This window comes from Balaenoptera borealis, assembly GCF_965194805.1.
Source record: "Balaenoptera borealis genome assembly, chromosome: 12".
Classification (NCBI taxonomy): Eukaryota; Metazoa; Chordata; class Mammalia; order Artiodactyla; family Balaenopteridae; genus Balaenoptera; species Balaenoptera borealis.
The window spans coordinates 19,605,132-19,741,211 of NC_138869.1; the positions used below are offsets into that span (position 1 = coordinate 19,605,132).

Consider the following 136,080-nt stretch of genomic DNA (forward strand, 5'->3'; position numbering starts at 1 on the left):
CTAATATGTGGAATACTCTACAACTGAACCAGAATCCAGGTTCTTAAGCTCCATGCCATGATGCCATGAAAGTCCTTTCCAGATCAGTGCTCAACAACCTTTCCAGTCGTGAGGTTTTCCCTGGGACTTAAGTTCTTTTTGCTATTGCCATTTAAACTTCATGGACTAAGAGAATGGAGTCACTGGATTCCGTTAGTTTTAACTACGCCACCAGCTTGATAAAACACCAGCCTTCTTCCAAGCAGGTTAAATTCTTCTGCATCCCCAGCCCACCACCGCCCGCGCAAAGCCTCCGAAGCAAGACTCTAACAGCCTTAATGTTTCAACGACGCCAGCCTTCAGAACAAGATGATTCATTCAACATATTTTATTGAGTAACTACAATGTACATACATTATATATATATTATATGCATTAAATAGAGTAGTGAATTAAACAGACATGATCTTTACCTTCACATTTTATTTTGGTGAGGAAAATATATATTCATTGTCATGATTACTTTTATAACATAAAATTTATTTTTAAAAGAATAGTATAAATAGGTGATTTAGACTTTGAAGTCCAGTAGGTGTTCAACTCTAACTCCCTGATTACTAGGTTTTAGAACTTGAATTACTTTCTTAACCTTTCAAATTTACAGTTTTTTCAACTATAAAAAGGGAGTAATAGTGCTTTAAAGATGAAATGAGATTAAGTATAAAATGCTTAGAAAATTGCTTGGCACATATATATATATTCAATTAATAGTATCTTTATGTCATTGTTAATGTTTAAATTTTACACGTGCATCCTTTTATGTAAGTTTATCTTTACACAAGTGTTCTTTTCAGACTAAGAACTATCCTTTTGAATAGTAGTAATGGCCTTTTTTCTATTTCAGGAAATAAAGATTTCTCATGATAAAACAGTAAGTTTATTAAATTCCCCATTCAACAGTCTTATGAATGCATAAACAATTAGACTACTGGAAAAAAGGCAACACACCTGGTCTCTAGGTGTCCACTCTTCCCTGTCCATGACACCATGCAAGCCATCTGTTGGCTCTTTCTGCAGCAAAATACTGAATATTTCACTACACTAATTGACAAAATTGTGTCATTCTACATGGCAACTAAAACAATTCATAACATACGTTTTTTTATCATAGACATGAAGCAAACCTGGACCCACTCTTGCCATCAATACACATAAACAGAAATAAGAATGTAATATTGTGGAAGTTAAAAGCACTCACAAATAACTGGAAAGCAGGTACGATATTTGCTTCTGTTCTGCGATGATAGATTTATTTTTTCAATCAGACAATGGAAATCTGACCAATGAATAGTAAGTTTAACAAATTATTTTAAGATAGCAAAATACATTCTTAGGATATTAGTATGATACTACATAATGAGTCATGCAGTGAGCGAGAGCCTGGCCCAGCCCTACCACCCAACAGCTAAGTAAATTTGGGCCGTCACTGATCCTGCCTGCCCTCCCCCAATCTAAGGGGTAGTTTCATTATTAGCAAATGGGTAGAATAATCCCAACCAGCACCTACTGTGTGCACAGTGCCATGTTAGGCACTGAAGATACAGTGGTGAGCAAGACCAGCCTGGAGCCTGTGTTAACAGGATATACTATCTAAGGTGCTTAGTCAGAAAAGGGAGGTACTTCTTTCTCATAAAGTGCTGAGGCTAAGTTATATGGTCCACTAGAATGATACATGAAGATGCTACAAGGATCACAGCGGTTTATATAGAAAACTCAAGAAATTAAATATCAGTATTTCTTGCACATTAGCAATTGCGTAAATCCTCATATAAATGAAAGACACACAGAAAAACTGGGCAATGACTGAGGCAAAATATACCTGTACTTCCCAAACTGGAGGAAAAATTTTTTTCCATTACAGATGACTTAGATGCTCCTGAAAATGGCCAAAAATATTCTATTTAAAATTTGAAAACCATGGTAGGGGAATCTAAAACCAAATAATGTGCTGTTTCCAGTGAAAGGGAGCTATTGGTAGCATGTGTGTCAGCCTACCTCACACTCGGACTAAAAAAATAAACAAACAATGATTTCAACAGAAAGTTCTATTCCAGTATCTGGGTTTAGAAGCTTGTGGATTGGTGAACTTGAAAATCAGTTCTTTCCTCATTTAACTTATTTGAATAGTGGGTATATTTATTCTGCTTATCTAAAGACAGCTTTAGTTGGCTTAATAGTTTTGAATGTTAATTTGAGCATGGTTTAACCCAGGCAAACTCATTTACATTAGAATAGTGATGTATATGAATAGTACCCAAAATGTATGCATGTGTGCACAATGCTTTACAGGGATCAGAAATTCCATGTGAGACAGTAGTCTGTCCAGATTTGTTCTTTCCAAAATGGTAGCCATCAGCCACGTATACTATTTATATTTACATTAATTAAAATGAAACAGAATTAACAATTTAATTTCTCAGTCACACTAGTCACACTTCAAGTGCTCAACAACCACATGTGACTTCAGGCTACATACTGGACCAGGCAGATACAGAACATTTCTATCACTGAAGAAAGTTCTATTGGGCAGATCTGGTGTGGACATTCGTTTATTTTCATTCATACATTCATTCTTACTCATTTTGGGTTCTTCGCACCACAAATATTGATTAAGTACCTACCATGTGTCCAGCCAAGGGCTAAGCCATGAGACACAATGGTGAGCAAATATATTGTTCCAATTACCACGGAGCTTACATTCCTATGGGGTAAATAGACATTAACTAAATAATCACACAAATAAAGATAAAACTGAAAATATGGTAAGTGCAAAGAAGGAGAGGGAAGAGGTGCTATTTTAGAGGGAGGAGATCGATCTACCCAGCAAAGATTACTCTGAAGTGACAACTGACTTGAGCTAAGGTAGGATGTCCAGGAGCTAGTTGGGCAAAGAGGCAAGAGAGTGTAGTGGGCACAGATACAAGAGCATGTGCAAAGGCTCTATGGTCAGGAGGGCCTGGAGAAAATGAGGAAGGTAAAGGTCAGTGGATGGGAGTTGGTGAAGAGAGGGGGAATGTGTTCACAGTTGAGCCTGCAAGTTACTTAGGTTTATATTACTGAAGCTTTGTAAACCATGTAAAGAGCTTGTCTTTACCCAAGATGATCGAAATTAATTTTAAGGCACGCCAAGTAATGTCAACCAGAATGACGGTATGATCAAATTTGTATTTCAGAAAGAATCTCTATGTAGAGTATGAGGAACTACCATATGGGCAAGAGTATATAAGAACAGTTATGAGACACGTCCATGCATATTATCATCCGGCCACCTGCCACCTCGAGTTTAAATATAGACAGATTATCATTTAAAAACAAGAAGAATCCATACTTAAACAGCTAAATTTTTGAAAGATGTTATTATAATAGAAAACATAAACCTAACATCAAACTCATGGATCTGATAATTTCCTAACATATGCAATTTCATCCTTCCACAGAAGACAACGGGAGAGGGAAGCGACAGGGAATGATGTGAATATGCTGGATTTAGCTCCCACCAGTATCGATGAGGCTTAATGGCAGAACAATAAAGGTGCAGAGAGGACCCAGCTCCTGAATAAGATTAAAGGAGATGATGAGGCCTAAGGAGAAAATGATGAAGTTTGGGAGTCATAATTATCTCAAAGAAATTAAAGAGTTTAAATACTTGTGGGGGAAAAGGCAGCCAAACTAAAACATATTGATTCAGGTTCTTGGATGAGGAACTCTGAATGTGGTCACAGGAGGGGCAAACTCTTTTTGGTCGTGAAAAAGCCACTAAGCAAATTCTAGCTATTGTACACTCAGCAACACCAAAAAGACTGAAAAATGCACAGAACTTCCCTGAAGTGCTTGATTTACTGTGACCTCCTCACTGTTCCTAGAGTATGTGCCAAACTTCCTTTCCTAAAATTTTTTTCACTGCTGTTCACCTCACTTGAATGGCTCCTTCCCAGATACTCACACAGCTACTACTCTGATCCAATGCTACCCCTTCAGAGAGGCCTTCCTTGGCTATCATATTTAACAGTGGCCCATGTCCGCGCTTTTACATTTCTTAATAGGAAATATCACCACCTGACACTTTATTACCTCTTGATTGGTTTGGCTATTTGTTATCTCCCTAGGTTAGACTATAACTCCCATAAAGGCAGAAATCTGTCTTGTTCATCTCTGTATCCCCAGCACCAAATGCCTGGCAATCATACGAGTGCAATAAGTACTGGGTGAGTGAATGCTTGAATGAATGAGAGGATGTGTTGAGTCGAGAGTACAAATCCAGCGGTCAGTCATCTTTGGAACGTTTATCACAAAATGTGCTGATTGCTACTATGAACTAGTTCAACATAAACTCTTGCCTGATCTTGTAACGTCTTTTCCACAATGCAAACAACTCCATCGTCTTTCTAGTTATGAGACTGAAAAGTCTCTCTTGCCTTTGTTGGCTTCTTGCAATTGAGTGTCATGGCTAACACGTTAACTTCCTAAATAAGCTACCTGAGGGAAGAATCTATGTCTACCTCATCTTCCTATGTCCACAGAACCAAAACACAGTATTTTGTAATGAAAGGAATTTGTGTTCTTGAAATGTTTCTGAGAGGGAAACTACAAAGGGGAAATAAAAGAAGGCTTGAAATTTATGAATTAGAAATATATCTATTACTGGGACTTCCCTGGTTGTCCAGTGGTAAAGAATCTGCCTTCCAATGCAGGGTACCTGGGTTCGATCCCTGGTCAGGGAACTACGATCCCACGTGCCGTGGGGCAACTAAACCCACGTGCCACAACTACTGAGCTTACGCACCCTGGAGCCCGCGTGCCACCACTAGAGAGGGAAAATCCACATGCCACAACTAGAGAGAAGCCCAAGCAGACCGCGTGCCATAACGAGAAGATCCCACATGCCCCAACAAAGATCCCATGTGCCGCAACTAAGACCCAACACAGCCAAAAAAAAAAAAAAAAAAAAAAAAAAGAGGAGAAATGTATCTATTACTAAACCTAAGACTTGGAAGAAGACCATAAAATCCATTCAGAAATGCCAAAGAACAGTGTATTGATAGGAATAAAAAATAAAATTATGAATTGGAAATATATCTCACTACCCCTAAGGTTTGGAAGAGTACAAGAATACTTGCAAATTTCACGAAGAACAAGGTAATGAGAGAAATAAAACAACTACAGCAATAAATATAGATACATCCTGAGGCTTTGAAAAGAATAAATTTCCCCAATATTTTTGGTATTGCTACATGTGCTTGTACAAATAAAATGTTTTAAATAACACTAGCAATATTATGGTAAAGTAAAAAAAAACAATGACAATTTAAAAGTAATTAATAGGTAAAAGAATTCCGTGTATTTAAGGCAACTGATAAAATTATTTATATGCATATTATTTATGAACATAAAATTGCATTTACCCAATTCTGCTGAAATCCTGCTACATTTGCAGAAAATGTCTACAGTATGATTTCACAGCTAGCACATATCAAAACAGTGTTTTATCACAATGTGATTTTTAATAGCTAGAGATATGACTACCAAATAGAAATGTCACAAAAACATGATCTCCACTTAACATGAAAGACGACTTTCATAAGAGCGCTTCGAACACAGCACGCGTATGAAAGAACCACGATGCATCCATAACACACAATACTCTCACCACATTCATCAATGTTCACTTTGATTTCCCTTTCCTGTCTCCATTGTTCCTCTTCATCTCTTTGTCAGATAACGTTATCACACATTTCCTGATTTCTACAGCTTAGCATGAAAATATCAGCCTTAGCAGCTCTGCATCCCTGGATTTCTATTTATGCCAACGTCCATTCAAAGTTAAAAATTGTGACAGTTTCTCCACCCTCACACCTTCCCTGTATTTCATCTCATGGGAATTTCTACTTGGTAAATATATCAAGCAGACTTCTGTAATCTCCCTGTCAACCACTCTGCCTATGACTAGCTAGAAAAAAATCAGTGGGCACAAGGGGTCTACATGCAGGGAAAAGAGAATAGGAGGTCTCACGGCGTTCTCTAATCCAGCTGTGATTGGTTTATCAGGATTCTCACCTAGGTTGGAACATTAGCCTGAAATGATTTCACCTTTTTCTTCAAACATTACTTTCAACACTACTTTGCCAAATTCGGCTTTCCCACCACTCTATGCTATCTTATTCCATAAGCCTCAAGTCACTCTTTATCACTAAACCTCAGGCTGGTTCAAAATGCTCCCTTCTTCCCCACTTCTGGCCAGAGCTATGCTGGAAGGAGCTGGAATGAGGAGAGCAATGTCATCGCTTCTTTTATTCCTCCTCTCTCTCTAGCATCCTGGAATTCGAACTGATTCTTCTAGCCTGGATCTTCAGTTGTGTCGGCTCCTGAACAGGCCCCGGGCACTCCCACCTCTACCCAGTTTCCACCCCTAATTACAGAGCCCAGACCCTCTTGTTGCTGTTGTCACTGTGCTCCTAGCAACCCCCCAGGGTGAGGTACCAGCTACTTAATACAAGGTCTGTTTGATAGATGGGACATTTCAGGCACCCTGCTAGGCCCAATGGTGAAAGTCTGGGCTGCTTTACTGGGTCCACCCTACCTTCTACCCTCAGTTTGCTCCTGCCCTGCTCACATCAGCACAGTAGTAAATCAGGAAGTCATCACTGATTCAGGTAACAGGGAACAAACTGCCAGTCTCCCATCTTTCAGGCATATCAATCTGTGCGAATGTTTCATTGACCCCTTCACTTGGCTTTACAAAGGGAAAAGCGCTACAGAGAGAATCCCCTCTTACCACCGACAATGTACATTGCGCAAGGCTAAAACATTTCAAAGAGCCACTCTCACCCTCCTGGCCCTAAATCGTTCTGTGTACAAGCTGGACAGCTGAGGTAATGGTTGGGGAAATCTGGCTTCTTCTTTCAACTCTTGGGAAACCCCTGAGTGGTATACTAGTGTAACCGAGCAGGGCGCTATGAAGCCTTCCCAGAATAGACCCCTTCTCATGGCCTCCACCTGCCTTTTGTCTGTTAAAAAAAAAAAAAAAAATTTAGTCAAAGAATAAATTTTATCAGAGAAATGAGAAAACGCAGAAAGAAAGGAAAACAGTCAAGAAGAACAAAATAATAATACTTTAGCCATTAAACAAAGTCAAGGACCTTTAGTTCTTCCTCAACGACTGTAGATGATATTCTGAGCCATCTCCTTTGAGCTGTTTTGCAGATACTGAAACCCCCACCAGGTGGAAGAAGTTAACTGTCTGCTGCCCACAAGCACGTAGACCCCAGACCAGCTGGAAGCAGAAGGTTGAAGATGCTGACTCCCGATTACCTCACCACCAGCCAATCAGAAAAATGTCTACGGAGCTGACCACGCCCTGCTCTGTGAAAACTGTAAGACTCCTCACTACCCTCTCCAGGGCTGGACACACAGTTTTGAGGGCATTAGCCCACTGTGACTCCCTTTCCCTGGCAAAGCAAGAAAGCTATTCTTTTCTACTCCACCCAACACTCTTTCTCCAAGTTTCTGTCAGGCACCGGTGAACAGAGGCCAAGTTTTCAGCCGCACTAGGCTCCGCTCTGCTTTCCGCTGTGGGTTGTAACTACCAACTTGGGAGCAACAACAACAACAAAAACACAAAGTCTCACTCAACATCCTTTCAACGCTCATTACCAGAGAAGTCTAAATTAGGCTAATATTTTAGCCACCACCTGAATCGCTCTTTGTCTTTATACCCTCTGTTCTAGAGAAGCAGAGCGAATTGTTTCCTAAAACTGAGTCCTAATAATGGACACAGGATCTAAATCCAAATCTGCCATTAGGATTGTTTTTCAATTGTTTTCTGTATGCTAAATAAAACTAAGATTTATAGGTGCCTCTGAATACATAATTATTAAATTTTGTAACATATATTTATGGCATGTATAATAATCTTGAGTAAAGGAAAAGGAACCTGTGTCAACAATTCCATTAATTATGAAATTGAATCCAATATAAGCACAATCTAGTCATCATTAAATATACTTTCCATGTCACTGCTGTAACTTCTAGAAAATCTTATACTTTATTATTCCAAATTAGTATTTGAGTCACTGTTTGAAATAAAATGTAACATAGAAGCTTGGGAAATATACTGAAAATCTGCACGCAAAGAATTAAACTTATTGAACATGTCCTGGGGCAAAACACATTTAGAGCAAGAATAAACAGAAAACGTGATAATGACAACAAATATGAATGGAATAAACTACCAGCTGTGATAAAAAAAAAAAAAAACCAAAGCAGTTTTTTTTCATAGGAAAGACACACCATTTTAAAATCGACCATCACCGACACAGATGATCAAACTCATGGCTAAAGAAGAAACTACTGACGCAAATGCATTTCTAGGATAATCATTAGAACTTCTCCTTAAGAAAAAGCGCTCAATTTGCGTTTAATTGTTTCTTGGAATTATTTCACATTTTAAATCTATTTTCTTAACAAAATACCTCTTAAATCAGAGTTTGCCAGAAAGTTATATGTACTTTTCTTGAGTTTTATACAACAACTTAGTGGAGAAAATCAACATGAATCTGGCCTTGCCTTTGAGATACACAGAAGAGTTTAATTAGGTGTTAATGTTAAAGCAGTGAAGATCATAAAATATAATGTATAAGGTGATTTTAGATTCTCAAGACAGGAAATTTTATGTATGGAATGCATTTAATTTTAATTTTCCTCTGGCAAAAAAAAAACAAAAGAATTTTCAGTTCTCATAATTTTAAGGTAATATCAGCCACTAGAAACTTGTCAATACTAAAAGTTCTTAGAAAGTGAATACAATTTTAAGGAGAAGTAAATAAGAACAAAAATATGAACATAAAATAGAGGAAAATGAATAATCCCAACCTGCCCTAAGCCTAAAACACCTCAGGGTGGTGAATTTGGATCGTCTGCTAAGGAAGTTGCTACCAGAGCAAGGAGACAAATTCTCATCATATTTGGAGCCACGAGGGAAATGAAAGCACGAAGCTTCTTCTTAGCATAATTTTGAAAAGAGATCTTGCTGCCAAGTAAATCTGCCTTAACAAAAATAGTAGCACTTATTTTTTCAATTGTTCAGTAGGCATTTATTTAAATCCTGGTGTATACAGTGAAAGGGTACAAAGTAACAAGAGCATAGGATCCTTACCACTGTGAAATATGAACAACATACTGGAAATAGCAGGTGAATGCAAGGAACCAGATTCACCAATATGAAAAATGAGGACAAATTATGCTGGTAAATGCTATGGAGGTGCAGACTCATGATTTGTTATCAGCCAGCTTCCCGCAGACTCAATCCCTAGCATTTGAAGTAGGGGGAGAGTGAGATGATTTCCTGGATGTCTTAGTCTGTTCAGTCTACTATAACTGTACCATGGACTGTGTGACTTATAAACAACAGAAATTTATTTCTCACAGTTCTGGAGGCTGGGCAGTAGTCCAGGACGAAGGCGGTGGCAGATTCAGAGTCTGGTAAGAACCCTCTTCCTACTCATAGGCGGCGGTCTCCTTGCCGGCTTCTCACACGGTGGTGTAAAAGGTAAAAGAGCTCTCTGGGGATCTTTTATATAGGCACTAATCCTATTTGTGAAGGCTCCACCTTCAGGACTTAATTGCCTCCCAAAGGCCCCACCTCCTAGCACCATCACACTGAGGATTCAGCTTCAACTTAGGCATTTTCAGGGGGTCATAAATATTCATTCTATAGCACTGGACCCTAAGATAATCAGGGAACAGCTTTGATTAATAACTATTGTTTTAATAACTACTGTTGTTACAATATGAAGTGTAAATAACTGTGTCTTAGAGTTTCCTGAACTGCTACTCCCACGTGTTGCCTCGCTGATTTAGAGAATCTCCATCCCCAGGTGAGAGCTTCAGTGGCCACGCTGGGCTCACAGGTGTTCCAGGACTATCCAATTTGCTCTTACCTTATTTGTTCTAAGTGAACATCAAACTTTCCCTCCACCTAACTTCTTGATGCAGGAAAACCACATAATCTCTCTCAGACAGGTTGCCACTGAGGGGGAGCGATGTATGCCACCCCCAAATGTGCCATTTTGGCATGTAGATTGTTTTGAGCTGAAGCCAATTAAGACCCAGCAGACTCAGAAAAAGCTTTTTGCCTCTCCCTTAACTGCCCAGAACAATATATTAATAGATACGGAGCCTGTACCAGGAAGAGAGAGCTATTGTCAGAAATAACTTTTTATATCAGAAAGATTTATCTGCATGGCATGGCAAACATCTGATTACTAAACGGGCTCTTCTCACATTCCTGTGAATTGTCTTCCACCCCTTTAAAGCCCCAGTCTCCCACCCCCTCCTCCTTAGCTCAGGATGGTATATAAGCCTCAGCTGCCTGCCTGTCCATGAGTCTCATATTTTTTTATGGAGTTCCCTATATACAAAATTGCTTTTCTCCCGTTAATCTGTCTCATGTCAATTTAATTATTAGGCCAGCCAAAGAAGATAGAAGGGAAGGAGGGAAAAGTTTTCCACCCCATCACAAAGCAAGCCTCTATCCTGATGCTACTGTCACCAAAGCCAAAGCTTAACATTTTTACAAATAAAGAGCAGGTGTGGTGCCAACTTAAATCTCAAGGAAAGGGGCTAATTCTTCCATAAGTTCCATCAACTCCAAGACATCCCAAAGAAACTTTACAATCTGAGTAAACATAGCGTGCCTGTCATGCAGATAGAGCTTCAAGGTCAGTCCCTACCCCACTTCTCACCGGATTGCTGACTGAACCTCTTCCATGTAGAAATTCTAGAGTTGCCCTGGGTAAAGACATATCTTCTTTTGCCATCTACTGGTGTCACTGTTGGAGGTGCCTATTGGTGCCACCTGTAGCTCCAAAGGAACAGGGGCTTGAGCTAAGGCACCTGCTCCTGTTGTTGCCACAGCTGCTGGTAACATGTCCTGACGAAGCCATGTAATTCTTCAAAGTGCAAGAAAGAAGACTCTTTCCCCAGGCATTTATGCTTAACCGAGGATGCTGCACAACAAAGTTGGCCATGGTTACTAGACTGACCACACTTTGTGGACCTTTTCGCAAGTGCCCTTGAGAAAATGATCTGCTCCTAGTGGACGAGGTACACAGACCCAGAGCCGCCACCCCCTTTAAACACTCACTGGTCCCATTTTTTTCTCTGCATGGAATTGTTTGGGGGGGGGGGGTTGGTTTGTTTGTTTATTTTCCTTAGAAGGCTTGTTGTTTTGACCAAGGCTCCAGAGATTTCAAGAACTTCGAATACTGAGGAGAAACCTCTTCCATTCCAGAAGATTCCTGGGGTGTTTATCCAAATTTACCACCTCATTTTCCATTGCACTCCCCACTTTATAGCAACCATCAAGTTGAAAAACCTTAAAATTCCACCTCATTAAACCCTCTGCTTCACTGTGAATACTTAAAAGCTTCTTTCATTGCATTCCCCACACCTCTCTCTCACACAGGTTTTGAAAGAATGTGGGGATAATATATTATTGTATAGAATTTGAGAAACATTCTGGGTAGGGGCTACCCTCTTCCTCCCTTCCATATATCATCCTTCTCCTGGGTTTGGGGATCAGATCAATCAGAGTTTGCATTTCAACTGAGAAACTCAGTAGTTTTTGACTAAAAAAGTTAGTGTGAACCTCAATTCCTTATCTATAAAATGAGGATACTGAGAAAGCACAATTCTTTGAGTTACAGAGATCAGTAAGTGATATAAAAGTATCATCGTAGTAGATTTACAAAGTGTCTATATCTCATTTACAAGATATACAAAAGTCTGTATCTCACTTGTAGTTCTTTCTTAATACCCAAAGTAAAGTGCTTTCAAAAATGCTCGGGATTATTAACCAGGAAGCAAAGACTGGAAAGTACTGTTTACACAGATTTGTAGATGTCTAATTCACCTAGCACTCTGGTCTTTTAGGCAAATAGCCCATTATGAAAAAAGACAGAAGGTCTTTGTATTCCAGAATGGTACATTTTCCCTACAACCCCAAGACTATTTTATTAATCAGAATGTCCTTTGTTAAAAGAGTAAGGATCATTCATTCAGAGTTAGATAATGACCAGTCTCAAACCCCTCCCCCCCCCAATTCTGAGTATCTCAAAGACAGGAAGTGAATCTGCCTCTGCAATCCTCATTATGGCACACAGTAGGTGCACGATATACTTCCATACCATGCATACATGATACAGGTCAGGGGCACTGTGCTAGTCTGACAGTCCTGAGTTATTAAAGATGCAAATTGCCAGCAAGCATTCTCATCGTTGATCTTTTGTAGTATTGTTTTCAAAACTACTTCTCCCTTTCTAAGTTACCTGTTTATCTGAAAACCTACACAGTTTTATTACTACTGAGTTCTTATTTCCACTGGAATACAAATAGGGCCTCTACACGTTCATTTTCAAAATGATTCCCTAGGTGTAGGAAAGAGAGCAATAAAGGCAGGGGTTATGAACAGTATTATTTACTACATGGGCTTGTTTAAAAAGTGCAGAAAGAAACAATTCACCTGTCCTAGTCATGTGGCAATGAGTTTAGTGTCATTTGAACAGAGTACATAAAAAGAATCATTCAACTCATTTAACTACTAATTGGTTATCCTTATAGTAAGGTCTGAATGACAGCGCCAGAGCGAAAGCACCCAAGGGAGAAAGAAACTAGAACAGAAAACTGCAGGCATTTCTGCAAATCTATCCTCAGACAGTGATAGTGTAGCCTATCAACACTATCCGTCTTAGATAAGCTGACACTGGACAGGAACACACAGGAAAAGGTCACTCTTTTCAAATTAATATTGGCACTTTGCACTACCATCATGTGGCCCCACACATGGATATATTCAAAATAGCTTACACAACTGTATGCAGCCAAGAACAAAGCAAAAAAACTGTGGCATCCTTAAAATCACTCTTTAAACACCCACTAGCCAACACAGATATGGTGAATGTTCTCTATGTTCTAGAGTCTGTAAAAATCTAAAAGTAAGAGATACAAAAGCAAACACACACATAAATAAAAAATAACATAATTCTTGTCATTGAGAAACTGACTCCATAAATCAATTATGTGAATAAATCTAAGCTAGATGGAGAGATCTGGAGCAGTGACAAATGCAAGTGGCAACAAGGGACTTCTTATGTTTTGTCTGGAACATCCCATCACTGTAAGTTTCCAGTAACAAATGAGCATTTCCTTTCTCTAACATTATTCTTTCTTAAAAGAAAACAAAATAACCAACAAGAAACATGCCACAACAAAACAATGAAGAAGACATCGAAATTCAGAACCATCACAGTATAAAATGACAAATTTTCAGTTAAATGTTCAACAAGTCCCTTGCATTCTTTTTTCATTAACTACTCCAAGAGCCATAACCTCTTAATGCATCAATACCACCCTGGGGATGAGACTGAATTAGCTCCTTCAAATGCCGAGGAGTTCATTTGATGAATCACCACAAGTCTCAGGGCACTAGAGTGGACAGAAGCTGGTCGATAGGGCAGCTCATTCCCATTTCTGAGGAGCTTAGCTGCTCAGGCATCGGGATTCTACTGGGGTGCAAATCATTTAGCAGGGAAATTGACACAAGAATCTACTCTCCAAATTTCCCTCACTTTGCACTATGTTTTGGACTGAATATTATACGGTCCTCGTGTTTCAGGGCCATTCTGAATTCTACGGGGAAGGATACTCTTTAAACATCTGAACGAGATGATAAAAAAAAACTGTCATTAAGGATTGACAGCTGATAGCAGTTTACCTGGTAGTTGAATGGGTAGAAGGCAACTCAGAAACCCTTGAATCAAAGCGGGGTGGGGGGGGGGCAAACTCTGCTCACAGGTAGGTGTCTTTGGTTTACCTTCCACATGGACTTTTTTTGAAGGCCTGAATTAGCTTCCATTGCTTAAACATTAAGAGTTTAAACAGTAAAATTCAGATTTCTGTCCTTTCTCTGAAAATGTAGAAAGTCTGACAAGACTAGTCCTGCTTTGGCATCTGGCAATGATCTTCCAGGGCGTGAAATCAAGGGCAGTCATCAGTTAGATCCCTTAAACTATAACTTGCTTAATAAATACTATCCTGTAATCGGCCTCCACTGACTAAACTCCTTTGAATTGTTCTTGCAAATCGCATACCCTCCAAACTTCACACAGCTTACTTAGACAAAACATCACAGGACTCCTTTAACTGCCCCTATAGATAACACCTCTGACTGATGGGTTACTATAGTAACAACTGCTTAAACTGGAGCCAGTCTTGCCCAGTTCAAACCGGTAGAGACCACTGACCTGTGTGAGTGTCCAATTGTCCGTCTTTTGACAACAGACGGCTCAGAACCCCACCCTCAGCTCACATTAACTCTACCACTTTCTGAACATGCATCCCATGAAGATGTGTGTAACTCAGATACACCTGCACAGAACACTGATTACTTCACCATTTTCTTGCCTCCAACCATCCCTCCCCATGCCTAAGACCACCCTGCTTCTTTATCCCATAAATATCCCAAGCCCTTCATCTTTGAGGACCCTTGTTCTCCCCTCTCCTCACTTGTCTGCCTCATGAATAAACCCCCTGCCTGAGACAAACCTTGGCGACTCAGTGTTTGGCTTGCTGCACGTCGGGCAAACAAACCTCATTCGGTAACAAGTAGAGCAGAGGTTTCCAATTTAGAACAAGCTGTATTCTCCAGGGCATCAGTCCCCACTCCTCCCTATCATCTTATACCTCTCCTGATGCTCACCCCTTAGCACTTAAATGTGTGATTCATGCCCTGTAACTACTGCAGATCTTGGTTGTGAATATACTTAAGCTATTAAAACTCTCACGCTAAATTATTGACTTGAAGAAGTTACGAAGAATACATATTGTTCAATTTCTTTGTATTAAAATATTAAACACTGAATTAATATCCATCACTATCCATCAATAGTGGTACTTTGCATTATTATCATTTTATTCAAAATTTATTTTTCCTTCTAAATTTGATTTAGGTCTTTTAGAGCCGATTCTTTGTGTCTCATATTTTTAAATAATTATTCTATTCTTTGTATTTCAAGTTTGACAGATACATTAAAAATCAAAGAGACATATAGTTTTTAAGGCTGGAATGTTGCTTCGGTATCATTCAGCTCCAATGCATATATTTTACAAGTAAGAAATCTTAATAAATGTGTGACCTTTTGAGGGCACACAGGTAGTGAATATGATATTCAAGCATGGAATATGATTGCCCAACCTCAGTAAATGCTCAACTTTAGTAGCAACTGGCATTACCTATTCCATGATGCTTCACGAGGGAGAAAAAAATACCGTTTTCTGAACATAAGAAGTTTCTCCCATTCTCTCCCCCATCTCCCTCCCTTTTTTCTATCTTTTCTTCTTCCCTCCCCCCCTTTCTTCTCTCCCCTCCCTCTCTTCCTCCTTTCTCCCCATTTTAAAGACCCAATATTTAATTCTTACCTCCAAGTAAACTAAACATCATGCTAAACAGATAACGTTTCAGTGGAGAGCAGTATTGGGTGACATTTGTATGCAATTTTGTTTCATTAGGCTTGTATTATGCAGTACTGGACCTTCTTTTTGTACAATGATCAAAGGTAAAAACATGGGTATGTCCAGACCAGCTACCTGAGAGGCAGAACTAAGTGACCAAACCACTGTGGGATTTAACAGCTTAGCTCATCGTTCAGATGATTCACATTTATTTCTGGAAAACAAATTCAGTACAATTAATTTAATAAGTAAAAAAGGGGGCAGACAGAATGGTTTCTCAAACTGTCACAAACCAGATTTCCAACAAGCTGGTGGTTGCAGAGCTGCTGAGACCTCATGGAAAAGTCTGGGAAAAATAATTTCATTTAAAAACCATTTTGGCTTTCCTAATCTTGTTTGTTTCTTATTGCTCTTCTCCCTTATTTTATTAGTAATGAAATCTATAGGAAAATAAGAGTGTCTCCTTCCGTGGAAAGCTTTTATGTAGATCTCTTCCTTCCACCATCCAATGCGTTGAGTCTTTGAGATCAACATTTTGAACAAGTGTCACACACTACACCCCAGTGTCGATGAGGTAACTTTTATAAATGACCTCCCTGTCTTGTTTGTTTGGTAAGCTACAGTGGTCTGCAAGTACCCATACATGTATGGGTCTCTGCTGTCATACTGGCATGAGAATGTGATTTAGCAAATATTATGGTTTGGGAGGTAGTGATCCCAAATTGGACAGTAATATGCAAATGACTTAAAATGTAAGATGGAAGTGGTTATTTCTAATGGCGTTATACAGACTTATGTCTTCTTTTAAGAATGTAAAGGAGAAGAACCATTTTTGGATATTTCAAAAATTTACTTTTTATATTTTATTTACAGTTTTTGGTGTATTAAACATTGTGTGCACGTATGCAAAAACAGCCCTGCTAAAATTTTAGAATACAGATGAATTCTTAGAATCCCGGGCCCCGCAGCCAGAGTGGGGCCCAGGAATCTACATATGTAATTAACATCCCAAGTCATTCTTGTACTCATTTATGCAATTATTCATTTAACAAAATCTTGTGAGAAATATTATGCTCTGTGCTTGGTACTATGGATAGACAAAGCCCCTGCTTTCATAAATTGTTTTAATACATAAATAAAAAGATATAAAGTGCTTGGTAGCCACAAGAGCTATGAATAGAAATCAGATAGGGTAGAGCAATAGCAGGCAAAGATGGATGAGATAGCAAGATGGGATATTCAGGCAAGACCTCTATGATAAGATGTTGCGCATATAAATGGCTCAGGGACCAAAACCGGAGAAAAACTTCCTTTGAACAGGCTAAGGAAAAATAAAACGGATGTCTTGCTTTTCAGCTTACACATGGTGTCAGATACTTCTTACGTCTTCAAATGTCTAATTTCTCTTGGTACTTAACGGTTTACTCTTATTTCCCTGCAATTCCTATTTCCTGCTACACACACACAACACAAATCACACGTATTTTTATTAGAAAGACATTGGCATAAGTTTAAAACAAAGAAGGTGTGGCACAATTGTAGTGTTTAAAAAAAAAGACAGTTAATGAATGATGTGATAAAATTGCCAAAAAGTTGGTAATCCTAGGATATAGTAAAAGAAATATGGTATCTAGAATAAAGAATGTGATTGTTACACTTTACTTAATTCCCCTAAAGGAACACCTAGACATTTTTATCCAGGCTTAGGTGCTTAAATTTAAAATTGATTCAGACATACAGCTTATTCAGAGGTGAGCTCCCAAGGTGGGAGGTGGGATGGACACCACCTCGTGGAAAGAAAGGCTGAAGGAGCTGGGGATGTTTTCCGGGGAAAAAAGATGACTCAAGTGAGACATAAAACCTCTCTTCATACATCTGAGTGTCACAGAAAAGGAATTCGATTTTGTTTTCTAGGGGCCCAATGGGCAGAACTGGGAGAAACAAATGAAAATTCCTGGGAGAGAGATTTGAGGCTTGGAGTTACACAAACATGGACTTGGAAGCCTCAGGAAGGAGCCCTCTTATCAGAGGAGGTGAAGTAGAGGTTGATGACCGTGTATGGGAATGGTAATGCAAACGCCTTCACGCCCCAAAAGAATGGTTGAATCAAAGGACAGCTGAGGTCCTGCTGACTCCTATGACGCATGACTCAGAATTCCATGACTCATAATAGTAGGACTGACTGCCCAATGAAACAATAGTCCCTCTTACTCTCACAGGCCTCTCAAACCAGAAGGCATGTTGGTGCTGCCTGGACAGTTACCCGTGTGAGAAGAACTGAACAGCTGAAGTTGATGCAGTTGACCTTTAAAAGGGCCCTATGTGTCCTTCCAGGGCTTGTCCACCCCCTTTTGGGGGCCGCCCTCTCCCAGCATCCATCGTCATCTCCCACGTGGCCCCAAAGACATACAAACACATCCCCAGAACATGCTGCCTCTTTCGGAACCACTCAGCCTGGGGTTCCCCAAGAGTCTATCTTCCTCAAGGGGAGATATCAAACTAATAAAATAAACAAATTCAATGTTTCTCAAGCCATTCAAGTGATACAGTCATGATTTTTTTCATATGCGTGCATTACTTGCACTTATTTTTAATTGACTTCTCTATTTAGATTAAAATATCTTAAGATAATATGTTCTCTCACTATACAGAATGGGAAATCAGCACCACATCCCATAAAAATAAATACACTGAAACCTAAACAATTAAATTCTAAGCAGACATTGTGACCAGCTGAATCTTGGATTTTGAAGTCTGGTCTCTTTTTATGAGAAAGAGATGGTAGAAAGTGTTAAAAATTTATAAAATCATGCAAGCACAAAACTAGTTTTTGACTTAATCCAAAGTATCAAAAGAGAATGAAAAAGGAAAAATATTTCATTTATATGTCTGCTATTTAATTATACTTAATCTTAGATTATCTATGATTATTTTATACTCCATCAGTGGTACTCATCCCATAACTAATCAAAGCTAATACCCCCATGTTAGAGGAGACATGAAGCCTTAACCCCTAAAATTACCCAGGTGGACAAAATATTAAGGTGAGAATGCCAGGCACCATGGAAAATTCATGGAGAGATCTTAATCACCTACATATTAAGTCCCCCCTTGAACTGGAATTTCCATGTAAGGACAAACAGACACAGGCAGGACTCAGTTCTTGTTTCTAATGTAGTTCCCTTTTGCCTAGATACCAGGGCCGACAATATGAGGTTGTTCAGTCCAAGTCGTTCACTCATTCAATCATCCCAAAAATATATTGGGCAACCACCATATGCCAGCTGTTCTTCTAGGCACTGGGAATACAGCACTTAAAAGACAGATGAGGTTCCTGGCCTCACCTCCGAATCTGCCTGGGAACTGAGGACATTTCTTCCTTTGTCTACTCTCACCTTAATTCCTGGGATCTATGGTCTCATTTCCAAAAGGACAGTGAAGTAATTAGAACTATACAGCAGCATTCATCAATACTGCTTTTGCTTCTTCACTTTCTTTGGGCTTCTGCTTAGAACTAAAAACATGTTAAACAAAGTAAGAGAGTTCCATGCCTCGGTTTGTGTGTATGCATGACAGAGAGAAGAAACTACAAAAGAGAAGCAATATTCATGAATGCAGTTTAAAAATATAGTAGAACTTTGATTAAGTATTCTATATCCTGGTCCTTTATTAAATCTCCAAATATATGTATATCACCAGAGCATGTCATTTCACCCATTACACAGTAAAGCAGAGCTTCTCCTTTTGAGTGATGTACAGCCGTTGTACAACTCGAAGGAAGAACTCTGCATAGAATACAAATGAATGGTATTCCCTGAAGTTGTACAAGGCAGCATTCTTGCTTTGGATGTAGGGAAGAAGGGCTTACTTAGGGCAGTGGTTTTTCCACCAGGGGTGATTTTGTACCTTCCTTATAGATATTTTAACAGACTAACGCTTCTCAACGCCATTTGTCAACTAAAATCATGGGTAGAGGTTGAAAAGAGCACCCACACCCACCACAACAAGAAATAGCTATCTGGGCTTCACCTACAAAGTTGGATTGGCTGCTCAGAGAGCCTTAGATCTAAAAAGTGCCACAGGAAATTATGATAGGCAGTCAAAGGTGAGAACTACTGTGCTAGGTTGCCAGGAAACACTGGGGGAAATCAACGCAAGAAGATACAGCTTGCAGCATATACATGAATCATTTATCTCTGCAGTTTCCATATTTCAGATACTAAGCTTCTTCCACCAGGCACTGACACTTGCCCAAAATAAATGAAAACCTTTAGCATTTACACTTTTTCCCAGAGAGTATACCTAAATAATTAGTGTGTGTGTGTGTGTGTGTGTGTGCGCATACACACACACACGCCAGTTATCAGATACAAAGATGACATGGTGCCCATCTGTGCCTCTCTGTGACCTAGAAGTTACTGAATTCTAAAGGTCATTTGAATGACCCCACTCGTAAATCAATGTGGTATAAACTATAATCATTTCAAATGTCAGAAAAGGTTTTTATAATCTCATGAAATTCTAGGAAATATTCCCATTGCCTTTAAATCATAGCAACTGGAACTCTAGCCTTTTTAGTGGATAAAGAAAGATATTTCTTAAACTACACACAATTGACTAAGTCACAACTAATAGCTCAAAACATCCTTTTCCCAGAAAACAACTGCTTTTTGAGACTATAATTATAGTAGCAAGCCAGTGAGAAGGTTAAGAATGAAAGGGTCTATAAATAGCATTCTGAAAGAAAACACAAATTCAAGTACAATTTCATAGGGCAGAAATGGGCTCCAAAGGGCGGAGCCATGGTAGCTAGAGATAGGGGGAGGCGAATCCTGGTGCATGAGCAGAAAAAAAGGGTAGAAACAATTGAAAATACAAGTCTAGCTTCTTTGCGTGGCTTACAAGGCCCTGCATGGTCTGGTGCCTGCCACCCTCTCAAGCCTCTCTCCTCCCAGCATCTTGTGTCCTAGCTTTACAACGGTCATTTTTAAGACCCTAGAAACAATCTAGCTCTTTCTCTGCTCAGACTTCAGAGCTATACTTCCCCCGAGTCTGAGGGTCTCAGCCCGCTTTACCTCCTCAGAGAGGCCTCTTCTCTAGCTGGGGACGAATCTTCAGAAGTTACCATAGCAGGTTTGTTTCCCTGGGAAGCAGACTCTGGTCTATTAATGAGCTATCTGAGATCAATGCATGAGGAAGGGATAGCAAGGAAGTGGAAGTGGACAAAGGGAAAAGCTGAGGTGTGACACAGCATAAAGAGAATCCTCAGCCCACCCTCCAGGGAGTTCTGAAGTGGGCATGATCCTTAGAGCTGTGCTAATTTGCGTTAGGGTCCTGGGTCTTTATCCCTCTACATCAGGCAGTAGATGTCTCCCTGGAAAGGAGACATGACCTTGAGCAAGGGGGTACTCTCTTCATCTGAGGCAATCGTGACCCTGTCTGGGTGCTTACATGTGAGGGCTGGTTGCTGGCAGCACTCCAAGCGACAGACGGAACAGCTGGTTCTCAAAGGCTGATCGGAGTGGAGCGTTACAGAATCTACCACTGTGACTTTATCTCACTGCTCCTCCATTCTCTCATTTGTAAAATGAGGATGATACTAACAATCTCAAAAGATATACAATATCTAACATGATGAATGACTCAACATTAAGTTCTCAATGAATGTTAAATTTGCATCTTTACCTACTCTATTCAGGAAAAAATGTGGATGCAATTTTGACTAGGGAGCATTTTTTCAAAAGACGATTCCTTTCTTTCTTCCTTCATCCACTGACTCACCCAGTATCAACTGAGTGGCTACTAGGTGTTAGGGATTTTCCAATATGCGAGGAAAGAGTGTTGTAGGTTCTTGTTCAAATGGAGTTTACACTTTAGTAACAGGAAGAAAGAAAATAACCATGTAAATAAATAAGTAATAGAACACTGTTAGGAGTAATAAATGTTAACTGAAGGTTGAAGAAATGTGTTTCTTAAAAAGCTGTATTATTGGACTCATTAATGAGTCACATAAACCCAAATCAAACTAACTTAATTAAGGGAATTTATTAGCCCACAAACAAAAAACATATAAAAAGCAGAGGGAGAACCAGCACCAGGGGCCTCTGAATTCTGCAACCCAAACACCATCAAGCCATCTTGCTTACTCTTACTTCTGTCTTGTTTGTTTGTAGCATCATTCTCTGAGACTAGCTCTGTTATTCCAGCGTGAGTTCAATAAATCCCCAGCGAAGGATCCTGAATATAACCAAACTGGCATTACCTGTCCCATCCTCTAAGACTGTGGTGCTAAGGGAGGATGACTGTATCATAATTCGATAGGTACACAGCCTCGTAGCCAGGGCAAAAGAAGTCATGTTGTTAATAATTATCGAGGCCTTGCCATGCAGAAAATACAATGCATTTACATAATTGCATCTATTAAAAAATAAATTCTGTAAGTACTATTATCTCCTCTTTACTGAAGAGAAAACCAAAGCTCAAAGAGATTGAGTAACTCACAAAAGCACACATTATTAGTAAGTATTGAAGGTCAAATCCAAACCCACTTCAATCAGATCTCCAAAGCTCATGCTCATAACCACTAGATAATTAGGCCATGCTAATGTTGGTTACTATATAGTTATATCATAATCAGTGTAATTATTTCATTACCTTAATTAATCCATGCTAATCGGTCTTCCATCCAACATGAAGGCATGATAATTGGACATTCACAAATGAAAAGCATATCCATACCAAGGCCAATAAAATGGGAAATGGCATAAGAAAAAAAGAGCAGAGGAAATCAAGATGAAATACCATTTAACGCTATAATCGTTGAAGCCAATCAGACAATGATTGACCAATTTAACCATATCTAATTCATGTCAGGGGTTTGCATGCTTCCATTAAGTTAGGAGGAATCTATATTACATTGGCAAATCAGTGAGGCACTGTAAAATGTACACTAGTCTAGAAGCTAGGAGATATAAGATCTAATTCTTATTCAGTAAGTATGAATTTGACTTTGAATGAGTCAACATCTCAGTTTTCTAACCCATAATTTGGGGACAATAGTCCCTAGGCTGTCTATTTAATATGTTTACTATGTATTCCCTAAGGGTTAAGATAAAGAAAAATAGAAAAGCACTTAGAGTATTTATCACACAAAACATGAGGGTGAGTTTTTAAAATACCAAGTAGAAAAAACATATATCTGGATTCTTTCTTATATCTGTAGCACTAGAAAAAAAGATTAAATGTTTAACATAATACAGACAAAAGTAAACTTTGTAAAGCTGAAACATGAGTAATTTAAGTGAAGCATAAACAGAGTGAAGAAGATGCTCCAATCAAACCAAACACTTATGTACTTAAATAAATAACAAGGTGTAAAATAAATCATTTTCCAGATTTAGAAATGTTATAGAATTTCACTTTGACCAAAATAATCTTAGAAGTATTCTTATGCATTTTATAAGAAATAAGAAGACACTTTTCTAGAGGTATTTCTACATGTTATGGTGGTTGAAAACTTTGGCCTGAAAGCTCGTTTTTTATCCTTCGATTTTACAGTCCTAGAATTTCAATTTCCAACTCAGCTTGATATTTTTAGTTGGAAAATTAAGTTCATTTTAAAGAGGACTGTAAAAACGTGACAATTACAAAGGGAATGATTTGAGAAACCAACCATAATGGGAAATTAAACATCCTACCAAAATCCTTTAATGGCTTTTTAGCAGAAGAAATATGTGCTATAAAATTTAATCTAAGATAATAGAAACTTCTAAAATGTGGATTATAGAAATGTAAGTAAAGTTGCTAAAAGGTGGAACTGTGCTTCTTTTCAAAATCTACTTCCCTAAAACAATACTTTCCCTAACCTGCCAGCATATAGACTTCCCATACCTGGAATGAAATTTCCAGCTTTAGATTTGCCTGAAAAATCATGGAACCATTAGAACAGGAAGGAAGCTTGCAATCTAAATCCAACACCCTCCATTTTATAGAAGTATGAAGTTGGAACTCAAAGTAATGAAATGATATGCCTAAAATCACACTACAAACCAGTGCTAGACCTCAAGGTGATGGTGGTGATGATGATGACGATGACAGCTACCACTTACTGAGACAATTCTGTGATGTAAGGGTTATGATCAGAAGCCTAAGGTTCGGAGAGGTGAACTAATTTGTCAAACCCATTCTCTTAATCAGTTTACTATCTACTGCACTGTCCTCTGCCCTGTATCTGGACCCCTTTTCCTCCACCACTTCCCTTCCAAGAAAAATGAAAGCGTGTTAATAAAATTCTCTAATCAAATGGATCCTTCTTACCTTCCCTTCTTGCCCAGTTTATTTCCTACCTCTGATCAGGCATCAGTTTCTCAGAGAAGCTTTCTCTGACCTTCATAGGTCAATTCCCCATTTAACTCTCCTTAGTAGCATTGATCAGAGTGGCAATTTCACATTTTTTTGCATGATAATCTGATCAATATGTGTCTACCCTAATAGAGATAAGCTTCCTGAGGGTAAAAACTGCCTGTTTTAGTTTGCTGCTGTATCCTCAGCCAAGTGTCTCTTAACAGTTAAACAAAAATAATTGTTGAATAAATTAATTTTTAAAAAATGTTTAATTCCTACAAAAGAATGAAGCATCCTATATTAGACAACTGTAAAGTGATTTATAAGATTTATTTTGCTTTTACTGCCATTTTACATGTGGCACAGGTTTAAAATGTTGAAAAATATGTAAAGTATGGGTGACAGGAGAATATAATATATAGAGATATTGTACACAGTTAAGGAACTTGCTATACTCACAACATGGAGTGAAATACCAAAAATCACATAAGGGTTGATTAACCGGTTAACAAGCAGTTAACAATTAGCATGGTAACATGGACTGAAGTCTCTGACCCAGCCCAAACTCAAAAGACAATAGTTACTCAAATATAAAATAATTTGCCTTCTGTTTCCAGTTGTGAAAAGAACCCTGATATAGACAAGAAAGGGCCGCAAATAACAGGAAGCTCTGCCTAGAGTCTGTTTGCAAGTAAGTTACTTAAGCTAATGGTGCCAGCTACTCTCGATCTAAAAAGCTGACCTCACACATACTATTAAAAAAAAAAACAAGATTCATTTTCACTTTTCTAATAGTGCGTGCTGTCCTTAAGAAAGGGAGATTATACTGTTCAGCGTTCTTAGAGAGCTTTGATGCATTTCTCCTTCTCCCTCCTTCTCTTGCTTTTTTTAGGGCAGGGAATGTTGTGGCGTCTGTGGAGGCCCCAATCTTTGATCTCTGTGCGTAAGGCTTCTTTCCATGGCAGCGTCATTTATGACAGGCTAAATTAGCCTTTGATCAGAGGCTCTGATTTACTTCCTACTTCCCAGCTTCATCACCAGGCTCTCAGATGTGCCTGCCCCTCTGTCCTCCCCAGTTCAGGTGGTGACAGAAGTGATGTATTTCATTGCTTTGCTTCTTCTCCAAGGCCTCAGATATTTGCACACATGTGCAGTTCAACAAAATCTGCTGTTTAGGGGAGATGCCTACGATTTGTCTCACTGTTATACACGGTATTGTTCCCCAACATGGATTGCCTTAGGGCAAAAATGGCATTTTGTTGAGGAAACACAGTTTTCTCTCTTCATTGGATTTTACTCTAAGTCATTTGTTTGCTTGTGCTACATATTTCCATGGACATTTTATTTGTGCAGTAGGTCATGTTGCTACTTGAAAAGTCCTTTTAAATAACAATATAAGATCTATAGTGTCTGTTTATTAAAAAGATCACCCAAGTTTTGCTGGGTTTCAGTGTCTCTTTGTCTTTAATATTTTTATGGTCATTTTACTTCAGTCTTTTCTCTGTAAAGGAATAGCAACATTTTTCCTATTGAAAAAAGGCTCTGCCTTCTGCAATTGCATAGAGAAAATAAGTCAATGATTAGAAAATGGCTAAGAAGACTAAACCCAACCCTATTAAAATGTTACAAACCAACAGACTGGCAATAACAACAAAAACCTGCAAAATGATCACAACGCTTGGCTTTAAAATAAAATTCTTCACATAGTGCTCATTCTACAATCTTTTGATCTTGAGACGCCATTTCCCTAGTGACTTAAAAATCTACCTGTAGCATTTTAACAACATATTTGCATATCTCAGCTTCCCTCTGGAGCCTTACTGCGTTTTCATGCTTTAGAGATCGCATTTATTTGTGTACGTGATTTGAGTAAAAGCAACTGTAATAAGACTCCAGTTGAAACAAACATGTTTTTGGCACCTAGATACCAAAATTATGTGTGCAAACTGGAGGTAATCCAAAGAACAGCCACGAGAATGATGGAGGGAATGAAGTGCTTGGCTAAGGAAGAAATGCAAGGCTTCTGAATGTCTCTAGAGTGGATAAACAACAATAGAGGAACAAAACAGCCCATAAATATTTAAAAGGTGTAAACATCAACTTTTACAGAGGAGAGGAATGATTAATTCTGGGACAAGGGCATGGAGCTAGTTCTGATGCTCTTATATCACAGGAAGGAGAAAAGAAAAGAAAAAGGATACTGTTTAATATCATCATTTTGGAATATGCAATACTAATTACTTGTGCAGAATATTTTAGCATCCAATGGAATCTTATCGTCTCTGAATGCCCCCTTTCAAGAGATGCTGAAAAATCGACACTTAATTATTCAAAATAGGGGAACTTCTTTCTGAGGAGATCAATTTTACTCAGCTTCCACTTAGGATTTCTTGAGGAGAGCCTTTCATTTTGGGTAAGACTTATTCAACAATTCCTCACGCTTTTATTTCAGAATGGTCCTGAAGTGAATTAGCCATAGGCAATGCCAATCCGGGGCCTCTTAGCCAGGTGGGGATATTAAAGAGAGAAGAGTTAAGGGAACATTAGAATTCATCAGAAACCAAGTTTAAGTGAAACTAGAAACTGCTAGCAAGATTGCCTAGACTACAGGACCCAGAGAAGCAATCTGAGAATTTAGCCCAGTAGGTGTCCAAGGAGTGACCTATCAGGAGAATCTTTCCCTCCCTCTGTTCTTCCTTTTAAATCTCCCCATCCCCTACCTTTATAAAGCATCTAGTGGGTGCTAGGGTCTATGCTCAGTGGTAACAAGGCAAATATATATTTGAACTGGGCCCTGCCCTCAAAGACATATTACTGAGACAAATGTGTAAACAAATAATTGAAACTTAGTGTAAGGCCCATAAACAGAGAACAGACAGAGGCAGGATCAGCCAAACAAGCTGCATTTGTGCAGTGTATTCATCAGGTTCTCCAGAGAAACAGAACCAATAGGATATATATAGGGATAGAGAGAGACGTATTACAGAAATTGTCTCATGTGATTAAGGAGGCTGAGAAATCCCATTGTCTGCTGTCTGCAAGCTGGAGAACCAGTAAAGCCAGTGGTATAATTCAGTATGATTCCAAAGGCCCAAGAACCAAGAATGCTGATGACTGAGAGCAGAAGATGGGTGTCTCAGGTCAAACAGAGAACAAATTCACTCCTCCTCTGCCTTTTTATTTTCTTCAAACCCTTGGTGAACTGGATGGTACTCACTCAAATTAGTGAGGGTGGTTTTCTTTATTCAGTCTACTAAGACAAATGCTAATCTCCTCTGGAAACCCTTACAGACACACCCAGAAATGATGTTTCATCAGCTATCTGGGCATCCCTTATCCCAGTCAAACTGACATTTAAAATGAACCACCACATGCAGTAAATGCAGCACACTGCACTGAGAATATTTCAAAAAGGACAGGCTGTTATATCTTGTTCTGCCCAGAGTATGGGAGCCAAGCCGTGATGTAACTGAGCATGCAGAGTGCTCTCTGAGAGGAGACATGGATTTCACTGGAAAATAATCAATACCTTTATGACAACTTCACAGACCAGCAAGCGAAGGCAGCTATAATCTTCTCTCACATAATAGCACTATACCAAGATTTAAAGGAAAATACTACTCTCTCTTACCTCCTCTCAGGACCTGCAACCTAGTCTTTGATATAAAAGAATATTCACCCAAATCCATAAATCAGTAGGAGGAGCTGTGTGTAGACATAAGCACCATCAACCAGTCTCGGCACATGACCCAAGGCGACTCACCATATTTAACAGAGCACATATTTTATCGTGACCTTCTGCTACAAAAATACAGTCTCTATCATTCAACTACTTAAGCCTTCTGTTAAGATGTGTGGATAGTATCATCTTCGGATAAAGTATACATAGGTATGGTAATGATTAAAATGTATAGATAAACCTATGTTAATGTGCTATGCACAAAGTCAAGGTCATATGACCCACCTCCTAGAGAAATGGAAATAAAAAGAAAGATAAACAAATGGGACCTAATGAAACTTCAACGCTTTTGCACAGCAAAGGAGACCATAAACAAGATGAAAAGACAACCCTCAGAATGGGAGAAAATATTTGCAAATGAAGCAACTGACAAAGGATTAATCTCCAAAATTTACAAGCAGCTCATGCAGCTCAATATCAAAAAAACAAACAACCCAATCCAAAAATGGACAGAAGACCTAAATAGACATTTCTCCAAAGAAGATACACAGATTGCCAACAAACACATGAAAGGATGCTCAACATCACTAATCATTAGAGAAATTCAAATCAAAACTACCATGAGGTATCACCTCACACCAGTCAGAATGGCCATCATCAAAAAATCTACAAACAATAAATGCTGGAGAGGGTGTGGAGAAAAGGGAACCCTCTTGCACTGTTGGTGGGAATGTAAATTGATACAGCCACTATGGAGAACAGTATGGAGGTTCCTTCAAAAACTAAAAATAGAACTACCATACGACCCAGCAATCCCACTACTCAGCATATACCCTGAGAAAAGCATAATTCAAAAAGAGTCATGTACCACAATGTTCACTGCAGCACTATTTACAATAGGCAGGACATGGAAGCAACCTACGTGTCCATCGACAGATGAGTGGATAAAGAAGATGTGGCACATATATACAATGGAATATTACTCTGCCATAAAAGTAAACAAAATTGAGTTATTTGTAGTGAGGTGGATGGACCTACAGTCTGTCACACAGAGTGAAATAAGTTAGAAAGAGAAAAACAAATACCATATGCTAACACATATATATGGAATCTAAAAAAAAAAAAAAGGTTCTGAAGAACCTAGGGGCAGGACAGGAATAAAGACGCAGACGTAGAGAATGGACTTGAGGACACAGGGAGGGGGAAGGGTAAGCTGGGATGAAGTGAGAGAGTGGCATTGAGATATATACACTACCAAATGTAAAATAGATAGCTAGTGGGAAGCAGCTGCATAGCACAGGGAGGTCAGCTCCATGCTTTGGGACCACCTTGAGGGGTGGGATAGAGAGGGTAGGAGGGAGAAGCAAGGGGGAGGGGATATGGGGATATATGTATACGTATAGCTGATTCACTTTTTTTTATAGCAGAAATGAACACAACATTGTAAAGCAATTATACTTCAATAAAGATGTTAAAAAAAAAGTATAGACTGTGCTGTAAACAAGTTCAAATACATTTGAGTGTTGAAAAACACAACAGCAAAATCAGTATTCATGTACTGTAGTCTAATCAGAGTCTTGGGGATTATTTCACCCCATATTTTTAATTCTTGAGAGGTTGTATGGGGGGACTCTCTAAATCAGAGATTCTCAAAAGAAAATTAATGCTAAAGTATGTTTGTGTGTGTGTGTGTGTGTGTGTGTGTGTGTGTGTGCCTATATCTCCTAGGACTATGATTCCCTAAGGACCTCCTGGAAGCTGCACAGTTGAATTTCTCAAGCTCTACAACGAAAATGGATGGCAAGGGAACTTATTTTGTAGAATTAAATAATGATTTGGTTGATCATCAAGAGGAACACAAGAAAATAAACATAACTCAATAAAATAAAGAATGCATTGTTATGAGTGAGCAGTTGTTTTGCAGGTTGCCATCCATTTTCATGATGTCAAAAGACACAATTATTAATACATCATCATGACACAACCCCAATTAAAGTTCCTCATGGTAGCATGCTAACATCTTATTTTAAAAATTTAATACCCCAGACATTGTATTTCATCCTTTAATTTCTGAAAAGATTTACCTAGGTTTCTTAGGACCTAGAAATTCATTTAGGATGAAATCATAAAAGTGTTTTAACATAATAAATGTACTCCTCATAACCAATCATCATCAAAGGATTCGATTAATCAGATTTCAGGAAGAGTTTTCTCTAAGAATATGAGTATATATCGCAAATGCTTTTTAATCTTCTAATAGACCAGCAGATTCACTGGAGTTAGAAAGACTGCACAGAGTAGCCTCTTGCAGCAAGTTCCAAAGGGAAGATCTAAATATAGTGGAAGGGCAAAATCACTCCACTGAATGAGACGGAGAGCACAAGTTATTCAAAACACACACACAGTTTCCTCATAGACCTCTTCTTGGAATAGCCCCACATTTGTTTAGAAGGTCCCTCCTGGTTACCAGGCAGCAGGTAAGCTAGCAATGACTCAGAAAGTCAAGGAGTTCCACCTCTTTCCACATTGTCTTCCTTATAGCTACTAAGATCCCAGTATACAACCAACATATAGAAAGATTTTGCATGTACCCCAAAACATCTTAATTCTACAGGAATCACATTCTTTTGCTAACAAAATGTGCTCTTGAGAAAGTAAAAAGAATATTATTCTTTCATTGAAAAAAACACCATTTTTTTCTCATACAAAAAACTAGTGAACATAACAAAAAAGCAGCGGACTCACAGATATAGAGAACAAACTAGTGGTTATCAGTGGGGAGAGGAACGGGGGGAGGGGCAATAAAGGGGTAGAGGATTAAGAGGTACAAATTATTAGGTATAAAATAAGCTACAAGGATGTATTGTACAGCACGGGGAATAGAGCAAATACTTTATAATAACTATAAATGTAGTATAACCTTTAAAAATAGGGAATCACTTTATGGTACACCTATAATATTATGTATCAAGTATACTTCAATCAAAAATACTGTTTTTTTCTCAAATTACTTTGTCTTTAAAAACTAATAATGATAGTAAGGGTTGACATTTACCGAACAATACTATGGGCTCAACACAGTGCTAATAAGCATTATCAAAATAATCTGATTTAACCCACACCTACAGGAAATTACAACTATTTTTCTAATTTTATGAATTTGGAAATGGAGGTTTAAAAGGGCTAAATAGCTTCCCCACAACCAGATCCTTGTGTATCTGGCCCTTAAAAGTAGACTTTTTCTCACTCTTCCAAACCCTTTGAAATTTGTTACAATTCAGCCTGGCACTGCACAAAGAATTTGAAAAAGCTCCAAAGGAGGATTCAGGTCAGATTTCACACTGATCCAAATCCAAGGGACAGTTACTGAAGCTGAAAGCCCTTCAGACCATGAAGGGGTGAGCTCTGTTTGACTGATGAAAATATAGGTTTTCTCACTAAAACTTCAAGCCTCCTAAGAAGCCAACCTGCTCAGATCCCAATGGAGAAATTCATTTTTCTATTAAAAATGACATTTAGGTAAATATCATCAAGATGCAACTTTCAAATATGCCCAGAGGTCAGCTAACAAGAAAAATAACTTTTAGTTATTCTGCTCTTTCGAAAATAAGCCATTTTAATGGAACTCCAAAAGCAAAAAACAACTCACATTATATATCTGGTCCATATCCTGGGTCACTCTCTATGGCTATATTCTTCTACCAAGCATTGCAATAATTAAATGCATTCAAAATGCATAAAGCACCTGATTAAGGAAAATATTCTTACCAGGAAATTAAGTTCCCTTTAGTTCCACTATGATATGTCTGCAGCATTAACACAGGGTCATTGTTCGTAGTTTACAGCACCTAGAGACAGATTACAAAGTTGTAATTTTAGAGATAATTCCCATCTAAGGATCCACTTTTAATTTTTACCTTTTCCCTGTTTAAGAAATTGATTTCATTTTTCTTTCTGTTCACCCCTCAAAAAAATTCCCAAATACCTAAACAATAGCATTGCTCTGTCGCTGAGGATAAAACACATCCTCTAGACTTCTTTCTATGAATAAATGAAGCAGAGATGCAGAAAACAGCCACATAATTACTCTTCTTATTGAAAGAATTATTGACGTGTCTTTTCTCGAGGATTCAAGTATTTTGCAACAGACCACAATTTGTGCGAATTTCTACTTGGCGGTCCTCCATGAACTGTTTTTCACAATAACCATTTGCTTTTGTCTGAGGCTGTGACCAATCTATCAAAATAAAACTGTATAGACTAAAACGATGAGAGCTCTATCAGGAAGCACTCTCCAAGATCAGAACTCTATGAATCAGAGTTAACATAAACCTTCCATTCAAGAGGCCATCTCTCACCCAGGTGTGTTATCATCAAGCCTCCCATCTTTTAAAAAATCAACATGTGAAATGAAGGAAGTGTTTCAACCAGGATATACAATCTTTTTAATGTTAATTCCCAAATCCTTTGAGAATTGGCTCCCAATCTCTAAAAGACTATTTATAAGCTTTTTTTCTGAATGCCATCCTAAGAGTACATCTATGAAAAGCTAAGATTTTCTGTTGAACATAAGGACGTCAAAATAAGTCAAAGATTTTTCTCATACCAGTTGTCTTAACTTAATGAGTATCATTCAGAAGAGCTAAATTCCATCTAGTAATTCTAACTAATTCCTGTAGAAACTACTAAAGAGATTTATAAAACTACAATATCTTTCGCCTCAAGAAAAAGAAGGATAGCTAAAATATTCAAGCAACGCACTTCCTTTCTGTGCATTAATTGCCAATCTCTTTGGCCTTATTCCAAAAGCTGTTGCCAGAAAGTTATAAACAGATTGCAATGCCTCTGGAGAGAAACTCACACCAATACACTGAAAAAAATTCCACCTGGCAAGTATGAGAATAGTCCCCACTGCTTTCCAATTGACCAAGTGACACACTGTACAGACTGTGCCCTGTATACTTCTGTTTAGTGACCTCATTTCAATCCCTTTAGGCCGACTTCTGACACTGTTATAATTTGCCTTATTATAACAAAAAGAACTGTTTATGGATGACTCACAAAGCGCAAAATATTTTAATATGGCTCCTAACCAGTGGGATCATGGTACACTTAGCTTGAGTATAATTGTATTTATTGAGGTCTACAGGCTAATAGAAGCTTTTTCTCTAAATACAGGAATATAAAAACTGGCCGTCATTTGTTGTACCCAGAATCCTCTGTGTTTCAGTAGTCACCCCGTGGGGAAAAGAAAAAATGACATGTTTCCGCGTGTGGATTCCAAATTTGATTTGCTGATTGTCCCGCCCCATTTACTGAGGCTAAAGTTAAATGATATAATATAGGATGTCCTCTACTTATCCCAGTGATAAAGAATGTCATAAATTGGGTATATTCTACAGCCAGGGAGCCACTTTTATGGTTTCCATATTAAATCTCTCTAAGACACCTCTTCAAAACCCACCCATCTCATATACCTACTGCAGGTGGTTCTTCCCAATGGGTCTCACATTTTTACCTCTGTCAATGACACCCATGACAACAGGGATCAGTGCCTGTGCTGAATTATCCACACTCTCGCTTAGCAATTTCAAGATAGTTGTTTGGCATCAGGCATGGAGTCTGTAGCTACTGATCAAACTTATTTGTATGCTCACAGCAGCAGCATATGCCTGCTGAGCTCTCATCTGCTTCATTCAACTTTGGTTGAGAAGGTACTCACATTAATCACAGATATAAGTTCTATGCTGCTAATCCAGTCATTCTGTGTGTGTGTGTGTGTGTGTTTGGTGTCGGTGTGTATAAAGAATTATTTCTGTACTATTAGGTCTCCTTTTATTCCTTCATGTTGTAGGTGTATGATCTTCAAAAAGGGGTACGCAGACAATCCCTTAGAATGCAACAAGTAATACTAAAACATATATATGTATAACTGATATTGAACATATATATTAAGGCATATAGTTTGATATTAAAATATCCATATACACATATATGAGCATATATGTTATTTTTATCACATTGTATCTCATTCTTTTAAATTTCTGTCTGCTTTTCTGTTTTCTTACGGTAAATATTAGCACACTGTGAATCTGTACAATTTGGGATATACATATGTTGGAAGTATAGGCTCAAATATTATTATGAGAAGGGTCCACACATACACACACATACTACACTACTGAAGTCTAAGAAAATATCTTTCTGGTTCTACTTTTATTATATTTAGCAGGATATATAATCTTTTGAATTTGTTTGTTTAAAGCCTTTACCCTTTCTCCTATCACCAGATATTAGTATTAGAGATACTAATAGCTTCTTTTCCATTCTTAGAGAAAAGTTGCTTGTTTATTTTTCAAAGTCCCTAAGTTTTTCTACTTAAGATATATTAATAAACATACCTACCAAATGTTAAGGGAGGAATGAGGAATACTGAAAGGAAATCTGAAGAATTTAGAAGCATAGTAAAGTAAAATGGGCATTTGAGCCCTTGTTGGTTGTTTGCTTTTCATTGAAAAAAAAAAGGACAACTGAAAGAAACTATAGTGTAGGCACATCAAACTAATTAAGTTAAACTCAACTCACTTGAGGAAAAAATAACAGAGAGAAAGTACACTACAGGGAAAAACAGAACTTTCTCAAAGTAAGAGGCAGTTAAAAAATGGATTGGGGTCCACCCAGTGAACAGTGAACCCATGGCAGGTATAAAACAGGAGCTTTGAATCAGCTGAATTCAGGTCTACATGCCTTCCTGATATGAACATCTTGCTGCTCTGAAGCTATTTAGAATGTGAAAATAGTATTTTTCACACAGTATGTCCCCTACAAGCAAACCTATGACTTCATAGGTGCTCAGCAAAAGAAATGGTGATCTCTTACAATGCTGGGGGAAAAGCTGGCTATATAAGAATTATTTAGAGATAACATGCAATTTTTCTACATGGCACCATCCTAGGATACTTTTAAGGTGAATTCTCCTTACCACTGAATTTACAACAAATCATATGTAAACTGTAACTGCATTCTAGACAAAATTAGCAAGAGACCAATGGCTATCATAAATATTCCTGCTAGCTTCTACTCTGTATTAACACAGTGAATCTTGAGCTCCATAATATCAAACCTTGATTGTCGCTGTAATCCCAGTGCCACTGATTGGCAACATAATAAAGCTTAAAAAAATACATTTTGGATGAATTAGTGATTGAATGTATAAAAGCTACACATATCAAAAATTAGTGGTCCTTCAGTTCTTTAACCTGACAGTCATAGGTGTGAATGTCACTCTGATAGAGGCGGAAGGAGCACATTAACCACTGCATTTGGCAAAAGAGACATGGAAGCATAAGGAAAAAGAGCCAGAGGAGCTAAAAATAAAGTGAGTGTGCACTTACTCACAGTGTGATCTTTGGCTAATCACATAACCTTTCAGAACTCCAACTGTCTCATAGGTAAATAAGGGATAATAGTATCTACCTTGCAGTACAGGGTTGAGGGAGAGGGCTAACATGTACAAATGGCTTAGCTCAGGGATGGGACCTAGAAGGTGTTCAGTGACCAGAAGGGCAGCACAGATCTCCATGATCACCCAGAGGTAGGCAGTGAGGCTGGGAGGGGCCCCTGATCAGTGCCCCCCACAAGCTCAAACTCAGCCAATAGGTGGAAACCACATCCTAGGATAGGCACCTTGACGGCTGCTGTATAAGCTACCTGGGTGGACAGTACATGCCTTATTCTCATGAGACAGAAAAGGATTTCTTTACAATATTTTTTTTGGCAACTTTGTGAGTTCCTCAAGGCCAGGAAAAACACTTGTTTTATTAATTTTTGCCTCCCTCAGACTCAAGCACAGTGGCTGTCAAGGTGTCAAATCCTGGTTGCTTATGAAATGTACATCGAATGAAAATGCCTATTTTGTGTGTGTGTGCGGGTGTGTGTGTGTGTGTGCATGTGTGTAGTGTATTTGGAATAAAGTGGATATTTTTTCTTTCCTTTTTCCTTTTAAAAATGTACCTAATCTCGGGCTTCCCTGGTGGCGCAGTGGTTAAGAATCCGCCTACCAATGCAGGGGACACGGGTTTGAGCCCTGGTCCAGGAAGATCCCACGTGCAGCAGAGCAACTAAGCCCGTGCGCCACAACTACTGAGCCTGCGCTCTAGAGCCTGCGAGCCACAACTACTGAACCCGCGAGCCACAACTACTGAACTCGCATGCCACAACTACTGAAGCCTGTGTGCCTAGAGCCTGTGCTCCGCAACAAGAGAAGCCGCTGTGATGAGAAGCCTGTGCACCTCAATGAAGAGTAGCCCCCACTCGCCGCAACTACAGAAAGCCCCTGCGCAGCAACGTAGACCCAAAACAGCCAAAAATAAATAAATAAAATAAAATAATTTTTTTTTTAAGTACCTAATCTCAATCTTTAACCACTGGAGAGTTTCTAGTGATTTATAAAATAGACTGAGAGCACCTCAGCTTCTAGTCAATATTTGGGTCAATATCCCTAAGACGTTGTTATCAACTGATATTTACTTGGCATGAATGAGCTCTTGATTCAAATCATGGAGGTCCATACCCTCAAAAATGTGTGCCAAGATGCTCGATTCAATTCTGTTGAATGAATACAGTATCTTTTAAAAAGGAAGTGATATGTGATGCACATAATATTCTCTAGGATATAAGCTGGTGGTACAGTAGAAATGAACACACAACAGATATTCTTCAATATGCCTAACAAAAAATGCACAATAAAATGAAAACAAACAAATGTTTGCTTTTGGAAATTATTTACAAGCAAAAGCTTACACAAGCAATATGAAGATGCTGAATTTGTTCCTACAAACACTTCTGGAAGAATACTCTGAAAGAGTCCCTATTCCTGATCATTAGTTTTAGTATTTGTTGACTAAAAAAAAATTATTGACCCCCTACTAAGGAACAATTGAAGACATACTGGATGCTGGATGCTGTGCTAAGCAATTTATGGATTATCTTATGTAACAGAGTGCCCTCTAAGTTAGGTAGCACTGACCATAATTTTATAGATGATTAAATGAATTCAAATAGGTTAGTTAGCCTGTACAAACTCACAGTAAGTGACACAGCCAAGATGTGAACCCAGTCTGTGTAACTCCAAGCCCATGCCTTTACCGACTAGCTTACCTTCCCTACCACATCATTCATGTCAAGCACCATGAGTTTGAGAAAAGGACTCCATAATAATTATTTCTCTAAGTTCTACCACATTTTTTTTGTCCAATCACATTTTAAGATATACATTCAACTGTCCTAAAGATGCTAATAGCATAATATGGTGAAATCAGTAAAGAATATTCCAGGGCAATCAGACGACCTAATAAATATTATTCCTAGCTCTGTTATTAACATTGCCTATTAAGCGCAAGTTTTTTAACCAGTTTGGGTCTCAGTATCTTCATCTACAACATGGGAGTGTCAACAGTGATTTCGAGTTTCTTTTTGTCTCAGAAGTCTATAATTACAAGAAAAAAAATTCTCTGATAATGGAGTTGAAGGAGGTACACAGAAGATCAATTAAAATATTCAAGAGACTTGGATCATGAGACATACAAGGGAAGACTAAAAAGATTAGAAGTCTTTAGTGTGTAAAGATGAATACACAGAACAGATAGATCAAAATAAATAAAATCTTGAAGGATACAGGAGAGGTGAATACAATTATCTTTTCTACAACTTGGACTGTTAAAACTTAAAAGCGGGGAGATCCCTCAGAAATGAGGTAATTCATACAGAATAGAATTCTATTACTATGATAGGTCATATATGTTAAAGAAATAGTTTCCAGAAAGGTCAAGACATATTTTTGGCAAGTGAACTCATAGTTTATTCACAGAAAGGAGGGTTTATATTTCACCATTTGAGAACATCATGCAGAACAAATACACTTTCCCAAGAACCCCTTCCTTCCCTATAGATGGCTAGTCTACAAGTATCTGGAATTGACCAATGATATCAATTATCCTCAGGTACTCTGGATTTTGATTCAACTCCATCATGTAGCACACAGGAAGTAATCAATAAATATTTGCCAGAATGAATGAGCTCTGTCACTTACTAGCTGTGTCACCTTAAGGAAATTGCTTAACTCCTATCTTCTTGACAATCAAATGTGGCTATAATTTATTCCGTTGACTACCTGAAAGTAAGAATCAGCATGACTAAACTGCAGGACAAATTCTCAGAGGTGATGTTTTCTGCCAAAACTCCTAGGAAACCAGCTATAGCCAAGAGTTGAAGGCAGTTTGTTGTGCAGAACCCTGAGGTGGAGGAGCAGGACAGATTACTTTGGAGTATGACGGGCAGGGGCATTCCCCCATTTTCTCAATATGTCAAATGCATGTAAGTATTAATAGAAATCATTTTTGAAATGGTTTTGAAAGCAATAAGCAAAAAGTCAATGTTTTAAGTTAAGAATAAATCAAATAGATAATCTTTTAGATCTCAAACAGGATCTAGGTCTGACTTTATATTACTTTCTAATGCAATTGGAGATTGGCTCCCCAGTTAGTAGGAATGTCCATTACAAATTTGCAGTAGCAATTCTGAAAACAATTGATTGAGGAGCGCTTTGCTTTTATATATGATCCGAAATGTATGTGACAAAAATCTCATATATCAGAGAAGCAAGGCTCCTTTGACAAAAGCCTGATCAAATCAGTTGATCATGGGCAAGTTAATAGCAAAAGCAGACTCATTTAGTGATGATAAGAGGATATGTTTATGTGGGGCTTGCTGTATGCCAGGCGTTGTTCTAACTATTCTGTATTTTATGAATTCATTTCATCTGTACAACTCTATGAGGTAGACACTTTTTGTTTTTAAGGTCCTCATTCCAACGATGAGAAACTAAGGCAGAAAGAATTTACATATTGCCTAGGGTTACAAAACCATTTCTCCGGAATGCAGCTTTATAATTTTGATAGCCTTAAATACTGCCAAAGATATTACTGCAGCATCAGGACACTTTTAAAGCAGATCCTCGTTTTTTAGGGCTTCAAGCTTAGTGACACAAACATTTCAAATCATGATTAAAGAATGGAATTACAAACCATTAGAAGTCACACTGGAAAATGTACTGAAACTGCCTGAGAGTCTTTCAGGCACATTTAGGTATGAAAGGCAGTTAACATGGCTATTATTAGGACTTTCTGTCCCAAAACATTGCACAAGGGGTCTTTGTTTATTCATTCAAATATTTATTACTTTTCTACTCTGTGTCCTGCGCTGTGGTCAGGCACACCCATGAATGGGGAGCCCTATGTTCCTGAAATAGGAACTTATCTAAACAAATCCAATCCCAGGATATTATTCCCAATTTCCTGCTTGAGCCATTCCACCTGCTGCTTTGGTCAGAGCATTTGCTCAAGCGGCTTTCAACCCCTGACTGGTCTCCACTGTTCCTGCACCACTGGCTTGTGGACCTCAGACTCTCCTTCCTTCTCAGCTTCACCAAAGCACACCCAGGGCTACACTCTCTAATCTGCCCTTGAAATAAGACTACATTTCAATAATCTGTCCACCTTCCCCAGATGTTTTCAGCACTGTATGTATTTTAGTCTTGATAGCTACTTAAGGTTTCACATCACAGGGAACCTTAGGAGACAAAGAATTTTCAAGTGGTTTCACTACCCCATCCATGAAAAACTCATTTTCACCCATGAATTCATGTTAGAAAGGCTTCATAGGAAATGACAGTTGGTTAAGGTGGATAACTGTGTGGGGGTTTTTTGCTTTATTATGAGTGTAATAAATGTTCACTGTAGAGATTTGGTAAAATACAAATGTATATGCATGTGTGTGTATATATAAATATATACATATATGTGTGTATGTATGTGTATATAAATATATACATATAAAATAGAAATCATCTGCCAAAAATAAATATTACTAACATTTTAGTGCATTCCCTTCCCCAATTAATATATCGATATTCAACTAGTAGTACAGCTACACACACAAATATACACACATACGTGTATGTATGTATACTAATGAATATCTAAAAATCATAAACTGTTTAGCTACACATAACATTATGAACATTTCACTTTATTGAATAACCTAACATACCTTTTATGTTCATATGCTTGGGTCAATATTCACATAACTGGAAATCTAGCTTGATTTAGATTAAACATATGAAAATATGCTCAAACAGTAACGTAAAATGTTTACTTCCTGTAATTTATAACGATGAAATTTTGGTTAACAACCTAAATGCTCAGAAACAGAGAAATAATTAAGTACTTAGAATATAGCTATGTATTAGAAAAGTTTGTAGCTTTTTTTAAAATGTATTTTCAAAGAATATTGAATGCTAGAGAAACTTCTTATGTCATAATATTGGGTGAAACCAACAAAATTTTATACAGAGTTTGAGCTTGATTTTACAAAAAAATTATATGTATCTATATCTACCTGGGGAATAACATTGAAAACAAATACACCAAATTACGAGCATTGCTTGTGGGGGGAAAGGGGCAAGGAGAGAGAAAATATGATCTAATTTAATAGATATATTTTTTAATAGTCATGAATTATTTTTTTGCACCAAAATGAACATGATAAGAAATGAAAACACTTTTCTCCCAAAGGCTGCATAGTTATGTGAACTAGGTAAGTAAATGGCCCAATTTATCAAGCTGAAAAGAAAGAAATTGCGTTCCAGTTTTAGGGTATAGGGTGGGTATGGGAAAGCAAGAGAGGCAGCTGAGAAGTCTAAGAAAACAGAGCAGAGTCAAGAAGATATATGAAGTTTGGGGAAGCTGAAGATAAAGACAAAGAAGAAATAAAAAAGAGATGAGGCTGAAAAAATGTAATCATTTCACAATGTATATCAAGTTATCACTTTAAATATAAATGATTTTTATTCATCAATTATACCTCAATAAGGCAGGAAAAAATAAAATTATGTTTCTATTTAAAAAATAGAGATAATTTCTAACATGATGATCATATTTTATATACACTCGTTGGCAAGTGGAAACTTTGTTCTATAAAAAATTTCTAAGTGCAAAAACCCAACTGTGAAAATAAATAAGTAGCAGAGCATGGAAAAGTTACTCTGATAACTCAAAAAAAATCTAAAACTGCTACAAAGAGATGTCATAAGATGTTCAAAAATTAAAGTAGGCTATTGTTATTTATAGACTTTAAATGGAATAGTAACTATTTAGCTTATAATTTATTAAAATAAAATGCTAATTCTAATTAATCGTAATGCAGAAGAAAATATGCAAATTCAATGACAACTCTCAAAATACTTTTAATGGGGACCAACTCAAAATAATTCTGTATGAAGGGCTCCAGGGAACTGTGTGCAAGAAGAATAATATACAAACATAATTGTGTCACTCAAAAGACCAAATTAATAATTTCTAACAACCCGCCAATATGTAGACCTAGACCATGATTCCCCAGTGCCTCTTCACACTGAGCTCAGTACAAGGTAGATGCCAAAATCTCTGAGTTAAAGAGATGAGTATGCAAATTCCCAGTATGACTTTCTGGTCAACCAGCAGTGATTGCCATGATTTCCACTCCTACTAAAAATTGATCAGCGAATCAATGAGAAATATAAGGGGATCAGAGATTTCTGACATGAAGAGATAGAAAATCACTAATGATGCTTTAAAAAATATTCATTAAAATAAAATTTATTTGGGGCTAGGTAAGGCGAAAGTATAGTTAAGGATCACACCAACACACTGAGGGTGAGATACATTTGGGGCGATAGAGAATAAGAAATAAAGTCGAAAGATACAATTCTGGTTGAAAATTTCAATTAACATTAACTTTTTAAGATATCAAAAATCAACATTTAGAAAAAAATATTTAATGCAATCCTATTTTGCAAAATTTCAAATTGGTCACCTAGGGCTAGGCCTGTTTCAGTTCTCCATGGAATTGTGCATCTGCAATTACCTAAGACATTTAAAGCAAAGGAGGAAGAAAAGACAGCAGTGGTGGTAGTGATGATGGTGGTTGTGTTACTGTAAAAAAGAAAAGAGAGAAGAAGGAAAGAAAAAAAAATCTGCTTTAATTATGGGAAATCACCGAAGTAATTTTTTATTGTTTATAAATACTGGGGAAAGTTATTCAGATCTCCAATCTGCATTGATTTTTATCCCCCAGGGAATGTGAAAAAGAGATAGTATAGTAAAACATAATGCAGAATTTCAGTTAGACAAAAACTCTAAGTAAATATAAACCAACATACTAAATTCACTTTTCAGGTATCCAGTCCTATAGTAGTAGGACTACCAATTAATGTGAAATGAAAATTAGTGATGATTATCCAGTTAAGAGATTCTTAACCGCATTAGAATCACAAACACATTTGAAAATCTGGAGAAAGCTGACTCTTTAGAAATATACACACATATTCATGCATTAAATATATTGAACACAATTATAATGGTTTCAAAAATCCCCTCTGACTTGGATCATTCAAATCACTCAAGATAAAGCTGAACATAAACAGAGGATGTTCAGCCTTAAAATAGGGAACTAAAATATATCATAATTCTTTAATCAAATTTTATTGCAAATTACCTATCTTATATAACAATATAACATCTTACATTTTATGGCACTACATGACTTTTTTCATTTAATCCTTGAAATAACTTTGTCTGTGAATTTTATCAGGTTCATTTATAAATCAGGAAAAATACAATCCAATGAACTAAGTTACTCTTTAATTTCACACATAGTAAGTGACAAAAGTCAAGTGTAGAAACCATATTGTGATTCCAATTCTAGTACTTTCTCAACAGCATCATAACCCAGTTTCTAAGCTAAACATAAAAAGTGGTTTTTACTTTGTGAAGTTAGACAGTTTAAAATAACACAAAACAAACTCAATCCTTTACTGTGAAAGGAAAACATTTTTTTTTTTTTTCCAAATCATCAGCTGGTGGTTTGTTATGAACCAGTGAGCAAGCTGTGGACCAGAGCTTTCCTACTTGGGATTTTGTCAGTTTAAAGCCTTTGCTTTCATCTATTTCTGTTTAACATGATAACACAAAAGTCTAGAGAACCACCACCTTCCTTAGTTTCTTCACATAATCTGGACTCATACAGGAGCTTAAAAGACATGTTTTATACTCTTCATTATATACCAAATGCTCCGTATTTATTATACAAGAAGAGATCCTTTGATCCTTCAGAAACAAGCTCCTTTTTGAAGCCTTGGCAACATAATGTTCAAGAGGGCTCCTCCAATAGGGGCCAGTGGGTCACTCAGCACACATTTTTAAGTACATACTTTGTACAGCTCCTTATTAGGTCTTTATAATAAGGCAGAAACTCGGGGTGGGAGGATCCACCCAAAGCAAAACAAAACAAAAGCAGCAAACACTAAGAGGGGTTCAACTCCTTCCCTTAGTGAGCCCTCAGTGAAATGGAGAGAGGAAATTTTATCTAAGGAAGGCTGGGATGGTGGACTGAGGAGGGGTACAGGCACGTAATTAATTTGCAAGTTCAAGACCAGAAACAGATTAAGGTTAAAATTGCATGCAATCAACATTATTTTCTGTTTTCTCAAAGCCACCTAAAACATTACAAAGTATAATCTGAGGCCAGATATAAGGATCACACAGAAATCTCAATAGGCATTTTATAATTCCACAACAGTGAAGAAACTAGTAGCTGAGAGCTGAATTAATTATCTGGAAAATTCAAGCAAAAAATCCTTTCCTCTAATACTTCCATATCCACAAATATTTCAGGAAATATTAGGCTCTAGAGACCTACATATTCTAGAAAATGGACTAATTTCAGAAAAGCCAACTCTACTTTGGACATTCACATTCTTTTGGTTAGGAAATGTAATATTCTCAGGTCATTTCTTGCATTAATTATTCACTTAGTGTACCTGGAGTGGATGCCACTGAATTTGCTGCTGTGTTCTAGGGCAAAATTTGTGGAACTTATGGATGGACACAAGGGGAAACTGGCTGGTCAGTGAACGTTTTGGGAATGGCATTTTTTCCTGTCATTTTTACACATCAGTGGTCAAAATTAATGAAGTTTCTGAAGGAAATAACAATTAGAAAAAAAGATTAGGACAGACTTTTAATAAACTGTATCAGACATATACCATGTTGGCAGAAATTATAATTAATAAACGGTGAAATGTAACACCGCCTTAAAATAGAAAGCAGAATCTCCTTAGAAACAACACACAGGCTAATACAAAAATCAATGTTCACCGTGCTGGTTGTTTGCAAAATTACACAATTAATCCTGTGTAAACTAACCTATCAGCAATGCACACTGCAGGATTCCTGACAACTATTAGGCTGCACAATGTATTAAAGAAAGAGAACTTTAATGAGATCCCATGAGAACTTAATGATTTAAATCACTTTTTTTCCCCCTAAAAGAACATTTTTACACCACTTAACGGACATTATTTTCCATATCTAATATACATACGGTCGAATCCACCAGGAACCAGAAGACAGTCTATCTTGAGTCTAAAATATGCTATTAAGCTGATTTCAAAGTAACAAAGGATTTAGAAATCTACATGAAAAAGATGCCATCCTTATCTTCTTAGATTTGATAGTAAACTACTGCTATCCTATGTCAGTGGGCTCTCACAGGGGCTAATTAGCCATTACAAAATTGTATTACCACATGATATACCACTCGAAGATATGTGGTCTTGTGTGCATTCAATTTATGTAAATTATAATCTGGCTTATTCCACTACAAAAATAACTAGAAATAAAGTAATCATTTAGGTATAACCATTTTAAAGATTTTAAAATGATTATACATGTACCTGTTACACATGTACTTACACTTACATAAGCATATAAGTAAAGATGTTTACATTCATCTGTAGGTATTCCCTTGAACACTTAACATATAAATAGACAATTCTGCACAGTTTAATCAGAAAAACAGTTCTTTTTTTTTTTTTTTTGGATTATTGGGGTAAGCCTTTTAGGGACATTTTTCAACTCTTAGATTCAATGTAATTCCATCCAAAAGCATACCACTTGGATAGAGGCAAAGTGATTCTTCAAAAACTGCCCTGTGCCTTCATTACATATTCAAGTGAATTGAAATGCCCTTGAAGAAGACATATTATTGTTACATATTCCAATAACCTCATTAAATTTGGTCTTAACTTCTTCTGAGCCCTGATTCTGTAATCCTGACAGCAATCCTGTCATAGATGAAATCCAGTTAGGCATTGTCTACCTCTATACCAAAACTGCATGCCAAAATAAATGGATGCATGGATGGATCGATCTGTCAATCCATCTATGGATCGATTAATACACAAGGGCATTAATTGCAATAAGCGAAATTTAGAAAAAGAGAAATGCTGTCAATCATCTTCCTGGAGCCAGTGTGGACATCCTAGGGAGCCCCACGTGCACTCACGAGTATTGGCTGGTTTCCTTCCCTTTACTCCACTGTTGGAATCAAACAGAGCAAAATTGCCAGTGGGAGGTCAGAAGCAAAGAGTACAGGTATCTTAAAGAGTAGAAAGATGGGGAAAAGTGAGGAGAGACCAAAAGAGGAAAATCCAGGAGGAGAAAAGAATGTAGGCGCACAAAGGAGAGCAATTTGCCTGAAAGGCTGGAAGCCTCCAAAGCAATAAAGACAGGCGACATTTCTGCAGTGACGTGTCAGCACGAAAACTGTAGCAAGGGCCCACACGTGCCAGCGCCGTGCCACATGTCACCTACTGTCTTTCAAAATGATATGAGCCTTTTAGCTCTTATTTTCATATAATAATAATTAAGAATGTTAAGAGAAAAGACAGGGTTTTGGTTAGTTCATTTTTTTTTTTCTCATTTAGCTCAGAAGCACAATACTCGCCTACTTAGTCCAAGGAACTAGCACTGATATCTCGGCAGCATCACTAAGCGGAGCACACATACCCAGTGCTACTCTAGACCCCAGCTTCAGGTCTTGCTTCTCCGGGCTGATGTATCAATTCCTGTCTCCTTATGTTTCTTCTCATATAGCTTTTCTATGAAAACAGTTAGGCAGAAACAAATATTAAAACTGATTTACGAGATGGCTCCGTACTTGGTTTTAATAGATGGGCATTCATAGGTGGTTATTAAAGTAAAAGTAAGATGAACATGGGGTGGGAAGGAGGTGGCTACCATTGATAGTCCTTATAAACCCTGGTAATATCGATTGGGCTGGCCAGAAAGTTCGTTCGGTTAGTGAATCGGGTGTTCAATAGAATTCTTGGTGAAAATGAGAATTGTGTCTTTTTACTTAAAATCGAATGAACTTTTTGGCCAACCCAATACACCCTGCTACTTTCTTGTATGATATAAATATTAATTTTACCATGAAGACTCCTGGTGAAATTATTTAACCTGAAATAATAGGCATGAATTAATCTGACATGCATTTCAGTGTTCACCAAAAATTTTCCACTTTCAACAAGAAAATATTTTGAGAAGGACTAAGACACGCTTCATAAAGGACAGTCTGATACCCTGTACAGCTTCCATCGCAGCACTTATTATTCATCTATTAATCGTCTACCCACTGAGCTAGACAGTAGGTTCTTTTAGCGTAGGTACCAATCCACTAGTTGCTCACTATTGTTCCTGAACTTAATGGAGAACTTGGTGTACACTCAGAGCTCAGTATTACATGTTGAATGAATAAAAGGTTTATATACTTAATCCTCTAGTCAATTAGTACCTAACACAGTCCTTTTGAGTTCTTTCAGTCAATTTCTTGCACTTTTCTCTCCCACTGAACTCTGCAATTTGATGTAACCAACATGGTTTTGGATACTTCACTGGATCTAATAGTGTTCACAATTGCAGCAAATACATTTTTAGCAAATGCTACATGCTGCTCACTGTTCTAACAGTTTTTAAAAGAATAATCCATTTAGTAATTGCAACAATCTTCACAGATAGGTCTTATTCTTTATACGTGATACAGTAGCAGTTTCACTACAAAAATTGACCACGTTTTGAATAGTAGATTAGTCCCAAAGAAAGATGGTATAGCACCCATACAAAAGTTAACTCTATGGGGCAACACTTAGAGGACATTTACCTTCTAATATTAACATCACAATGCATATTTGTTTTCCTATAACAGTTCACTTAGGTATCACTGTTTTATATCACATGATAGTGATGGACCATAAAGCTTTCACCCAAAGGTCACTTAATATTATGAATCTTTCAACCAGAAAATAGTTTGAAGGGTGGTATGTTTGGCTGAAAAATGACTCCCAAAGTTGTCCACATGCTAATCCCTGAAACCTGTAAGTATGTTGCCTTACATGGTAAATGGACTTTGCAGATGTGATTAAATTAAGGATATTGAGACAGTGAGATTATCCTGGATTACGTGAATGGAGCCAATGTAATCACAGGGTCCTTACAGGGAGAAGGTAGGAGGGTGAGAGTCAGAAAAGGGAATAAAAGGACAGAGCAGAGACAGAAATTAAAAGATGCTATACACTGCTTGCTTTGAAGATGAAGAATGGGGCCGTGAGACAATGCAGGTAGACTCTAGAAGCTGAGAAATATAAGAAACAGATTCTCCCCTAGAGGCTCTAGAGGGGGCACAGCCTTACTGACATCTGGATTTTAGGACCTGTAGCCTCCAGAATGGTAAGAGAACAAACTTAAGCCACTAAATTGGTGGTAATTGTTAATAGCAACAATAGGAAACTAATGTAGGTTGTGTACAGAAATGTGTAGCTAAGAACTCACATTTCAATTTTGAGGGGCAGTTTTTGGTACTTCTTTTGGATTCATACAATTGCTGCCTTCATTCTAATTATTTTATAAGAAGATGAAGTAATATTACATTTATAAGCCAAAATTAAAATTACACTGCTTTTTACAGACACTTAAGTCTTTAAATAAGATTTGTCATGTAGGTAGTCTCATATTTATTATTGAGCACATAAAATATTTTCATAAATTAAGCCACTTAATATTAAGGTAAAATGGATTAATATCTTGTATAAGTTAAACACAGCATCTACTGTCTTATTAACTTAACATGAAACAAGTAATTTAAACTCTCTTCAGTGGTGTGCTCATCTATATTCCAAGATAAGATAAGAACACTTACAGAACTGAGAAGAACACTGGGAAGATTATCTGATATGCAAGTACTACTAAAGTATGTCTTTGAACTTTGTGTAAGTACTGGAATGTTACTATGTAGATCCCCTCTACTCTTTTAAAGAAGAGACTGAGTTGATTTTTTTTTGCCTAGTTTTTCACAATTACCATGTTGAAAGTGGAAAGGCATGAGATTTCTCTTAGATCTAAGCAGGTGAATCTTTGAATACGTTTACGGTCTAGTACAGGTAAATACTCTGATATACTGGCATTGTAATCAGGAGCTGAAACAAACTCATATATCAGTCTTCTAATGATAATGTTTCCACAACGGAGGACTCAAAACCACTAACTCTAAATTTTCAGTTTCACAATGTAGCTTAGGTGTTTTTATGTTATGAAGAAATTTAAATACAGAAAAATAATACAGAAATACCTATATGATTCCCATCTAGAATTAACAAATGTTAACATTTTGTCATATTTGCTTCATAGCTCAACTTTTTAAATAAATAAAATACAAGAAATCAAGTCAAATCCCCTTAAATTTCTTTTCTAAATTCCACTTCCCGACTTCCCTGGTGGTCCAGTGGTTAAGACTCTGCACTGCAGAGGTCATGGGTTTGATTCCTGGTTGGGGAAGTTCCTCATGACGCATGGTGTAGCCAAAAAAGAAAAAAAAAAAATCCATTTCCCTTTACTTCCAGAAAGAACCAACATAATCCACTTGGTGTATAACAATACATGTTTTATATTTTTTCTACAAAGACAATATAATTTTGTATGAGTTTTTTTAATTCACATAATTGGTATCATCCGCAAAGTGTCATTCTGAGACGTGCTTTTTTTCAGGTAAACTGTTGTTTTCAAAATCTACATTTAGATTTAGTTCATTCATTTGAACTGTTCTATAAAAGTCAAGATCTATATATTAAATATTTTATATATGTCAAATTATTCATTCCCTTTAGAAGGACATTTAGGTTGGGTTCTTGTTTGGGGGGGGTTTGTTTTTTGGGTTTTTTTGTTGTTGTTGTTTTTGCACTTACAAATGGTTGCATGGAACATACTTGTATATTTCTCCTTGAGCACATGTGTGAGCATTTCTCCTGGGTGATCATGTAGCAGGCATGTGGATGAGCATGTGGCTGGGCATTCCAGGGTGTAAACATTTTCAACCTTTCTAGCTCTTGCGAATTCCTCCTCCAAAAGGGGATTATGTCACTTTACACTCATACCAGCAGAGTATGAATGCTTCCATTTCCTGGCATCTTCACAACAGTCAGCACTAGAGGTTTTCACTGTTGTAGCCTAATAAATGTTAAGCAGCTTCTCACTGTGATTTTTTAAAAATCAGCTTTATTGGGGTATAATTCACATACCATAAAATTACCACATTTTAAATGAACAATTCAACGGGTATTGACAAAAGCATGCCGTTGTTTAAACATCACTATAATCAAAATAGAAAATATCCATCTCCTCACCCCCCTACCCCCACCCACCAGTCCCTGAAGTCACTGATCGTACCTCTGTCCCTTCAGTTTTGCCTTTCCCAGAATATCGATAAACGAAATCATACACTGTTTGACTTTTTGTGTGACTCCTTTCACTAAGCATAATGCTTCTGAGAGTCATTTATGTTACTGTATTTATCAGCACTCATTATTTGTGACTGCTGAGTAGTAGTCCATGCTATGGATGAACCACAATTTGTTTTCACTGTGATTTTAATTTGCACTGTCCTGATTACTCAAAAAGTTGAATATTGTTACATATATTTTGAGTCTCTTTTTTCTGAAATGTGTGCTCTCTCTTTGCCCATTTTCCCATTGTGTTGTCTTTTTTCTTATCAATTTTAAAACTATTCTTCGTTCTTTTTGTCATTCTTAGCATAAGTGATAGATATTTTTCACATAGGTTTGAAAATAAATACCCAAAGTGTAAACTTTAATCCTTCTGGAAGAAGAACACATTTAGCAGCGTTTGACATCTACATGCCAAAAAATAGGGTAGGCATCTGCATTAAAGTCAGTGTACTTTATTTTCTATTCAGTAAACCTTTAAATGGTAGAATGGTTCTTTCCTAGGAAGGAGGGAGGTGGGTAATGTGTCCTATATTGACTTGGGGACACTTAATATGAAACATTAATATATAGCATGAGAAAAAGATATCTAAATTCTATGTGAAACAATTATCTCACCATTTCAACCAACACACATCATGCTTATGATCAATAATTGAATGGAAAATGTCTTTCATCTTCTACACCCAACACAAAACTACTGTACAAATTAATAAGTAGGTTCTCCCAGAGTACTGTGCATGTACTCTTTCTGCAATTGCATGCCCTCATCCAGACCAGAAGCTCACTAAATGTCACACACCCCAGCCCTGAGCCCCCCTGGGGCTCATACAATTCACTCTGCTACTAAGCAGCATGGAAACAAATATCTTAAACCTTGTCATCACACAACTCCTTATTCTTTGCTTGTTTCCTATGTAGGTTTTCTGCCTGCAGGGGCTGTGTGTTATTCCTTATAACAACCCCCAAACCACCCATATCATCTTATTAGAAGTACAATAAACAGTCTCGCTTACAAAATCCCCTTTATCACACCCTGGTTCAAGTCCAAAGCGTTCTCATCTCCCATGTGGAATACCAACTGATCTTGCTCTCCATCATAATCCAGTCTTCACACAATAGCAAAAGCGATTTTTTTTTAACAAACATAAATCAGATCAAGTTGCTTAAACTACATGAAGAACTGAACAGACATTTTTCCAAAGAGGAAATGCAGATGGCCAACAGGCACATAAAAAGATGTTCAACATCGCTAGTCATCAGGGAAATGCAAATCAAAACTACAATGGGATATCACCTCACACCTGTCAGAATGGCTGTCATTAACAGGAACACAAATAATACATGTTGGTGAGGATGTTGAGAAAAGAGAGCCCTTGTACACTGTTGGTGGGAATGTAAATTGGTGGAGCCACTGTGGAAAACAGTATGATGGTTTCTCAGAAAAATAAAAATAGAACTGCCACATGACCCAACAATTCCACTCCTGGGTATATATCCAAAAAACCCACAAACACTAATTTGAAAACATACATGCACCCCAATGTTCAAAGCAGCAATATCTACAACTGCCAAAATACGGAAGCAACCTAAGTGTCCGTAAACAGATGAATGGATAAAGAAGATGTGGTATACATGCGCACATGCACACACACACACACACACACACACACACACACACACACACACAATGAAATACTACTCAGCCATAAAAAAGAATGAAATAATGCCATTTGCAGCAACATGGACAGACTGGGAGGGTATTATGCTAAGTGAAATAAGCCAAATACAAAAAGATAAATCCTGTATGATATCACTTATGTGTGAAATCTAAAAAACAGAACAAACTGGTGAATATAACAAAAAAGAAGCAGACTCACAGATATAGAAAACAAACTAGTGGTTACCAGTATTGGGGCAATATAGGGGTGGGAGACTGGGTGGTACAAACTCTTGGGTGTAAAATAGGCTCAAGAATGTATTGTACAACACAGGGAATGTAGCCAATATTCTGTAATAACTGTAAATGGAAAGTAACCTTTAAAATTGTATAAATTTTTTTTTAAGTTGCTTAACTGCCTGGATTTTTTTGAAGTTACTATATTGCACTTAAAATCCATATTCTCATGCATGACCTAGAAGGCCTTATATGATCAGCCCTAACCTCACCCGTGCCAAGCTCTCCCACGCTCACTGCACTCCAGGTCTCAGCCTTCTGTCAGCTCCAGACGACGCCAAATTCGTGCCTTCCACACTGCCTTTCCACTCCCTGCCCCTCTGCCTGGAACTCTGCTCTTCTGGCTCTTTTCCTATTTGCCTTCTCCCCTTTCTGGCTCAGCTTGAAAGTCACCTTCTCAGACAGTCCTTGCCAAAGTAAGTTCCTTCTCTCATTTTTCTCTACCACAGTCCTTTGTTTCTGTCCTGTAATGATTTTATTGTTTATTTATTTATTGGCTGACATTCTCAGTAATGGCAAACTATGACAGGGCAGGGAATCTGTCTTCACCTTAACGCTTAGCACAGCGCCTGGGGTTTATAACAGTTCAATAAATATTTGAGGAATGAATGAATGACTCCTTGAAATCAAAACTACGCACATACCACACACTCACACTTCACTTGAAGACGCTGGTTCTTCTGTCTTCTATTTGGGAGCACAGCTACAGCCCCATAGGTAAATTTTTCTGATATGGTTCCTTGCCAGCATCAATCTGGTCAGACCAAATTATTCAGGAGTTGCACAGAAGATAATTCCTCCCCTGATGCACACAGGACTAAAGGGGGAAAAAATCAAGCTAGTAAAAATTTCCTTCCTCTGCAGACTTTTAAACTGCTAATCGGCACAAGCAGCTTGTAGCAGATTGAGCTCAAAGTGTAGCTGAAATGGCACATAACTAATGCCAGGTGATTTAATATCTTACATTGCCCCAGTGAAAATATTGACAAAGAAGAACACGATTTGGAGTCTTTCTGCACTGCTGAATTTGCTGTTAGCTTTGGAGCCTCTATCAAGGCATTTCCATTAATCAGCATTGCTGAAGAAAGGAAGTCTGGGTGTGGCATGCAGAAACCACTGCCAAATTGGGAAAATGCTAGAAAATGGTAAAATGCTAGTTATCTAGTTATGAATATTTAGGAGCCCTTTCTCAAAATGTACGGTCCCCTTGGTGAGTGTCAAAGTAATGTCCAGCAACGCTCCTTGACTGGTCGATGGCACATGCCTAAGGAGGAAATAAGTCTCCTGAATATACTGCCAATACTACACAGGCAATTACCAGTGTTAGGGGAAATATGACGTTGAGATTCTTCTAGCAAAGTCACATCTTACTAGTGGCATCTGTAAGCACAAACTTTTTTTTTTTTTATAAACAGGTCTGGTGTAAATTGACTATTCTAGGGTTCAGAGGTCATTATTTTATTAATAAAAGCTTTCTCTAGGGACTTGCCTGGTGGTCCAGTGGGTAAGACTCCATGCTCCCAATGCAGGGGGCCCGGGTTTGATCCCTGGTCGGGGAACTAGATCCTGCATAAATGCTGCAACTAAGAGTCCACATGCTGCAACTAAAGATCCCGCATGCCACAATGAAGATCCCACATGCCACAACTAAGAACTGGTGTAGCCAAAATAAATAAATAAAATTTTTTTAAAAAGCTTTCGCTAGTGCAGTAATTCAGAATTCACTCTCATTAGCTTTATGAAAGATAACAGTCGCTTTAATTCTTCTCCTGACAACATTAAAAAGAATACAAAAAGCAAGGAGATTTTTTTTTTCAATTGTCATATAGGAGAGTCAAATTGGAAATCATGGGACATCAAAAAGAAAAACAAAACTGTAGTATTTAGAATTATTGTGCCATATACCCTCAAAGATACATTTTACCCTCACTGAGCCAAAACTTCAAATACCAGCAATACTATTTCTCCCACAGTACTTCAGTTTAAAGCCGTACCATTAGACATCAGTTTTTAAATATCACCTGATCAGTAGTGCCCCTCTAAAATACAGCGGTATTTTTTAAACACCATATTTTGTTTACATATTCTGGCAGCTAGGTCTCAGATCCTAAATTCTTAGGTTTAAGATATCTCCAAATAGAGATACTCTCACTCAGAACATTCATTATACCAATTTTCAAAGGTTTAGGCTGGCAGTTGACAAATTTGATAAAACTGACTGATTCATGGAGCCAATAAATGAAAAACAAGTGGAAATGCTGAAAGTCAAACAAATTTAGAAATCATAATATGGTAAACCCAGAGGTAAATTTCACCATCGAATCATTCAACAGATGTCAATGACACCTTTGTCAAAGACAAGTTGTAAACCTTTTGAAAGAGATGCTTCAATGCACAGAACAGTTTTATAATTAATCACCTAGTATGTGGCCAAGAAATAGATGTTGCGTTTTGCCCTCAATAAGCATACAGTGGCATAAGCAAACCCACTGACAATTTTAAGAGGTTTTCACTTTGCTGATGAATGCTTTATGAGAAAGCATAGCCTAAGAGAGTGAAGGCAACATAAGTGAGGTTCGGTAGATTTGCAAAAGAGCAATTACATACACGTATGTGAGTATGTGTGTGTGCTGGCTGTGTTTAAACTCTCAACTTTTAATCTCTACATTATGGCTTGACACTGTTACTTAGTAGATACACATAATTATTCTTTGTAAGGATATTTCACATCACCGTAACTATTGCTTTATAAACTCTACCAAAGGAAGCACTTCTTCCAAGAGAACTCTGGATTTTTGTGTATTTCTAGGTATGAATACAAAATTCATAGCAATTAACACAGGGTGCATTATTCAAGGAGCTATCAGAAGGAAGAAGATCCATTACTAATCAATATTGTGGGTATTCATTTTTGTATCTTTTTTAAAAAGTAAAATTACTTAAAGATGTGAGATTATACAAATAAAAACAAGAATTTAGAGAATCCTGATATTTCATAGTCAGACCCTAATATTTGAAGTCCTTATCATTACTTTCCTGTTTCCCCTTTTTTTTCATTTCACATGCATATTATGTTTAGAAAACTGACCACAGAATGACCATATGTGCATTATCTGAGCTTCCATGACTAAGAATGGGGTCCTAGAAAAGACTAGAGAACGCAGAAATAGCAGTACTCTGAAACATGGAGGAGAAATTAACCCAACTGTAAAAAAAAAAAAAAAAAAAAAAAAAGGATAGTGCTGTGTTTTTCTACTGGTTTCCTGGCCATCTTAAAACTGAAAATCACTGCACAAGGTCACTGGCACCAAACATCCCTACGATGGCTCAGGATGCCCATACCCCTGACCCCTCTGCCAGTCAAGCAGGCATTAGGCTGGCTCCGTAAACGCACATGCTGTGACGGTACCCTCTTCCAAGTATGTTTGGCTTTCTGTAAGCCTACTGCAAATTAGGGAAGGTTCTTCTTTTATAGTATGTGGGAAGGTCTTTCAGGACTTGAGAAAGGTATACAAATCACATTTTAACACTTCAGATCTTCTCAAACAGCACTAGATTACACTGTGACAAATATTGCTAAAAATCAAATGCTCATTAAATAGGGCTTGAACATTTATTTTGTTTCAGAGGAATGATACCTGAAATGGAATTTCATCTTTGCCTTTCAAGTTCTGCCTTTTCCCTGACACCTTTTAGTAGTGCCCAAGCTGGAAGTAACCTTTCTCTATTTTGACCACACATTCTCAGTACATTCCAATGGCATTTATAATCCTTTATTTTGCAGTACACTTATTTGTGTACATGTCCCAGCTCTTTAATTAGACTGGAGTTTCATAACATTTCAGGAACGCAAGATCCCAGAAAATGCAAACATACTCATATTAATAACATTTTACGGGCATGTATTCAGGGGTAACTGTAAGCATCTTCAGGCCACCAACCGTGTCTAATTCATCTTGGAATTTGTCCATTCAGCGTAGTGATTTTCACACAGTAAGGACTTCCTAAATTTTCACATAAAGATTAAATGCAGGAACATAATAGAATAAAGAGAGAGGGGGACTGTGGTGAATTTTTCTTAGGGGTGTCTTCACCCTCCTGGAGTTGGGTTGCATGTCCTAGCGTAGTAGTCTCAGTATTGAGACAATCTTGGAAAGTGGCTTTGGGCAGGATGTAAGTGAACATCCTTTCTCTTCTAATCCTTCTGACTATAAAAACCTGGAAGTCTCAGGTAGGTTCTAATATATCATTAACAGCGCTTTAACTCTTCTAATCTTGCTATTTCATAAAGAGAGAGCAGGACTTAAGCCTGGAGCCTTGGTCAGGCAATAGGACCTCGCTAGAATGTAATGACCTTGGGTTGTTTTTGTTGTATTCACGTTTGTAGTGACCTTTCATTATTTCCCACTGACACTGGTGTTTCATTGATAGCAGTGAAATAAAACTTCCATTTTAAGTCAGTGTCTTTTTATAATGAGCCAGTTAAAAATTTAAGTGAATTATGGCAGACGGCACAAAGATAAGACAAAAATCATGACAATGGTTACATTTCAGCGAGTACAGTCTTAGAGAATTGTAGATTACTGAGTGACCAGTGACTTTAAGAAGAAAGGACAGCGGGAAATGTGTCTGAGAAGACAGACAGGAGCAGCGAGCTGTCCAGTAACAGGAGGGGGTCTCTAAGGATACAGGAAAGAGGGGAATCATGAAGACTGAGTCCGGCTGGATGTGGAAACCAAGTATGACAGTTACTTGGCCTGCAGAGCAGTGGGGAGCCAGGGGAAATTTTCAGGAAGTAAGTGACATTATGGTCAAAGTGACAAGCGAGAAAGGGGATTTTAACAGTGACGTTTAGGTCTTAGTGGAGACGGGCGACAATAAAATGCAGAAATCCAGTGAGAGAAAGGTTGCAGTGGTCTAGTGATTAGAAGACTGAACGTGGAATTTTCCGGAATAGCTCATGAGAAATAAATCTCAGTGTGTCAAGAAGAAAGCTGAAGCAGGTTTTCTGGTTGTTTAAAGTAGAGAAAGGTTAAAGAGGACAGAAAATGGCAAATTGCTAAAGGGAGATGGGAGAAAAGATGCTCTCTGCTGCAGTAAAAATGTATTTGCTATATCAAAAAAAAAAAAAAAAAAAACTGTGGGGAAACCTAGCATTGCTTGTGTTTCAGTAGTCCTAATCATTTTTTTAAGTACAAACTCATTATAGAAACCTCAGTTTACAACCACCATCAATTTCTGCCATTTCTTTCATTTTTTTTTCTGAGATCCAAGAGAGCAGAATTTAAAATTTATAAGGCTTTAGGTTATATCATCGAAAAATGAAACATTTTCAGAAAACTTGCATTTTCTGAATAAGGAAATCTTTTATCAGTCACAAATGATTTGCCATTAAAATAACTTTAAGACAAATCAGATGACCTGATTTCTAGTTCCACATTCACACATATGAGTTCCACGAGTTCCCTTAACTCTCTGAACAGGATCAATACCTACCTTGCTTAAATAGCTAGCCGTTACGAGTATCAAATTAAATGTACATACGTTGTGTCTTTCAAAGGCAATTTAAAGCATTACCAGTATAGAATTAAATACACTGTAGCACAGCCTTTTAGGGTTACATATATTGCATTTTGCCTGTTGACATAATTTTTGAAATATGAAAAATATAGTGCAATACTCTGCTGGTGCTTTCGGCAAGGCTGCAGGAGAAACACATCTACTCACGTTTATCAGAAAGGTGGGAGTCAGAGGTATAAGAAAAATAGCATGCTTGGCTCCCAAGTACTTAGAGAAAAATGACATGCTATAGAAGGAAGAATATGATGGGAGGATTTGAGAAAATAGAAAGGCAGAAGCAATGAGAACACAAACTGAACCTACATCAGGCATGGCGGTAGTTGTTCTTCAGCCACTCTCAGTGAGCAGGTGAAGAGAAAGAAATAGCCCAAGAAAGTCCCCGGCTATATATTCTTGACCTGCTTCTTGTTCTGTGCACAAGAAGAAATAAGAATAATGTTGGTCCTCGCTACCCATTAGCGCCTTCCCATTACAGTCATGCTTCTGAAAGTTACAGGTAAAGCAGGATTGCAGCCAAATGCACAATCATCATTTCAGGCCAAGAAGCCTGCTTCCTTTTCCATGTGTGGCTGTAACGGACAAAGAGAAGGAAATGGAGCAGCTCTCCTCTCTCCCTCCTCAAGCTTGGTGCCTTATGTAATCTAAGTAGTCACCTCCTTGATTCCTGGCATTTGGGTTTCACCTTGGCCCTTCTGACTCTAAGGAGGTACTCCTGGTTCTCCCAAGCCCAAGCCATTTCCAAGGTAAATGGAAAAGAGTAAGGATAAATGTAAATGGATCAGAAGACAAAAGCATCAGAAAAGCCTATCCCGCTAAAGAATCTTTAGCCAAAAGTATTCCTGGCCAACTCGTCCCTCCCTTACTCTCAGCTCTAGCCTCTCTCTCCAGACAAAACCATAGGCACTTCCATGGAGCCCAAGTTCACCCTCTTGTCACACTCCCTTCTCAAAGGCATTTGTCTTCCTGGGCTTAAGATATTTAGGAATTGGGGAAGACAAAGGACTCTCCCCTTGGGACAGAGAGTAGTTCTACTTGTTCCATGTTTCTTCCACTTTTTAATCAATCGTGTATGAAGTACATGGTGTCACAGTGGGTTTGATAATCCTGTTGTTAGCATGTCTTTAAAAAAAAAATTTCTTCCTACCATGTCTACTAGAATCCTCCAGCAAGGTGGTTAGATGAGTCCTCTCTTTGAATGTGGACTAGTCTTTGATGGCTTGGACCAATGGATTACATCGGAAGGGCAACTCCAGACCCGACCTTTAAGACAACTGACAATCTTCTAAGTTGAGCTCTTGGAGCCCTGAGCCATCACGCAAGAAGTCCAACAATCTGTTGCAGAAACCAGTGAAGAGGCCATGTGGCTACATGAAAAGGAAGAGAAGCCCAGCTGAGCTCAACCCAACTGGCTAAAACAACGGACATGCAAGTGAAGCCATCTTGGGGCCACCAGTCCAGCTTAGCCAGCATCTGGAAACCACGAGGTGACCTCAGTTGTTACGAGCTGGGGCTAAAGAAATCACTTACCCCAGCCCAGCCTGAACTCCTGACCCACAAAATTATGAAATTTCATAAAATGGAGTTTTAACTTGTTTAAGTTATGGGTTAGTTTGCCATGTAGCAATAGATTTATGGGACAACGCCCCTTCTCATTTTACATAAATTGCTACATGGTCACATTTCTGAATCATTTTTCATCATTTCCCCTCTTAGCTACACATAAGCCTCCAGGTATTTTTCTTCCAAACAATAAGCCGCTTGTGTATTTCCCCAAGAATCTCATATGCAAAACACGTATCTACTGAGGTCTTCAACAGTTTTAAGCCATATGGTGAATTCCCGGTACACAATTCAACAAAATAAATGATGAAAATAGCGTGAACTCAATTTCAGAAGCCAATGGAATGGTGATAGTATTTACACAGCACAGTCTCCCTAAGTGATAGTAATAAAAAAATACACTGTGATTTCCCTATAGTGGGCAATACAAAATCTTATCTGCAAAGAATAGTACCTTGGATAGTTATCAGTGCATTGCTTCTAGAAGGACATCTTGTAAAAGGTTTGGAGGTTTTATTATTGCTGTTTTGTATTTGTATTTAACATTCTTAAACAGCTACATCACTAGTTAAGAGGGTTTTACGTGATTTTCAGATAAATGATCTGTACTCCTATAGGTGATACATGAAAATTTATCTTTTCTATTTTAAACTATGTTGTAATTTCTTAATGACTCAGAACCATCCATATACTCATGATTTCTGAGTTGTCTTTTTCTAGTGTTTCTATCCTTATCCCTTGCTGAAGAGATGTTAGCTGTAAATTCTTTTGTCTGTGAATGAATCTGCAATATTTCCTTCATCTGCTCTAACTTGCAGTTTATCATGTTGTCCACTAAAATAAAACAGACAATTAAGCTTACTGGGATGCTTCTAAATTAAGAGTAAATAGTCATCGAATGAGGCTGGTCTTTCCACAATAAAATGATTGCAGTTTGGTGAATTTTTGCAGAGATTTGATTTAGGTTGCTATGATGCCTCTTTTGTTCAATTTTTAGATACTAGCTTAGGATTTAAATACTGGAGTTACCTGGTGAGTAAACTCCAAATGAATACCTATCATTACAGTCATTGATTTATTTGACATTTTTACTCTTATTTGTAGCAGTAAAACAGCATGGAGGAAAATGAGCATTGTTTTGGCAATAGGTGGGAAATATTTATTTTTAGGACATCTACATAGGTCAAAATAAATTGGGATTGAAAGTATTTAATATGATATGTTAACTACAGATTAATAAACTACTCTGTATTATTCAAGGCTTCCAATTTTATTTTTTAAATATTTATGGACTGGGAGTAGCTGTGTAATTACTTCAGTTTCCACTTCAGTTTTAGCATGAGTTGTGAACAGTGCACACGCCCCTGCCCACCCCATGCACGTATACACTTACAGCCACCCACATAATCTTGCTTCATTTATGGAACCAGTTGTAAATAACCAAAACCATATTGGTATGCAATCTTCAAAGACAGTAAATGCAATGTAAATCCAATTGAATAAAAATCTAGAACAGGGCTTCCGTTCCCTTCATACGACACAGAACCAAATGGACAGCCAAATTAGCCTCCCATTAAGGACACATTCTAGTTTTCAGAGGAGACAATCAAAGGACTCTCCGCCAGAAGCATCCAGTCTGTTAAACCCATTATTTAAATGAACTTGGGAAATGATGACACAAACCTTTCTGTCCCTCCTCATCAGCTCAGAATTTGGAGGGGCAAAGGAAGTGGAATGCATGCTTAATTGAGGCAGTAAATACTAGGCTGTAGCAGACTGTTATACTGTTAAATACAGCAATGGGTTTTTAATGGCTGCTGTCCAAAATTACACTGGAGAAAAATGGTTTATTAGTAATAATAATAGCTGGCGCTTTTATCCTCAAAGCACTTAACAAATATTAGCTCATTAGTCCTCCAACTGCCACTGGGAGGCAACAGCAAATGTTTCTATCCTCAGTTTACAGCTGGTGAAACAGGGAAATAGAAGGTAGTAACCAAGTTTTCAAAAGGAGGTTTTGTGTATGGAGGTCAATTTCCAATTCAAACAACTCATATCAATTTTTATACATAATTGGATGGTATTCCCTCTAATGACTGCCAGCCCTTTTTTGAGGGGATAGTGATTAAGGTTGAATCCAATTTATTTGAACTTGACTGACATGAGTTGTACCTGAACTGCTCAATGCTGGTCCTTTAGCATTATTTCAAGCAAATCAATTGTGTTCAAAATCTATTCAGCCCAAATCAATTACATGCAGAAACTTGTATGCATGGAAAAAGGTCTCTTGAGATCCTTTGAAATCTAGCTCCACTGAGAACTGCTGGAGGTCACAATGTGAAATGGGGTCGAGGTCAAATTTAAACACCTTTATTTTGGCTTTCTACTTTTAACCATTCTCTCAGATCTCCTTTGTGGAAAATAGTATATGTCTCACATTAGTGAACAATAACGAATAACCCCAAATAGTCCGTTATTCCTTCTGGTGTAGTCCATAGATGTTAAAATTATTATATTTTTCTTTGTTTACTTTCCATCATGGACAATGTTTTCAATTTCTTGCCATTGTATAATGCCTTAAGTATTTTAATTTAATGAATGATTTCTCTGCTGTGTCATCAGATGCACTGTACAGAACAAGTTTAGAAAGTCTCTGAATTTGTAATACAAAAATACGTTCATTTCTTGAGGACCCAAGTGCTGTACTCTAAAGAAGCAGGCATGGATCAAACAAAAGCCTTAAAGCAAATCCACTCCATATAGTCTAAGGAAATGGGATCTGCTCTACAGACAAAGGAGAAAGCAAAAACACACTTTTGCCACTATCTGTTATATAAAAAAGAGCCTTTTGGAGTCAGTGCTTGAGAATGCTACGTGTATTTTGCATATTAAAAAAATGTACATTTTTTTTCTAAACACCACACACCAAAAAAATCAAACACCTCTCAAAAATCCTAAATATATTGCCCATGCCTAGAATACAGTTGATATCTTTTTCCCTCCCAAACCTTATCTTAACTGACAGCTGCTAATAAAGACAGCGCCATTGTTATGATAGGTGTCATTTTCAAGAACAGTCAGGCTGGGATATGGCATCTACCACTGCCAACTATTTCTATCTTAATCTGGAGTGGCAGATACACCTTTGTGGAAATGCTAACCGTGTAATGCAATTGGTTTCATATAATACCCAGATGTGAAGGAAATCCATGTCTATTGATACTATAGAGCATCAGAAACATTCCTGCCAAGAAATAAGAAATGGTAATGAGGGCAAGCAAAAGCTTTGGTGAGGGTGAAGGTTGATTTTTACATATACTGGTGCCCAGGACACATTTCAGGAAGACTCAGACACCAAACACTTTTATGACATGATTTTGGAGAAAACACAAATGTCCTCCTTTCCCAATGCATCTCCCATATGGCAGTGCCTCACAATGAATCTTTGCAACAAGAATTTTAAATCCACCATTTTAAATGCCACCATTCCTAGTATAAACATACAATATCATGTAATACCTCAGGAGGAGCCCTTATTATCTACTTTTCCACATGTTTACCTGAGGTAATAAGACACAGAACAGGTAAATCTGGTCGGACAACAGGGATGAGTGCTGGCCCTTGATGAAGACCATAGTTAGAGAATCCTACTAATCCAGGGGGGTACTGACGGACATTGCACACATGGGAAATGAAGTCAAAGAGAGAAGAGAAAGGGTGTGCAATGGACTGAATGTGTGTGTCTCCCCCAGATTCATTGTTGAAACCCTAATCCCAGTGTGATGGTATTTGGAGGTGTGGCCTTGGGGAGGGAATTAGATCATAAGGGTAGAGCCCTCATGAATGAGATTAGTACCTTTATAAAAGGGACACTGGAAAACTCTCTTGGGCCCTTTCTGCCATTCTCTCTGTGACAATACAACAAGAAGTCAGCAGTCGGCAAAGCAGAAGATGGCTGGCACCCTGATCTCAGGCTTCTAGTCTCCAGAACTGTGAGAAATAAATTTCTGTTGTTTATAAGCCTCTCAGTCTGTGGTACTTTGCTACAGCAGTCCAAACTAAGAGGGGGTGCTGAAGGGGTCTGCTGGACTCAAAGGCAGCATAGTGTAGTAGTTAAGATCTTGCGGCTGGGCAGCAGATACTTCTGAGTTTGAGTCCCGGCTCAGCCACTTCCAGGCCATATTGTGTGACCCAGGACAAGGACACCCCTACGTCTGTGACACTCAGCATTAAATGGGTATTATCATAATAGTACTTTCCTCAAAACACTGATGTAGAGATTGCAAAATACATCATAAACATTTAATAAGTGATAGCTATTTAAGTGTTTGCCTGTCACAGCCTCAGTCCTGCGCAAAGCAGTTATTCAATAAAAGCTTTTTAATGATTGGTCACTGTCAATGTCTCATAGAACACACAATCAATCAATCAACTAATCAATCAATGTGCACTGGAATTACGGATGCTATGTAAAAAAATCTAATCTCCCTATCTTTGGGCAGGACTATATTCAACCTTGGAAATATAATTGGTGAAGTTTTCAATACTTCCCCTACATTCACTGTATCCCTCAGCAAACATATTAACTCTGAATTTGCTTTTAAAAAAAGAAATCAGTTATACAATAGTTCTCTTTTTTTTTTTTCAAATAAGGAAATCTAAAAGCTGTAGAGTGGATTATGAACTTGGTTACGTATCAGGATATCTGCACTTTAATTCTGGTTTCACCACTGCCCAGCCCGCTATTCGACTTTGCTTCAGTTGTTTTTCCTCTATAAAATGAGCTAACAAACCTGTCACTTTTTGTCTGCCATGTTGTTGAAAAAGTCACATGAGATATGGGAAAATTCTTTAAAAAGCTCAAATAAGTACTCAAATCATGCAAGACATGGTGATTTTTCAATAGAAATATTCAGAAGGAATCTTCCAAATGGATGGAAATGCAGTGTCAAGTGTCAAGAGTCTCACAAAAGGTCAATACTTATCTTCCCCTTGAACCTTTGCACATGAGAGGTGTTATTTCCTTTGAACACATCAATATGTAAGACATTCCATAGTAAGCTGATATTCTGTCACATTACATTCTTTAGTGGAGGTCTTCAACACAATAACAAACTGAATTCACAATCAACTCTAATAGCATCAAATCATCAAAAATCTCCACATTTTTCTCACCAATTTACCTTCTATTACACTGACTACATCCCTTGGCCAGGGAACATACAAATTTCTCACATCAGGATGCTACCAATGCATCCCTAATCTATTTCCTCATCCTCTTTACCCTGATACTACTACACCAAAGAGAGGTACCCTCCAGAGATCCAAATATCCAGGTCACAATGACATTAGGCTGCCAGACGATTATTTGAGGGTGTCTCCACTTCCTGGATACGACACCTGCAGTCCCTAGAGGTAAAATCACCACTTACTGCAAAAGCTTTTGTTAGGGAGGAACCTCTGCTAAAAATGCAAACCTGTTACCTTAGAAGAGAGAATACATCTTTTGCATTATTCTCTCTGCTGTAAAGCTCTCATCTTGGAAAGCAGAGATAATGCAAGGGAATGGGCAAGTTTGTTTTGAAGTTTGAAGGCTGCAACTGAAACCCACCTCTGGCCATGAGCATGCCCACCTGGGGCAATGAAAGAGGAGCCGAGAAAGGAACAACAAAGGAAAAGAGGAAAAGACAGCCCTGAATGCAAATTTAATGATTCTCCATTTTGTCCTGCTTTTGGCAATTCGAGCTTCCTTCTTCCCCATTACCCACATTCTATACATTTGAAGTCTTCAAGGTGCGCTTGATATTCTTCATTAACCCCCCAGATTCAGATCCATTCTCCACCTTTCTCCAGGCTGCTCTGTGCAGAGGGATCCAACTTCAGCAGGACACTTGGACCAGGCTCCCTTGTCCTCTGCCTGCTGGTGGGCACAGCCACTGCGAGGAAGGAGCAGAAGATCTTGGGGTAGGGGGAGACCAGTGTCCTGTGACTCAAGAATGGCTATGTTTCTCTAAAACCACAGTTCCTGTCTGCAGCCTTCCCCAAAGCTATGGCTCTCACCTTCCAGTAACTTTTCTCTCTTGTCGCCCCACTGGACTAAGGGCAGTAACAGCCCCAGGGGTGCCTCCTCAGCCCTTGCTGGTCTCCCTCAACCCTGCCCAAAAAGATGTGGTCCCTTCTTTAAATGCCCTTCAATTGCCCCATTTGAGTACTACTTATATACAAGAAAAAATCAAAGTGAAAGCAAGAGAGCGCCAGGTTTTATCCAGAAAAGATGAAAAACTCTGGGTCCTTTAACACTGCCAAGGGGACATGTTACCCAGTTCCAGCCAGTGGTACTCTCTGCCACCTGGGCATTCAGGTCTAATATTCCAAGAACATCAAGTTTCCCAAGATAAGTCAGAGATATGAATTTTATGTGAAATATTTGGGTTTTAAATATTGGCTCAAATATTTCTTAAACACGCCTTGGGCCAAAAAAACATATGTAGGCTGGGTTCAGTCCAAGGGACACAGGGTTGGATCTTAAATAGACTACGGTGCCTCTTCTTAAAAAAAAAAAAATCTGCTTTTCCTTATAATGCAGAATTAGAACAAGAAAGGTAGAAATTCTCACCTATACAGCTCTTTCCTACACAATTATTTAGTCCAAAAACAACAACCTTCCCTCCCTCATTTGAAATCTCAAGGCAAAAAGAGAGGAACATCCAGAACTCAAAAGTGACAGGAATCTTGATATCTGGGTCTGTTCTAAATGTATGAATCTAATCAAATCATTTAATTTCTGTATGGCTCTCTCCATTCATCCGCAAAATCAGGATAATGACTTTTTTCCTACCATCTTCACAGAGACATTTGGCTGAAAAATGAAATACATAGTAAATGAAAAGCACATTTGAGCTCTTCAGAGAATAAAGTGCTGTCTAAACCAAAGGGATCAGTAAGAAAAACCTCAGAGGTTTATCAGAGCTCTTCTTCTTTTTCAACCACATTTCATGATGCCAAGGTAACTGTGAGTCAATGCCTCAGGCCAACATGATATTATAGAAGACCTACCCAAATCTAAGGTGGTGGTTCTCAACTGTGGCATCAGAATGTCACCGGAAGCTTTCAAAAATCCACATGCCTGATCACCACCTCCAGGGATTCTTATTGAACTGATCTGGGTTGCTAGTTTTAAGAAAAGCTCTCCGGGTGATTCTCATTTCAGCCTGAAAACTACTACTCAGGATCTTTCAAAGATGTGAAACGATCACAACCAGTATATGTGCATATAATTGATGTAGGTGTCAACCCATGTTCCATACTTTTAATGATAATAATATAATAAGCTCATACTTATTCATATACATAGACACACACTTATGTCTATCTCTCTTGTATCCATTCATACACTGAGCGTGGAGTAACTATTATAATAAAAAAGCCAGAATTTACTGAATGTTTAATGAGTTCTAATAGGTTGTCTACATAGATTGCCCCATATAACGCTCATAATAACACACATGAGCTGGGTATGGATATTACTCCTCATTTCCATAGATGAAATCAGTCTTAGGGAGGTTAAAATGACTTAGCCAGGGCCACACATTGAGGAGTTCACAGAATTGGATTTGGAAACCTGGCAGCCTGACGATTACAGCCACACCAGTTTGCTTCCCACTGTGCCAGAATCTATAGGGTTTATGAGATGCATAAAATGAAGCATGTGCCCTCAAAAGATTTTACCATCTGAGAAGGGAATTATGATGCACACTAAAATTCACAGGCTGAATAGGAAAATGGTATATTGTAGTCCCTGGAGTCAGGGAGAGGTGGATTGAAAGATGGGCAATGGCTGGCTTTGCTAAGCTCCTACTTCACAACTATAGGGGAAATGAGATGCACCCAAACATCTGAGGAGAGAATGTGATAAGACCGCCTGGAGAAGAAACCCTGGTCAAAGAACAGAGTGCATTTATATATTTGCCATTCAGCACATTTATTATTCTTATCATCTCCCAGTATCACTTGGATTGAATGTGTATGCCCCCCTAAATTTACCAAATTAATCATGTCAATCATGACTTTTGAAGACTTCACCTCAGTTCGAAATTTATTTCTGATTCTTATTGAAAAATTGTGTACACACAATTTTAACATACACACACATACACACACACACACTCCCAATAATTTGACTTCCAAAGAGGTAAACAAGTTGCAATCTTTTGGTAGTAATTAACTAATGTGAAAATTAAGTAAACATTTTTTACAGAAAATTTTTAAAAACTCAAAACAGAATATTCTCTCTCTTTGTATTTTTACTATCTAAACACAATGGGAAGGTAAACAGGATCATTTTTTATCCACAATACATAAAATCTCAATTAGTTATGGTCTATTTGTGCACTGACTAAAAACATTCGTTAACAAAACAGAATTTTCTAGTTTACTGGATAAATATACCAGGAGAAATTGCGGAATAATGTTAGGTTGCCAAGCAACCACTGCTCTACTCCCTCATGCATCAAGCTTCTTATCCCAGTGCTAGAGAATTCCAACCGATTTGTTTCTTGGGAAAATTACAGTGACTTTCGGTAACACAGTAACACTTCTATTCTCAGAAGATAAACTTAGATGTTCTTTTGATCAAAGGGATGTGTTAATTCATTATTCTCTACATGGTGCTAATGAGAAAGCTATAATTAACTAACTACACTAGTGCCACACATAAAATAAACTGCAGTAATTAGTAATGTTTAAGGTGTTAACCAGCTTCTAAAATCAGAAAATACAGAATCTTTCCTCCAATAAAGATGTAGAGAAAGGAGAAATCACCATAACTAATTAAATTGAGAATTGTTTCCATTCTCTACCCTCTCCCCCCCAAAAAGGGATAGAGGCACGTGATTGCCAAAATGTGAGAGATTTCACTTTAATAGCAAAGAAAATGGCTCATTGCCAATTCTACTTGTAGGTAGACATAAAATGCTGGAGAATAATGTAATCTTTTCTTTGAAAGAATGCTTAGCACAATATTTTTCCAGGAATGAAAGGAAAGAATACTAGGCTTTCACTCATTAGCCGTGTTAATTTAGCATACTGTATGTAAATCACCATAATAATTGCATTCTCTTCATACTGAATTAGTTAGTTAGAATGAAGCTGTAATCAAAATGTTCATAATTGAAAATATAGTATTCTCAGTCTCGTTCTGAAACAATAACAAGGAACACTGATTGAATCAGATAATACAGTACATCACTGAAAACAGCCTTGGTATAGAGACAAGTTGGTCCTCTAGATTATACCTTAGCATGTCAATTAGCTCCCCAGATTCAGAACTCAACACTTCTGGATCTGTCATGGTTTTTTATTGTTACCCTTTGTCTTCAGCCTAACTTAAACTTTCCATGTGCATTACTGCTTAAATTTTTAGGGAAAATACAAAATAGTGAAAAGCTAAATTTTGTTTCTAAAAAGTATTAGACTCTATGGCACTGCTGGCTGTCATAAATCAAAGGGCAAAATAATTTCCAATAAATGAAACATTTAATGCCAATGCTCCTGGGAAAGAATGTGTAAATGATCACATGAATTTCAGGCAAGCTGTCACACTAATTCCTCAAGGCACCCTTTAAAGATGACATATTCACTGTGAAGAAGGGGGTGCTGGTTGTCGTGCAAAAGTCAAACTTGAATCAATACTCTACTATCTGAATTGATATTCACAGGGCTTCCTGACACTCATTTCTTCAAATCTAATGCCATTAGCCACCCTCTATTACTTAATTTTCTTTTATGAGATAAAAACTAGTAGAATCTTAAATCAGTCTTAAATCATTACTTTTATTTATAATTCTCCATTAAAAAAATGAATCAGGCTAAAATATTTCAAAAAAGCAATTTTGGGGCTTCCCTGGTGGCGCAGTGGTTGGGAGTCTGCCTGCCAATGCAGGGGACACGGGTTCGAGCCCTGGTCTGGGAAGATCCCACATGCCGCGGAGCGGCTGGGCCCGTGAGTCACAGTTACTGAGCCTGCGCGTCTGGAGCCTGAGCTCCGCAACAACAGAGGCCGCGATAGTGAGAGGCCCGCGCACCGCGATGAAGAGTGGACCCCGCTTGCCACAACTAGAGAGGGCCCTGGCACACAAATGAAGGCCCAACACAGCCATAAACAAACAAATAAATAAATAAATAAAATTTAAAAAAAAAAAAGCAATTTTGGGTCAAACAACCTGCTATCTTCAAAGAATTCAGAAGTTAACTATAAAAATCAAGCTCCTATCCAGCAAACATTTTCCTAGGTGAGGTCTATTTTGTAAAATCATAAGGAGCTTTGTGATGGTGACATCTGCCTGGTTTTACTTGCTTCAGATTCATCAAAACTTGCCAATATTTTAATAAGCAAGTAATTTTAAAATGCATTTAATACTACTTCATTTAATGAGATGAATTAACTTTAAGGTAATAAATATATTATGTGCAATATCAAATCCTGTCAGACCTGTAATTAGGTCAATGGTGTCTATAGTTTGCTCATCACCAGATATGTTGGAGCACCTATATAACCAAGAGTAGTAATAAACATCCGTAGCCTTTTCTTTAAAGGGAAGGGCCCATAAGATGCAACAGAGAACAATCTGGAAAACAGATTAATCATCACAGTCCTGCACTTCTGCAGTGAAGAGTACAAACATGCTCGGAAAGAGATTTTAATGAACTTTCCTAGCCAGTACTCACACCTGCCCAGACATAACTATCTGTCTCCATTTATTCACTGACAATATTCAGGAGCTTGTGAGGAATGATTATACACTGTGTGCTCTGCCGTTACTAGAGGTGAATCCACTGCAGCACTTAAGGCCATAAAATGGAAAGCCATGTTATACACTAGACTCTAGAACCAAGTTAAAATTTGAAAGCCACAGGGTGGTCCCTCATAAAGAGAATGAAATTAAGACAAAGCCAATTGCAACATTAGCAGGTGAAAGAGGAAACATTTTTACACACAAAGCGGTAAAAGCAACTGTTTTTTCTTGTCACTAAAAGTTTCCCCCAATAGCTTTCTAAGCTTCTCTCTCCATCCAGTTGGTCAGTTTATATCTTCCAATCTGCTCCAAAGCAACGCTTTGTAGGAGTAGGACTGGCCAGTAATATTAATGTCAATTGATGGTCTCCAAAATTAGAAATTAGTATTTTGCCTTCAATAAAAATGCAGAGTAATGAGAACACGCCATATCTAATTGAGGACTAACTTATAATAAAAGTAACGGCGTCAGCAACCATAACTTTTAGTGTTTATTATGCATCAGACACTGAGCTAAACTGTCTACTGGAATTATCTTATTCCAGTCGCTCAAAAACCCTAAAAGGAAGGTATTGATATTATCCCTATTATTTAAAAGGGGAAACTGAGGGACGGGTTCGATAAGTGGCTCGTCCAAAAGCACACACCTCAGAGACGATGGACCTGAAATTCGAACCCACGTGAGCGCGGCGAGAGCCTTTGCCTTGCACGAGCCCAGGTGGCTCACCAGTTGCCCACCTCCGCGCGCACGCGCAAATGTGCCCCCCACCTGGGGCGTTCCCGTGAGCGCGCCATCGCGCACGCGCGTGCCAGGCACCGCTTGCCAGCTCTGGGGGCTCTGTGGGAGCTCACGCGGGCGGGGCTGAACCCCCGCGCCCCTCGAGTTGGGCTGGACCTGGATCTTCCTCCCCGCCTTGCCGCCCTGCTGTGTCACTACACACCCGCCTTCAGCCGCTCACCTCCCACCCCTTCCCCTGCCCGCCCTTCGGCTGACAGCCCGACCACCCACCCGGCGCTCGCCCCAGGGCGCGGCTCCGGGCGTGGGTACCTGAGATAGCGCGGCGGAGGCTTCTAGGGCCCTGGCTTGTCGCAGGAATTCCTCAGTCCTGCCCTTGCATGAGAAAGTGAGGCTCGCAGCGAGCAAGAGGAGTGGGAATGAAGGGGCTGGCTAGCGTCCCCCAGCCTCCTGGCTCCAGTCCCTGCTCTCCAAATTAATCACTTTCTCCCTGCTCCCTCCCCACGCACACTCTCACTCAAAAAAAAAAAAAAAAAGAAGAAGAAGGGAGGGGGAGAGGCACAAAGAGGAAGAAGGGACCTTCCATGACTGGCATCTCTAGCTCCCCCAGCTTCGCTACCAGAGAGCCATGGCAACACGCCCCCAGCCTGCCCCCTCGCCCCCTCGGTGGTCTGGGGAGGTGGAGCTCCTAACCCTCCCAGTTTTCTCGCCCCCCAACCCAGCTGTCCACAGATCTCCCTTTTCCAGCTGGCGGCGCGTACCGAACCCCAGCGGGATCTGGAATCCTCCCCTGAGAGTGGAAGCAAGACAGTGGGGCGGGGGTGTTGGTGGAAGAGAACTGAGCCTTACGACCCAAGAGATGGTAAGGGGCAGAGAGGAGTGAAGCCAGGACTGACCCCAAACCCAGCTGGACCTCGCAGCCCCCTCTCGGGAGAGGGCTGGAATCTTCAGGAGGGTCTGGGATCCTCTCCAGAGGGTAGGAAGAGATGCTGGTAAGGGAGGTTGGAGGAAAGACAAGAGGGTCAACCTACCCGTGACCAGGCGGAGAAAGTGGGAGCTGAAGGATTCGAGGACCCGTTTACTCCGTCCGACTGACCGGAGGGGTCTGAATCCAGCCTCAGCCAGCAGGGGGCGGGGCTGGGAAAGGGGGTGTCTCTAACTGGCTTAAGGCTGAGGGACCTCGGACCACCCTACTTCGTGCAACAACGGAGCCCTGATTGCGCACCATCTCCGACCCACAATGGGTTGACCCCCTCCTCCCAGGAGCAAACCACTTACCCTCCTTCTGTCTCGCTCAAAGATTTGGGGAGCTCCCAGGGCTAACGAAACAAACGCAAACTGACCCTCACCCCGGACACACCTGAGTCGCTTCCTGCACCAGATCCGTTCGGTACCTTCCCTCGGGGAAACCTCTCCCTCAGGCTGGTTTGGAACGGGAGAGGGACGTGGGGGTCCAGCAGCTCCCGGCGGATCCACGGGAGTTTCTTGCCGGCCGCTCCCAGCTGATCTGCACGCGGATCTGCCCGCGGAGATGCCGCCGCGCCCCGCCCACCGCCAGCAGTGGCCGAGAGGACGCGGACCTGTTCTGGCTTGCGCTCCGCTCCACGCCCACCCGGCAGAGGCTGCTTCGCGCCTCTCGTCTCTCCGCTGGTTCTGCTCCGCCACCCCTCACCCACGCCGCTTATTTTCCTTCCCTTTGCACACTCCCGTGGGACAGGGAGAGTTACAGGCTTAAGACTTTTATTTCATGGTGAAAAGCAAGGGACGAAGCCAAAACTTTGCTCGCCATTTTCCACATCTATGGTCAAAAGAGGTCAAAAGATCGCTGCCCCTTTTGTCTGTAAAAAAGAAATTTTAAAGAAACCCCTCCTCCTCCCGAGAGTTCCAGTCAGTACATATTCCAGACACGGGTCGCCAGTCTGGTTTTCTCTCAGGGCTGCATGTTGGAGGGGTGTGATGCCATGGACCTGTTAAAAAAAATTCTTTTTGCTTTCCTTCCTCGTTTAGAGGCGTGATTGGGCGTGCTATTTAATTTACAAATGATGCTACTTCCATAAACTGCCAAATTATTGTGTACATAAATTTAGGCACCTTCTTCTGTTACCATTTAAAAAAAATTGTCCTAACACTTACGGTCTATAATTTTACCATATTGTTCCCGAACATTTTTTTCCTATTTATTCTGTATTAATTCACTATTATAAAGTAGAAGAAAATCCTGTGTGTTATTTCCATTGCAAAAGGCCACTTCGATGCCTTATCAATGCCACCAAAAAAAGCAAATTTTATTTTAGGATTCCAAAATTAATCTGGGAAGGTTACAGTCTTTGCGGTGTAAGTGGTTTATATACCCCTTTCATTTTTTTCTCCACCGTGATCATATTTTCCAAAATTTTCACACAGTACTACTTTTTTAAAAAAAATCCTGTTGAATTTAAGTTCTCTTTGATGGTTAGAGAATCACTGACTTCTAATTTTTACTCTAGTAAGGCAGTGAGATTGACCTTACAGTCTGGTTTTGTTCTCATCTAGTGCATTGAACAATGAGGACATTTAGAGCTGTGAGCTACCCTCAGAGCTGGATGCCGCTATAGTGAGCAGCAAGGGGAAGGCAACTCAGGATTCAGCTTCAGAAGCAACTGAATAATATATTTATATTTTGAAAAGGAATAAATGAACTTTTAATTTTAATAATTGCTAACCTTGAAGTCCCAATTCTGTCAGTTCATGTGTGGGCATAGTTCTTACTGACTGCATTGCAAATTGCAAATGCAAGTGAGGGTAGGATTTGTCCTGAGTTTAAATTGAACTGCTGGAGTAATTTCTTCGCCTGAGGCATCATTATTCACGTGGCATGTCTTCTAAAGTAGAAACAAAGATAGAATATTGAATAAAATTCCGACAGGGAAAATACTGTGTCTGTAGGAAAACATTTCCAAGGTCAAGGAGACACAAAGCCAAGTTGATCTCTGGAGTTTACCACCTTCTGGATAAACATCTGCTGAGCAAAAGACTCAGAACTCCATCCTGGCCAAACCAACAGAATACTGAAACATATTGTTTTTCTTTTGTCTATGATGAGTTTGTTTGACATCTGCATCATTATTTTAAAAACAAATGTTTATTGAGCACCTACTATTTATCAGTCATTGTTCTAGGTGCTAGGGTACAGTGGAAAACTCAACAGGCAAGGCTAGTTGCGTCTTTTTAAATCAACTACCCAAAGATATATAAAAGAATACCAAGGTATAATACCTGAAACAAGAAGATGAAGTGTCAGTTCTTAAATATGGGTTTTTATTAAAAGGAAAATAACAATAACGTACTTCTGAGCCCCTGGCACTGCATATAAATTAGGAAATAGCCCAATAGTAAACCCATGGCTTACTAGGGACAGCCATTAAGTCAGCATATACACAAAAATCTTTACCCCAGGCAGCTACATTTTAAGAAAGAAGTGAAGGAAAGAAGAGAAAGATAGGTAAGGAAAAGGGAAGAAAGGGAGGGAGAGACGGAGGGAGGAAGGAAGAGACGGAGGAAGACAGGCAAATGATTAACCAAGAAAGGAAAACAGTATCGAGAGCAAGAAAGTATTTTAGCCAACTAAAGGAAGTTTTTTTTAAAAGGAATACAAAATGGAGGCAGTGACTTAAACTTCCACATCCAAGAAACACCTCATAGCTCTTCCCTCCAAGGATAAGTTCATATTTTTAATACATATTTAAGGGCAGGCAACCAATCTAGGCTTTCCTGTCCCAAGAAACTTACAGCTCCACTGCCTCAGCTTCTAGGAAGACTGGAACCTGAAACCAGAAGGCATCCTTCAGCCAGAATGGATGTTTGCTGAAGATACCTTCTGCTGCTGCTTTGAAACCCTCTCTTGGCTCCCATTCTCCTGTCTGACACTTTATTCAGCACATTTCCCACTCTACAAACAATCCTAATCTATCAGGCATCACACCTTTGCATGTGGGTGCTGGAGAAAGACTAGATACTTATGTCACATGAAAATTTGATTGCATTAGCCTTGAAAGGTGTGAATTGCTCTCTCACAATGGAGGAACACCATGTAAAATAAAAATTCAACTATTAAATCGCAAATGAAGGGGAGAAAAGGAATTCTTTCATGAATAGAAGCAGAAAGTGAGAGAGATTGGCCAGTCATCTGGAAAAAAGAGAAGAGGTATTAAAAGCTGGGGTATTTTTTAGCTTTTACCCCGGCCTGAACCATCATTTGGTATCATTCCCAGAGTAGGGCCATTGGAGGAATACTGCCTTTTGGCAAAGCCCCGTAGCTAGTGATATGGCATCACTCCTAGAAAAAATTGTTTAGCAGAAGAGCTGTAGTTTGGGAAATGGCATTTCAGTCTATCAGTTCAGAATAGTCACAGATCGACAGAGGTTTGCTGGCCAACTGCTAAACTAAAGGAAAGCCGGATGTTCCACTGAGGGATAAACCCTCAAAGGCAACCTTGGAAGTACAAAGCAGCCACCTTCGGCTTAGATATTAATCAAGCTAAAGAAGACCACCATATTAACTCTGAGGAGTTAAAATGACAGAGTCGATAGATACTCCTTTAACCTGTCCTTTAATGTGAGAACAAACGACATGTATTAAAAATCAAAGGGCAATAATTCTGGAACAAATAAGAAGATAAAATCTTGTATTTCATTCTGTGGATCATTAATATGTGTGATCCACCCTTAGGAGGTCATGGAACCAGATACTTTAACTGGATTCTAAAAGGGCTAGCTAATGTTATGGTCATTAATAACATTATACTTATATAGCTAAGACATTGCTTGTATTTTGTCAAATCTCAGGCTTCAGGGCATTTGTTGATTTCTTGTGGAGATCAGAAAGATTTCCTATCCTCCAACCAGAAACGCCCAACTGACAATTATGGCTAGCTCACTTTCCTATTGGTGATTGCTCTAAAGTCCTAGTCAATCAAATTTCATCTCAAAGACCTGTGAACTGGGTTATAGAATGAATTCACATTTATTGGGGGAAAACCCTGGTATTTTGGGAGGGTGGGAATTTCATCTAAACCTCTCTACTTCCAACATAATATAAAATCTTTTCAATCTGATAGGGACCTCAGATAAAATATTCTCCTACAACTTCTTTTTATATTGATATCTGAGATGGGTAAGGTTCAGAAATTTTCTCAAGGTTGTACAACTGGTTAGTGGCCTAGAAAAAATTGAAAAATCTCCTAGTTTTTAATCTTGTATCATTTTAGCATATGACAAGACACTGCCATCTTGGAAGATAATTTTATTTATTCCAATTCTGCTACAGCAAATAAACATAGGCTGAACAGTGAGATGGTGAGTGATACCACAAGAATAAGGGTATTTGTCTCTGATATTTACAGAGACAAACAGTTTAGTCGAAGTAAAGGACTTAGTTTATCCTTTTTGCCTGTCTATTTTGTCCAATTGATTTTGGACAATAGGTTTTACCACTGTCAACATGAAGTAAACACGTTAGAGAAAAAGGAGAGAACCAGTGGCTCTCCTTAATATAAGACCTTGTGGCAGGGGACTTCCCTGGTGGCACAGTGGTTAAGAATCCGCCTGCCAGTGCAGGGGACACGGGTTCGAGCCCTGGTCCAGAAGGATCCCACATGCCACAGGGCAACTAAGCCCGTGCTCCACAACTACGGAGCCTGCACTCTGGAGCTCGCGAGCCACAACTACTGAGCTTATACTCTAGAGCCCGTGCTCCGTGATAAGAGAAGCCACCGCAATGAGAAGCCCGCGCACCGCAAGGAAGAGTAGCCCCCGCTCGCTGCAACTAGAGAAAGTGCGTGCGCAGCAGCAAAGACCCAACGCGGCCAAAAATAAATTAAAAAAACAAAAACAAAAACCTTGTGGCAGGATGTTGTTTGCTCCCCTCCATTCTCCTGCCTCACCCCCAAATCTGTTCCTTTTTTTTTTTTCTTCCTGGGCACATGGCCACCTACCAAAAGACTACATTTCCCAGTTTGCCTCGTGACCAAGTTTGAACCCAAGACTAAGTTCTCACTAAAGCGACATGAAGAGAAATGTAGTTGGCAACTTCCAGGTCATCTACTTAAAAATAATCTAGATTCACAGCTCTTTTTCCTTCTAGCTAGCCTGCAGTGGTAAAAGTTTTATGTTGAAGATGACAAAAAAACACCGCTTAGCCTGAGTTGCTGGATGACTCCATGGATTGGAGCCCACTTCCTACCGGGAAATGACTTTATCTCTTCTTTGAGCCAATGTCTTTGGGGTCTCTTTATTATAACTGTTTAACCTTTCCCCTAACTAATACAACTGTGATCTCTGTCATCAGAACGATTTCAGAATAGTAAAGGAAAATAAGAATGGAACCTGCAGTGGACAGTGCTATTTTTTTTTGTTTGCCTGGCATTTATCTGCATTCATAGAGCTCAACCAACTTTAGAGAATAACATTCCCCTGTGTTTATACGGCTGAGTTGAGGCTAAGTCCAATGCTTCTTATCTACCTCTGGTCCAGGTGACACAGGCATGAACAACCAATATTTTCTATCCCTCTGATCAAAGCAATGAAAGGCAGATTCAAAAGGAGCCAATGAAAGACCTACCTTGGACTCACTCTGAGCAATGGGGAGAAAAACTGAGGATTGCTCAGCAGGCATGAGGTAAGTGAGGCTGCTTTTTGTCAACACTTAGAGCACGCCTGAGAATGAAGGCACTGCAGGGAAAAGAAAAGGAGAGAGACAGTTACTTGACATTCTTATTTGAAGACTTAGATCTTCAAATAAGCTGAAAGTTCATTGTTTATTAAAAGCTGAAACTGGAATACATCTTGACTCTGTAGCTAGGTGAGTGGAAAAGTATTTTACATAAAATAGTTTGCATTGGTTTCCTGTTTCTTGTGATAGAAATCATTTTTATTCATTATAAATGCCCAAGTAAGATTATTCTCTTGGGATAAGTTGTTTAGTAAAAGGGATGTGCATGGTAATAAGTCTTCCTTTCATGAGATCACCGATCTGATTGGCATGACCCCCTGAAATACTCTGTCCAAAGGATTCCACCCTATATCTGAGTTCAGCAGGAAAGGACAAAGTGATCTATTAATGATGCCTGTCATTGATATTACACAAGAAATGATTCTCATGTGCCATAGGTATTTGTCATCCTTGTTTTAAGTCATTCTTAAAGTTTGGCATAAATCTAGATGTATGTGGACTTTACTTTTTTTAAAAAATTATGACATAATAGTACATTCTTTGGGGGCACATTTTTAGCTCTTTTAAAAAGAGCCATGGACCAATTAGTCCTCTCTATGTAGTGTTTAGTGGCCATAATTTGTGCTTTCAATTGACTTTTTTCCTGCAAAATAAACGAATTAATTAGCAGAGATGCATTTAAAGCACAAATTGCTAGTATGTTATACTGTGTTAACAGAAACCATAACTCAATTATTTATAGTCATTGCACTGGATTTATTTTCTTTCAGGGGTTAAATGAGACTTATCAATCGATTTTTTCATGTTGTTTTTCAGAATATGATAAACAGACAATCTCAGTAAGGCATTCCAAGCCCTATGCCACAGTACAATAAGCCCACAGCAAGGATTCTGAATCCCCTGTTTGACACAAAAGATTTGCCTTATCGTATAGGCATTAGTTCTTCTATCTTCCGCTATATCTTTTGTGTTTCTCACTCGGTAGTTTTTTGCCAGCTCATGCTAAAACATGTAAGGGCACAGAACTATAGGTACGAGTTTTACATAACCCTTATATTGCCTATATATAGTGTTTCCTCCAAACAAGCAAAATTTATTGGCTCATATTCTTTTTCCTATTGCTCAGCCCATCGCACCAATACAAACGGGAAACACGTTTAAAATTTTTCCTATCTTGTATAAAGAAGCCAGCATAAAAGCTTCCTAAAATTAAGCAGATTTTAATACCCTCAAATATAAGTAAAGGAAGAAATTTGATGATGAAAGTCTGGAATATTCCAGGGTTCCTAAAATATTCTGATACAGTACCCAAAGAAAACATACATGAATTGACAAGTACAATGAATATATGCAATGTAGATAATAACGGACAACCATAGAACATAAATCAAAGTAAATAACTTGATAATATTTTGGCTAATGAAAATAAGCAAAACAAAACAAAAAAGCAAAGCCCAAATATAATTGCATTACCCAATTTTAGGACAGACACCATTTTAGACACCATTAATTCATGCAACAATTTTAGGAAAAAATAATTACATTATGTATTACTGTTTTAAGATTAAATAATAAAATTAGCAATTATACTCAATAAGTTTAAGGATGTCCATAAATTTGGACCCAGGATTTCCACTTCTACGGCTCTATACAATGTAAATAACCTGAAATACAGGTAACTCAATATGCCCATAAATACTCAATGATAAAATTAATTATAAATACATGAGAACATAATTACCAGGTTGAATTATATGAAATTGTTCCTATGTCAGTCCTGCAAAGATGGTGATTTCACATTGTTCAACCTAATAAATTATTCTGCAACCTTATGATGATTAAACAGTCTAAAATTATATTTTTAAAGATTTGTAATATAAGAAATTCTTTCCAATGTAAAGTTGTGGAATTCTAGTTATGGTTCCTTTCAGGACCAACCCTCCTGTAGATAAAAACTGTAAAGAGTGCTCACTTCGGCAGCACATATATTAAAACTGGAACGATACAGAGATTATCATGGCACCTGCGCGAGGATGACACGCAAATTCGTGAAGCGTTCCATATTTTTCTGTTTAAAAAATTATATATATGTAGAACAATTGGGGGGTTTGAATACTCATTAGATGTTTGGTAATGTTAAGGAATTATTGTTAAATATTTTTGTTGTGATAATGATATTGTGGGTTTGTTTGTTTTTTAATCCCTATCTAGAGATACATGCTGATATATTTAAAACAAAATAATATGATGTTGGGAGTCATTCAAAATAATCTGGGAGGAGGGGTGAGTAGTAGCATTATTGTTGAAACAAGATTGTCTATGAGTTAACTGTTGGAAGCTGGGTGACATGTCATGGTGGAGGGGGTCCTCAAACTCTTCTCTCTTTTGCTTATGCTTGAATTTTCCATAATAAAAACTTAAAAATAAAATAAAAACAAACAAGCAAACAAAAAAACTGTAAAGAATGGATAGAATATAAACATAATAACTGAAAGCGCTGGAAGGTTTCCCCAAACAGGCAGATGCTGGAAAGAGTAGAAACCCAGAGGAAGGAAACAGCACGGGATGAGTTTCCTATTTTTTAGCTTTTAACCAGAGGGCAGGACCCAGTCTGTCAGCTAGCTCAACAGAAATTTTCCAACCTCAAACAGAGAGACAAGATTGGAGGGAGAAAAATGAATGCAGCTTCAAAATACTTAATATGTGTATAATTGGAGTCCCAAAAGAAGAGAGAAAGATGAGGCATAAAATATATTTGAAGAAATAATAGCAAAAATTTACCAAACGTGATGCAAGTCAGAAATGTATAGATTCAAGGAATTCAGCAATGCTATAGCAGAATAAATACAAAGAAAACCCCACCTAGGAGCACAGTAATTAAGCTGCTAAAAAACAAAGAGTAAAAGAAAACCTTGAAAGAAGACAGAGAGAAAAGCAACACATAACATACAGGTGAATAGCAAGTTTAAAGTGCTAAAAGAAAGAAAAAAAAAAAACCCCTAGAAGTCTAGATCCAGTGAAAGTATTCTTCAAGTATGAAGGCAAGATAAAGATAGTTCCAGATAAAAGAAAACTAAAGAGGGTTATCACCGTCAGAGCTGCACTACAACAAATGTTAAAAGTAGTTTTTAAGGCTGAAGGGAAATGATACCAGATGAAACTAAGATCTTTAGAAAGAAATAAAGAACCTGGAAATGGAAATATGTGGGTAAATGTAAAAGACTATTTTTTTCTTCCAATTTATTTAAAGTATACGTGACTGTTTAAACAAAAAGCCCTAGCTCTCACTTCCAATAAAACTGAGACAATTCTCCCAACTCAAGAGAAAATGCACATTATCACACGTACAAAAAAATACCATTTCATATATAAAGATATGTTTCAATAATTTATATTCCTGAACAAAAATATAGCATCTTTCATAATGTAGATTTCATCCAGGGTTTTATTATTAGCACAACTACAAAGCTTGCAGAGATTTTACAGAAAGATCAGCCCAATTAGATAAAAATAAGAATCCTCTTTTCAGATCTAAATTTTGCATCATTATCTCTCTAGGAAGAGATCATTAAATTATGATTTAGTCACAGAGCTGTTTACTGATTAGAATGCAAAACACTTAACCATTTGCATTTGAAAACAAAGTGGAATATATATATATAGCTAGTCCACTTTAAAACAAAAGAGCTTAAAATTTATCTAAATTTTAATGAATTGCTTAAGAGGAAGTACAAAACAACTCTCTGCCCAGTATAGTGTGTTTTTTCTATTATGCATGCTCAAAGGAAGACTCGTTTTGGTGGAAACATCTAGGGCTGATAAATTGATAAATATCTTACACACAAGGTAATTAACAACAATTCTTGTATAGCAAACATGTTTTCTTTGCTTCATCCAATGAAAAATACATTTGGGGGAAACTTGTTTCTGTTTCTCAAAATTAGACTGATGTTTATTCCAGGACCAGATACAATTATTATGAACCAAAAAAATATTTATCTTAACGGTATTTCAACCAGTATCATATCATGTCTGTTCTTTCATGCAACAATTGGCTATCATAAGCAGAAGATATTTTTTATTTTTCATAATTATCTAATAATCAGAAATTATGAAAGCATAATGTATAATGCAATTTTTGTGAGTTTTCAAGGCACTGGTAAGTATTAAGAGTCCAGTTAAAAAAGAGGACAAGACGGAATAAATAAAAGTAAGTTTGTTTTATATTCCTAAACATTTTTCTTTATAAAATAAATATTTGGAGGATACCATGTTTTTAACACACATAAAAATACACTAAACGCTACTGAAACAAATTGCAAATAAAGTTTTTATAAACCGATATTATCTGGCAGCCTAATCATGTCTTTAATTCACACACTCACTCCAAAATTTAGATATAGTGAAAAGATAAAATGCTCACCAAGGGACTTCCCTGGTGGCACAGTGTTTAAGAATCCACCTGCCAATGCAGGGGACACGGGTTCGAGCCCTGGTCCGGGAAGATCCCACATGCCGCAGAGCAACTAAGCCCGTGCGCCACAACTACTGAGCCTTCGCTCTAGAGCCCGCAAGCCACATCTACTGAAGCCCGCGTGCCTAGAGCCCGTGCTCTGCAACAAGAGATACCACCACAATAAGCCGGTGCAGTGCAATGTAGAGTAGCCCCCGCTCGCCGCAACTAGAGAAAGCCCACGCACAGCAACGAAGACCCAACACAGCAAAAAAAAAAAAAAAAAAAAAAATTCTCACCAAGATATCTAATGAAGCATAATAGTAACCTTTTGAAAAATTTAAAATGCTATTGAAGTATTTTCATTTTGAAAGTAAGTTAACATATTTACTAGGGACAAACTGCAAAGCCTTACTGACTAATTCTTACTCAAATGATTTAAATATCAAAGACTGTTGCCCGATTTTGAAGGTGATAGCTCCCAATTAAATTCTGTGAAAGTTTGTGAATAAAGCAAGGCATATGTTCCACACTTGACGAATTACACACATCCATTATAAGATCTAGAACAGAAAGACATTCCCATGCCAACCTTCAACCCTCAACAAGAATTTATTCAAGCCATAACTCTACACTGATGACAGAGCAAACCAACATAAAATGGGGACTTTACCAAAGGAATTGTTTATAGAAGGTCAGAAGAGGTTTCCCGTAAAATGCTGTAGAAACCCAACTGTTTTGTTCTATTTTATACTTACCATAAACTCCTATCCTTTAAGTTATAGAGTTTTCTCACCATCATGTGATCTAAAATGTAAGGTGAAACAGGCCCTTGTTGGAATTATCTCAAAGAGGGAAAATAAAATATGGTCTCTGAAATGGTGACTGCAGTTTTGTTCATATCCTTTGGCAAATGAATTAGCCTCTTTGGGAATTGGTAGTTAAATGTAATTCTGGTCGTGGAGAGCATCACCAATTTTGTACTTACTTCCATCAGTAGGTGTAATCTTGTATATTTGTTGAAGATGAATGACTTTGTGCTCTTGATTCCCCAGAGACTGAAATTCTGTAAAAGGGTACAGAAAGTGTCATTAAACGGCGCATCTACGGTGCACATTAAACTCAGAAAAGTGCCTAATAAAGTCAGAAAAATAACAAGCCTAAAACATGAGCAAACATTGCTTCCCTAAGTAAGCAGGAGTAATGGAGAGAGACAGAAAGGGAAAAACATAAATCGCATAATGCATACTAAAAATGCTTCATCTAGAAAACACATTTTTATACCTTTATTTCACATTCCTTGAGAAATAAATAACCCTATCAATAAAATATGTGGTATTCTAGGGTCAAAGCGGTAAACTGAACTTAAAAGGATCATTCAGAGTTTAAAAGGGAATTGGAAAATAGGCATAGGCACATAATTGACAACCAGATGCTTTTGTGAACCTTAGACTTTGCGAGCATTTCGGAGGCCCTCCAAGTGAAGAATACAGTTCAATTGTATAGTGATACCAATGTTCATATAAATTATCTTAGGAGAAAGAAAGAGTCTGTAATGCTACCTGAATCATTATCTAACACATATATACATAATCTGCGTATGGGAAACATGTAACATGGAAAACTCTCTTTGAACCAGAATAGTCAATTTTCTAATATTTGGAATAAATGGAACTTTAGTATGTTTTAAAGACCACCTTGAATACCTTATGGACGCAATAGCTCCTTTTTGTATCTAAAGTTGGAGAGATTCACTGCCTTCATAACAGCCTAATCCTTACCAAGTGATATCCTGTGGAGATGTTCAGTATCTGCCATAATAGGGATTCCTTTCATCTCAAATGTAGCTCTGATAACGGTGCTGCTTACAGGATACTCAGGAACTGAATAGAAGTGGAGCATCCTGCTATGAGCTGGAAAGCACAGGCAGGATCTTCACCACTCTGCCAGGCCAACGCCAAGGCTCCAAAAACAAAGGGCTCTTTCCTATTACAGGTACACACAACTCATGCCAGGTGCAATGCACTCCCTAAGGCTCATTTGTCTTCCCTCCACGCATCGACGTGGTTATAGTCCGATTTGTCCAAATAGCCATTTCATTAAGGCCCTCGGTAAATACTGGCTTGGCATAGGAGCTGGCCAAGTTTAAAAACAAATATATTTTCTTCTGAGAGGTAAACTATTTAAAATAGCTCCTTGGTCTTTACAATCACAGTATTTGATCAAAACAGCAAAACCACCAAAGTAGAGCCAAATAAGATGTTTCCATCTAAATTGATTTTTTCTCCCGATGGGGAAAACAGGGGTGATGTTCATATATAAGCATAATTCCGTAGAATAATCAAGTTCTTAATCATTCTGAAGACTGTATCTCAGAATTATAATCAGCTGATTTTGTTCTCTAATTTTACAGCAGTGGAGATGACTTGGCTGGTGTATCTACGGACTTTTTGTCTTGTAACAAAGCACCACATGCATTTTTAACCATAAATTAGCCTTGATTTGATAGTACTGAATGTAACCATGGAACAAAGTGACAACATGAATATATCTTCATAAAATAAAGTGATCTGAAAATTCCTAAATCATTTGCTTCAATCAAAGAAGTTATATTTCAGTAAATGATCAAGTATTTGCTGAATACTTATTATGTACCAAAAATAAAAACTCTGAAATAATGCATAGTTCACTCTTATTCCACTTGGGACAATGCAATATATAAATGGGGATAAATTATAAAATTGGCCTTTATAAGGGTCAAGCATACAGGAATAGAGGATCATTGTAAGATTTTAAGTTATTTTGAAACACTGATTCCATCAAATTTTTCCCATACTCAAAAATCTAAAACGTCTCCCCATCATAAATAGGAGGAAGTCCACATGTCCTGGCTTATTGCTAGAGGCCAACACCAATCATACTCAGTCTCACCAGCACCACTCACAAGCACACAGCCTATGTTTGTGCTGGGATGTTAAATAAACTGATTCCACAAAGACCGTAGCTCACCCATGACCTTGAATCACCATAACTCTAGACGACCCATCTTGGCTCTTAACATGTGTGGCCTTATTGTCACAATTATCCTTTCATTTTTCATTAATAATAATAATAATAATGACAATAATAAGTGCTAACATTTATTGAGGGTTTATTATAGGTTTGCCACAGTGCTAAGGTTTAGATGTGCCACCTCCTAATTTGTACTTACAAAACATCTCTCAAGGATGTACGATTATTATCCACATTTTACACATGAGAAAATGAGTCATGGAGAGGTTAAGCAAATTGTCTAAGGTCATAGAAAGTGATGGAGCCACGATTTTAGCATAAGACAGTTTGAGTCCATAGTATATAGATGTGATCAATGTCTAGTGTTCCCCAAGAGAAGGTACTTTTTGAAAAGCTAGGAGTTGTCTGATATTTCATGTATCACTCACAGTGAAGCTTGCAGACTATTTGGCCCATAGTAAGGCCTTAATGATTGTTGAATCGATGCATGGATGGATAGATGGATGGATGGATGGATGGATGGATGGATGGATGGATGGATGGAAGGACAAATGGAGAGACACTGAGGGCAGGAATTAATTCAGGGATGAGACCTGAGGTTCTTTTAAACAGATGGTGAAGATAGGATATTTGGCACGAAGGACAGGATTTGAGAACCGAATAAATATGAGAGGAGAAGTAGGAGAGTAGAACATGACTTAAACTTTGTAAGACTGGGAAATTGAAGCAAAGGTGGCAAGTTAGAAAGATGAATCAAGTTTCAGACCACATATTCAGTTTGGTTTTGGACTTGCTTTGATATGAATAAGATACTCATGGAAATATCAGCTAATCATAAAGTTGCAAATGAGAGATTTTGAAGCATTGAACCTAAGGATTTTGTTTTGTTTTGGGGGTTGTTGAGAGTTGCTGCTCTGTAAGGGTTCTCGAGAGTGTGAGCTGCGAGGGGTGGGGGCGTGCGGAAGGGGTACAGGAATAAACCACATCCACCATCACATTTTAGGAGTCAGAGAAAGAAAGCCATCAAAACACATGAAGAGTAAAGTATAAAAAAGTAAGAGAAAAACTAAAAAGTACAATGCCATGAACATTACAGCAGAAAAGTATGTCAAGGAAATGGTATTTAACAATATCAAATGAATAAAGGGCTTTGGAGCTAATAAAAATAAATAAATAAAGTAACTGTTGACTTTGCTGAAACATTGGTAGAATTATGGTTCTAGAAATCTTATTTCATTAAAAATCGGGTTATTGAAAAAAAATTAATAAACTGGATTAACTTTTAGAGAAGAGACACCTAACCTGGAACACTTACAGTGAATTTATATGAACAAGGAACAGATTCTGTGAAGCCACTAGGATTTTGGAGAAGGGACAAAAATTTCGTTATATCAGCAAGCATTAATTGCTCTAATAAGGCCCATAAGATATAAGTTTTCCACCAAATAAAATGATAGTATTATGTTTTTAACCTTTATAATATAACCATCAGATCATTAGAAAACAGTTATTAATGATCTGATTTTACAAAGCCTGAGTTACGGCAACATGCCCCTGTTAATACTAATTATCTGCATCTATCTAAAAATGCTGTTTCTATATTCTCTATTTCTGTGAGTGGCACTGTGTTAGTTTGCTAGGGTTGCTATAACAAAATATCACAGATTGAGTTGCTTAAACAACAGAAATTTATTGTCTCACAGTTCTGGAGGCCAGATGCCAATATCAAGGTGTTGTTAAGTTTGGTTTCCTCTGAGGCCTCTCTCCTTGGGTTGCAGATGGCTGTCTTCTCACTGTCTCCGCACCTGATCTTCCTTCTGTATGTGCACATCCCTGGTCTCTCTGTGTGTCTGACTTTCCTCTTCTTATACGGACATTAGTCAGATTGAATGAGGGCCCATTCTGAGGGCCTCATATTAATTTAATGACTTCCTTAAATGCTCTATCTCTAAATATAATCATATTCTGAGATATTGAGGTTTAAAGCTTCAACATATGAATTTTTGAGGGGACACAATTCAGCCTATAACGGGCACCAAGAATCATTCATTATTTGACCCTTGTTCCTTTCCCCTGCGTCACCTCATATACTTGCCAAGTCTGATTAAGTTTATCCCAGAATTGTCTTTCATTTCTGTCCCTTCATCCCCATTTCTACTGCCACCGAGTCCATAACCTCATTTCTTTCAGTCTGAACTTCAGTAAACTGTCTTTCTGTATTTACTTCCCTGCATCTTCAAACCATCCCACTATCTGCTCAAAAATCAACAAAGCTTTTCAACTACTCTATGAAATAAAGATCATACTTTTAGGCCTATCATTCATAGAAGATTATGTTTCTAGCCTTCTATCCTAATAACTGCTTTCATTCAAATTTGACATTTATTCCCCCAAATCAAATCTGGTTTTCTTAACACTCAGCATTTAATTTCTCTACTCCTTGCTCCTGGAAAACCTGTGCTGTTATCTTGATCTACCTTAACTGAATGTATTTTTAAACTCTCCAGCAGAATGCTTCTGATCTCCAAAGTTATTCCATAGAAATTCCCTTCTGAACTTCCATCACATCTTCAGTTTCACTTACACTAGTGGAACTCCATTTTGTCTTATCATTACTGTAATAATTATTACATTAGGTACTGTGCAAAATGCTTGACATATATTACCTCATTAATCTTCCCTTTCATCCTTAATATCTGTAATTCTTTTCCCCATTTTACAGACAAAAAATGAATCTTAGAGAGTTCATTATCTTCCTGAAGTTTACATAGGTAAAAAGTGGCAGAGCACACACTTGAATCTAAGTCTGTCTGCTCTGGTTCCAGTGATTTTAAACACATAGTATATTACCTCTGCATACTTATACAGAAGCTTTTCTATCTGTGAGCATCTCACTTATGAACTTACATGGATGTGGTCAAAGCCATTTTAGAAAACAGAAGCATATCAACTCTGTAAGCTGCCAACAAATGGCATGTGATATAGGGTCACTTTCGTCTCTGCCATTGTGCTCACATACAGCCCATTTTCAGTTATGGATAGAATCATTCATATTTTAGTCACCTTTGTAACCCATAGTGTCTACTACCTGGTGTGTCTTGCATATGTATATACTACACAAAATGATGCACAAATCAATTGGAAAAATGAAGAGTATTATCAATTTCAACCAAGAAGATCACCATATTCTCACATATGATGGATTGCCATCTATTAAAAAAAGAAAGGAAAGGAAAACCTATACAGAATTAAAGTTTGTGTTATATTTTTGCTCTGGATCATTTCTGTCCTCTTAGGATGTCAGACATATATGGCTTTCAAAATATGTTCCACCCTTTTTAAACAGAGTGAACAAATTAAAGTACTTACAGACACTAATTATATAAACTATTTATATTTGCTTGATAATATATATGTACATATATATATTTCTCAACAAATTAGAAATTTGGTGTTATCTAAACTAAATAACAATGCGTATTTATTTTAAAAATCATGACCACTCATTTTACTACCATGACTTAAATCATATCTACACCAAGTAAAGTGAATAACTGAGGCAGTCATCCAAATAATTCAGATGAAATCAACTTTAGTATAAAAATTCAAGCAATTTTCCTTTCTGAATTATCCTATTAATTGTTTGTACTCTGAACTTCACTGTATTTGTGAAGAAACAGCATTATTTCCAAATCTCTATTACTATTAAGTCTGGATCATTAATTAGTAATACATTTTCTGAGTTCAGAAGGAAATTACACATGAGGCAGTGACCATGGGCATAAGGAGTTGACTCTATCAAAAGACTAATTTTATGATCAATGCAGTAACAAAAAGAAATCTCAATATGATCATCCAAATTGATTTAGTTGAAACAACAAAACTATATCTGCATAAACACAGTCTGAATTTCACTTTTTCCATGGTGTTCTTAGTAGGTTAGCAAGTACAAAGAGTCAACTCATGAACCTTCTTTACCTCAGGTATATTCTGGGCAGTCTATAGAAGGAAAAAATAGTCTCTGGACCCAAATTTCCAATGCCCTGTCTTAGTTTGACAAAAACACATAAGGGCAAAGATGTATGTGGGCTAGTGCCTTAAGTTCTTCAAAATGAAGAAATGCTTACAATGCATTTAGAAAGCATGTTGGTGACAGGCAAATGAGACCTAAATTTAGCTTGAACTGTGGTGAAGCGGATAAAGAGTGATTATGGCTGTTTGTTCTGATGAGGTTAGTAGCCTGGATCATGACCTCTTGAGAAAAATAAGACGGAGTGTTCTAATGGATTTTTCTTAATCCAATGTAGAAATGACATTGAATGATGGTTCTTAATTAGCATCTTCCTCTTCACCTGCATTTGGTGTGACATCCCTGCATTTGCTTTGATAGTCTGAGTAATACAAAGCTAAGTCTCAAAAGGTGAGCTCCTTCTCTCTGCACTGAGGACATGAGAACGACAAATTTAAATTGGTACCATGCAAACGAAGAAAGAGATGTTGCCTCAAATTTTCACAAGTAACTCAAATTTGTATTGCAAAGTCATAAGAATGCTGGCCAATGTTACAATATAGCACTTCTAATTCCTTTACAAAATTAAATTATTGAGTCTTGACTCTATCACTCAATGGATATACAACGTTAAAAAACACAGCAGAAAAAGCATGGTGGTGGATATTGATCGGTTTCAAAGGCTTTGTGCAGTAATAGCCCTTGAGAGTCTATGCACAGTAATTCATCCTATGTTTAACGATGTAAGGAGAGGGTGCCAGATTTATTTTTTCCTTACTGCCTAAAGAAACAGCCGTTGTTCAACATCCCCTCTCTGAAACAAGAAAAAATAAAAAGAATATAAGATTCTGAAAATCCTTCCTCAACTAACCTAGTGTCTGACTCCTGTATTTTGGCTAACATAGTACCTTACCGCAAAGCATTTAAGTTTCTTCCAAGATTTTCCTGCAGGAAATCTACTAAAGACCTAGGAAAGATATAGATTGTTTGGGGGTGGTAGTTGGCTGGGGCAGGGGGGCACAAGGTGTGAGGGCTTGCTGTTCTGACCCATGTTTTAAGATAACCTCATATCAGGAATTAAATTCAACATTCAGAATCCATTCCAATTCCTTATCTTTAAAACCAATAGAGCTGGTAATTCGGAAAAGCCGGATGGATAAATGGAAAACCAGACGCTGATTTCCTCAGGAGAGTCAAGCTTGCAAATCCCTGCTGAATCATGGAAATTAAGCATTTCCCCGAACCAACCTTTTCTTTTGCCCTAGGATAACCTGATCACATTTCTTGGCTTCATTTTCTCTATTGGGCTAGCAGTAATATGAAACGCAGAGGCCCTGTCAGACCTAAAGCCAATTTCAAAGGAAAGCCAGTTCCTTGGGGGAAAGGCAGCCATGCAAAGGCAAGATTGTGCTAATAGTTAAATCCCATCTTCAAATGCCACCAATTGTCTTAAGAGAAGATGAAATAGGAAGAGAGAAGAGAGAGAACCAATATGAGGAAATAAAGCAGCAATGAGAAGGAACAGCAGAAAATGGAGACAGAGGAGAATCAGTGGAAGAAAGCAGTGAAAAACAAAAGCTCCTCCATGTCTTAGGAAATGTACTATCTATCCTGGGATCTGCAAGCTAAATGCAGACTAGTTCTTCACAAATAATTTGAAACATTCTTCATGCTGATTTGTTACGTGAAAGAATTAATTCAAGGTGATATTTCATAACACCTTTGAAGCTATTTTACTCTGATGACTATTTGGGTAATAAAATGAGAATCATTGGGAAAAAATAGCTATTTATTTACTTACTTCATGATGCTACTTTATAATATTGACTTTCAAATTCTTCGTGATTTTGGAGAAAATTTAGCTGATACATTCTGAGAATTATTAGGTTTTTTACAGTATTGGCTATTACAGTTTATTATTGTTGCAGATTATATTAAATATTGGCTCTTATAGACTATGTTCAAGTATTATAAACAGAGGTGTTTGAAGAAGAAATTTTTGGTATTACATGTATGCTGGGTAAGATATGATTATTGAGAAGTGGTACAGAATAGAAATATTACTATTTAATGACCTTCCTTAACTGGTCAAATTACCTTTGAATTAACAATTTGTAAGGTGTATGAATACTAATCAATACAATGTGCATTGTTAACATGGAAGTTACTTAACAGCAAGTCATCTTTTTTTTTTTTTACCCTGAGTGGCCATAAATTCAACACAAATTCAAATTAGAATAAAGTAACATTCATGTAGAAATTATTAAGAACATTGTTCATTTAGAAGCTTCTGAGCATAGCTTGCTTAAGTTAATTTATTCTGAAATTTTCAAATAACAAAAGGAAATATGAAGGTTTATTTTCAATTGTTTAATGAGCCAAGCTGAGTAAGATGCAGAAGACACAAATCACAATTTCATTCCCAAAGACCACTTACTTCCTCATGCTTAGACTAGAGACATTAAGATTTGTAATTCTTTATCTTTCTTAGTCCCACATTTGGATTTTAAGAAGCTCCTGTTCCTTTGCTTTGCTAAATCACTGTCATGATTTAGACATCATAAGGAAAGCATAAGAAATAAGAATATAATTTTTGCTCTAGGTTTGAGGATTTAAACAGGTACATAGGAGAGTGATAAGTAAAAGAAACAGAATTATAAGAATCCAGGAAAAAACAAAAGGCAAATGAAGATAAACAGAGAATGAGATTGCATGCAACAGAAAAAATAACAACAATAACAATTTCAGTAGTTCACGTTTATTGAGAACCTATTATGTGCAGCACACAATTAAGCAATGTGGTTTCACAAACTTTCCAGAAGAACAAACTGAGGCTGAAAGAGAATACATAACTCAGCCAAGGTAACATAGCTACAAGATTATTGAGCTTGGATTCAATCCAGGACACCAGAATGTACACTGCTCTCTCTCACCGATGGCTCTATTTCTGAATAAGATTAGATTTGGATAGAATTCATTAAACTTAATTCAGGAAAAAACACACCCTGAACTACCAGGCTTCTTTATATCTTATATATTTAAATAATACTTTAATAATGTTGTGAAAATTTGTAATTTGTAATCTCAATTTGTAATATGGAATTCCAATTCCAGAAAATGTACAGACACATTCAAAGTTATATCCATAAGAAAAAGAAATTTCTTTACTATTTCACCTTAAATTCAAAATATAAGCTCAGAACAGCATTAGCTATAAATCAAATTAATGAACATATTAATAAAATCCTAGTGATATTGCTGCAGTCCAGTATGAAATACAACCCCAGAGAGTACTGTCATATTTCAAAATAAAAACATATTTTGCTAAGTTGGTAGGAATGAGATGTATATCTTATTTCATAGCTACTGTTTGAAGACCAAAAGGTCTACTTTCAGATTGAGGCATGCCTTCTCTAATGTCAGATAAAATGTTAAGAACTACGCTTTGAAATTTCAAAGAGGTATCTTATAGTTTATCATCTCAGAGTTCATTTGCTATCAGTTAGGGCTTTCGCTCTAGAAGCCTGGAGCTGAGAACAATTCAAGGTCACTCACTTGACAAGTTAGAACTTGGAAAGAGAGCACCACATGCAGTGAATCTGGTTCAGATTAAAAGACTCAATAATCAGCTATGTCAGTCCACCATCCCAGAGTACACTTTATAACACTTGAGGATTTTATAAACTTAAAAAAATTACACCTTTAAAATTTGCTTTCAGATGGAGTGAAATTGTCTCTGTCAATAATGACTTTAATATTTTCAATACTTTAAAGATCATTTTAGATTTGTCTATATATGTTAGATCCAATGATATCAAACGCATACTTTACAAATGTACCCTGCATAGTGATATTTTGCATAATATCTGCAAACCATGAAAATAGTCCTGAAGACTCTAGGAAGAGCTTATGTGCTAAAAGTACCCAGAAAAGGAGATTTATGGTGACCTGTTGATGGTTTTGGCTGTGTATGGACAAGACAACCAGTCCAATGAGGGAATGTTTTACTTTGCATCCTGAAGCACTGTCAACTCAGATTTGCAAAGGTAAAAGGGTAATGACATCAGAAGGATTCAAAGAAGCTTTGTACCAATTCATTAAAAAATCAATTTGCAAGCACAGATAGGATATCAAGGTGTTGGTAACAGCCAACTCTGATTTATCAAAAACGAATCAAGCTAAATAAATACAACTTTTATCATATCAAAGAACTCACACTGCAGGTAGGAAAAATTTAGAAATAAGAATGGATTTGATTTTTCTTTTGTTTTGAACCTACACTCACATGAAGTTTTTATTTACAAAATGGTGATGGAGATTACTTCCGGAACAAGAATAATTCAAAGAAAGCACACATATGCTCGTATGCTTGTATACAAGTATATACATAGTTGTATATATGGATGCATAATTCCATGGAATTTTCCATGCAAACTTCCTGGAGTTTTCTGGCATTTTCACTCAGTTTTTCAATTCCAAATTACCTGCATTGAGGATGAATAGAATTTAGATAAGAAAGAAATATATTAATATAATATAATATATAATATAATCCACTGGTGGGAACACTTAAGCAAATGCATACAGATGGGCATAATTGTAGCTTGTTTATTATACATTGAGAACAGTGGGCCATCCGGACTTAAGGAATGTGTTGGAGAAGAATGGTAGCAGGAAGAGAGGCAGTCAATGATGAGTATTCAAAGAGAGGCAAAGGAGTTTGGATTTATATGTATTTAGATGTGGGAACCTAGCAAGGATTTGAGCAACAGCAGAAATGGCATGGCTCCAGAAATGTGACCTTCAGTAGTGAGTAGGATGGATTAGAGGAGAGAGACGAGCTGGGAAATAAGCTAGGAAGATATCGCAATGATACAAGCATGATTGTGATATGGTGGCCAGATGGGGTTGGCAGGGGGTTGGTGGTGTGACACTTCAAAGACAGAATCGGGAGAACCTGGTGTCTTTACCGCCCACATACAAAACCTGAACTAAGGATTCAATCTGGGCATTGGGGAAATTGGGAGAAAAGTCTTTGTATAAACACCAACTGTGTGATCTTGGGCTCATTATGTTTTCCCTTGAGATTCAATTTCCACATCTGCAGATAAGGTTATCAGTACATGCTTTTTCTCAGCTCAGAAAGCTATGCTTCTACAATACAATACACTGAAAGAGTGGCCAGAGTAAAATGGACTGGAATGAGATAAAGAAAAAAGTAAGAATGGGTAGTTGTTTGTATATAAAACATAATAGAGCACTTAATATGGATGAGGAATTGTGTTAATTATTTCATATTTATTATCTTGTTTAGGTCTTATAGCAAACCAGTTAACTCAAGAGGTAGATAAAGGAACGAACAACAAACCAATAGAAATACTTGTCGAGGGAGGCAGCAAAGTATCCTCTGGGGAAAGATGGGCTAAACTGACAGGGTAGAAATCTGAGGGTGTTCTGGAATGAAGCAGTCTCCATCAAGTCTCGCCCAAGTGGCCTGGGGTTCAGTTTAATATGAACTCAATGATATCTCTTATTTATTTAACTCCCAGTGGCCCATCTGAAAAGAAAGGGCAGTGACACCCATCTTAGTCTACATTTACCAGCAGGCTGTGAATCTTCTTCTTTTCCTACTTGCCAACCTCAGACCACTAAATTCCTATAGCTGCCTTGTTACTAAGCCATTTCAGCATCAAATGCATTCCTTTTTGGCCTCTCCTGACCAGGAGCAAAGTAGAGAACAATTGTTTAGGTGACATTAACACTCGAGCTTAGATTAATGATGCCAAATCTGATTTATATTGTCTTTCCTCAGCCATATGATCTAGCATTCTCTGTGCCCTTTCACTGCAGTTGCACATTAAGCTGCATGCTTTAGAGGTTTTCTGCAACAACTCCCAGACCACTTTCCTAATCAGTATTCGCCAGTATCTCTCCTTCCAGCAGAAGCACATTACTTTCTTCTCCCTTTGTTCTTATGTTTATTCTTGTAAGGTTTCTCAGCATCAACTTTTCAATTTATTAGTCTGGTTTCAATAATGACCGAACATCCTATAAAAATATATATTTACTTTGCTTGATAGAAAAATACACCAGCCTGTTTATAGGAAAATTATGAGGTAGAATTTATGAGGAATGCCTAAAAACAAGACATCTTTCTTCAACTGGGTAATCAAATATTGACAGAATTTTTAAAGTTTTAAGATTTATGGTGGAATCTTGTTTTAGGTCTTATAATAGATGACATATTTTATCTTACTGTGTGTAAAATCATTTTGGTCAAAATATGTATAAAGGCATCAGTTTGTTTTGGAAGAGAAAGAATGAATGCATTATGAAATTGTTACAAGACTTTATTTTTCTTTAAGCTCTGGTACGTAATTTTTTAAAAGGCAACTAATTGCAAAATGTTATTGAATCAATCTTAGATATAAGATTTTCAGCTTATGTATTTTCAGCTTTCTTGACACAAAAATGTGGAAAGCTTGATGAAAATCAAAGAGTATGAGATGCTGGTTAAAGATAATAATCTTTTCATTCTGGGCTCACAGACTGTGCCACGGAGAAAGCACAGGCAAACAAAAGCATTAGGCTCCAGGCTTCCAAAGGAGGAACAGACAGGATTTCAAACCGTGGGTTTATTCAAGTGGTGGTCACTGTGATTCACTAGCTGAATTCTGGCTCTAATTGCCATTACTCAGAGTATGCCTATTTATCCCCAGACAGGACAAAATGGCTGTCTTTGTAGCCCAGCTTTACAGCAGCACATTTGCAACCATCAACACTTGCAATTGTTCTTTATTCATGCCTCTAAGAATACAAATTGCACTGAATGGTGAGAAATAGCAAGATAAGTAATGCTTATGTTTTAAATCAATCAGGTTATGCATTCATTCATTCACTCATTCATACATACATACCATATATATACTAGACATGGTGCTAAATGCTGTGAATAAATAGTGAAGAAAAGCAGACACAGTCTCTACCTGCAAGGAGCTTACGGTCTAGTGGGGAGGGGGGTGGGAAGAGGCGACGTTAATCAAAACATCACACAAATGACAACTATGACATAGGCAGTGAGGGAGAGGTACATGTGTACCAGAGCCCATAAGAGGAGAATACACACCATGGTCAAGAATCTCGGTGAAATTGTCCCAGAGGGAGTAACACAGCACTGTGATAATGTGAAACGAGGGAGTAAATTAACAGGGTGAAGAAGCAGCCCAGGCAGAAGAAACAAGATGGGTAAGCCCCTGGTGTGAGGGGAGCTTGATGAAAGGAACTAAAAGGGCAGCTTTGTTGGAGTACAGATTGAGAAGTTTTAGCATCGCAATGAGAATCCAGTTTTAAAAAGAGTCCTCTGGGCCATAACATGGAGTTTTGTTTTATCCTGTATGGAATGGGAAAATATAAAACTGTTTCAAATAGGGAAGGCATAATCAGATTTGCATTGTAAGAGAATCGCCCTGGCTTCAACGTGGAGAATAGATTATAAGAGAAAAATCAGAAAATCCCCAGTACTCTTCATGGTCTGCAGTGCAAACAAGTGATGAGGCAATTACATTCCCATTTTGGCTGTACTGAAATTAGAAAGATGGCAGAGAAGATATACTTGGACTGAGCTGATACGTTAGATCGTGACCCAATTGCTCTGCAGAGCATGGTCTGATTTTAGAAAACTAATGAGGTTGGAAACAGAGTTCTCTATCAACCTCTTCACTTCCATGACCCCCAACTCTGGTTCAAGTCACCATCATATTTGCCTGCATTACCTCAATCACTGTCTAAGAAGTCATCCTGCTCCACTCTTCCCCATTCACTCTAATCTCAATAGATCATAGATCTATTAGATCTAATAGATCGCTCTTTTGCTCTTCCAATGGCTTCCATCTAACTTGGAGTAGAGGATACATTTGTCACAAAATGGCTTTCAGTGCCCTAAGACATCTTCACAAGCTCTTTTTCTTATCCTGCTGTTAAGTCTTTAACTTCATGTGCTCCCCACCTCCCCATTCTCTTCTCTCCAGCCACGCCAGCCACCTTGCTGTTCTTTGAGTAGGCATACTCTTGCCTCAGGATTAGGACCTGCTATTCCATCTGCTGGAGCACTCTTCCCCCGATATCCACTTGCTGGCTCCCTCATCTCTTTCAGCTTTTTACTCAAATGTGCCTTTCTCACAGAGACCTAACATGACCATCCTATTGAAACTTGCAATGACCCCTTTCCTCAAGTTCTCCCTACATCTCTCTCCAACCCACTTTTATTTTTTTTCTCCAAACCATGCATTATAAGCATAGAAAAGATGACTTGCTTTATTTGTTGCTTTTATTTCTTATCTGTCCCTTCTCACTCAGATTCCTTTTCGGGTTTTGTTGTTTGCTGAGTCCCCAGCGTCTAGAAGAATGCCTGTTGCTTCACGGACTTCCAGTTCGTACTTGTGAAACGAATGCATCTTGGGCCACTGTCCAGTGCTTCTGTCCAAGGAGTCCAACCAGGAAATTTCTCTTTCAAGCATTTTGTTGCTAAAGCAAAGCTTATTTATTCTCTAATTAGACAGTGTCCTCTCCATATCAGCTACTTTTTAAAAAAGATTCATTTCTTCATTCAGGTTGTATTAATGCAACAAGTATTTACAGGGCATCAACTCTGAGATGAACTCCATGTGCTATGCTGGGAATATAATCAAAATGTATAGATTTGGCCCTCAAATATCCCAGTCCAGATGAGGGCTTACATATAGGTCACAGGTGTAGAGTAGTATGCAAAGTGTTATTTTCAAGGTCAGTCTGCTGCTCCTGGAGAACGCTTAAGAATGCTTGGGCATTTAGGAAAGACTCTATGGTGGAAATTATTTTGATCTAGGCTTGCAAACTGGCAGTCAGCAGGCTGACTCCAGACTGAGGTTGTATTTAATGTGGCACATAGAATATTCTCTGCCCTCATCAAAATAAGAAAATGAGTATATCCATATATACACTATGATTTTAAAATGAGACACTTCATATTAAAATCTGGATCCCTTATTACTCTAGAAAAAGAATCTTTTAAGGAAATAGAAGATATGATAGTACTGTAGCCATATCCTTCATGGCAGTGATGAGATTAAGCAGATCATTCTGTTTTTATCAAAACAAGAAGACAAAGAAATGATCAAGAATGGAGAAAATATTAAGAAAAATGGAATCAAGCATATCTCTTGTTGCAAGTGTCATTTCTACGTGTTTAACAGGTAACTACCAGCACATTCCCCTCATTTGCATTATTTCCCTGGTCCCTGTAGGCATCTGAGATTGTATAATGTGATGTAGACCTTGAAAGATGAGTTGGGAAGGACATTGCAGGCAGAGAGAGCAGAGAGGTAGAGAAGAGGATGTGAGCTGCTGGAGAGAAGAGTGTGTAGAAGAAGTGGTGGGGAGCAAGGCCATAGAGGAAAGCTGTGGCCAGATTATGAAGGTTCCTTTATGAAATGCTAAAATGTTGAGATTACCCTGTGGGGGAATAACTGAGGCAAATGTATTTTTCAAGCTGTCGAATGAATTATTCATTAATCCTGTTACACTTGTGAATTAAAAAGGAATAAATAGGGCTTCCCTGGTGGCGCAGTGGTTGAGAGTCTGCCTGCCAATGCAGGGGACACGGGTTCGAGCCCTGGTCTGGGAGGATCCCACATGCCGCAGAGCAACTGGGCCCGTGAGCCACAACTGCTGAGCCTGCGCGTCTGGAGCCTGTGCTCCGCAACAGGAGAGGCCGCGATAGTGAGAGGCCCGCGCACCGCGATGAAGAGTGGCCCCCGCTCGCCGCAACTAGAGAAAGCCCTCGCACATAAACGAAGATCCAACACAGCCAAAAATAAATAAATAAATTTATGAAGGAAAAAAAAAAAGGAATAAATAAAACTGAAAATGAAGATCTGAGGGATTTTCTATAAATTTAGCTCCATGAACTTGAATACAATTCTTTCAGCTGCTCAAAGCTGTTTGCTACTTTCCAGTTCATGAGTATGTTGTAACAAGTTTGACGTTATGGGAAATACGACCTCCAGAGGAGTTTTTATATTAAATTTATTGTACTAGCATGAATTCATAATTTTATTTATAAACTTCAATTAAGATACAGTAAAGAATAAGATACAAAGAAATGTATGCACCCTGTGCACACACGAATGACACGTATCCCAAAGCTATAGTCAACCCCAGGCTCCCTTGCTGCTCCCGCACTGAAGTTGGAGATGAATACCCACCACCCGCCTCCACTTCCAGTTACAAGAGTCTAAGTGACCCAGTTATGGCCCAAGAGACATAAACAGAAGTCTTCCAGGGGGACTTAAGAGAAAGTATTTGCTTTCCTAATAAAAGGGAAAGGCATGTCTGGCACAGACCCTCTTTTTCTTGTTCTTTCTCCTCTTCCTACCAAATGCCAGCATGTAACTGCCATTCTGCTCCTTTCTTGGAAGCCCTGAAAATATTCAGCTACTGAAGCCCTCTCTGGCTTCTTGTTATGTGAGAAGGATAAATGTCTCTTTCTTTAAGCCAATTCTCATTCCTGGTTGTGGTAGCCTACTTCTAAGAAGTCCCTCAATGATCTCACTTCCTGGTATTCAAATCCTTGTGTAATCTCCTCCTCTGGAGGGTAGGTGAGACCTAGGTACTTGCTTCTCAAAAACAGAATACACCAAAAGAAAAAAAAAGAAAAATGTCAAAAGTGATGGAATATCACTTCCAAGATTAGTTTACACTCGACAGTAAGTTCCATTTGGCTCTCTCTCTTGCTCTCTTGAGAAACCAGCTGTCATATTGTGAGGTGCTCTTTGGGAAAAACACTGGTGTCTCTGGCCAACAGCCCACAGGGAATGACGCTACCCAACAAGCACATGAGTGGGCTCAGAAGCAGATTTTCCCCCATTTGAGCCTCGAGATGACTGCAGTCTCAGCTGACACCCTGATTAGTCTTTTTTTAAAAAAAAATATTTATTTAATTAATTTATTTTGGCTGGGCTGGGTCTTCATTGCGGCACTTGGGATCTTTTAGTTGCGACATGTGGACTCTCAGTTGTGGTATGCATGTGGGATCTAGTTCCCTGACCAGGGATCGAGCATGGGGCCCCTGCATTGGAAGTGCAGAGTCTTACCGAGTGGACCACGAGGGAAGTCCCCACCCTGGTTAGTCTTAGGAGAGAACCTATGCCAGAGGTACCCAGCTCAGCTGCACCTAGATGTCTGACCTGTGAGATAATAAAAGTTTGTTGTTTTTAGTTGCTAAGTTTTGAAGTAACTTGTTATGTAATGATAGAGAATAATACACGAGCAGACATTAGAATGCCTAAGGGAGCTTTTTAAACATACCTGTGCAATGGCCCTGAAAGAGACCAATTTCGTCAGAAACAGAGAGGGCTGGGGCCCAGGAATCAGTCATTTTAAATAATGTCTGGGTAACTCCAATGTCAGCCGTACTTTAGAACAACTGCTTCAAGCTATTTCTGGCTGGTTTTCCTGCATCTTGCAGCTGAACAGATTCCTAACTGTTATGACTTCTAATGTCAACTATATAACAAAATATTTTAGATTTTGTTCAAATTCAAAATATTTTAGAATTAGATTTCTTAACCTAATTCTGGTTTTTCTTTTTGCATTTAGCAAAGTGCTGAACTTAACCTTTGTCGTTGCCTTATATCATTACAAGAGTTTTGATTTTCTTTACCTATTATTAATTTTAACATGTCAATTTTCGGAGGAAGGGGAAACCTATTCTTTTCTCTTAACTATAGTTGCCTATGTTCTTATCCTTCTAAGTTCAGAATAGATACAGAAAGAAATGTCAAGTTGTAGGACCGTATCAGGCACTACATAAAAACAGCATAAAAACCCTGTCTCTACGTTCCATTCTGTGAAAAGACACCATAGGAGTCACATCTGGATACTCGGTCCCACTTCTGTCCTCACTAAGCAAGTCACTGTTTTTGTGGTTTGTGAATTTTTACAAAGTGTTCAGGCAAAGTTTTCTTTTTAACTTTAAATAATTTTTACACATTTGAGGTAGCACTTACTGAAAGTACATGAACTGGGGATCCAGAAAGAATTGGTTTTGAATCCTTATTCATTTACCAACTAATTCATATTGAGTAAATCTGCTCATATGCTGTTCAATTTCTTCATGTATAAATAGGAATAATGATATATACTTTACAGAATTATTATGAAATTTACATACAAAAATATAAAGCTCAAATACATCCTAGACACTTAGTCAGTGCTTGGTAAATGCTAATTGCTATCGCTATTATTGTTGATATTTTTGTTTTTAATAAACAAAAGAACAGTTACATAAAATATAATGTCATGGTTAGCTCTCCAAGGATAACAATAATAATAATTCTATATCTAAGTTTCTGGAAAGCACATAAAAGAGGAGGATAAAATGTTTTAAAAATTCATGTCTAAGGGTAAGCTGGGACAAAGTGAGAGAGTGGCATGGACATATATACACTACCAAACGTAAAATAGATAGCTAGTGGGAAACAGCCGCATAGCACAGGGAGATCAGCTGGTGCTTTGTGACCACCTAGAGGGGTGCGATAGGGAGGGTGGGAGGGAGGGAGATGCAAGAGGGAAGAGATATGGGGACATATGTATATGTATAACTGATTCACTTTGTTATAAAGCAGAAACTAACACACCATTGTAAAGCAATTATACTCCAATAAAGATGTTAAAATAAATAAATAAGTAAAGTAAAATAAAATTCACATCTGTAGAAATGATTACCTTGTAAAAATGTTCTAGGGCATAAACCTTGAAGAATTTTGGAGGTGGTACATAACCAACATTAAGAGTTCATGGGTACTTTTACAACTTGAAAGAACCTAGTAGGAATTAACAGGTACTATATATTTAAGTGAGGCAAGGGAGCTGGACTAATGAGTCCCATGAATACATTTTATTAGGATTTATGTTCTTTCTGTTTGGATCCTGCCAAAGCAAGATTCCCGTATTGGAAAGTAACAAGTTAGACTACAATGTAACAGCAAAACCATTGGAGCTTTTTCAGGTAACATTCTATAAGACTTGCCTGAATTCAGTTCATATTGCATAGTAAAATTAACCACAATCTGGACTGTCTAACATAATGAATCTAGAAATAAGGGTTATAAACATTAGGTAGTAATAAAAATCAAAGAAGAAAATAATGGAAAGAAACTTGAAAATACTGGCATTTTATGGGAATTAAAGTAAGCTTTAGATATTGGCAAATATGACCAAAGTTAGAGTTGTCCTGGGCACAAGAAAGATCAGTAAAACCAGCAAATTTGATACCCTCATGAAGCTTAGAGTCTAATGAGAAGACGTAAGTGGAATGAATAATGCAAACCATGAAGAGGTATAGGGTGCTGGCTACAGGAACATATAATAACCATACCTAACCAAGGTGGGGAGTTAGCATAGGTTTTCTGGAGGATGAGTTTTAAATTCAGATCTAAAGACAGAAATCATATTAATATATATATGGAAGTCACAGGTGTTGTGACAGCCTTTTGCTATACAAAGAATTACTAAAATTAAAGGAACGTCAACTGGAAGAAATCTGGGATATTATCCCTTGCAGATGAGAATCATGAATGATATGCCTGGACCCAGAAGAAACTGTCTGGTAACAGTGTTCATGCAGTGGACATAGTTACAGAGAATAATTAGGGTGGCAGAGCTCAAGAACCTTCTTGCTCAGTGCCTGGGGTAACTAGAAGAAAACAGATATGAAGACATTGTTTGTGAGCTTGGTTACCAGGTTGTTCCTCCAAAGCCCATCCTATGACAGTAGTCTGGCTTTAAGATAGCATCTGGTCTTCTCAGTTTCAAACTCTTTTTAGTCTCATGAATATTATTACTGGCTAAGAGCTTTTTCTTTCTACTCAGTGCAATTTTATCTAGGTGGTATGAAAAGCTGTGTAAACTTGGACATCAGAATGGAGTGTAGGTGGGCATGAATGAGAATTAGGGAACATGGTGATTTATGTCTAGGCGCTGGCTACAAACTGCTGTTTAGCTCACCAAATCGCTGAGCTTCTAGTAGCAAATACTAATGCTGTGTTTATAAGACTACCAGGTACTTACAGTGCACCAAAAATTATTCTAAGATCTTCGCATATGTCAACTAGCTTAAGCCTAGGTTGGTAAACTGGGGTTAAATAATTTGCCCAAGGTCACACACTTAGTAAGTGTGAAAGCCAGGATGGGAAACTGGAGGTCTCTCTGCAGTATCTATGCTCTTAAGTATCTCAAAGGACAGGTTTTGTTGTTGATTGTTTTGTCTTTTTCTTTTTTCAATAGGTAGATGAGATGTGGTCTGAACAAGCAACGTAATAATTATCTATGGTGATATGAGGGGCACTAGAGGGGTGAGTCATCTCAGGATTGTGTTGACATCCTTGGGCTCCATTAGATGCCTGTGCAGAGATGATGCCTGCCTGCAATTCAACTCCTCCTGGCCTAAGACAGAACTTAAATTCTACAGCGCTGCAAAGCAGAGCTGCCAAAGGAAGCCATTGATAGTGTGGATCAGGGAGTTACGTGGGGCCACGTCTCTAGAACAGGTGAGACTACTATTAAAATATATGGCCAAAGTCTACCCTTGGTATGTTCCGTTATAAATTTCAGGGGTGGATTTAAAAGGCACAATTTTAACATCATTTGAGAAAACAAACCCTGGGGTGTACGATGTTGTTATTCTCATTATTATTTATACAGTTATGTCAGTCAGTATAATTATTATCATTATTCTTGATGTTTTGATCCACACTGCCTCGCAGATTTTGCCCTATCATGAGAAGGAATGCATCTGCTTTGCTCACCGCTGCAGACACAGTGTCTCACAGAGTTCAAATTTAAAAAATATTTGTAAAATAAATGTATCTTAGTAGAGAGAAATATTTACTTTAAATCCACATTAATTCTGGTGGGTTATTTATAACACATGATACAGTTAAACACTCAAGAACATAAAATATGAATTAAAAAAAAAAAAGATATCCAACATGCACACTTAAAAAACACACCAAGAGGAGAGGGAAATAAAGAGTTGTTTAGTGGGTATAGAATTTTAGTTTTGTAAGATAAAATAGTTCTAGTGATTGGTTGCACAACAACGTGAATATCTTTATCATTACTGAACTGTACACTTAAAAAATGGTTATAATGGTAAATTTTCTTTTTTAGCACAATTACAAATTTTAAAAAAATTGTCATAAAGAACATTTGCAGAGTAAAACTAAAATAAATAACCAGGTAAATTAAAACAAAAACATATAGATTGTTTAGAAAAAAACATATGCAAGGCTATAAGAGCTGTGAGTCCTTGATATGCTGATAGTAATTTCTTTTGCTTCTCATTTCCTGCTAAATTTTTGCGGCTAGAATTTCCCTTCCCTACTCTCAGATCCTTTATCAATGAAATGCAATCTATAATTGCAAAAACTTCGTCCAACATTCTTAGGAGAAAAGGTCTCTATCATTGTAAGTATTCGTGGTGCTTATAGGGAAATAAAATGTCTTGTCTGCTTAATTGTAGAAACTTTACAAGACCATGTTTCTGTACCTACAACTCTTCTTTACTTAGATCCTAAACTAGAATCATGCTAATGATTAATTTGGACATGCTTAAGACTATGCTCTACTTGTAGTGCAAAGTGCATTTTTTGCCACTGATGACCTGCTTTGGGAGAAATACCCTGCTGTGTTTATTATTATTATAATTATTATTATTATTATTATTACCTCTGACCATTTCTGAAGGCTTTCATACAGAAAAGATTAAAAAAAAAAAGAAACTGCTATAGATGCAATGTTTGTATTCCCCTAAAATTCGTATGTTGAAAACATAATGCCCAAGGTGATGGTATTAGTAGGTGGGGTCTTTGGAAGGTGGTTAGGTCTTGAAGGTGAAGCCCTCATGAATGGAATTAGTGCCCTTTAAAACAGGCCCCAGAAAGCTCCCTCCCTCCTTCCATCACATTAGGCTACTATGAGAAGTCTGAGACCTGGAAGAGGGTCCTTACCTGGCATGCTGGCACCCTGATCTACTATTTCCAGCCTCCAGGACTGCAAGACAAAAATTTCTGTTGCTTATAAACTATCCAATCTGTGGTATTTCGTTATAGCAGCCCGGATGGACTAAAACACAAACAAACAAACAAACCAAGCACAACATTGCTGGACAGGCAAGATCACTGAACTTGGAAGAAAACCGTCTGCATTAACATCCAGTTGGGTTTATGAACTAGTTCATATTCTTGCTAAATCTCACTTTTTTTTCCCCCAAACAGAAGAGCTCTTCAAACCAGATTCTATTGTTTCTCTGACAAATGTATTCTGACATCTGAAGTAGGTGCCAGGAGATTTTCAGGGTTTCATTTCTCATTTTGCCAAAAGAGCATTTTTTTCCCTCCCCCCCACCCTTTTTTTTTGGCATGCACGCCTGCACACTGCTCATGCATTATGCATACACATAGATAATTTTGTATGTATGCACTAAATGAGAAGTGGCCTGTACACTGAGATTTCAAGAACTTGAAGGAGAGCCCTGAATTCCTGGTGTCATGACCTGAAATGCCTTTCTGCTCTTGATATTGCCTCTGTAAGAAACCAGACATTTAAGTAAATGACATTTATTCCAACTCCATGACCCATCATGGTCTGGTATAGGTCAGGGCAAGGAAGACTAGGGAACAGAAATCTATAGGTAACATTATCTGAAGGTTCCAGTAGGAAGCAGAGTCCAATCAGATAAGGTAAGGAAGGAACTATTTACAGATGTATAGACAGGTTAAAGGAAACCACAGTGGATGTTCAGGCCTAGAGCCTGGCAATGGTAGGACACCATTAGCACATTTGAGCTCGAGCTGAGGGGAGGAGGAATAAGATAAGAGTCAGATATAACTGTGCAGCAACAGAAGACAAGAGCTGTAATTATGGAGGCAAGCAGCCTCTGGAAAAAAATGCAGCCCGAACAAACAAGCAAGCACAGAAAAAAGAAACCTACTACTCTCTCTGTATGTATGTAGGTCTGCTGCCAGTGCCCGCCACCACTCAAACCCTGTGGCACTGCTTCTCACATGATGGTGATGTGGCTGGTATAGGGACCCTACTCTGAGAACCATGGAGGTACAGGAAGCCAGCCAGCAAGAAAGCCCAGGGGATGCAGTGCATAAACAGTCACCCACCCCAGACAGGCACAGAGCAGAGGAGGAGAAAATATGATTCTCAGGATGGAAATGGAAAATAGCCAGCACAGTGAGAGACCATCAGCATGCAGGGAAGAAATCCAGAACGCAAATACAATATAAAGTTGGCGGGTTGTGTCCATGAATCTTTCGGTAGACAGCAGGAAGAATGCCAAGAGCGAACGGAAGGCTTAGTTCTTTGAATGAACTTGGGGAACAATGCGAGATCCCAGTTCCTAGACTGGAAAGAGAGGTAAGGATCAGCTATACCGAGAATAATACAACCTCAATGTAGGATCCCAAGTGGTAATATAAAGGGGAGGGGGTTGTGCAGTGAGTTATAAGCAACAAGGCAAGAGCTTACAGTAGAAATTGGATCGAGGATTCCATGATGTTCAATTTTAAGCTGCTGACTTGGACTTCTTATCCTTCCCCACAACATTGGGCAAGATTGGTCCCAGTGTATGGTATGGGAAGTTCAACAGTTCCCATTGGTAGTTGAACTGACAAACTAGGAAGAGAGATCTGAAAAAATGAGTAGAGAGCTTTTTAATATAATTTTGCACTATGGCTTAAATTAATGTACTCCAAATGTAGAGGAAGGACTTGTAGCATCAGTATCACCAGGGAGTTTATTAAAATTGCAAAGTGTCGGCCCCCCTACTACAGAGGTATTAAATCAATCTCTCTGGGGATGAGGTTCACAAATCTGCAGTTGAACAAGTCAGAATCACTGGTCCTCAACTCGGTGGCACATTGGAGTTACCTAAAGTGTTTCTTTAAATATCATTGCCTGTGTTCTACCTCCAGAAATTCTGATTCAATTGGAATGAGAGGTATTGTAGATTGTTCTCAAAGACGGCTTTCACAATCTCCCATGCCCCTATGGAGGACTATTTGCCACTCCACCTATCAAGAGGTGGAGTTTATTTCTTCCCCCTTAAAATCCAGCCTTCATGTTGTGGCATGTTTTGTCCAATAGATTAATAGGAGTACGATACAAAGAGTGACTTAGAAAGACTTGCACATTAGGGCTTGCTCTTTTTGGCTATTTTTGGCAACCTGAGATCATATTGTGAATAAACCCAAATGAGGCTATTAGAGACGCCACACAAAGGGGAAATGAGGTTCCCTTGCCTGATGATTTGCCAAACGCCAGGCATGTTAGTGAGGCCACATTCAGTCATTCAGCCAGATGACTACGCGAATGACCATAGGTGAGCGGAATAGAAGAACCAGGTGGCTGGGCCCAGTTCAAACTGCAAACAAATATGTTTTCATTTTAAGACCCTAAGTTGCAGGATGCGTTGTTATGTAGCACTATATACTGATATAGGGTATGACCGGAGCATTTGAGGTTTTAAAAGCTCTCCAGGTGACTTTGATGTGCAGCAAAGTTAAGTACCGCTGGTATTAAATCACCTGTTCTTCCACATGATTGTAATTGGAATCATCTGGAAAGCTTTTAATATTGATGGCTGGGCCTCACCCTAGGGTTTCTGATATAATTGATAAAGGGTATATCCTAGTCATTAGAATTGTTTAAAAATTCCCAGGTGATTCTAGTATGCAGCAAAAGTTGATGACCACCGCTCTTATAAGGTATTTTTGTTCATATGGAAATATACAGTCATTTGTACCAACATCTTAGTTGTAGAGGCACCATGGGTGCGAAGGATAGTGAAAAGAGAGGTAAAGCCCTATTAGGCCAAAAACTAGCCCTACACACACTTACATCCCTTTTACACAAATGTCTATAGAGCCTCACCCTCCTTGGGATAAACAGTACTTGATAATGAGCATGGTTGGGGCCTTCAGATCAGTTTGCTAAATACCAACCTCAAGGAGCATGCATTCTCTCTACCTATGGCTATCATATAAATCAGAAATTATTTGTTCTTCATTGTCTATAGACTCACTGTTGACTGGCTAGAACTAAGGGAAAAAAAGCTTTAGTTGAATATTAAAATTGAGAACTTTCACATAAAAATCAGGATATCCTGTGGGTCGTGAAAAATCACAGTCTTGGCAACACTGATCCTCTTTCTCAAAAGGCAACAATTTGAGTGAAGCAGAATTGCTTGTAGACACTTCCTTCAGATGGATATTGTGGTCTTGAGTTTACAGCAGTTCCCCTTTTCCCAGCTCCTACCTGCATCCCCCCTCCTGCCCTACTCTCCATGTCCAAGGACTGCATCTGCTTTATTCTTTAGGTTACTTGCCAAGGCCCCTGTGGACGATGGATATTTTGCATTCTCTGATCATTCTTTTCTTAACTTCCCATTACATTTTGCTATTTCATTACTTTCTTCCTTATGTGGTTGTCTTTTAGTTTACATGGGCAAATCTTCCCTATCCAACTAGACTGCAAACTCCTTGAAGCCAGAAGTACTGTATGAACTTCTTTGACATCTCTGAAGGAAACCAGCACAGTGTTAGATCGACAGAAGAATGCTTAATAAATATTCATTGAAATACATTTGAACAACTTGGAAGAGAGTGGTCATTAGTAACTTGAGTCAATTACACATCCCCTTCATTATAATTACTATTCAAGATTGAACTGATGGTTCTGGAGCTTCACAAAATTACCATGTTAGAGCAGCCTGAATTTGGGGAATAAAAATCATTTCTAAAGGAGAAAAAATGATTCACGCTATTGCTTCTTAGGGGTTGTTTGCATGTCATATGTACTATGTTAAATTCTGGTAAGGTGTTCCCTGGTACTAACGTAATTAATCTGGTTCTGCATCTTCCATCACTGTTTTCAAATCATATGTCTTAATATATAGTTTCCCTGCACTACAGGTCAAATAATAAAGCAAATTCATTAAATAGCAGCTTGGTATGCTCCTAAGTGTACCTCTGCAAGAGAATCTTAATAATCAAAGAAGTTGCTGATGTAGGGTTATGATAAATTGCTTTGCTACAGGGTAATATAAACCTTAACTAGTAGGATGAATACTTATGCTTCACAAGGAAAGCTGAAATGCTGGCAACTCTTTAAATATGTGCTTCCTGATACATGAAGACAATCGTCTGCAAATATTCTAGATGAGACACAATATGACTTCCATATTAAAGTGAAATGTCTCCTTAGGAAAAAAGGCTCAAAGAAAGATGTTTTGAGAAAGGAAATAGACCCACGAAAGAATTTAATATCACCAGTGTATTTTGTGGAAACATCTTCGGATCAACGATTTTTAAAAATTCTTTTTCCAATTTCCAATTGTCAAACTTAAGAAAGATTGGTTTTCAAAATTCTTTCTGAACGCTAATTTTCATGGCTGATAATGATGAAAGGGCTTTAGCAACTGAAATCCCCAGGGTTTAAAAGTAATTAACACAGAGAACACTTGTTTTCTAAGCTTTCCTCATATGTTGATATTAAAATATGACAAGAAATACCAGCTGAGGGGTCACCATACTTGCTTTTGTGTAGAAGAAATAGGACAGCAATATCCTGAAATCTCACGGAAATGTGACCAATGGCACCAGCAAATTCAGTAGCTGGCTGGAGATATTTGGTATTTTTTCTTTGTCAATGTGCAGCTGTTGTCTCATATTCTTTTTGGGATAGCCCATTTTACACAGTGTAATTAATTTTTGCTTTTTCGTTTATTAATGCATCCCCCCCATTTGTTTGATTATCCTTTGTTGTTCTCCTACCTTCTTGAACTGTATGCTTACTTCATTTATTTTTTAATTTTTTCTATTATCTGTGTTTGCTCTTAAGTTTATAAGTGTTTCTCCTGATGTCACCTTGGCTTCATTCTGCAGGGCCTAATGTAGTGTTCTTAAAACTTTACATTTCTAAACCATCTGCAGTTATGAGAAAGTCTCCAACTTAAAATGGTTCAACTTCCAATTCTTTGACTTTACAATGGTGCAAAAGCAACAGGTGTTCAGTAGAAACTGTACGTGGAATTTTGCTCTTTTCCCAGGCTAGCAATATACAACATGATACTCTGGTGATGCTGGACGGAAGCGGCAGCCACGTTGCCCATCAGCCACGCGATCACAAGGGGAAGTAACCCATACATTCACAACCGTCTGCACCCATACAACCATGTTTTTCACTTTCAGTACGTTGTTCAATAAATTCCATGAGATATTCAACAATTTATTATAAAATAGGCCTTGTGTTAGACGATTTTGCCGAACTATAGGCTAACGTAATTGTTCTGAGCCTATTTAATGTAAGCTAGGCTAAACTATGATGTTTGGTTGGTTGGGTGTATTAAATGCATTTGTCTCACTGGAGTTTCAACTTTCCAGGGGTGTATCAGAATGTAACCACATCATAAATCAAGGAAGATCTATCTATACCTATATTTCATATTCTCTTTTCAAGGCTTATTTAGAAGTGTGGCTTGTTACAGTCTTTCAAGGAATGATGTTTGGGTATTCTTTAATTCCTACCTGTCTAACTTCATTACCTCTTGATTCGATTATTTAAGCTATATAATTTCTGCTTCGGAGACTGTATTGAGACTTTTATGTTTGACCTAATACGTGAGCATTTTTTGGTTCCTGTGTTTAAAAATATGTGTTATGTCTCTTTTTAGAGTTAAAAATATCTAGATATACTTATTAATCCTATAAAATTTATTAATCATATTATTCGTGTTCACTTTCTTTACTCAATGTCAACTTGATGTCAATTTTTAAAAGGGAAATGACTTTCACTGTGATTTGGGAAAGTTATTTCTATTAGCTTTACAGAGAATATTTTAATTTTATGTGTTCGTGAAGAACCACATTGTGAGTGGGATATAAAAATTTTAAAAAAAAACAAAAAACTTGAAAACACTGAGAGGAAGGTAAAGGGAAATAAAATAACTCAAAAACACGTCATGGGGACTTTCCTGGTGGTCTAGTGGGTAAGACCCCACACTCCCAATTCAGGGGGCCTGGGTTCAATCCCTGGTCCGGGAACTAGATTCCCACATGCATGCTGCAGCTAAGAGTCCACATGCCGCAACTAAAGATCTCGCATGACACAATGAAGATCTGGCACAGCCAAAATAAATAAATAAAATAATAAATAAATAAATATAAAAAAAAAGAAATAGCAAGCAGGGTGGCACAGTGAAAAAAGCAGTGCACCTTGGCTTTGAATGCAGTTCCCTTACACACTAGCTGTGTGACCTTGGGCAAGTTGCTTACATCCTCTGAGCCTGAGAGTCTTAAACTGGAAATAGTAAAGCCTTTCTTAGAAGGTTGTTATAAAGATGAATGAGGTAATCTGTGTAAATAACTTAGTGAAGTGAAAGTGTCTGGGACAGTAGGTAGTCAATAAAGGGCAGTCTCTATCATTACTGTAGTAAAACTAACAATACTAATATAATTTAATTATTATTCATGAAGCTTCTAAGGGGAATTAACATTCAAATAACGATGTGTAGTTCATTAGTTATTTACTGCTGCATAACAGTATTACCACCAACTCAGTGGCTCAAAACAACACACATTTATTATCTCACAGTTTTTGTGTATCAGGAATCTGTGCACAGCTTAACTGGATCTTCTGCTTTAGGGTCTCTCACAAACTATTATTACACTGAAGGTGCCGGGCAGGAGTGGGGTCTCATTTCAAGGCTCAAAGGGGAAGGATCTGCTTCCAAGATCATGTTTGTTGGCAAAAGTCAGTTCCTTTCAGCATGCTGGATTGAGGACCTTGATTTCCTGTGGGCTGTTGGTAAAGTCTACCATGTGGCCTTCTCCATAATGTTACCCACAACCTGGCAGCCTGCTTCCTCAAAGCCAGTAAGGGAGAGAGGCTTCTAGCAAGACGAATATTACAATCCTATATGCCATAACCACAGAAGAGACATCCCATCATGGTTTCTGAATTCTTTTGGTTAGAGGTTACAGGCCGCACCTACACTCGAGGGAGGAGATTACAATGAGGGTATGAATACTAGGAGGAAGGCAAGATGGAGAACATCTTAGAATTTCTCCACCACAGGTAGAAACTAAAGGGAGGGGCTTTTGGCTTCATTTAAGAAATACTTTAAAATTAGGACTATTCAAAGAAGAATGGGCCATACTATGAAGTGCTCTCATTGACCAGATGGGTTCATCAAAGATATTAGAGATTAAATGTGGCATGAGGGAAATTCTGGACAGTGCATTTTCAAGTTACCTTCCTATTAGGATATGATTTCTTTAGAATGCTGCTGAGAGTGCTTCACTACGATTTTCCCTGAATCACATTCTAGTTGTTGGCTTACAGGAGATCGATGTCTTCTTAAGAACTGAGTGTTCAGGAAAAAAGGAGTAAGACTAGCTAGCCCAGTATCCACCCTCTACTATCGTCGATCATTTGTGAAACTTAAATACCCTTGTATTCAACTGTTTTCCCTGTTAAATCTTTGAGATGTCATTGTACAGGCAATAACCTAATAAAATAGTTTTCAGTTTTAAAAAAACAAACTATTATGTTGACAAAAGAGGTTTAAAGAGTCTTCAGTAGTGAGTTTAACAATTGTCATTCCCCATTCCATGTTCAGAAAATAGCAACTGAACTCATTCAATATTTGTTGAATGCATAACACATTTTGCTTGAAGTCAAGAGTGAAATCGTAGAGTCAAACTGGCAGGGTTTGTAACCCCTTCTCTGAAAATTACTTCTGTGTGACCTGGGACAAGTTACTTAATTACCATTCGCCTAAATTTCATCATCAGCAAAAGTGAGGGTAATAATATTGCTCTTCACACAGCTGTTCTGAGGATTAAATAAATTTATTCCTGTCAAGTTTTTACAGGACTGTCCTAGGTGTGGAATAAATTTTCATTATACTATTCAGTCAAAATGGATTAAAAGTAAGAACAGATGATGGCTTTTGGAAATTAAATAATTTTTTTTAGCTAATAATTCTTGCATGTAAGTATGTAAATAGCCATCACAAAGTAAGCTTTCACATTTCTATCATATCAAATATTTTATAATTTATAGGGCACATATAGAACTATCCAATTCCCATTTTGTTGCAGTTTGATTACAATGCTTTGTTATTCTTCATGAGAACCTTGGATTTGATTAAAATGCAAGAAAACAGGTGGTTACTCACATTTTAATAATAGCAGGGTAATGAAGCCTTTGTCTTCCAATTTAATTAATAGATTGTCTCCTTTTGATCCAAAAGCAGTAATCGCTTTTGGTAAATAATCAGCCTGCCAATATTTGTCAAACATTTCACACTAAATTGCTATCATTTGGATTACAGATGTATGCGGTTCACAAACCCTCCTCCTGGTTTTTTCCCAGGAGCAATGTGCAACTAAATCAACTCAGAAAGAACATGAGGATTTGGAAGAACTAATTTGAATATATTAGAAGACATTTCACAAAAGTGCTAGTTTGGATTCTTGCACAGACTTGAGCAATGCTAACAAATTGCCTTGACTGAAAAAGGCTGTTTCCTTTCCTTTCCCATTTCTTTGTATGTGGGAATTTATAGAAGAAATATTTTACACTGATGGTGAGAGAGTTTTAGAATTAACCCGCAGGTTGAAATAGTGTAGCTTGCCAGTATGTCTTCACCAACTTCAGTTTCCTTGTCAACCAGAAATCTTTTTCTTTAATCTGCCAAAGTCATGCCAATTGCCATAAGGTCATAGGCGCCAGTGGGGTGGGTCTCACAAATATTTCCGTTCAGGGCTAATTAGACACTAACAATTTCTAAGAGATGCTAGTCTATCCTCCATCTCTACCTTGACATTCTTTTAATTTGTGAGATAGGGACGAATTTTTGTACTTTTTAAAATCTTTAAAGTCATTTTATTCAATTAAAAATAATTTGGCAATTTTGTTAGCTATATGTAAAACTCATATATTATTTAAAGTAAACAAATAATAGAATTCACAGCCAAGAAAATAAAAGTGCTTTCTTGTTTAAGTCCCTTAATAAAATTTCATAATTTTCTTAATATATACTTTTATGCCAATTTTTTTTGAGTGAGATATAACTGACATATAACATTAGTTTCAGGTGTACAACATTAAAATTTGTTAATTTCTGTACCTTGTGAAATGATCACCACAATAAGTCTAGTTAACATCTGTCACCGTATATAGTTACAAATTTTTTTTTCCATTTTTTTTCTTGTGAGGAGGACTTTAAAGATCTACTCCCTTAGTGACTTTCAAATATGCAATACAGTATTATTAAATATAGTCACCATGCTGTATATTATATCCCCATGATTTATTTTATAACTGGAAGTGTGTACCTTTTGACCCTCTTAACCCATTTTGCCCACTCCCTACTCCCACCTTTCCACACCCACCAGTATGTTTTCTGTATCTATGAACTTGTTTTCTTTTTTAATTTTTTAATTTTTATTAATTAATTAATTAATTAATTAATTATTTTGGCTGTGTTAGATCTTCGTTTCTGTGCGAGGGCTTTCTCTAGTTGTGGCGAGCGGGGGCCATTCTTCATCGCGGTGCGCGGGCCTCTCACTGTCGTGGCCTCTCTTGTTGCGGAGCACAGGCTCCAGACGCGCATGCTCAGTAGTTGTGGCTCACGGGCTTAGTTGCTCCACGGCATGTGGGATCTTCCCAGACCAGGGCTCGAACCCGTGTCCCCTGCACTGGCAGGCAGATTCTCAACCACTGCGCCACCAGGGAAGCCCCTGTTTTGTTTCTTTGCTTGCTTGTTTGTTTTGTTTTTTAGATTCCACATATAACTGAGATCACACAATATTTGTCTTTCTTTGTCTGACATTTATTGTGATATATATATATATACATATATATATGTGTGTATATATATATATATATATATATATATATATATATATATATATATATATATCAATCCTCTCTCCATTCATTGATGGACACATTTCCATTTAGCTATCATAAATAACTCTGCAATGAACATGGTGGGGGGGGGGAGCGTATATCTTTTAGAACTAGTGTTTTTGTTTTCTTTGGATAAATACCCAGAAGCGGAATTGCTGGATCATATGGTAGTTCTGTTTTTAGTTTTTTGAGGAACCTCCATACGGTTTTCCATAGTGGCTGCACCAATTTACATTCCCAACAAGAGTGCATGAAATTTCCTTGTTCTACATCCTTGCCAACACTCATTATTTCTTGTTTTTTTGATAACAGCCATTCTAATAAGTGTGAAGTGATGTCTCATTGTGGTTTTGATTTGCATTTCCTTGATGATTAGTGATGTTGAGCATCTTTTCATATACCTTTTGGCTATGATAATAGCCATTCTAATAAGTGTGATGTCTCATTGTGGTTTTGATTTGCATTTCCTTGATGATTAGTGATGTTGAGCATCTTTTCATATACCTTTTGGCCATCTTCATATCTTCTTTGGAAAAAATGTCTATTCAGATTCTCTGTCCATTTTCTAGTCCAGGTTGTTCATTTTTTGGCTGAGTTGTTTCGCATGTTTTTGTACAATTACAAATACATTAAGAAAGACAGAGATCAGAAGACAGTTTGGATGCTTCTTACAAAACTAAACATACTCTTACCATACGATCCAGCAATCAAAATCCTTAGTATTTACTCAAAGGAGTTGAAAACTTATGTCCATCCAAAAACCTGCACATGAATATTTACATCACCTTTTTCATAATTGCCAAAGCTTGGAAACAACCATGATGTTCTTCAGTAGGTAAATGGAAAAATAAACTGTGGTACATCCAGACTCTGGAATATTATTCAGCACTAAAAAGAAATGAGCTATAAGCCATGAAAGGACATGGAGGGACTTTAAATACATATTACTAAGTGAAAGAAAGCAATCTGAAAGGCTGCATGTACGATTTCACCTATAGGACATTCTGGAAAAGGCAAAACTATGGAGACAATAAAATGATCAGTTGCTGCCAGGAGCTGGGGGGCTGGGGAGGAGAGAGGTGAATAGGCAGAGCACTGATTTTTAGGGCAGTGGAAATACTCTGTATGACATTATAATAATGGATATATGTCATTATAAATTTGTCCAAATCCATAGAATATAAACATCAAGAGTTAACCCTAAAGTAATCTATGGACCTTGAGTGATCATGATGTGTCCATGTAGGTTCACCCTTGGTAAAAACTGTACCATTCTGGTGAGTGATGTTGACAATGGAGGAGGCTATGCATGTGTGGGGATAGGGGGTATAAGGGAAATCGCTGTACCTCCCTCTCAATTTTGATGCAAACCTAAAGATGCTCTTAAAAAGTAAAGACTTTAAAAAAGAAAAAGACAGAGGCAATCTCTCCTACATCAAAAAGAATAGCAGCCTTATTCCACTAACCCATAACTCCAGAAAACAGCGACCTCTGCTAAGGGTGAATATGTTCAATTTATAGTGTGCCCATCTTTCTTCCTTTCTTCCTACTGCCTGCTAACTTAAATGCCCATTAAATCTGTGCACTATTTATTTGTAATATGAGCACCTGTGTCTCAGCTACTAGACCAAGATAGCCAGCTGATTTCGCATACCACCGAATGGCAAACAGACAGCCTTACTGTTTCAAGCTGTTTTACTCATGCACACGCGCACAAAACTCTTGAAGGTATAGTGTGCCCAGCTATAAGAAGTAAGAGGAACAATCCTTAAGGATAATAAAAAGTGTCTTTTCTCAAAATCCCCCAACTTTAATATAGACAAGTAATAATAGCAGAAGAATGCTCTGGAGACAGACTGTCTGATTTTGTATCATGGCAACCCTTGGGCAAGGTATTTAATGCTTCAATTCTGGGGACACGGGGTTTTTTTTTGTTTTTTTTAAAAAAATATTTATTTATTTATTTCTCTGACGCGGGATCTCCGTTGCTGAATGAGGGATCTTCGCTGAGTCAGGTGGGATCTAGTTCCCTGACCAGGGATCAAACCCAGGCCCCCTGCATAGGGAGCGAGGAGTCTTAACCACTGGACCACAAGGAAGTCCCTGGGGACACGGTTTTTATAGCGAAGACGCTGCAATTATTTAATTGCTTATAGCTTAAGTGGTTGCCTTATTTGGGAATCCCGGTTGGCTGTTTGTGATTGGTTGTTCTTAAGTTTCGTTTTCTAAGATTCATGTGCACTGACTCTGGCTTAGGTTTGGTTTGCTTACATAGGCTACTGAGGCATTAGAGCAACCTCGGTTTAATGGCCTCCTTGTTGAAATACTTTAACTGAATTTAATGCTTCAGCTATTACTATGGCCATACAAACTCATTCTGGCAGAGAATCCATAATGCTTTGCATGTGGTCCTTTTTGATTAAAGCCACATCTACCACCTGTGAACACAACATATGTATAAAAAGACTTAACAATTAGCCCTTTCAGAACCAGTTCTGAAATTAATGCATTTTGAACGAATTCACCTGTATTTTTCCTCATCAATATTGCTCTTGTTGTAAATGCCTTTTACATTAAAGAGTTATATATTTGATTCATCTTTGCTTTAGAAAAATTTTAAAAAGTAAAAAGTATGAGCTAAAAGACAATATGTAATGCATTAAGTAGAAATATTTATTATTATTCTGTTATATAGATTTTTAAAATTTATTTATTTTATTTTTGGCTGTGCTGTGTGCGGGCTTAGTCGTGGCGAGCGGGGGTTACTCTTTGTTGCGGTGCACAGTCTTCTCATTGTGGTGGCTTCTCTTGCTGCAGAGCATGGGCTCTAGGCGCGCAGGCTTCTGTAGTTGTGGCCTGTGGGCTTCAGCTGCTGTGGCTCACAGGCTCTAGAGCTCAGGCTCAGTAGTTGTGGCGCACGGGCTTAGTTGCTCCGCAGCATGTGGGATCTTCCCGGACCAGGGTTCAAACCCGTGTCCCCTGCATTGGCAGGCAGATTCTCAAACACTGCACCACCAGGGAAGCCTTGTTATATAGATTTAAGTACATTGATTACTGTCGTATACGATACTATTATTTGAATATAGGTGTTTCTATTGTCTTAGCTAATGTTTATTGAGCTCCTAGAACGAGGCAGACGATGCTCAAATGTTCTTATGTATTTCCTTAATCTTCCAGTAAACTTATGGAGTAGGTGTTGTGATAATCCTAGCTTTACTGATGAAGAATGAAGAAACAAACACTGAGGAGGTAAGTAACTTTGCTAACACCTTACATGTTGTAGTGGATGGACCAGGATTTGGATCTAGGCAGTCCTGCTTCAGTGTTTTCCCCATGCCCTCCCTTATTTGTTAAACAAATACAAGTTGACCCATTAAAAAATAATATCTCCTGACATTACCCTTACACTTCCTCTTCCTATTTGTTGATTCTCCGTCTTGTGGGTGTTGAAATTGAGAGACAAAAGGATTAAGTAATTTGTTCAAAGTCAGTCGGCGAAAGTAGGGAGCCAGGACTTGAACTCTGGCTCTACTGCCTCAGCTGGGAGCACAACCACAGGTTCTGTTGAACAAGTAAGCTGTTAGTTTTGAGTTTCAGTTGAAAAGAGTTCTGAAGATGGATGGTGGTGATGTTTACACAAACAGAACGTACTTAATACTACTGAACTGTACATGTAAAATGTCTAAGATAGTAAGTTTTATGTTACATGTATTTTATTATAGTAGATAGAAAGAAAGCTGTTAGTTTTTATGTAAAAAAAAAAAGTATTTTCTACTTGGTCTGGCTTTCATTGCTAGTAGAGTAGTTGAGCCTACCAGAAGTATCGCCTTCTATAAGTGCTGGCCTTCTGGTCCACCTGGCCTTCAGTAATGCCCACTATCACTGTCCCTCCTTACATTTAAGGCAGACTCACTTTGCACCTTACTCCATTAATAGAGTAGCATCCATTCATCCATTAACACCCATTAACACACCATCCCTACAGTCAGGGAACACCTGACTGTAGCTTTAGAAAAGAGGGTTCCAAGAAAATGAGTCATGGTACCAGTAAATTTCAACAAGTGTTTGATGGAAGAAATAAGAAAGATGGAAAATAAATTTCAACTCCTCACAAGGTCCTGAGAGAGAGCAGTGAAATGGGAAGAGGGGAAGGTAGCTGGGGAACCTAGGAGCATCAGGACCAGGGATGTTCCAGCAGGGAGGGATAACAGTTTAAGTCCACCAAATGTAGAACACCACAATCTTACTCACCTCAAATCCTCACCCACTTCTGTAGATTAGCAAAGCCCTATTGTTTTACAAAACACTTTCTCAGACAGTATTTTATTTTTTTGTGTACCAACACTACCAACAACACAAACACAAATGAAATCTGTGGTGTGGCTAAAATTTCTGCATGAGTTTAGAAGACTGGAAGATTTGATTTGATTTGGTTTTTTTTTTGGCCTCACTGCACAGCATTCGGGATCGTAGTTCCCCAACTGGGGATTGAACCCATGCCCCCTGCAGTGGAATTGCAGAGACTTTTTTTTTTTTAACTAAAAAAAAAAATTTTATTTATTTATTTATTTATTTTTGGCTGCATTGGGTCTTAGTTGCAGCATGCGGGATCTTTCATTGCAGCGCATGCGCTTCTCTCTAGTTGTGGCACACGTACTCCAGAGCGCGTGGGCTCTGTAGTTATGGCACATGGGCTCCAGAACACACAGGCTCTATATTTGCAGCATGTGGGCTCTGTAGCTGTGGCTTGCAGTCTCAGTGGTTGCGGCTTGTGGGCTCAGTAGTCGCGGCGCGGGGGCTTAGTTGCTCCGTGACATGTGGGATCTTAGTTCCACCACCAGGAATCACACCAGTGTCCTCTGCATTGCAAAATGGATTCTTAACCACTGGACCATCAGGGAAGTCCCATAAGTCTTTAATTTTAAAATGACAGCCCTTCAAAGTGGAACAATAACAAAAAACTCTATAGGAAACATATACACAGATACAGACTCTACTGTTTCACAGGTTAAAGAGAAACATTGACATTTCCCCAATGTCATTTTATCACTTCATCAGTGACATTCTGGTCTATTGGGGGATATGATAAGATGGCTAATAAATCCAAAATTAACCAAGGGGACAGCAGAGGGCGAGAGATGATTGAATGCTGTCAATGACTGGGGTAAATCTTTAAACTTCCCAGACACAGATTGAGAAGGAGGACAAACTAATCAGTATTTTAGTTCTATGAACACATTTTCAATAGACTTATCCTAGGTAATTATTTCCCCTTGTTTATGAAAGAATAGAGATATTTTTTGTGTGTGAGCTTAGTTTAAATTGAAATGAAAACATTACTGTAGTAAAAAGGCTTAGGCATTCAAGCTTTTGTCTTCCAATTACATGTTTAGGAAGGGTTTCTAAACCCAGTAAAATAAAATCACAAATCAAGAACTTGACTTTGTGAAGAATAGTTATAATTTATAAAAGAAACACTTTTTAAGGTGGTATGAACTTGACACTAATCACATTAGAATCTAATTTCCCCCTAAAATAATCCAACACTCTAGGAAAAATTAAATAGAAGATAGCACCTCTTCGCTTAGCTATTTTATTGTTCTTTTTTGTTCAGCCTGGGCACTCATGAGGAAGGGAAAAAAAAAAACACTTTGTAAATATAAAGAAGTGAGATAAGATCGTAAATTTTCTGTACCCGCTAACTTTAGACAGTGATTAAATATTGAAATAGATTTACTTCACTGAAAACTCCAAAAAAAGAAAACAAAGTTTCTTTCAAAAATTAAAAGTGCTTTCTGAGAAGGTATGTTAATAGTTTCAAAGCTCTAATAAGAAAATGCCATAATATAATATACTAAATGACCCATTCCATAACATTATAGCTTTGTTTGACATGATAAATTGCTTTATAACATGCTAGTGTACATTAAAAATAAGTCAGATTGCTGTAAATCATGGTTATATCTGTTTATCCCATATTATTATTACTATTATTTTTTTTTTAATTATTTTTACATGTGACTACAAACCAATGCTGGAAAATGAAGACTTGTTTCCTAATATTTGTAAGATAGGTATCAACACGAACTGTGGAAATTGATGTCTCTGTATAATTGCTTAGTTTTACTCTGGTGCCCTTCAATATATTTTCATGATTTATTATTAAAATGCACCTTGATCTCTACCATCTGAATGACTTCTTGACACTGAGCTGGCAAAATAAGAGCAATGTGAGTAAGCTAAACATTCATTAATGCCACAAGTTCAGGAAAAACACATATTAGATTTTTATAGGAACATAGGGAAACATCTGAGATTATAGAAGTTTTATACGTGACAAGTTTGGTGTGTGAATACAATATGACATTGTATTGTATATTGAAAATGTGTAACAATGGAGATAAGTTGGAACTTTACAAGATGTCTTAGCTTTTTCTTTTCTGTTTTCCCTTTCTGTTTCTTTTTCTATTTCTCTCCTTTCCGCCCCTTTTCTTGCTTTCTCTTCTAGAACAATTCAATCTTAAAGACTTTGATAGAGTAGAACAGAGTAAGTATGTTCACTGTAAGTGGGAGGGGACCACAGTGGAGGGTATCGAGGCAAACTGGATGTCTACGTAGGAGGGCTAGTCTGTAGCGCATGTTGGAGCCTGACTGGGATAAGAAAGGCATCAAATGCAGAAAAGCGGCCTGGTGGGGATCTTAGGTCCCAGTTGCATGATGAGGGTATTCACATAAAGGGGTGCCAAGTATAAGGTTTCTCAGTCCAAGTGGGTTGAGGAGGGTATTCGTGTGAGGAAGAGGATGCTGGCCAAGACAGGATATTAGATACAGAAGGAACGATCAAATAAGTATATAAAACTAACAGGAGCCAGGTTTCTCACTGTCAGAGGAAGGGTGACACAAATAAGGAAGAGAATTACATTGAAATATATAGTTTTAGATTGAAATTGACAGTATTGCTATGAACTCATGGTTTTCAACATACATATGATGGATATGTAAAAGAATATAGATGCATATGTGAATGTACTTTGTATATATGTGTGTATACATATTTACAGTGACACACCAATAGCAAAGAGCACCCAAATCTTGGCTTTTAAATATCATTCTTGAGCTCCTTGGAGAAACGGATAATTCCAGGACTGAAGGAGGAAAAGAAAGTACAATGTGATCCTGGAATATCCTGTTATGCCAGAAAACATGGACACACTCAAAAAACGGTGGCAGGGACTTCCCTGGTGGCGCAGCGGTTAAGAATCTGCCTGCCAATGCAGGGGACACGGGTTCGATCCCTGGTCCGGGAAGATCCCACATGCTGCAGAGCAACTAAGCCCGTGCACCACAACTACTGAGCCTGCGCTCTAGAGCCCACGAGCCACAACTACTGAAGCCCACGTGCCTAGAGCCCGTGCTCTGCAACAAGAGAAGCCACCGCAATGAGAAGCCCGCGCACTGCAACGAAGAGTAGCTTCCGCTCCCCGCAACTAGAGAAAGCCTGCGCACAGCAATGAAGACCCAGTGCAGCCAAAATAAATAAATAAATAAATAAATAAAAAATGGTGGGAACATTTCAAGAGGGTGCAGAAGCCAGCTATAAGGAATTCTCACTGGCAAAATGAGACAGTTAGGCATCAAAATAAACCTAACAACAGATTGTAAACCATAGAATACAATAGAAAACTGAGTTCATTATACAGATATAAATAAATTAGTTAATTGAAAGTCTTATAAGGAATGGGCTATTTACAAAATTTCTAAGTATTTCTCAATAAAATAATCATTAATTACAAAGAAAAAAAGTGTAACTTTACAGTGGAGAAGTATAGAATACAGCATCTTAAAAGAAGGATCAAATGAACAAACAGAATGAGAGAAATAGAAATCACAAGCTATGTAAGGATGCAGGGAGAAGAACATAGCAGCACTCCAGTGATATTCCTGCTAAGGATGCATTACCTAAATCTAATCATGACGAGCCTTCACACATCCTCAGATTGACGGACAGTCTATCAAATAACTGGCCTATGATCTTCAAGTGTCAAGGTCATGAATTCAAGCAAAGGCAGAGGGATTGCTCTACACCCAAATGTGGCTTGCTCAATCACCCAAATGATTCCGAACTGGATCCTCTAACTGCAAAGAACATAATTGGGACAACTGGTGAAATCTGAATGGGATCTGAGGATTAGATGCCAGTTAATGAAACGATTCTAATTTTCTGCTTTTGCTGGTTGTATTCTAGTGAGGTAGGGGAATGTCTTTGTTTATAGGATTCTGGGGGACAGGGTCTGCATTTACTCTCAAATGGTTCAGAAAAAGGTTCTCTTTTAATGTACCTGCATTTTTTTTCCTGTAAATCTATGGTTGTTTCAAATTTTTTAAAATGAAAACAATTTTTGTATCAGAGTTCCTCACAATACAATTTGTTATTCTCCCAATTTAAAGACTGTTGTAATAATTCTGATTGCTTTTACAATCTCCGAATTTTAATAGATGCCAGAGACTTTTACCACCCTAGAGAATTTCTATAAAATTCAATTATTTTTCTAGCTCATTTTATATCTTGTTGTGATGTGTTTACACATTGTACCCTGGGACCTAAGGATAATATGGAAAATCAACTGTTAACAAAATGAAATGTAAGCCCTGTGACAGCACATATCATTCTTATATTTGGTTTCAAATATGCCTATTTAATTCCAGTTTAGAGTGAAGTCAGATAAAATGAAAATTCTGTTTAAGTATTCTCCATAAGTTAACTGAGTCCCCAAAGTGATTAGCCACAAAGAAATTTTAATTAGTTTGATGAAATCTGCCTTTCAAGCAGTTGGAAATTTGGAGATCCAAGAAAATGACCTGTTGGTTTTTTCCTTCTAAAAAACCAAACCAAAGCAAAACAAAACCTGAGGAATTAAAAACCTTTGTCTGAGAGGAGCAGAGAATGGACTCCCTGCCAGCACAGTACAATTTGTATGCAACCGTGTTCCTCCACAGTTATCTCTGTTTTAATGTGCGTGTGGGGTTCTGGATTGCAAAGTGGCTAAGGTGTGCATGATACTGCAATGTGAATAATGGTATTAATGCAGACAATACGGATTATTGACATTATATTTTACATAAAACCAGATAAAACAATAGGCCTTGCATACAAATCTGTGCTGAAAAGGCACAACCTTATCACATTACCATTGATCAGTGTGAATTTCCTTTTCAAAGCAGAGTTCCAACCAGGGTCTGGAGCCAAGTTCTTTTCTATGTGTATGCAAAGACTTCATTTCAGACACCTTGGGCTGGAGCAGCATGTAAATTGTCAGGAAAAAATATCGCTAGCCTGGAGCTACCAATAGAGCCAGTTGTACAGCCAAATGTGCAGATTTGGCAAACCAGCTGTTTTCCCTGCTCAAGGAATTTCCATGTTGTGCTCCTGCTAAGCAAATCAAATAAGCATTACATCAGCGGCTTTTATACTGCATTAAAACCTGAAGCTTTTGTGGAGATTTAAACAAAGGTTACTCTATATTTTCTCTTCTGATGATGAGTATTTCTCTACTTTTTAAAAAGGTACAAGTTCCAGATATTGAGAACAGTTAGCAGACGCAAAGTTATCCCACATATCGGGGATTTTAACTATGATAAAAACAGAGGGAGAGGGAGAGACTAAGGCAGAGAGAAGGATTAGCAGGTTGCAAGAACATCATGTTGTTTCTTTTGTTTCTAGAGGAACAGATCCGCGAGGACAGTGATTTCTGTCTCTTTAGTTCACTATCAATATTAATTAATTAATTAATTCTATCAGTATTGTTAGCACATGGAAAAGTGCCTGGCAGACTTTAGAATTTAAAAGTGCTAATTTTTAGGCTAGAAAGAAGTGAATTACGTGAAGTTCTCACCACGCGTTCAGATCATCACTCAACTTGGGAGAAGGTTAATTTTGAGAGGATGAATCCTTGTAAAATGAAAAAGGAAATCTCCTCTCATTCCTACAGTCTCTGAGAATATGACTTTCTGGTAGAGTTTCCAGTCAGGTCAGAGGACAGTCCAGACCAGTTTCTTAGAGCATCATTCATTCATTTAATATATACTTACTATGTATCTGCTATGTGTCAAGCTCTGTAATATGTGCAGGAGAATTAAACATTTATGGATAATGTCCCCATCTCAGGAAGCTCAGTGAGGGTAACTGAAAGAAAGAGATTCTGCAGTACAGTACGGTAAGTACTAGGAAATGTGAGGGGTGTGGCCTTTGACCAGGTGATGCTAGTATTCATAAGGAATAAGCATAAAATAATGCGAGATGGGTTTAACAAGACAGACAGACAGAAAGGAAGGCTGAATAGTTATGGTACTCCAATTATAAAAGCCCTCAGGTATGTTTTCTAAGTGATAGGACAGTTTCTGTCTTTATTTTAATCATTTGGGTTGAGCTCACTGTCTTCAGGCTTTGGCTTCTACCTGCCTGAAACCCTTGTCATTTAAAACTTATTATTTTACAGGCTATTTTTTTTAATCAGTCACAGTGCTAATCTGGGTCCTTCTAGCAAATCACTAAACTTGAAATGGAATAAGACTGTTGGAACACCACCTAACATTTGTTTCAGCTGATAGAAATATTATTGTGATTTTTATCTGTTTGTTAATTGCGGTTAATTCTCTTTTGGTAACTCTACTGCTTTCTTCTTTATTTTTCCTGATAATTTGCTAATAGGACCTAATTTTATGTATAGATATTAAAGGAGATACACACACGTACAGATTTACATATGTTTATATGTATAAATTTATGTGTACATTAATTGTTGCTTAATAAAGAATTTGACTGCCCTTTGTCCTTGGTTACTTGGAGAAAGGCTATAAATCCTTGGAATTTCCCAAACAATAAGTGTCTCTGTTATTCATGAGCCCCTTGGATCACACCTCAGTTGATGCTAAAGAGATGAGTCAGGATGGGGGGGGTCATCAGAAAGATCAGCCTTTGCTTACAGGATGCGGGCTTTGAGCCAGCCCAGCCTCCACGTAGGGGTGGAAATCGGGGGCTGGAGATTGAGTTTAGGCGCATAGCCAGTGATTCCATCAATACTGTTTATGTAAATGAAACTCCACTAAAAAGTCTGGACACCAGAGCTTAGTGGAGCTTCTTGGCGATGAACATGTCGGTGTGCTAAGGGAGTGACATGCCCTGATTCCATGGGGAGAAGGCATGGAAGCTCTGCATTTGGGATCCTCCTCGACATCACCCTATGTGTCTCTTCAGTTGGCTGATCCTAATTTACATCCTTTATACTAAAACTTTAACTGTAAGCACAGCACTTTCCTGAGTCCTGTGAATCCTATGAATGAATTATTGAACATGGGGAGGGATCATAAGAAATTCCTAGTTTTGTAACCGGTTGATCAGAAGTACAGGTGGCCTGGGGACCCTCAAAATCACTGCTGGCATCTAAATGAGGACAGTCTTATTGGGGACCATGCCCTTTAACCTGTGGTAGCCTGATGCTAACTCCAAGTGGGTTAGTTTCAGAATTGAACCGTAGTGCTTCAGTATACATTACCTGAAGGATGAAGGTCTGAAAACATGAATGACACATGGGATTCTAAGATAATGTCTTGTTGTAATGCCCAATATTTTACATAACTTTTTTTTTAAGTTATCAAGATCCTTTGAGAACAATGTACAATGCCCAGATTGGCTCTGTCCATGGTACAGATTTACAGTCAATGCCTTTCACTTTGTATTTAAATGTTATTACAAAGTCGTTTTGTTGTTCATCAATTGATACATATGTAAGGCTCCAAAGAAAGTGGTCAGTACATAGGCAGTGCTCAGTTCATGTTGGCTTTCTTCTCACTCGACCCTTTTGATAACTAAAAGCATCTCTGAATAGGTATCTCTGAATAGGCACACACTCTGAAAAGGTAAATCCTTTGGCGATGAAGAAAAATTCCCCTTTTAAATACCTGCTCTGACAATATAGTCCCCTCAGCGGAGGACCCCAATCAGATCAGAGGCGTTGTTATCACCACAGAGACATAGTATAAATGGATTTATCTGCATTCTCATTTCTTTTTTTTTTTTTTAAACTCATTTTCTTTCTTTTTTTTTTATTTTTTAAGAGCTCCTGACTTATTTATTTATTTATGTACTTTATTTTTTTGGCTGTGTTGGGTCTTCGTTTCTATGTGAGGGCCTTCTCCAGCCGTGGCAAGCGGGGGCCACTCGTCATCGCGGTGCACGGGCCTTTCACTGTCGCAGCCTCTCCTGTTGCAGAGCACAGGCTCCAGACGCGCAGGCTCAGTAACTATGGCTCACGGGCCTAGTTGCTCTGCGGCATGTGGGATCCTCCCAGACCAGGGCTCGAACCCGTGTCCCCTGCATTGGCGGGCAGACCCTCAACCACTGCGCCACCAGGGAAGCCCTGCGTTCTCATTTCTGCTCTCACTCTGAGCCCCACAGCCCTACATCCAAAGGAAAACGAATATTTTTCTGGCACTGGGATCAGGAATTTCAGAACTTATTTTATGAAGCCATTAGTGCTTCACCAACAAATGAAAGAACAGGTGTTAAAGACATGGGTTTTGGGCAGGAGGAAGGTATTTGGGATTAACACACATGACTAGGGATAGGGTGGTAAATTATGACCAATATCTGGGGAAGGACTTTAGCCATTATTTGGATTACGTTCTCTTTGTATTAGAAGACATTTCTTTTATGAACAAAAATTGGTTTCTTTGGAATTCTCCTTGCCCTAATTTCTTTCCATCTTTGGGGCTTCTACTCATTTGCATGACTGGCCTAGAGAACAATTTATCATCCCTCTTTTACACATCTGATTTCCTAAAGGTCGCCTGGCAAGTCAGGGATGACATTGGGCATATTCTCTTGGGTAGCTTCTAATAATTGCACTTCCTCCCCAATGCTTTGGGTGTCTGGCACATTTGTAATTGACAGAAGGATAACAATGCAATCTGGCTGGTTTCCAAGGCCACCCTCAAATAAAACTGGTTGGTTATGCGGGTGGTTAAACTGCCCATATCCACACCTTAGCCTCAGGAAATGAAAAAATAAAAAATCCAAAGTAAAGAAATTTTCTAATTGGATCATTATTTGTTTCTTTAATTTAAAAAAATATGCATTTAATTAACAATGAACCTTTATAAGCAAGCTGATAAGAAATCTGAATGCTACTTAAACTCTTTCCAGCTATCTTTACAAATGCCCAGCCTGTTTCTGTCTGTGATACCTTATCTTTTCACAAGTGCTTTGTGCACAGAGAACTCTGGTTACAAATTAAAGCTAGTTTCTGAGCGGTGCTTAATCAGGCTCACCCAGGTAAAAGTGCCTGTTTCTGGAATGATGTAGGGATGCCAAAGTGGAAAGAATTTCACCTGTCACATCTCTGATTAGAGCGGGGGAAAAGTATCAATGTTCCTCTTCTTTAAAATGTGGAAAAAAATAAGAAGGGTGATATTTCATCAGCAGCAGGTGTCAGGTAGGTAATTTACTAACAGACTCAAGAGATTTTGCGATTGCCTTTGTACATCCCTTGGCAACCTTGTATTTGCCTACTAAAAACCACAAAACTTTCTGTTTTAATATCAAGAATTTTTGGTTTTGTTTTTAAAATATAAATTAGAGGTGTTATGATGATGATGAAAGAATACTTATTCTGCTTCTGAAACAGAGCAGATAATTAAACAGCGTAGATCTTATTTTTTTTTTTTTGAATTATATTTTATTTATTTTTTTATACAGCAGGTTCTTATTAGTCATCTATTTTATACACATCAGTGTATACATGTCAATCCCCATATCCCAATTCATCCCACCACTGCCCCTGCTCCCCCGCTTTCCCCCCTTGGTGTCCATACGTTTGTTCTCTACATCTGTGTCTCAATTTCTGCCCTGCAAACCGGTTCATCTGTACCATTTTTCTAGGTTCTACATATATGCGTTAATGTACGGTATTTGTTTTTCTCTTTCTGACTTACTTCATTCTGTATGACAGTCTCTAGATCCATCCACGTCTCTACAAATGACCCAATTTCATTCCTTTTTGTGGCTGAGTAATATTCCATTGTATATATGTGCCACATCTTCTTTATCCATTCATCTGTCGATAGGCATTTAGGTTGCTTCCATGACCTGGCTATTGTAAACAGTGCTGCAGTGAACACTGGGGTGCATGTGTCTTTTTTTTTTTTTTTGCATGTGTCTTTTTGAATTATGGTTTTCTCTGGGTTTATGCCCAGTAGTGGGATTGCTGGGTCATATGGTAATTCTATTTTTAGTTTTTTAAGGAACCTCCATACTGTTCTCCATAGTGGCTGTTATCAATTTACATTCCCACCAACAGTGCAAGAGGGTTCCCTTTTCTCCACACCCTCTCCAGCATTTGTTGTTTGTAGATTTTCTGATGATGCCCATTCTAACTGGTGTGAGGTGATACCTCATTGTAGTTCTGATTTGCATTTCTCTAATAATTAGTGATGTTGAGCATCTTTTCATGTGCTTCTTGGTCATCTGTATGTCTTCTTTGGAGAAATGTCTATTTAGGTCTTCTGCTCATTTTTGGATTGGGTTGTTTATTTTTTTAATATTGAGCTGCATGAGCTGTTTATATATTTAGGAGATTAATCCTTTGTCCGTTGATTCATTTGCAAATATTTTCTCCCATTTTGAGGGTTGTCTTTTCGTCTTGTTTATGGTTTCCTTTGCTGTGCAAAAGCTTTTAAGTTTCATTAGGTCCCATTTGTTTATTTTTGTTTTTATTTCCATTACTCTAGGAGGTGGAGCAAAAAAGATCTTGCTGTGATTTATGTCAAAGAGTGTTCTTCCTATGTTTTCCTCTAAGAGTTTTATAGTGTCCGGTCTTACATTTAGGTCTTTAATCCATTTTGAGTTTATTTTTGTGTATGGTGTTAGGGAGTGTTCTAATTTCATTCTTTTACATGTGGCTGTCCAGTTTTCCCAGCATCACTTATTGAAGAGGCTGTCTTTTCTCCATTGTATATCCTTGCCTCCTTTTTCATAGATTAGTTGACCATAGGTGCGTGGGTTTATCTCTGGGCTTTCTATCTTGTTCCATTGATTTATATTAACAGCGTAGATCTTAAAAATTAGAACTTTTTGTTTGTTGAAAGTTTGGGTAAAAGATAAGTATACAAATGTAATTAATTATACTCCTTTGAAATTTGATTAATTGTAATATATAATATTCAAACAGCTTTTCAAACTTAGCAAAGTACTTTTATATTTTAACTGCTATCCTAAATATGGTAGATTGCATGACTGGTCCTAATTCTCCACCCCTCCTGGTATGCATGCTGGTCTGTATGCGCTTTGCCATGTGACTCTGGAGTGGCTCTGACTTAGGCCATGTGACTTGCTCTGGCCAATAGAATGAGGCTGGAGTGAATACATGCCTAATCTGTGCCTAGACCTCAGGAGGTCTTGCGAGTTTCTGCTTGTGCTCTTGTGCTTCAGCTACCACCATGAGGAGGACATTCCTGGACTAGTCTGTTGGTTTCAGAAGATAGCTGAGGGACATATGGAGCAGAACTGACCCACAAAGCTCTCCCAACCAAGCCAAACCTAAGGAGTTCTCAGTTGCCTTGCAACTACAGGAACTATAATAATAAATAATTGTTCTTTTAACCCCCTGAGTTTGGGGATGGATTGCTATGTAGCAATAGCTAACAGATTCTGCAGTATAATAGGCTGGAGTGTTGCACTCTTCATGGTTTACTGAGGACAATACAGAGAGCCTAAATAGTTAAATGGCTTACTCAAAATCACATGCAAATCAGCATCACATTGGGCTTAAACACATCTCATGATTTCAAACCCCCATGTTTTTTTTACTCTGAAAACATTCTCCTTACCAGGTCTTGTGCCCTGTTCTCTGTAAGTACACATCTTGTTCAGAGCATAAAACCCAATAATTGAATGGAACCCTTAATTTCAAAAATGGCTGAAAAAGAAGTGAGTCATGGAAGGGTGGTGAAGGCTTTAAACGTTACTAGGTTTTTACCCAAATTCAACAGTCCTGAGCTGGGATCAAGAGTGGTTAAGCTTGAAAGGATGAAGACAGGCCAACCTCCTATTTAGTATATTCATCTTCATTGCCTGGGGCTTAGAAAGTCCCATGCAACTGGCAACATTAATTAAGTCTGCTCTTGTAAGAAATTCTTCAAGGCCCTCTCTAAATGCCACGTATAAAGCTTTTATAAAAGACAACCAAAGATAAAGATTTGAGACAAACTGAGGCAACCTATATTCATACATGGAAGAAAAAATTCGTGCAATAGAGTACTGAAAAGCCATCAGATTTCAACTTCTATCTGGGCATCCTTTATGTTTGGCAGATGGGAAGAGATTGTTGTTTTATTTCTTTTTCATTCTATTTTTGCTTTTCTAGGGGCATGTAGAAAGGCAGACTCTGTTACTTATTTCCTGTAGAGGTCTTTAGGGACACATTTAGAGACTAAAACCAATATGGCTACTTTGTCATCTTATAATATATTTTGCAGATGCAGCTAACTGAGCAGGCCCCAGTGGAAGGCTTTTAATAATTGGGCTTCCAAAATTGTGTGTGCACTGACAGGTAATATTCATGCACATAAACTTGACAATAACAATCTCATTGCTCTCATGTTTCAACTACCACCTACATGCTGATGACTCTCAACTTTTTAAGTCTAGCAGAGACCTCTTCTCTGAATCTCAGCCTTCTATATTCAACTACTTTTTCAGATATCTGCAAGTGAATGCCCCAGGGCACCTCAAAATTAACACAGGCAAATCTAAATGTATCATATTCCCCTTACCACCTTTCCTTCCTGGACCCCCTGTCTTAGTTAATTGCCTCACTATCTACCCAGTCACCCAAATTATCATTCCAAGTATCATCCTTGACTCATCCTATTTCTATATTCTTCACACTCTATGGGCACAGTGCTCTATCAGTTTTACCCCATAAGTATTTCTGAAATCTGTCTCCTCATTTACAATTCCTGGCTTTCCAACATTTCACAATCGAAGTATTGTGCCTTCTGCCTTAAACCCCCGAATCTCTCTTTAAATGAAAGCTGACCAAGTAGCTCTCACAACTGAATGGCTTCCAGTAATAATCTACTTAATAAAATCCAAGCTCCTTAGCATGGTCTTATAGGGCCTGAGTAGTGTGGTCACTGCCTCTCTCACAAGGCTCATCTATACAGAGTGGACTCTAGAAGCTGACTGGCTTCTTATTCCAGCTTCACTACTCTCTGCTTGTGCAAACTTGAGCATGTTTCTCAACATCTTTGTGCCTCAATTTTCTTGTCTATAAAATGGGATTATAATACTGCTTATCTCAAAAGGTTGTTATGAGCATTAAATGAGTTAATATGGTAAATAACTTAGAATATTACCTAATACAGAATAAGCCCTCCATAAATGTTTCTCAGACCCCAAATTTCTGCTTTAAACATTCTGATCTACCTGTCACTTCCTGCATGTACCAGGTCGCATTCTATGTTCATGCCCTTCCTTAAGCTGTTTCCTTTGTCTGTATCAAAGTTCTCCTTTCTTTGACTATCTCCAAACCATGCTTCATTTGATCATTAATTGAATCATTTATTCATGCCTTCATTCATTCAATGAAGTATAATTTCTTGAGTAGTAACTCTTTGTTATGCAAGCAGCATACAAAGGTGACCACAAACAATATGGCACTCTGGCTTCAAGGAACTTGTGGGTAGTTGGGGTTGGGAGATGGATAAACACACAATCATAGTCACTTAACTAGAAGATAATGTGTGTGTGTTGAAGAAAAGACTAGAGAATATAGAAACATATTTGAGAGGAAACTGTATTTGACATATGCAATTTTGAGGAAGTATTTCAGGTATCCCATCCTCCAGGAAATTGTCCCTGATAAGGTTAGCTTTTTCTACTCTGCATTCTCAGAGCAGACCTGGTATATAAGTCTGCTTGGGCTGCTATAACAAAATGCCACAGACTGGGTGGCTTAAACAACAGACATTTACTTCTCACAGTTCTGGGGGCAGGAAGTTTAAAGTTCAAGGTGCTAGCCGATTCCTGGTGAGGCCTCTCTTCCTGGCTTGCAGACAGCCACCTTCTCACTGTGTCCTCACATGGCTGAGAGGGGGCAATCTCCCTCTCTGCCTCTTGTTATAAAGCCACTAATCTCACCATGAGGGCCCTACCTTTATGACCTCATCTAACTCCAATTACCAAAGGCACCATCTCCAAATGTCACATTAAGGGTTAGGGCTTCAACATATGAATTTTGAGAGGACACAATTCAGTCCACAGCACCTGGTTAGCCTACCCCAGAGAACTCACCTTAAGTGATCAAAAATATCTGTTTCCTTTTCTACTCTCCCTTTTTCACTACAGTGACTTGAGGACAAGCACCACATCTTTATCCATTGTTTGCTGTCCCCATTAGCCAAGAATTGTTCTCATAGGTTGTTTGTTCTTCATAGTTTCAGCTTGTACACGAGTAAGTGGCAGATTTCCATAGGATTCCTATGCCTTATGTTAATCACGTCCAGATAGAAAGTGTTAAAGACATAGCACCGCTGAAATGGGGTACTATAAGTTCATACCTGCGTGAAGTTAATTGTCTCAGTAATGGCTCAAAAGACGTAAGATAAAAAAACAAAGATCTAACCTAAGACGTAAGCAACAGTTTGCTGAGGTTTCTGAGAAAAAGTTTGCTTCCTTGATAAAGGAAATCAATGCAACTGGTTCTACCCCATTCCCTTTTGTCTTCTTTTTGCTGTGAAGGTGGAAATGACATCTAACAATCATCTTGAGAACTGGAAGAGCTAGGCTTGAGGGAAAGGCCAAGGGAAAAGTGCATCATCATCCAAATAGCACTGAGCTATTGAACCGATCCCTAACTACAATATCTGGAATTCGTATTATATAAGAAAAATAAACTACTGTTCACTTAAGCCAAGGTAGTTTGACTTTTGTTACTTACAGCTAATGCACTTCTGACTCCTCTTTCCAATCTGCTCATATAACACATTGTTTTTGCATTTTTACCATAGCTACATTGCATCACAAAATAAACTATCATTCTCTCCAAACTCTCACATGTGTGGAAATAACTAGATCATCTTCATATTCCTATCTCACATGCACTTTGCATGTGATAGACAAAATAAAAGTTGCATAGATGTGAAGTGGCTGAAAATGTCTCCTGTTCTAAGGGATATTTACCTTTGAATAAGTCTCTATAGGAAAACTTACTATAAAGAAGAATCCTTCATAATATTAAATTGGTATCCTACAGTATCCAACCTAGTGACATCATAGGAACTCAGCAAATATTTCAGTATTCAAAACTAAGAATAAAATATCTCTATAACCTCGTCTCCCAAAGATGGTCACATTTAATGTTTTAGTGTATTTCCTTATAGTATTTTTTCTCTGGATACACAATATATACGTTTTTCATCTGTAACATCAAAATGTTATCCAATTAGGATCCTATTATACTTACTGTTTTGTAAACTACCTTTTAAACAGAATCATTCGTTGTGAATATTCTTCATGACATGACATTCTTTGACAACCTAATTATAGTAACTCATATGAGTTTGTTATTTAGCTGTACCATAATTAATTTATCTGTTGGATATCTAGGTTGCTTCAGTTCTTCTTGCCATGATGCCTGTAGTGGTTGTGTGTTGCTTTCATTTCCTCCCTAGTATTATTTCTTTTGGGGCACTGCCATTCCCTTAATTCTGGAGCGATGTTAGTCACAATCTATTGCCCATCCCTGGCTATGGTGACCTTGAATGAATTAATATTTCATCTTCTGGAGAAAGCAATTGGTCTAATATTAAGACTATAACTCAGGTAAAATCAGAGCCCTTTTGGGGATTTCTATGTAGATGACGGGGATGAGTGGGAGAGGTGGGGAAGCTATCACTTTTCCTTAGTGTTACTCACTTATGTTGATGTGGGCCATTATTTCTCAGAAGCTAGCTTCCAAAGTATCTTGGGAGAAACCTACCTATGGTTAGGGAGAATAAGCATAAGATAACAGTGGAGACTGGTTGAGAAGTTAACGAAGAGAGAAAGAGCACTAAGTTTCTGGATCGAGCTGTGCCTGAAGCTATTCTACTTCTGGATCTCTCAGTTCTAGGAGCCAATGTAGTCTTCTATTTTTATTATTGTTATTTTCACTTACACTAGTTTGGGCAGGCTTTCTGATAACATCTAAGTAATAAGTCTAATAGAGTAGTCTGCTAAATTCTTCATGAACAAATGAAAATCTCTTCATCTCATTTTTATGGCATTATTATTTTGATGTACAACTGGTAACTATATATTTTTAATATGATAGTCATGTCCTGAAAGAAACCTGGAAAATACATGGTTCATGTGTTGTATTATGTTTTATACTGACTTTTCAAAATGGAATAGGTTTTACTCCTACCTACCACTCTTTCAAGAGCCTGTTTAGTTCCTTCAGATGAGCACAGCACATGGTAAGTGTACAACAGAATCGTGATGAGATTATCAGATGATTGGATTTGCCGCATGAGGAGCCCCAAGGGTTTCTTCTTAAAGGTACATTGATTCCCTCAGGTTATGATCAAACACTATATCAAACACTTTGAAATACTGTTCTCTTTGGTCTTTCAATTTTATATGGTTGTAAAAAACTTCATTGTGTTTGTTGCAATTTTTTAGCATGAAATGTAAGCTGAACTTTAAGAACATGAATTTTGCTTCCAGGGAAGGGACTATAAAAGTCCCATTGACTTTTATAGTCCCATTTAAACACAGATGATGGAACTATTTGCTAGGTTTTGGGGTTTGAATTCCAGGTATCCACACAAGTTCTGACAGTTCTGACAGTTTGACAAAATCATAATTTGAAGGTGTTAGAAAGCTTTTTGCCATACAGGATCATATTTAAGATGGTAAAGATAACATTGCAGGCCTCAGAAAAAAAGGAAAAGGAGAAAAGCTTTCATGTTGTAATTTGTCCCTCCATCACTAAATAGTGCTTGTCACTTTTTTTCTCTACATCATCCTAGAAACTCTCCAGCTTCCCTGAGAGTGTCCAACTTCTGTATGCAATTAAATAACAGCCAAAGAAAAAAACATAATGTTTAGGTTTAGTCATAAAGTTTAGGTCTATTTCAATATCAGAATCATCAGAGTCACAACAGCTAATTAATGAGGCAGGTGTCAAAACTAAGGCAAAGCAAATGACTAAAACAAGGCAGCTGGCAGGATATAATAAACTACAGTAAGTCCCCTACATACGAACGAATTTTGTTCCGAGAGCGCGTTCCTAAGTTGGGTAGTTAGGTACCCAACTAACACAATTGGCTATATAGTACTGTACTGTAATAGGTTTATAATACTTTTCACACAAATAATACATACAAAACAAACAAATACAAAAAGTAAAAGATTTTTAATCTTATGGTACCTTGAAAAGTACAGTGGTACAGTACAACAGCTGGCCTACAGGGTTTGGCATCGAGTGAACAGGCAAGAAGAGTTACTGGCTGGAGGAGGGAGAGGAGGTGGGAGATGGTAAACCTGAAGGATCGTCAGCAATAGGAGACGGAGGGCAAACTGCAATTTCACTCACGTCTGACGCTGATGGCACAGGTTCTGGTTCCTTGCTGGATTCAATTCTATCTACGCTCTTGAAAAAACGATCCAGTGATGTCTGGGTAGTAGGTCATTTTTTCTCATCATAGATCACACAGTAGCACTGGATTGCATTCTGAATGACCGCTGCAACATTTGTGTACCGTTCTCTGTTAGGGTCCAGTGCCTCATAAACTAACAGTGCCTCCTCAAATAAAGAAAATCCCCTTGCCATTTTCTTCGTGGTGAATCTCTTCGGTTCTTCAGTTACTTCTTCTTCCTCTTGTCTCTCTTCTTCCTTTCTCTGGGCCTCCAATTCATCAGGTCTTCATT

General features: G+C 38.0%; 1 long non-coding RNA gene across 1 annotated transcript; it reads right to left on the bottom strand.

The window, feature by feature from the left end:
- Positions 1–4,235: 4,235 nt before the first annotated feature.
- On the bottom strand, positions 4,236–74,526 carry LOC309607160. The gene is made up of 3 exons (XR_014232289.1): positions 71,263–74,526; positions 51,897–52,051; positions 4,236–31,413 (listed from the first exon to the last, which is right to left on the bottom strand). It is a non-coding gene; the product is annotated as an uncharacterized lncRNA (long non-coding RNA).
- Between the last annotated feature and the right edge of the window lie 61,554 nt (positions 74,527–136,080).